Here is a 141,273-nt window from a genome sequence, read left to right on the forward strand (position 1 = left end):
CCCATAGCAGAAAAAAATTCTTCTACAGACCTTAAGCATGGATCATTAGGTTGGAGAGAAAAGGCCCACCCCTGTGGTTTTTTGCGCAAATGTGACATAATAAAACCAATGCGCTGTGATTCATTCCCAAAGGACCTTGGTCTCAAACGAAAATATAACAAACAAGCATTTTTAAAGGAAAAAAAATCTTGCTGTTTACCATAAAAAAACATCAGGCAGTCCTACCTTGGTTTCCACAAAATTCGCTTCAGAACAGCTACTCACGTGTTGCTGTAACTTGGCTACCTCCAGAGACAATCCCTGCAGGTGTTGAGAAAAATCCTGGACAGAAACCATACTGATACCCGAATTTCTTTCCTTTTAGTTTTTTTGGGGGGCTGGACTTACTGTTATGATCTGCAACAAGTACTAAGGAAAGATAAGGGAAAACTGTCTCTACAGTAAAACTAAGCTGAATCCCTATGATGTAGCCGGCTGCCTGTTCCTAGCGAACAGACCCGCCTTAGTCCTCGGCTAGTCTGAACAAAGACCTATAGCATTAGGGGAGGGGTCCCTAAAAGAACTATGGACAAAAAATGGGTCACCTCCTAAACAGAGAAGTTGCTGTAGAGCAAAAAAAGGTACTAGAGCTCCCAGAAGGACCAAACGAACTGACAGAGAAAGGCACAGAAGCACCTGGCTAGAGAAACAGTCAAACACTGAAGTCCAGCACAGCCAAAAGGGTGGAGCTGGAATATAAAGGCAGATGGTCACGTGACCGCAAAACACAAGATGGAAAAAACAAACAGGAGGGTTCAAACTCCCTGAGGATCAATTCCTCCTGTGGGCCCCAGACAACCCAGTCAGACACTGCTCTCACTACTAAGCCAGTAATAAAAAAAAAAACCACACACACCAAAATACTTTAATGAAATAAAGACTCCCCGGCACTTTCCTTCATTCACCACTTTATTCAAAAAGGACAAAAATCACACAGAGGTCCGCCGTAGTCCACCAAATCCAACATAGTCCTGCAATTCTGACGAACAGAGGCTATTGAGCCTCGCTCTGACCCTCCATAGCCTTGCCTACAGCCAGCCACTTTCGGGTCCTGCTACGCAGTGCTATGGCAGACCTGTATGGGATTTTTTTCCATTTTGAATTAAGTGGTGAATGAAGGAAAGTGTCAGGGAGTCCTTATTTCATTTAAGTATTTTTTTGTGTGTTGTTTTTTTTTTATTATTACTCGGTTAGTAATGGGGTTGTATAATAGACACCTTTCCATTACTAACACCAGGGATTGATGCCATCTGTGTTTTTAGACAATTCACAGCTGATATCAACCCCAAAAGCCATTACCCCAATTGACACTGCACCAGGGCAGTCGGGAACAGCCAGGCAAAGAGCCAAACTTGGAGCATCTCATGTGATGCTCCTCTTGTGGTACGGCTGTGAGCTGATACCTTTAGGCTGGGAAGGGACCTTCCCAGCCTGATAATAACAGCTCACAGCTGTCTGCTTTACCTTTGCAACCCCATGTATTTTTTTTCATTTAATTATTAATTTATGTGGCTTAATAGAAAACACTGCAAGCTATCTATCTATCTATCTATCTATCTATCTATCTATCTATCTATCTATCATCATTGCACATCACTTAAAAATCTGTAATTTCTATTCTGCATTCTATTCTGGTATGTGTGACAAGGATATTATCCATGAGCGATTCTTGTTTTACACGGACCCATAGACTTGTATGGGTCCGTATGATCCATGCTGCTGGTTAAAAACAGACATGTCTCGGTGTGGTTCACATGGACGTATGGTAACTGTGGAAACACATACATGAACGCAGCCCCAGAGATTATGATGTGTGTACTTGTCTCTGGTGAAAACGGACGCCACACGTACTGGAAACACGGACGTGTGAAGGGGGCCTAACCCTTACACATTTTTGAAACCATAGAAGATTTGTACTGAAGGCCAAATGAGTAGCATCAGGTCTGGCTTCTAAATCCATTAATAAGAATTCATATCATGCTTTCCTTCCAATGTTTGCTCTAGATCTCACTGTCAGATAATTTGAAGAATAACTTCCAGAAGTTTTATTTTGTTATAAAACTATGAAAACATGTATTCCCATTGAAGTATATTTGATGCCCTGGTAACCACATAAGAGAAATTTCTGTCTTTGTGCCCGGGCATCTTAGTGACATCATCGGGACTCTGCGTTGAATGCAAATCAATAGGAATTTAAGTCATTCTTGTTGTAAAATGACTGATGACCATTAATAGGTCCAAAATAAAGTTGAATTCATTTCTCAATATGTCTGTGTATGTTTTATCCTACAGTGCTCTTAATTCCATACATAGACAATAAAAAACTCAATAATAGAAAAGTCCAATGACATAGAAACGATTGGCACGGCTACTAGTCAATTTAATGGTATGTTCCTTTACAAATTCTACATCTAAAACAGTTTTGGATACTATTTTAATGCACTTTGATGCAGATTTTAAAACAGTTAAATATCCATGTGAAAAAACCTCTAAGTGAACACACCCTTAGACTTTTCTGAGGTCATCTTACATGCAGTTGTAATGCCAATGTTCATCCAAGTGTATCAGTAGAAGAAACTAGTGTCACTCACCTGTGACATTTGAAATCCCTTCTTCAAAACAGGTCGGCCCTAGGATTCAGAATGGAAGGCTACAGCTGTTTTTATTATTTCCAAGCGTCATCTATTATTATACTGCAGTAATGGAACAGTATGGAGTCAGCCTCTAAGCTTCTCCTAGTGGTGACTGCAGTCAGTAAGAATTTTTTAGTCTTATCTAGGTCTTCACAGTGGATTTGGAGCTCTGTATAAGATCAATAAAGCTCCAACTTCAAAAGGAATATATTACAGAATTAATTGACCAAGAATGTTTGGACCTAAACATCACATTACAAATGAGCCATTCCCTGTAATGATTGTTGAGAGACTCTAGGTATTTTGGACAACTGTATGTTGTAGAATCATATGCCAGTTAGAAATATTTTTTCGGGAGAATTTATAAAACATTGGAAACAAATATAATTTTGATTGTGACACATTGAACCCGAGGAAACAATGTCTTTGAAGATTAAAAATGTTGTCTGGCCAAAACTGAGCTCAGTTCCCTTAGAATAGTTGGGAGAATGCCATTAACCAAAGTACCTTTATTGATACTAATTATATCCAGCTTTCTTGTTTTTTCTTCTTTTTCCAAGTATTTGCCTTAGGTAAGATTGCAGCCATGTTTACTTTTCTTTGACAAGTTATTTTTTTATATTTAGGATTATCACTTCTGTAACTCCTGGGGATATTAGTATTATGGAGATTTGTTTAAATGCAAAGGTTTGGATTATTATGATATTCTGCCTGTCCTTTTGTGCTATTACTGCCTTCTTTTGCTTCTTAAGTCCATACACTACAATATCCACTGTATCTCCCTCTCTTAGAAACTGTTGTATTTAATAAATAAAAATTAAAACACGGAAATAAGAAATTTTGTAATATATCTTATCAGAGAATCTGATTATTTCTCCCCCTAGACTAAGCTTTTACTCTCAATTCATGGGTAAAATCTGTATTCATTGAAGACAGATTTTCCCATTGCTGAGATAGGAGATCACAGTTGGTACTTTTAAAATTCTATGGAGAGGGGAGGAGGGAGGAGCTAAAGGCAGACACAGATATTGAAGCAAGTTCTCCTGAAATGACAGTTACACTGCTCTATAGACCTTTATTAGCACCAACTGTCATCTCCTATCATTAATGGGAAAATCTGTGTTCACTGAATACACATTTTACTTGTGATTGAGAATGAAGGATTCGTCCAGAAGCAGAAAGAAGCAGATTTTTCTAATAAGACATATTACAAAGTTTAATATTTATTGTACTGTTGATTTATGGTGGGGACGGGTTGGGGGGGTTAAAACAGTGATTACTCTTCACAGGGAACCTGACAACATATACACAGGCATCTAGTATCAGACACTGGCTTCATGATGTCAGCCAGGTAAGTTTGACTCTGAAAAACATAGTTTAAGAGCTGCCAGAGAAAAACACATTTTAAGAGCTGCCGCAAACCTAGCCACATGGTAGACTAATCAGACAGCTGAGTCTCTGGAGCTTCTCCATGCCTGCTACCAATGATGACAGGTTTTTCCCTATACACATATTCAGGGATAGACTCATCACTCATGGGGAGCAGGTTTGAAGAAGCTATTTAGGACCGGCCCGTCCGACTAGCCTCCCATGCGCCTCGTTCCCTGTATAAGTAAGAAAGCATATTTCTCTCTCAAAGCTCACACTACACAGCACATCATCTACTGAAGCTCACAATACACAGCAGGTCATCCACTGCAGCTCCCACTACACAGCATGTCATCTACTGCAGCTCACACTACACATCGTGCCATCTACTACAGCTCCCACTACAAAGCACATAATCTACTGCAGCTCACAATGCACAGCACGTCATCTACTACAGCTCCCACTACAAAGCACATAATCTACTGCAGCTCACAATACACAGCGCGCCATCTACTGCAGCTCCCACTACAAAGCACATCATCTACTGCAGCTCACAATGCACAGCACGTCATCTACTACAGCTCCCACCACAAAGCACATCATCTACTGCAGCTCACACTACACAGCATGTCATCTACTACAGCTCCCACTACAAAGCACATCATCTACTGCAGCTCACACTACACAGCATGTCATCTACTACAGCTCCCACTACAAAGCACATCATCTACTGCAGCTCACAATACTCAGCAAATCATCTACTACAGCTCCCACTACACAGCACTTGATCTACTGCAGCTCACAATACACAGCGCGCCATCTACTGCAGCTCCCACTACACAGCACATCATCTACTGCAGCTCACACTACACAGCACATCATCTACTGCAGCTCACACTACACAGCGCGCCATCTACTGCAGCTCCCACTACACAGCACATCATCTACTGCAGCTCCCACTACATAGCACATCATCTACTGCAGATCACACTACACAGCGCGCCATCTACTGCAGATCCCACTACACAGCACATCTACTGCAGCTCACACTACACCGCCCATCATGTACAGCAGCTTACACTACCCAGCATGTCATCTATTGCAGATCACACATAACGGCCTGTCATCTATTGCAGGTTACACAAAACAGATGATGTGTTGCATAGCTTGACCTGCAAAAGATGACCTTCTACTTTAAGTCGCACGACACTACATCTACAGCAGATCACACTAAGAAGCACGTTACTTATTGCAGATCACACTGCACGGCACATCCTCTACACACTACATACCCTTTTCTTACAGGGTATTGATGCCCAGTCCAAAGACATTCCCCAGAGGATCATGTGAGCCACACCCTCATGGTAAAACCATATGAATTAGCAATAAATAAAAAGGGTCATATTTCAAAAACTGTATGGCAGATTTATAAAAAAACAAAAACAAAAAAACAGAATACTCAAGGATGTAGCAGGAATAAAATAAGAACAAAAATTGAAAACTTTTCAAGGGATGACAGGTCCCCTTTACCTTGCCTTTAAATTTCATAATGAATGAAGAAAAAATTGAAGGGAGGGCATGTAAAAATTTGGGTAGCCTTTTGTTACGCCACAGCAACAACTCCTATTTTGTACTGGCTGCAGCCACAAGCAAACTGACAATAAGACAGGTCGTGAATGCCATTAACATGTCATTTTAATCAGAATTAATTATCGACATACAATAATGACACCATATACCATTGAAACATGACATCATAGCAATCTGAAAAGAACATACATTGCAATATAATTATTTCTCTCCTACAGAAAGCCTGAGACGACACGCAGCACATTTATGTAGATTTAAATTTATATATATATTTATATATACTTTTATTTTTCTTTAACAAAATTACATAGCCTTTGTATATATAGTTCTCTAAAACGAATCACTTTCAAGCAACCATCTGATGTGTGTCAATGACAAGTTCTGAAATTTTAATAGTTTCTGTAAAAAAATAATGAGCTTTGCGTAGATTTTTAGACAAAACAGATGCCAATATTAAGTCTATATATATATATATTTATATCATGTCATCTATGCGTTCATTGACTTCATTAAACACGATCTGCATTAAACCTACTTGCCAACACCCCTTAATATCCTGTAATAATTGAAGTTAAATAGAAATTTGAAGTAAAAATTGGCATTTCGGTATTTTTTGGGAGCACTACTGAATAGTTTGGAGGGGCATAAAATGTCCGGTGATCACATTACTGTGCTCCAGTTGCGTAAACTGCAAAAATATAAAGCGAGTCCACTCTGAAGGATATATTCCTAATTCTATAATTGGTGTCTTTTTTAGCATTAGAACAAGAGGAACTCCATTTTTCAGTTTTTGCTCCGATTAATTGGACTAAAGAAACACTTCAGGCAAAGCTGTTATGCTGTGGCGTGTCAAGTGAAGAACTTTCCAAAAAAACTTTACAATTGCATTCTGCATTATTTAACCTTGCATCTAATAAAAAAATAGTAACAATTATGAAAATTCTATTGAATAACTGCTATGCAGTGGTAGAATAAAACACGCCACCTAAAGGTCACAGGAAGGGATGATGACAAAGTTAGGAAGTAACTTTTAAATTGTGTCCTGTTCTAGTGGCTAACCTTACTGGGGAGTTTATAAAAGAGTTGCTTTTGCTTTCTCCTCTGTAATTTTCCCATGAATATTTTGTTTTAAATGTTTCTGAAAATGTGAAATGAGAGCAGCACAGACATACTACATAATATCAAAAGCCAAGATAACTTGAGAAAAAAATACATCTTCTTGGAACTAGTCTTTGAAACCTGACAGCAGAATTTTTTTTTTATAACAGTCAAGCCATTAAAACAGTCTTTTCTATCATAACTTTCTCCATGCGACATACGGCATAAAATTCTACACTTGCGTTATAGAAACCCTAAACCAGTATGCCTGCCGCCTTGCTTGTCCCTGACTCGCTACACACACCATGGCTCTGACCGAATCAGAGGGAAATACCAGGCACATCATTGGCAAAATGTATAAGCCAGCCCAGTAGACATTTTTAGATTGATTTTTGAAGATCAAGACTTGAGACTACCAAACTCGGCATCTTTCTACAGGGTGCATTGTGGTGCCTTTCTTGCAGTTAAATTCTTCAGAGAAAGCTTCAAAGTTTTGTAAGGATCCCATCACCCTGTAATGATAATGAGAACATGATTTACAAACATGAATGGTTAAGAGTAATGGTCCAAAAAATGAAAAACAAACAACTGTGCTTACTACTAGAGATGAGCAAATTTATTCACCTGGAATTGATTTCTCTTAAAAGGTTACAAAATTCCTATTTTGCATAATATGGATCTTTTGAAATTTCTTCCACGCGGCTACCATTTTGACGAGCAACAGGTTAAAAAAAAATAGTTACCTTATCTGTTCTGCCACCCTTGCCTTGCAAACTACTGTTTGGTCTTCTGTACCTCTTCCTTTTTCCTTTCCCTGTCGCATTCATCATCTTCAACCTGCTTCACTCTATGCTGGGGTTTCCGCCACTGACTAGACCTCTGAGATCACTGCACTCCGTGCCATCGTGAGACGTGTTGAATGATGTAGTCAGAGCCACTGAAGATGCACGTAGTACTATCTAATGTGCACCTTGATGGCACAACGCATACTGACGTCAGAGGCCTAGCCGGTGCCGGAAGCCCCGGCATAGAATGAAACAGGCCAAAGAGGATGCATGCAATAGAGCTATGGCAAAAAGAAGAAACGGGGTGGACCAGATGGTGGGCTACAGTATTATTATTTTATGCTTACATTCTGTGTTCTGAAGAGCCCACAGAACATAATAAGGAAAATCAATGCACATCGAATAACTTTGATGCAAATGAAAATTCCCTGTTAAATTTGCATGATTTGTCAAATTTGAATCTTAACAGATTTGATCATCTCTGCTCACTACCAATCGCCCTTTATTCCACTGTAGCGCTTCTCAGGTCCCTTGCTTGTCTCATCACTTTCACTTCTGGTGGGAACGGCTCATGACCACTGCAGCCATTCAGTGACTGCAGGAGTGATTACTATCTGGATGCAGTGGTCACGAATCATCCTGCAGAATGAGGAAGCGAGGAGACCAGGGCAGTGCTGTGGAGAAGTGTGTGAGATTGGTCCTCGAGTGAAGTTTCTTTAACATCTTTTTATGATAATGAGCAAGGTTTTAAAAGGAAAAAGGTTGACAACTCCTTTAAAGCAGAACTTTATAATTCAAACATTTTAAATGACTCACGTCTAAAGATGTTGCTATGAGAAACAACAAGAAAAAATGTAATTTTAATGGAAGTAAAAGTTTATTTCTTAAGCCTATGTCATAAAGAAAAGGGAGATGTAAAAAAAGAGGATGGAGAAAAGGAAAAGAAACTGAAAAAGTTAAGGAAGAAGAATATATAGAGATGCCAAAGAAGGGCATTGAATGGGACAATAGAAGAAAATAGGGAAGTAAGAAAGGAATATTAAGGAGGGGGAAAGAAGCAAACAAATGATAGAAGAAAATGCGTAAGAAAAAAAAATGAAGGAAAAGTGAAGGATAAGGAATAGGAGCAAGAGGAAAACAACTAATTAGTGGAAAAAGATTTAAGAAAGAACAACAATCAGGGGGTAGAAGAGAAAAGAAAGAAAAGAAGAGGAATCCAAAGGAAGAGAAGGAAAAGAAGAATAAGGTGTAGAATAATGAAGATATAAAAAGATATACACAAGAAAAAAGCAAACGAGGTGATAAAAGATAAAGAGTAGACTGTATGGAGAAGACAAAAAAGAAGACTACATGCAAAAGAAAGAAGAAAAAGTAAAAGAAGGAGAAGAAAAAGAAGCAAAAGAAGAAGCAGCAGAAAGAGGAGGAGGCAAAGAAACAGGAGGAAAGGAAGAAAAATAGAAGATAGAAGGACAAAAAGGTAGAAGGTAAGAGAGAACTGAAAGAAGAACCACCAGAAGACGGAAATAAATAACGATATAAAAATGTGAAATAGAAGGAAACAAAGAGGAAAAAGAAACAGAGGACAGATCAAAGGATGGAGGAAATAAATAGATGACTGTGATACACATGGTCACTTACCAAAAAAAGCTTAAAATCAGTGAGATAGTAAGAAAATAACTCACCTGTAATTAAATGGACTGTGTACATCTGTCTTTATCGAGTGCCTGGCATACTCTGGTCGATAAGATCCACACCATACCTGTGTGTACAAGACATTTTACAGGGGCTAAGATCTATCCCTTTACTACAGTACATTTACTAAAGTACTACTACACTGCCTAGCAATATGGAATAAATATTAAAACCACATTATGCCAACAATACCGCAATTAATTTAAAATAAGTAGCTATGCCCCATATTATACAAACAATACTGCCTAGTAATAGGGAATAAGTAACAATAACGCATGTTATGCCATCAGTACTGCCTACTAATACGAAATAAGTAACAATAACTAATATTATGTCAACGATATTTCCAAGTAATATAGCCATGGCCAAAAGTTTTGACATCCTTGAAATTGTTCCAGAAAATTGAGTGTTTCTCCCAGAAAATTATTGCAATTTCACATATTTTGTTATACACATGTTTATTTCCTGTCTGTTTATTGAAGCAACACAAAAAAAAACTGAAAAAAAGGCAAATTGGACATAATTTCACACAAAATCCCAAAAGTGGGCCGGACAAAATTGTTGACACCTTTACAAAATTTTAGATAAACTACTTTGTTTCAAGCATGTGATGCTTTTTCAAACTCACCTGTGGTAAGTAACAGGTGTGGGCAATATGAAAATCACACCTGAAACCAGAGAAAAAGGGGAGAAGTTGACTAAAACTTTGCATTGTGTGTCTGTGTATGCCACACTAAGCATGGAGAACAGAAAGTGGAGAATAGAACTGCCTGAGGATTTGAGAACCAAAATTGTTGAAAAATATCAACAATCTCAAGGTAACAACTTCATCTCCAGAGATGTTCCTTTGTCCACGGTGCGCAACATAATCAAGAAGTTCACATCCCATGGCACTATAGCTAATCTCCCTGGATGTGGACGACAGAGAAAAATTGATGAAAGTTTGCATCGCAGGATAGTCCGGATGGTGGATAAGTAGCCCCATTCAAGTTCCAAAGAAATTCAAGCTGTTCTGCAGGCTCAGGGTGCATAAGTGTCAGTGCAAACGATCTGTCGACATTTGAATGAAATGAAATGCTATGGCAGGAGACCCAGGAGGACTGAACTGCTGACACAGAGACATAAAAAGGCTTGACTGCAGTTTGCCAAAATGTATGTGAGTAAGCCAAAATCTTTCTTGAAAGCGTCTTCTGAGACTAAGATAAAGATTTTTGTTAAAGCACATCATTCTACTTTTTGCTGAAAATGGAATGAGGCCTAAAAAGAAAAGAACACAGTACCTACAGTCAAATGTGGTGGAGGTTCAAAGATGTTTTAGGGTTGTTTTGCTGCCTCTGGCACTTGGTGCCTCGACTGTGTGCAAGGCATCATGAAATCTGAAGATTACCAAAGGATATTGGGCTGCAATGTAGTGCCCAATGTCAGAAAGCTGGGTTTGCATCCTAGGTCAGGGGATTTACAACAGGAAATACTCCCCAAAAATACTTCAAGAAGCACCCAGAAATGGATGGAAACAAAGTGCTGGAGAGTTCTGAAGTGGCCAGCAATGAGTCCGGATTTAAATCCCATTGAACACCTGTGGAGAGGTATTAATATTGTTGTTGGGAGAAGGTACCCTTCAAATATGAGTCCCGAAGCAGTTTGCAAATGAGGAGTGGTCCAAAATTCCAGTTGAGAGGTGTAAGAAGCTTGTTGATAGTTATAGGAAGCAATTGATTGCAGTTATTTATTCCAAAGGGTGTGCAACCAAATATTAAGTTGAGAGTGCAAACAGTTTTGTCCTGTCCACTTTGGGAAATTATGTCCAATTTGCCTTTTTTCTGTTTTTTTTTGTGTTGTTTCAACACACACAATGGAAATAAACATGTGTATAACAAAACATGTGATTTGCAATAATTTTCTGGAAGAAATACCTCATTATTTGGAACAATTTCAAGGGTGCCAACACTTTCGACCTTGACTGTATGAGTAACAAAATACTATATTATACCAGCAGTACTGCTTACTAATATGGAAGAAGTAAAAATACCCTATGTTATACCTACAGTACTACCCAGTAATATGGAATAAGTAATACAATACTTTATACTATACCAGTGGTACTGCGTTGCATTATTATGTGTTTACAACCCATTAACCCATATTATACCACAGTACTGTGCAGTAATTTTGAAAAAAAATGATGACTAATATTAGAATAATAGTGCTGCCTAGTAGTATAGAACATATATACTGTATATATAGTAGGGATTCAGCTCGTTGGTAGTGTTCACACAGGCACACAGATTCTTGTCCACACAGAACTCCAAAAACTTCCACAAAAAGTAATAACAAAACAAAGAGTCCATACAGCAGTATGAGAAACAGAGCAGTTAAGCTGCTCAATATTCAAAGCCCAATACTTGGGCTCTTGCAGAGTCTAAACAACTTACACAGGTCCTCCACCGTGCATACCCAGATCCAAATACGAGAGGTGTTCGCATCTCTACTCCCAGACAAGGAATGAACAGCTCAGCTGCCCTTTTAAACCAGCTGCACCTCTTGGATTGGAGGGTGGGAATGGCTAGTTCTGCCCATCTCAACTAATCGTTCCTAACAAACCTGGACCCATATATTTTTCCTATTAACCCCCTCAGCGCTTTCCAGGATTCTGCCAGCTGTCTACTATTTATACTTTATATATATATGATGCGCCCAGGGGATGGGGACGACTCGGCGCCCGGGCCTTGCTGTTAGTTTTGGGGGGGGGGGATGTCGCGGTGGCCGGCTCCCGGGCCCGTACCCTGGGGTCACTCTTAAAAGCAAGGAATGGGGGAAAAGGTGTATGGGAGAGGGGAATGTTCGTGATGCCACCCGTGGTATCTGGTGAGGACCACCAGCGCTGCGACAGTCCTCTGAGGCAGGTGTTGGTGCTTAGTTGGTGCTGCTCCCCACAGATGGAGCAGGGCCTCAAGGCAGTGTAGTTAGAGAGGGGGATGCAGAGTAGAGCAGTGGTGGGTGCAGAGCCACGGAGGAAAGAACAAACAGAGGCAGTAGTTGAAGTCATCCAAGTCTTTTACTCACGGTAGTGTTTTCTCAGCTGAGAGCTCCTCTCTGCTGTCACACGGCGAGCTGCGGCCGCCAGGGTGGGGTTCAGCATGCTCCAGGTAGTTCAGGGGCACTTGACAGGACCTCCGCTCTAGTGTGTTCCTATCTAGTTGAACTTCTCCCGCCTTGTGTCCCCCACTGCGTCCCATACGGGTACTGCGATGTCCTTGATGGGTAGCGTGTAGCTCCCGGACCGACTGGGTGCCTTTCTTGGTTACTAGTGGTGAGAACGTGGCGTAAGGCCGGGTCCCTCTGGATGAACTCAGATTAGGGAATACAGGTGGAGACTGCGCTCCCTCCGCACCCCCGGAGATCCTTTCGCCTGTGGAGCCTAACTCCTCTGCTCCCCTCCTGGGCCTTCTTGGTTGGACTAAGACCGGGGACAGAGCTGATTATACTCTGCCCCAATCCCCCGTCTTGAGGCCTGAGACCGAGAACCGTGGACCCCTAAGCCGGCTGCAGCTTTGTGCTAACTTGCCGTCCCAAAGACCCACGAACAAAGACCCGGTTATTAAAATGGCCTCCAGTTATATATGATTCTATTAAGTGCTAAAGTAAAGTGCTTCCTCCACCCTCACTCACTACGTGGTTCCCCCTAACTTTGGTTCCCCCCAACTCCTCCATTCCGGCCCGGGGCAGCACTATGGTGCTTTTAGGCCCCCTTCAGAACTGGAGTGGTGTAGTGTTGAGTGTGTGGTTGGGGTCCTGTGTGGTACTCCATCCTTACCTTGGAGAGGAGATACCATACCTCGTTCAGAGGTGCAGTACCCCTGTGGTGACTAAACCCTCAGGGGCACCACATATACACAGTACAGACCAAAAGTTTGAACACACCTTCTCATTTAAAGATTTTTCTGTATTTTCATGACTTTGAAAATTGTACATTCACACTGAAGGCATCAAAACTATGAATTAACACATGTGGAATTATATACTTTACAAAAAAGTGTGAAACAACTGAAAATATGTCTTATATTCTAGGTTCTTCAAAGTAGCCACCTTTTTGTTTGATGACTGCTTTGCACACTCTTGGCATTCTCTTGATGAGCTTCAAGAGGTAGTCACCGGAAATGGTTTTCACTTCACAGGTGTGCCCTGTCAGGTTTAATAAGTAGGATTTCTTGCCTTATAAATGGGGTTGGGACCATCAGTTGTGTTGTGCAGAAGTCAGGTGGATACACAGCTGAATAGAGTGTTAGAATTTGTATTATGGCAAGAAAAAAGCAGCTAAGTAAAGAAAAATGATTGCCCATCATTACTTTAAGGAATGAAGGTCAGTCAGTCCGAAAAATTGGGAAAATTTTGAAAGTGTCCCCAAGGGCAGTTGCAAAAACCATCAAGCGTTACAAAGAAACTGGCTCACATGAGGACCGTCCCAGGAAAGGAAGACCAAGAGTCACCTCTACTTCTGAGGATAAGTTTATCCAAGTCACCAGCCTCAGAAATCGCAGGTTAACAGTAGCTCAGATTAGAGACCAGGTCAATGCCACACAGAGTTCTAGCAGCAGACACATCTCTACAACAACTGTTAAGAGGAGACTTTGTGCTGCAGGCCTTCATGGTAAAATAGCTGCTAGGAAACCACTGATAAGGACAGGCAACAAGCAGAAGAGACTTGTTTGGGCTAAAGAACACAAGGAATGGACATTAGACCAGTGGAAATCTGTGCTTTGGTCTGATGAGTCAAAATTTCAGATCTTTGGTTCCAACACCGTGTCTTTGTGCGACGCAGAAATGGTGAACAGATGGACTCTACATGCCTGATTCCCACAGTGAAGCATGGAGGAGGAGGTGTGATGGTGTGGGGGTGCTTTGCTGGTGACACTGTTGGGGATTTATTCAAAATTGAAGGCATACTGAACCAGCATGGCTATCACAGCATCTTGCAGCGGCATGCTATTCCATCCGGTTTGCATTTATTTGGACCATCATTTATTTTTCAACAGGACAATGACCCCAAACACACCTCCAGGCTATGTAAGGGCTATTTGACCAAGTAGGAGAGAGATGGGGAGCTATGCCAGATGACCTGGTCTCCACAGTCACCAGACCTGAACCCAATCGAGATGGTTTGGGGTGAGCTGGACCGCAGAGTGAAGGCAAAAGGGCCAACAAGTGCTAAGCATCTCTGGGAACTCCTTCAAGATTGGTGGAAGACCATTTCTGGTGACTACCTCTTGAAGCTCATCAAGAGAATGCCAAGAGTGTGCAAAGCAGTCATCAAAGCAAAAGGTGGCTAATTTGAAGAACTTAGAATATAAGACATATTTTCAGTTGTTTCACACTTTTGTGTTAAGTATATAATTCCACATGTGTTAATTCATCGTTTTGATGCCTTCAGTGTGAATGTACAATTTTCATAGTCATGAAAATACAGAAAAATCTTTAAATGAGAAGGTGTGTCCAAACTTTTGGTCTGTACTGTATATATATATCTCAATTACCTACATTGCTCCAACAATACTGAGCATAAGATAAAATAAGTAACAATATCTGAAATTCTACCAATAGCTCTCATTCATTTACAATATGGAAAAAAGTATCTAAAACGCATATTATCCCAACACTACAGCCTAGTAATATGGAATAAGTATAACCCATATTATAGTAACACTACAGCCTAGGAATATGGAATAAGTATAACCCATATTGTAGTAACACTACAGCCTAGCAATATGGAATAACAAGCTAGTATCCATATTATAGTAACTGTACTGCCTGGTAATATGGAATAGGCATCAATACCTTGTATTATACTAATAGTACTCTCTTGTAATATGAAATAAGTACCTCTAACCAGCACTATTTTGCTAAATGATAATATCTATAACCTACTGTATATTAGACTAACAGTATTGCAAAAAGCCTATAAAGTTCACCTGTGCAAAGTTCAGGAAAAAGAGCTGCTTGTGCGTCAGGTCCAATCCGGGGAGCCTGGGCTCTTTTCCGTGTCTCTCCACCCATTTCAGATATGCCTATAAGTCAACCAAAAAAAATCTTCACCATAACCATCAAATCTCAAGACTCTAGAACCGGGGCCAATTATGGCCAAACCATCAGTAGACATTTATGCTTTTGGTGAGTAGTTGTCTTGTATTTTGATTAATATTTAGAGCAATAACTCTCGGGAGTGCAATAGACCTAAGTTGTGTTTTGTATTGGGGTCCAGGAGCTTCAAGTAATACCTCTACCCTAAATACTTAAGTCCTTAATATACAAAGGAGACAGAAGACTCTCTCAGGAGATTAACTGTTGTTAAAATTAAATTTAAAAAAATGAAAAACACCAGTATACAGAGACCCGAGCTCGACGGCTGCATGTTTAGGCTGACGCTGTAACTAACTCGTCATGAAAGATTGCAGATTTGACCACATTAAATACTGAGTCGCTTCCTAAAAACCATGAAGGACATTAATTATTTTGACATTTCAATGTCAGAATGTTGTAATCCTCCATTCATTTCCACTGACAATAACAAGTTTGAAGAAAAAAACACCTCATAATAGTTTACCTTGTAAGCCTGTCGGACTCCGCCATTATCTGCAATATTTTCTCCTAGGGTAATGATACCACTTACCTAAAAAATGAGAAATCATGAATTTATATAATTTATGTGGTCTTCTAAAGGGACTTGTCTTCTTTCTAAAATCACACCTTATATGAATGCTTTAATGAGAGGTTTCTGGTCAACGGATCAGTAAACAGACAAAGCAAAGAGAAGGAACTTGAAGTGGACCAACTGGATCTACTTAGTCACACCATAGGTTAAAGGGGTTATCTCCTTTCAGGCAATTTCTGCTACAGCTTTTTAAACCATAAACTACACTGAACTCACCTTCACTAGGTCCAATGATGAGTCTCTGCCGCTGCACCGATGTCCAGCATGCGGTGCTGAAGTTATGTCAATAGCGTAACAGCCAATCATGAGCTCGGCTGCTCTGGTTGTGTAGGTGAAGCACCCTATTCAGAGCCGCTAAGCTCACTGATTGACTACCACACTGTGGATGTGGCGTCAGCGCTGCAGCCAATCCAAGGCACCAGAAGCAGCGGTTGAGACTCGCCGTTGGACCCGGGGAAGGCGATTACAGCTCAGTTTGTCATGTTTTAACAAACTACAGCCGTGGCAGAAATTGTCTGAAATAAGACGTCTTAAAAAAATTGGACTAATCATACAGTAGGTTTAATACACCATGGTTTTACTGGAGTTCTTACTAGCTCTGTGTGATTATCTCCTCAAATAACATTTTAATTGACAAATATTATTTTTATTCCAGTAATAGTAGTCTAGGTTTACCACTCCCTTTCACTACCCAACTATTGGTTTTGTGAAACTTTTGGTCTGGATTAATTTCATAAATGACTAAGGAATAAATCACACTAATATAGTATTTTTTTAAAGAAATGTGATTAAAATTTGTATTTTATTTACATTTTAACCCATTTAAACTTTGTCTCTTTTCCCTTTCCTCCTTCCTTCCTTTTTCTCTTTTATTAGATGTATTATGGTCTAGTGTTGTACACTATATGTGAATGATATCATTGAAACTTCCAGTAAACATTATCTGATGGTTTCTGGGTAGAAAGAAGTGGAGGAAAAAGGGAAAGAGAGCGCTACCTGAGCGTAGGAAGTAGAGACTTGAAACTAAAAAAAAATATAAAATCTTTTATGCTCACCTGAGCAAGTTGTTCTGATAGGCACAACTCTATTTGAGGAATTTGTCCGTTATTAGGGTTCTCAGACCACGGTTTGCAGCTCTTCCATAGACGGTGGAGGTATATTTGTTCTACCTGACAGACAGCCACCACGTGAACAAATTGAGACAAATGGATTCTGGAGGCGCTCCCGTGGAAGAAAGAGTAACCAAAAAAAATTGTTGAATCTTACAATTGTGGTGCAATCACATGGAGGATGTTCCACCAGGGATTAATATTTGTAGGTTTATGAAAAAATCATAAAACCATGAATACACATAAGAGACATGGATGTATAAATGGGGAAGGGAGAAGGAAGTCTTTAAAAAGGATCTCACAACGCGTTTCTGTTCATAGAGCCTTCAGGTGTGTATGAGACCTTAGGTTTGACTGAACTCTTATACCCAGCATCTTTACTTGTGGGTGGGGTCACCCTCAGAGGTAACATCCAACTCAAATCTACTCTTCCTCTCTGTTGTGGAGTCTGGAGTCTAATTGATGAATATAGGTGGACTCTTGTATACATATATTTCTTACCAATAGTGTCATTGCTCAAATTTTAAAAATCATCACCCAAATGTGAGCTGGAAGCCTATGTTAACCAAATAACTATTTTGTCAAAATCTATAATTATCTACCGTGTGGAGTTCCTACAAGAAATCTAAAAATTGATTTAGGGAGGCATTGGACTGATATGATGGGTAGCAAAAAAAATAAATAAATAAAAATAAAATAAAATAAAAATAACAAAACAAAACAAAAAAAAAAACAAAAACAAAAAAAAATAAGATAAAAAATAATAATAATAATAATTAAAAAAATAAATTAATAAAAAGTAATAAAAATGAAAATAATAAAAATAAATAAATAAATAAAAACATAAATAATAATAATTAAAAAAATAATTAAAAATAAAAAAAACAAAAACAAAAAAAAATTTGAAAGAAAAATAAAAACCAATGACGCGTATATTGATGTTACTTGCCACTACAACGTTAATGTTAATCCTCAGATGGAATGATTTGCACATATAAACAGGTTATATGAGAAGGAGGTCAAATGAGACCAACTGGTCAAAGACATATGATGTATTGGAGAGATATCAAGGATTGCCAGATAGATGCCACAGGTCCTTAGTTTTGATACAGGACTTTACTGTAAGTGTCATGATGTTAATTGCCATGGAAAAAGTGGTGTTATTCAGCTAACTACATATCTCTTATAATGTCTCAACTGTGTCATTTAATCCATCTGGATACAGACTACCAAGTCTGTAGATCCAGTAGGATTCTTACGCATTGAGGACCGATTTTCTGTTCTTGGTGAGTGGTGGAATTTGCTCTATGGGTGTAACTGTTATGGAGTCAAAGTTCTTGTTGTGCACAAGAGTGATATGTTTGGAAAGGCTCTGTTTGAGAAACCCATTTTTAACGTTATGCCTGTGGCCATTCATACAGCTTCGTAGTGTTTGGGTGGTCCGTCCTACATAATGTAACCCACAACTACATGTTACCACATAGATGACAAATTCTGAGCTGCATGTGAGCTCTTGGGTGGGTTTTAAGGTCATCTTGGGATTCTTAGTGTGGATACTCTTCCTCATATCCCAATTGATAATCTTACAACAGTGACATCTTGTATTTCCACATTTAGATATTCCCATTTTCTCTTTTTTTCTGATGTTTAGCATTCCTGTCGTTTACCTCCTTATCTCTTAAAAGACTGGGTGTTATGTTATTTTTTAGAGTCTTACCTCTTCTGAAAACTATGCTGGGTCTAGAGGGTACCATCCCTTTCAGAATTGGATCTTTTTTGATAAGATACCAGTACTTCTTTAGTATTCTACGGATGTTTGAATTACCACTGTTAAATGCAGTGATAAAACTGTACCTCCACTTTGATATATCCTTTACCGAATCTTTTTGTGAATTTTCTAAGCAAATATTTTGTGGAAGTGTCAGGTTTTTTCGGTAGGAGGACTGGATCAATTCTTTTGGATAACCTTTATCTTCGAATCTGGATATTTTGATTTTAGATTGTTCAATATAATCTATTGTGGAAGTGCAGTTGCGCCTGATCCGGTGAAATTGACTGGATGGAATGTTATGTTTCCATCTGGGGTAATGAGCGCTGGAGAAATCGAAATAACCATTGGTGTCAACTGGTTTAAAATGGGTTTTGCTCTGAACGGTTTGATCTTTAGTAAATAATTCCAAGTCCAGAAAAATAATTCTTTCTCTGGACATATTGCTTGTGAATGAGATTCCCCAGTTGTTCTGATTTAGTTCGTTGATGAAGGAAGACGCTTCCTCTTCTGTACCATTCCATATGAGGAATAAATCGTCGATGTATCGATGATAATAACATATATGTTCGGTATATTTTGGAGATGTAATAGGCAATAGGGACTCGAATCGCCCGATAAAAAGATTTGCAAAACTGGGTGCGACCCGAGTCCCCATCGCGGTCCCGAACTGCTGGAGGTACATCTTATCTTGAAAGGAGAAAAGGTTATGCTCCAAAATGAATCTTAGACCTTTCAACAGGAATGTTTTTTGTTCCGGTGGTATATTTTTGTCCCCTGATAGAAAGTGGTCTACTGCATCAAGACCTAAACTGTGTTCTATGTTGGAATATAGAGCACATACATCTAGGGTGAGAAACATATAGTTTTCTCCCCATTGTAGATCCTTTGTCTCCAGAATGAGTTGGGATGAGTCTCTTAAAAAGGATGGTAAGTTAAGGACATAAGTCTGAAGAAAAAGATCAATAAAATGGGATAGAGAGCTAGTGAGAGAGCCTATCCCTGATATGATGGGTCTTCCGGGGGGATTCTTTGTGTCTTTGAGTATTTTTGGTAGGTGGTAAAAGAAAGCTTGATTTGGGCTATTATTTGTTAGATAACGCTTTTCTCTTTTATTCAATATCTTAGCTTGAAAGGCTTCATGTATCAGCTTATTATATTCTTTTTCAAAGACATCAGTGGGGTCAGATGTAATTGGTTTGTAATATTTGGTGTCAGACAGTATGTTATAGGCTTCCTTTATGAAGGCTCTATGAGCAGAAACGCGTTGTGTGATCCTTTTTAAAGACTTCCTTCTCCCTTTCCCTTTTGCACATCCATGTCCCTTATGTGTATTCATGGTTTTATGATTTTTTTAATAAACCTACAAATATTAATCCCTGGATAAAAAAATATGGTGGAATATCCTCCATGTGATTGCACCACAATTGGAAGATTCAACAATTTTTTTTGGTTACTAAACCTTCCATGGGAGCGCCTCCAGAATCCATTTGTCTCAATTAGTAAACATTATCTGTTAATCTTTTTAATTCCATGTAGATTACCATAAATATAAAAGCATCTGAGACCACCCTCTTCATATTCTCTACTTATAGCACATGCTCCAGTGGGATAAACCTGTCAATAAAGACAATACAGAAGTGCCCAACTACCTTGCACTATTGATTTAGTTTTATATTACATAGTTACATAGATTGAAAAAATACTAAGGTCCATCAAGTTCCACCTTTCTCCACCAGTTATACATTCTGTATCACTAGATTATTTATATAGGTGTAGCACGTAATTCGTGGACCCACTATGCCACAAAGCAGATTTGCCCTGGAGGGGCGTAACTATGCAGCTACCTTGATGTTCGCAGGAGCCTGTAGTGGTGAGGTCAGGCTTGCGTGGCAGATAGCTGTAAGGTGACACTTCAGGGCGGCTTTCTGCAGTAGCAGCTGACCCCAAGGGTAAATAACATTAATTCAGATTCTCAACAGGGCAGGACGGCCACTTGGGACAGGTTCAAACTGTTCAGAGAGGACAGCCACTGGGACAGGTTCAAACTGTGCAGACAGGACAGCCACTTGGGACAGGTTCAAACTGTTCAGAGAGGACTGCCACTGGGACAGGTTCAAACTGTGCAGACAGTACAGCCACTGGGACAGGTTCTAACTGTGCAGACAGGACAGCCACTTGGGACAGGTTCAAACTGTGCAGACAGGACAGCTACTGGGACAGGTACAAACTGTTCAGAGAGGACTGCCACTGGGACAGGTTCAAACTGTGCAGACAGGACAGCCACTTGGGACAGGTTCAAACTGTGCAGACAGGACAGCTGCTGGGACAGGTTCTGCTGTGCAGACAGGATGGCCACTGGGACAGGTTCTGCTGTGCAGACAGGACAGCCACTGGGACAGATTCAGACTGCAGACACGATGGCCACTGGGACAGGTTCAGACTGTGCAGACAGGACGGCCACTGGGACATATTCAGACTGTGCAGACAAGATGGCCACTGGGACAGGTTAAGGGTTCAGGCCTGGGTATTGAGCCTTCAGGCCCCAGAGTAGCAGACAGGTACTGCATAGTCATTTTCAGGATATGGACACCGCCGAAGCGGTGACAGGAACACGGACAAACTATACTGGACTAAAGGGACACAGGATACAGAAATAGTTTTAACAGAATAAGGACGAAGGACCTGGCAACATACAGTTACACACACCAAACCACCTACCATAACTATAGGGGTTGCTCAGGCACCTCCCAATTGGGGATGGTGGCTTTTATACAAGATGCCTCTTAGCTAATGGCTGGGAGACACCTTGCAGTTAATCACATTAACTAAATGCCTCCCAGCTGATAGCTGGGGACATTTACGATGTGCGCACGCTGCCTCTTTAAGAGCAGGGGAGCGCATACTAGGTGTGCCTCTGAGACACAGTGCGGCACACACAGAAGCAGGAGCATGCTAGAGTCCATGCTGAGGACCTGGCAGTGATTGAGTCAGCGTCCCTGCATGGAAGGGGAAGGGACACCATGCAGGGAATCTGGCAGTAGCCCTACACCCACAATATTATTTGTACTGAGGGAATCATCTAGCCCTTTTTTAAAAGCTGTTATAGTGTCTGCCATTACTACCTCTTGTGGTCGGCATTCCACATTCTGACTGCTCTAACTGTAAAGAACCCTTTCCTATTTAGCTGCCGGAATTGCCTTTCTTCCACCCTTAATGAGTGCCCCCTGGTCCTTTGTAAGGTTTTTGGAAGGAATAAGTCATGTGCCAGTCCTCTCTATTGACCACAAATGTATTTATACATATAAATGAAATCTCCCCTGAGACGTCTTTTTTCTAAGCAAAACAAGCCCAACTTTTCCAACCTCTCATCATATGAGAGGCCTTCCGTCCCTTGTAATAATCCAGTTGCCCGTCTTTGAACTGACTTTAACTTCTGAATATCCTTTTTAAAATGTGAGGACCAAAACTGGATCCCATATTCTAGATGTGGCCTCAACAGTGATTTATAAAGGGGTAACAATACACTTGGATCGCTGGATTTTCTCTCTCTGTTTATACATCTTAAAATCGTGTTTGCTTTTGCAGCTGCAGCCTGACATTGAGTACTGCTGCTCAGCTTACTTGTAATCAGAATACCCAAGTCCTTGCCCTGTTCTATAGTCCTGAGTATATTTACCTTTAACATATATGCAGCAATAGGATTACTCCGGCCGAGGTACATTACTCTACACTTATCAACATTAAACCTCGTCTGTCAAGTGTTTGCCCATGCAGACATCTTATTCAGTCAGTCTGGTCATCTCATCCATTTCACTGGTGTTTTCAGTCAACTGGGAGATATATCTCTGATGGCATATTTACAAAAAGAGAAAAACATACTCACATTTTGCCCCCCAGCTAATTCCCAGGTGTAATTGCCATATTGGTAGACCATGCATCGGGACTGCTCTTTGAAATGCATTGCAGAGAAGTTACTCCACCAATCAAACATATTTCCGTCATTGTCAAAATTCCTTCCTGTTACATAACAACCATCATTGAGCATAATCCATATACATGATGCTGAGCTTCACTGACTATAACTGTTAGAGCTCATTCAGAGGTCAGAGTTTTTTATCGTATGCAAAAAAACGGTGCAAGTTTCATCAATGATTTTGATCTGTGTTTGATCAGTATTTGGTTAAAGTGTCAGTTTTTGCCATCAGAGTTTCATCAGCTTTTGAAAGTTGTATATAGGCTGTGGATGGGCGTCAGATTCGTGTAGACCAGGCTGGCAAGTCGTCTGGTGAAAGACGTGGGGTTTACAGAGGAGGCTCTTCAGGTGGCAGAGGATTCTTCCATGGTGGTAGAGGACATGGTGGTGGAGACCGAGGTTATGGAAACAGCAGACACCCGATCAGGTCAAAAAAGTATAGATGCACAAATTCGATAAAAAGATTTTGAAACTTTTATTGAATTATTTTAAAAGAAATTTAAAAAACACACATAAAGGAGAAGTGAACCAATGAAGGTACCTGCAGTGCTAATAACAAGGGTAATCAATCATTTATTCTGTTTAACAAGACTAACAAAAGGAGATCATATCAATGAACCCAGTGATAAATATATGAAGAATTAAATAAATAAATAAATAAATAAATAAATAAAGGATCAGTATCCAAAATTCATTCATCTAGTAAGCATTAGTGGATTACAAGTACCCACCTTAAAGTATCCAGCATAAAAAATGTAGTCAAAATGCCGTAAAGGTATATATCTATAAATATGTCAATAGGTCATATAGAAAGAAGCCATAAAGCCCACAAATGGTAGAGAAGTGACAATATAGGGCAAAGTCAATCATGGCCCACAAAATATAGATGGTATCACCAAGCATGGAAATAAACAGATGTTATCATCAGGCATAGAGATAAACAGAATGTAAATAGAGACAATACAACCTTTCAACTGCAGTTAAGGACTGCCCCAATGCGCATTTCGCAATCAGCTTCTTCAGGGACAGTAGTGTTTCTTTTAAAATAATTCAATAAAAGTTTCAAAATCTTTTTATCGAATTTGTGCATCTATACTTTTTTGACCTGATCGGGTGTTTGTTGAATAGAAGTATTGTCCCAAATAGGCTTTTCACTTTTTGGATTAATATGGAAACAGCAGGTTTGACAACAGGAGTGGAGGATATGGTGGTGGATCTTGTGACTACTATGGAAGTGGCAGAAGCCAAGGCAGTTACGGGGATAGGTCCGGAGGCTCATACAGAGACAGCTATGACAGTTATGAATAACGGCTAATTTCTGAATCTAGACCTGTTTGTCCAACGTGACTAACAGAAACTCCTTTGTATCTACCCCTTAGAGCTGGCCTCAAGGATGTGGAAGACTTGTTTTTGTTTTTCTTATTTTTGCAATAAAGTTTCTATAAAAGGAAAAAAAAAACATACAGAACTACTATTTACTTATTCCATAAATGTACCACTGGAACCTCAATGACGTAGTAGTAAAGCATCAGTTACTTCTCATCATTACCATTATCATCAAAGCCGTGAGTGATTTCGTGACCAATGACCATACCGATTCCACCAAAGTTCAATCCTTGCGGCTGTTGTTTGCTGAAAAATGGAGGCTGAAGGATCCCAGCAGGAAATACTGTAAAGCACAGAATAAAATAGTTATTAGCTGTAATTGATCTAATGATATAGACAAGAGATGAATTGGGTGAGTAACATTGGGTTTGGCATACCTGACACTATGGTAACCCAACCAAAACTATAGTTCATCACCAATTTGAACCCTTTTTCTGAGTAACTCACCAATCTGATTGCAATTAGGGGAATAGAAGGCATTAGCCACTGCTGCACCAATCCAACTATAACAGAGTAACACAGGGACAGTTATTACAACAGTAATCTGGAGGTAATCTCTACATTCAGGTGGAAAATTGTGTAAAGTAAATATCATATATTGGGTCAATCAGATGCAAATTTTGTCACAGCTCCCCCAACCTAACATGTGTCATTCATAATACTTGTGTTTAATGTGTGTAAAAGATGGGTTATTGTGACCATAAACATATATATGCCCTGAAAAGTTAATGGTTGGCATGTCTGTAGATACGCCCTTGGTGGTAGTTGGCCTTGATGTTTTTGTGCTCTTGGTCGTAGTTCACCTTGATGTTTATACACCATTGGAGGTAATTGGCCTTGATATTCATACACCCTTGGTGGTAGCAGTTGACCTTGATGTTTTTATGCCCTTGGTGGTAGTTTGCCTTAGATATTTTTATACCCTTGGCGGTAGTTGGCCTTGATGTTTTTATGCCCTTGGTGGTAGTTGGCCTTAGATATTTTATACCCTTGGTTGCAGTTGGCCTTGATGGTGATACACCCTTGGTGGTAGTTGGCCTTGATGTTTATACGCTCTTAGCTATAGTTGATCTTGATGATTTTGATTATATTTTTCAATGAGTTTTGGTAGAACATTTTTTTCTATTGGTCACTTTTGTGTTTGCCCATGTAGAAAGTAGACATCCATTGACTGATAGAGAAATATTAAAGGGTTTTTCTAATTTTCAATATGCTGTTAGGACATTTCCTGTTATTTGAGGGGAGTCCCTTCCTTGATTCTCATCTATTTGCCAAAGAAAACAGCACCTACAAAACATCTCTAGAAGACGCAATACAATCTGTTTAATACAAATGCAGTCCATTGATGTCAATAGGTGAAAATCTTTAAATGTTCCTTGTGATGACTCTGCAGTAGTGAGGAGCGAGCATGCTCATTTAACGCTTTCACCGAGCACTCTTGGGTGCTTTCGTGTATCTTTGGCATGCTCGTTTATTAAGTTGCCTGCATGATTTGTGACTGATAATCAGCCTCAACAAGTGAGGATTCCCTAACAAACAGGCAATCTCTGCATGTGGTGAAGCTGACTAACAGCCATAAATCATGCAGACGCCCGGGACTTGAACTTAATATACGAGCTTGCAGAAGATACTAGGTAAGCACCCGAGCGAGCTCGGCGAAAGGGTTAAATGAGCACGCTCACTCATCACTACCCTGCAGTTAAAGTTAAAGGGGTTGTCCGCTACTGAATGAAAACATTTGTCCCAAAATGTGGTGAAACTTTGATGTCAGTATCACATGCGCATTTCAGACTTGTTATACTATGTTCATCTGCACTTTTAGCTTTTGTTTATTAAGTATATTTATAGTCTATTGATGCCTGAGGTAGAAAAATCTGAAATTAGACATACTGGTAATTCGGTTTCTAGGAATCTTCCACGACAGCACCTTAGGAGGTTCACTCTCTGCCCTAATAGGGACAGAGAACTTATAGAGATGAAATAGTCCCTCCCATTTTCCTATCCACAGTATTTTTCCGATGCCAAAGCAACAACTAACATATGCACAAAGAAACTATTTGATGTTCCCGGAAGTCTTTTGTGAAAGCTCAAATTCAGAACATTTAAGATTTGCCTCAAGGACCCCAAGGAATACTGCCAAAGTGCCAACATTGAGAATTGGTTTTGCTAAGCCCCATCACTTTTAGTTATCGATTTGAGATTGCCACCAATAGAGCGGACCCCCAACTAATCAGTAATAGGAGTGAAGCTGTAAAATTTCTTGAAAGAAAATTCTAATGTCAGAAGAGGGATTCGAACCCATGCCTCCAGAAGAGATTGCGACCTGAACGCAGCGCCTTAGATCGCTCAGCCATCCTGACTACTTCTGGCTTATGTAATTTAACTCTTTCTAAGCTAAGCAGTAGAAAGATGAGCACTACTTGTGATGAAAGGAAATATGCCATGATTTCTTTTATTTTAATATTGATTTGTAACCTATTAGTTACAGCCAATTTTGAGCTTCATGACCAAGCACCGTTTTTTAAATCTGACATGTATCAATTTATGTGGCAATAACACTGGAATGCTTAACATATCCCCGTGATTCTGATAGTGTTATTTTGTAACACATTGTACTTTATATTAATGGTAAATTTAGGTCAATATATATTTAGTTTTTCTTGTGAAAATATCTAAAGTTGCACAATTTCATTGAAATGCGGTGATGCCCCATATGTCTTCAGAAACTACTGTTTAGTCACACAGCAGGGCTTTGAAAGTAAGAGCGCTATTTGGGTTTTGGGAATGCAGATTTTGCAAGAATATTTTGAGGGTGACATTTGCGGAGTTCCAAAAGTACCAAAACAGCAGAAACCCCTCCAAAGTGATCCCATTTTATAAATTACTCCTCACAATGAATTCATCAACACCAGCAATTACTATTATTGTCCAACATATGTTTTCACTCTGCAACATCCAGAATTGCAAATAAGCCAGTTTAGTGCCCAGCTTGCGCTTATGGAGACAAGCACCCCATACATTTTAAGTGGGCTCTCCTCGCTAGAGAAATGATAAATCTGTGGATTCTTTGTCTTACCATTAACGTAGAAACCCCTATTTTTAGAATGAAAGATGACGGTCCTGAGTTGGGGCTTGTGTTTTTTGACTTCCTGGCTTTTTCTCCAAACAGTTTTGTTCCTGGCATATTATTTAAGCATATTTGTCTCAGTAATGCCACAGCGATTCATAGTCAAACATAAATGGCTGAAATCATTCAGCTAGTGTCTGATACATGCTGCCCGTATTAGCTATCAGGTTTCCTTTAAATCCTCATACAGCTAAGTCAAACTAAAATAAAACAAAGTGATGACGTCCAGAATGAAGGAAAAATTACAAAAAATATTATTTTCCTCAAAAGTTAAAAGTGTTCAGTTCTCAAGTTTCTATCATTTTATTTCCTGTAGATAGTTATAATGATTAGGATTTTTACATTCTCTGTAAACAGTCAGTCCATATGCTTTGTTTATTTTCTGCTTAAAATTTAATGGGTGAAGAAAAAAACTTTTGCCGAAACCCGGGATTGAACCAGGGACCTTTAGATCTTCAGTCTAACGCTCTCCCAACTGAGCTATTTCAGCAGGACACATTTAGATTCAGGAATGTAATGTATTTATTTTTACTTTGACTTGTTTTTGCAAGATTATCAATATTTGAAAGTCCCGCTATTTTGCGTACATAATTAACAACTTACATTAATTCTTTGTGAATGAATAGAAAAAACAGCAATTCTGCATTTTTTTTACATTTTCAAATTTACTAAATTCGCCAGGGTAATTCTGACTGTGTCTCTGTAGGACAGGTGATGATTGAGCATAAAACACAATTTGTAAGCATATTGTTGCATCAAGCTTTATTTTTTTCTTAGGTGCAAACAATTGGAGTGAAGATAGGAGATGCAAATTTAGAGAAAATATTCTACTGATTGTTAATGTTGAAAGTGAAAACATTTGTCCCAAAATGTGGTGAAACTTTGATGTCAGTATCACATGCGCATTTCAGACTTGTTAAACTATGTTCATCTGCTCTTTTAGCTTTTGTTTATTAAGTATATATATAGTCTATTGATGCCTTGAGGTAAAAAAATCTGAAATTAGACTTACTGGTAATTCGGTTTCTAGGAATCTTCCACGACAGCACCTTAGGAGGTTCACTCTCTGCCCTAATAGGGACAGAGAACACATAGAGATGAAATAGTCCCTCCCATTTTCCTATCAACAGTATTTTTCCGATGCCAAAGCAACAACTAACATATGCACAAAGAAACTATTTGATGTTCCCAGAAGTCTTTTGTGAAAGCACAAATTCATAACATTTAAGATTTGCCTGAAGAACCCCAAGGAATACTGCCAAAGTGCCAACGTTGAGAATTGGTTTTGCTAAGCCCCATCACTTTTAGTTATCGATTTGAGATTGCCACCAATAGAGCGGACCCCCAACTAATCAGTAACAGGAGTGAAGCTGTAAAATTTCTTGAAAGAAAATTCTAATGTCAGACGAGGGATTCGAACCCACGCCTCCAGAAGAGACTGCGACCTGAACGCAGCGCCTTAGACCGCTCGGCCATCCTGACTACTTCTGGCTTTTGTAATTTAACTCTTTCTAAGCTAAGCAGTAGAAAGATGAGCACTACTTGTGATGAAAGGAAATATGCCATGATTTTTTTTATTTTAATATTGATTTGTAACCTATTAGTTACAGTCAGTTTTGAGCTTCATGACCAAGCACCGTTTTTTAAATCTGACATGTATCAATTTATGTGGCAATAACACTGGAATGCTTAACATATCCCCATGATTCTGATGGTGTTATTTTGTAACACATTGTACTTTATATTAATGGTAAATTTAGGTCAATATATATTTAGTTTTTCTTGTGAAAATATCTAAAGTTGCACAATTTCATTGAAATGCGGTGATGCCCCATATGTCTTCAGAAACTACTGTTTGGTCACACAGCAGGGCATTGAAAGTAAGAGCGCTATTTGGGTTTTGGGAATGCAGATTTTGCAAGAATATTTTGAGGGTGACATTTGCGGAGTTCCAAAAGTACCAAAACAGCAGAAACCCCTCCGAAGTGATCCCATTTTATAAATTACTCCTCACAATGAATTCATCAACACCAGCAATTACTATTATTGTCCAATATATGTTTTCACTCTGCAACATCCAGAATTGCAAATAAGCCAGTTTAGTGCCCAGCTTGCGCTTATGGAGACAAGCACCCCATACATTTTAAGTGGGCTCTCCTCGCTAGAGAAATGCCAAATCTGTGGATTCTTTGTCTTACCATTAACGTAGAAACCCCTATTTTTAGAATGAAAGATGACGGTCCTGAGTTGGGGCTTGTGTTTTTTGCCTTCCTGGCTTTTTCCCCAAACAGCTTTGTTCCTGGCATATTATTTAAGCATATTTGTCTCAGTAATGCCACAGCGATTCATAGTCAAACATAAATGGCTGAAATCATTCAGCTAGTGTCTGATACATGTTGCCCGTATTAGCTATCAGGTTTCCTTTAAATCCTCATACAGCTAAGTCAAACTAAAATAAAACAAAGTGATGACGTCCAGAATGAAGGAAAAATTACAAAAAATATTATTTTCGTCAAACGTTAAAAGTGTTCAGTTCTCAAGTTTCTATCATTTTATTTTCTGTAGATAGTTATAATGATTAGGATTTTTACATTCTCTGTAAACAGTCAGTCCATATGCTTTGTTTATTTTCTGCTTAAAATTTAATGGGTGAAGAAAAAAACTTTTGCCGAAACCCGGGATTGAACCAGGGACCTTTAGATCTTCAGTCTAACGCTCTCCCAACTGAGCTATTTCAGCAGGACACATTTAGATTCTGGAATGTAATGTATTTATTTTTACTTTGACTTGTTTTTGCAAGATTATCAATATTTGAAAGTCCCGCTATTTTGCGTACATAATTAACAACTTACATTAATTCTTTGTGAATGAATAGAAAAAACAGCAATTCTGCATTTTTTTTACATTTTCAAATTTACTCAATTCGCCAGGGTAATTCTGACTGTGTCTCTGTAGGACAGGTGATGATTGAGCATAAAACACAATTTGTAAGCATAATGTTGCATCAAGCTTTATTTTTTTCTTAGGTGCAAACAATTGGAGTGAAGATAGGAGATGCAAATTTAGAGAAAATATTCTACTGATTGTTAATGTTGAAAGTGAAAACATTTGTCCCAAAATGTGGTGAAACTTTGATGTCAGTATCACATGCACATTTCAGACTTGTTAAACTATGTTCATCTGCTCTTTTAGCTTTTTTTTATTAAGTATATATATAGTCTATTGATGCCTTGAGGTAAAAAAATCTGAAATTAGACTTACTGGTAATTCGGTTTCTAGGAATCTTCCACGACAGCACCTTAGGAGGTTCACTCTCTGCCCTAATAGGGACAGAGAACACATAGAGATGAAATAGTCCCTCCCATTTTCCTATCAACAGTATTTTTCCGATGCCAAAGCAACAACTAACATATGCACAAAGAAACTATTTGATGTTCCCAGAAATCTTTTGTGAAAGCACAAATTCATAACAATTAAGATTTGCCTCAAGGACCCCAAGGAATACTGCCAAAGTGCCAACGTTGAGAATTGGTTTTGCTAAGCCCCATCACTTTTAGTTATCAATTTGAGATTGCCACCAATAGAGTGGACCCCCAACTAATCAGTAACAGGAGTGAAGCTGTAAAATTTCTTGAAAGAAAATTCTAATTTCAGAAGAGGGATTCGAACCCAAGCCTCCAGAAGAGACTGCGGCCTGAACGCAGCGCCTTAGACCGCTCGGCCATCCTGACTATTTCTGGGTTTTGTAATTTAACTCTTTCTAAGCTAAGCAGTAGAAAGATGAGCACTACTTGTGATGAAAGGAAATATGCCATGATTTCTTTTATTTTAATATTGATTTGTAACCTATTAGTTACAGCCAATTTTGAGCTTCATGACCAAGCAGCGTTTTTTAAATCTGACATGTATCAATTTATGTGGCAATAACACTGGAATGCTTAACATATCCCCGTGATTCTGATAGTGTTATTTTGTAACACATTGTACTTTATATTAATGGTAAATTTAGGTCAATATATATTTAGTTTTTCTTGTGAAAATATCTAAAGTTGCACAATTTCATTGAAATGCGGTGATGCCCCATATGTCTTCAGAAATTACTGTTTGGTCACACAGCAGGTCTTTGAAAGTAAGAGCGGTATTTGGGTTTTGGGAATGCAGATTTTGCAAGAATATTTTGAGGGTGACATTTGTGGAGTTCCAAAAGTACCAAAACAGCAGAAACCCCTCCAAAGTGATCCCATTTTATAAATTACTCCTCACAATGAATTCATCAACACCAGCAATTACTATTATTGTCTAACATATGTTTTTACTCTGCAACATCCAGAATTGCAAATAAGCCAGTTTAGTGCCCAGCTTGCGCTTATGGAGACAAGCACCCCATACATTTTAAGTGGGCTCTCCTCGCTAGAGAAATGCCAAATCTGTGGATTCTTTGTCTTACCATTAACGTAGAAACCCCTATTTTTAGAATGAAAGATGACTGTCCTGAGTTGGGGCTTGTGTTTTTTGCCTTCCTGGCTTTTTCCCCAAACAGCTTTGTTCCTGGCATATTATTTAAGCATATTTGTCTCAGTAATGCCACAGCGATTCATAGTCAAACATAAATGGCTGAAATAATTCAGCTAGTGTCTGATACATGCTGCCCGTATTAGCTATCAGGTTTCCTTTAAATCCTCATACAGCTAAGTCAAACTAAAATAAAACAAAGTGATGACGTCCAGAATGAAGGAAAAATTACAAAAAATATTATTTTCCTCAAAAGTTAAAAGTGTTCAGTTCTCAAGTTTCTATCATTTTATTTCCCTTAGATAGTTATAATGATTGTTCCCAGAAGTCTTTTGTGAAAGCACAAATTCCGAACATTTAAGATTTGCCTCAAGGACCCCAAGGAATACTGCCAAAGTGCCAATGTTGAGAATTGGTTTTGCTAAGCCCCATCACTTTTAGTTATCGATTTGAGATTGCCACCAATAGAGCGGACCCCCAACTAATCAGTAACAGGAGTGAAGCTGTAAAATTTCTTGAAAGAAAATTCTAATGTCAGAAGAGGGATTCGAACCCACGCCTCCAGAAGAGACTGCGACCTGAACGCAGCGCCTTAGACCGCTCGGCCATCCTGACTACTTCTGGCTTTTGTAATTTAACTCTTTCTAAGCTAAGCAGTAGAAAGATGAGCACTACTTGTGATGAAAGGAAATATGCCATGATTTCTTTTATTTTAATATTGATTTGTAACCTATTAGTTACAGCCAATTTTGAGCTTCATGACCAAGCACCGTTTTATAAATCTGACATGTATCAATTTATGTGGCAATAACACTGGAATGCTTAACATATCCCCGTGATTCTGATAGTGTTATTTTGTAACACATTGTACTTTATATTAATGGTAAATTTAGGTCAATATATATTTAGTTTTTCTTGTGAAAATATCTAAAGTTGCACAATTTCATTGAAATGCGGTGATGCCCCATATGTCTTCATAAACTACTGTTTGGTCACACAGCAGGGCTTTGAAAGTAAGAGCGCTATTTGGGTTTTGGGAATGCAGATTTTGCAAGAATATTTTGAGGGTGACATTTGCGGAGTTCCAAAAGTACCAAAACAGCAGAAACCCCTCCAAAGTGATCCCATTTTATAAATTACTCCTCACAATGAATTCATCAACACCAGCAATTACTATTATTGTCTAACATATGTTTTCACTCTGCAACATCCAGAATTGCAAATAAGCCAGTTTAGTGCCCAGCTTGCGCTTATGGAGACAAGCACCCCATACATTTTAAGTGGGCTCTCCTCGCTAGAGAAATGCCAAATCTGTGGATTCTTTGTCTTACCATTAACGTAGAAACCCCTATTTTTAGAATGAAAGATGACGGTCCTGAGTTGGGGCTTGTGTTTTTTGCCTTCCTGGCTTTTTCCCCAAACAGCTTTGTTCCTGGCATATTATTTAAGCATATTTGTCTCAGTAATGCCACAGCGATTCATAGTCAAACATAAATGGCTGAAATCATTCAGCTAGTGTCTGATACATGCTGCCCGTATTAGCTATCAGGTTTCCTTTAAATCCTCATACAGCTAAGTCAAACTAAAATAAAACAAAGTGATGACGTCCAGAATGAAGGAAAAATTACAAAAAATATTATTTTCCTCAAAAGTTAAAAGTGTTCAGTTCTCAAGTTTCTATCATTTTATTTCCTGTAGATAGTTATAATGATTAGGATTTTTACATTCTCTGTAAACAGTCAGTCCATATGCTTTGTTTATTTTCTGCTTAAAATTTAATGGGTGAAGAAAAAAACTTTTGCCGAAACCCGGGATTGAACCAGGGACCTTTAGATCTTCAGTCTAACGCTCTCCCAACTGAGCTATTTCAGCAGGACACATTTAGATTCAGGAATGTAATGTATTTATTTTTACTTTGACTTGTTTTTGCAAGATTATCAATATTTGAAAGTCCCGCTATTTTGCGTACATAATTAACAACTTACATTAATTCTTTGTGAATGAATAGAAAAAACAGCAATTCTGCATTTTTTTTACATTTTCAAATTTACTAAATTCGCCAGGGTAATTCTGACTGTGTCTCTGTAGGACAGGTGATGATTGAGCATAAAACACAATTTGTAAGCATATTGTTGCATCAAGCTTTATTTTTTTCTTAGGTGCAAACAATTGGAGTGAAGATAGGAGATGCAAATTTAGAGAAAATATTCTACTGATTGTTAATGTTGAAAGTGAAAACATTTGTCCCAAAATGTGGTGAAACTTTGATGTCAGTATCACATGCGCATTTCAGACTTGTTAAACTATGTTCATCTGCTCTTTTAGCTTTTGTTTATTAAGTATATATATAGTCTATTGATGCCTTGAGGTAAAAAAATCTGAAATTAGACTTACTGGTAATTCGGTTTCTAGGAATCTTCCACGACAGCACCTTAGGAGGTTCACTCTCTGCCCTAATAGGGACAGAGAACACATAGAGATGAAATAGTCCCTCCCATTTTCCTATCAACAGTATTTTTCCGATGCCAAAGCAACAACTAACATATGCACAAAGAAACTATTTGATGTTCCCAGAAGTCTTTTGTGAAAGCACAAATTCATAACATTTAAGATTTGCCTGAAGAACCCCAAGGAATACTGCCAAAGTGCCAACGTTGAGAATTGGTTTTGCTAAGCCCCATCACTTTTAGTTATCGATTTGAGATTGCCACCAATAGAGCGGACCCCCAACTAATCAGTAACAGGAGTGAAGCTGTAAAATTTCTTGAAAGAAAATTCTAATGTCAGACGAGGGATTCGAACCCACGCCTCCAGAAGAGACTGCGACCTGAACGCAGCGCCTTAGACCGCTCGGCCATCCTGACTACTTCTGGCTTTTGTAATTTAACTCTTTCTAAGCTAAGCAGTAGAAAGATGAGCACTACTTGTGATGAAAGGAAATATGCCATGATTTTTTTTATTTTAATATTGATTTGTAACCTATTAGTTACAGTCAGTTTTGAGCTTCATGACCAAGCACCGTTTTTTAAATCTGACATGTATCAATTTATGTGGCAATAACACTGGAATGCTTAACATATCCCCATGATTCTGATGGTGTTATTTTGTAACACATTGTACTTTATATTAATGGTAAATTTAGGTCAATATATATTTAGTTTTTCTTGTGAAAATATCTAAAGTTGCACAATTTCATTGAAATGCGGTGATGCCCCATATGTCTTCAGAAACTACTGTTTGGTCACACAGCAGGGCATTGAAAGTAAGAGCGCTATTTGGGTTTTGGGAATGCAGATTTTGCAAGAATATTTTGAGGGTGACATTTGCGGAGTTCCAAAAGTACCAAAACAGCAGAAACCCCTCCGAAGTGATCCCATTTTATAAATTACTCCTCACAATGAATTCATCAACACCAGCAATTACTATTATTGTCCAATATATGTTTTCACTCTGCAACATCCAGAATTGCAAATAAGCCAGTTTAGTGCCCAGCTTGCGCTTATGGAGACAAGCACCCCATACATTTTAAGTGGGCTCTCCTCGCTAGAGAAATGCCAAATCTGTGGATTCTTTGTCTTACCATTAACGTAGAAACCCCTATTTTTAGAATGAAAGATGACGGTCCTGAGTTGGGGCTTGTGTTTTTTGCCTTCCTGGCTTTTTCCCCAAACAGCTTTGTTCCTGGCATATTATTTAAGCATATTTGTCTCAGTAATGCCACAGCGATTCATAGTCAAACATAAATGGCTGAAATCATTCAGCTAGTGTCTGATACATGTTGCCCGTATTAGCTATCAGGTTTCCTTTAAATCCTCATACAGCTAAGTCAAACTAAAATAAAACAAAGTGATGACGTCCAGAATGAAGGAAAAATTACAAAAAATATTATTTTCGTCAAACGTTAAAAGTGTTCAGTTCTCAAGTTTCTATCATTTTATTTTCTGTAGATAGTTATAATGATTAGGATTTTTACATTCTCTGTAAACAGTCAGTCCATATGCTTTGTTTATTTTCTGCTTAAAATTTAATGGGTGAAGAAAAAAACTTTTGCCGAAACCCGGGATTGAACCAGGGACCTTTAGATCTTCAGTCTAACGCTCTCCCAACTGAGCTATTTCAGCAGGACACATTTAGATTCTGGAATGTAATGTATTTATTTTTACTTTGACTTGTTTTTGCAAGATTATCAATATTTGAAAGTCCCGCTATTTTGCGTACATAATTAACAACTTACATTAATTCTTTGTGAATGAATAGAAAAAACAGCAATTCTGCATTTTTTTTACATTTTCAAATTTACTCAATTCGCCAGGGTAATTCTGACTGTGTCTCTGTAGGACAGGTGATGATTGAGCATAAAACACAATTTGTAAGCATAATGTTGCATCAAGCTTTATTTTTTTCTTAGGTGCAAACAATTGGAGTGAAGATAGGAGATGCAAATTTAGAGAAAATATTCTACTGATTGTTAATGTTGAAAGTGAAAACATTTGTCCCAAAATGTGGTGAAACTTTGATGTCAGTATCACATGCACATTTCAGACTTGTTAAACTATGTTCATCTGCTCTTTTAGCTTTTGTTTATTAAGTATATATATAGTCTATTGATGCCTTGAGGTAAAAAAATCTGAAATTAGACTTACTGGTAATTCGGTTTCTAGGAATCTTCCACGACAGCACCTTAGGAGGTTCACTCTCTGCCCTAATAGGGACAGAGAACACATAGAGATGAAATAGTCCCTCCCATTTTCCTATCAACAGTATTTTTCCGATGCCAAAGCAACAACTAACATATGCACAAAGAAACTATTTGATGTTCCCAGAAATCTTTTGTGAAAGCACAAATTCATAACAATTAAGATTTGCCTCAAGGACCCCAAGGAATACTGCCAAAGTGCCAACGTTGAGAATTGGTTTTGCTAAGCCCCATCACTTTTAGTTATCAATTTGAGATTGCCACCAATAGAGTGGACCCCCAACTAATCAGTAACAGGAGTGAAGCTGTAAAATTTCTTGAAAGAAAATTCTAATTTCAGAAGAGGGATTCGAACCCACGCCTCCAGAAGAGACTGCGGCCTGAACACAGCGCCTTAGACCGCTCGGCCATCCTGACTATTTCTGGGTTTTGTAATTTAACTCTTTCTAAGCTAAGCAGTAGAAAGATGAGCACTACTTGTGATGAAAGGAAATATGCCATGATTTCTTTTATTTTAATATTGATTTGTAACCTATTAGTTACAGCCAATTTTGAGCTTCATGACCAAGCAGCGTTTTTTAAATCTGACATGTATCAATTTATGTGGCAATAACACTGGAATGCTTAACATATCCCCGTGATTCTGATAGTGTTATTTTGTAACACATTGTACTTTATATTAATGGTAAATTTAGGTCAATATATATTTAGTTTTTCTTGTGAAAATATCTAAAGTTGCACAATTTCATTGAAATGCGGTGATGCCCCATATGTCTTCAGAAATTACTGTTTGGTCACACAGCAGGTCTTTGAAAGTAAGAGCGGTATTTGGGTTTTGGGAATGCAGATTTTGCAAGAATATTTTGAGGGTGACATTTGTGGAGTTCCAAAAGTACCAAAACAGCAGAAACCCCTCCAAAGTGATCCCATTTTATAAATTACTCCTCACAATGAATTCATCAACACCAGCAATTACTATTATTGTCTAACATATGTTTTTACTCTGCAACATCCAGAATTGCAAATAAGCCAGTTTAGTGCCCAGCTTGCGCTTATGGAGACAAGCACCCCATACATTTTAAGTGGGCTCTCCTCGCTAGAGAAATGCCAAATCTGTGGATTCTTTGTCTTACCATTAACGTAGAAACCCCTATTTTTAGAATGAAAGATGACTGTCCTGAGTTGGGGCTTGTGTTTTTTGCCTTCCTGGCTTTTTCCCCAAACAGCTTTGTTCCTGGCATATTATTTAAGCATATTTGTCTCAGTAATGCCACAGCGATTCATAGTCAAACATAAATGGCTGAAATAATTCAGCTAGTGTCTGATACATGCTGCCCGTATTAGCTATCAGGTTTCCTTTAAATCCTCATACAGCTAAGTCAAACTAAAATAAAACAAAGTGATGACGTCCAGAATGAAGGAAAAATTACAAAAAATATTATTTTCCTCAAAAGTTAAAAGTGTTCAGTTCTCAAGTTTCTATCATTTTATTTCCCTTAGATAGTTATAATGATTGTTCCCAGAAGTCTTTTGTGAAAGCACAAATTCCGAACATTTAAGATTTGCCTCAAGGACCCCAAGGAATACTGCCAAAGTGCCAATGTTGAGAATTGGTTTTGCTAAGCCCCATCACTTTTAGTTATCGATTTGAGATTGCCACCAATAGAGCGGACCCCCAACTAATCAGTAACAGGAGTGAAGCTGTAAAATTTCTTGAAAGAAAATTCTAATGTCAGAAGAGGGATTCGAACCCACGCCTCCAGAAGAGACTGCGACCTGAACGCAGCGCCTTAGACCGCTCGGCCATCCTGACTACTTCTGGCTTTTGTAATTTAACTCTTTCTAAGCTAAGCAGTAGAAAGATGAGCACTACTTGTGATGAAAGGAAATATGCCATGATTTCTTTTATTTTAATATTGATTTGTAACCTATTAGTTACAGCCAATTTTGAGCTTCATGACCAAGCACCGTTTTATAAATCTGACATGTATCAATTTATGTGGCAATAACACTGGAATGCTTAACATATCCCCGTGATTCTGATAGTGTTATTTTGTAACACATTGTACTTTATATTAATGGTAAATTTAGGTCAATATATATTTAGTTTTTCTTGTGAAAATATCTAAAGTTGCACAATTTCATTGAAATGCGGTGATGCCCCATATGTCTTCATAAACTACTGTTTGGTCACACAGCAGGGCTTTGAAAGTAAGAGCGCTATTTGGGTTTTGGGAATGCAGATTTTGCAAGAATATTTTGAGGGTGACATTTGCGGAGTTCCAAAAGTACCAAAACAGCAGAAACCCCTCCAAAGTGATCCCATTTTATAAATTACTCCTCACAATGAATTCATCAACACCAGCAATTACTATTATTGTCTAACATATGTTTTCACTCTGCAACATCCAGAATTGCAAATAAGCCAGTTTAGTGCCCAGCTTGCGCTTATGGAGACAAGCACCCCATACATTTTAAGTGGGCTCTCCTCGCTAGAGAAATGCCAAATCTGTGGATTCTTTGTCTTACCATTAACGTAGAAACCCCTATTTTTAGAATGAAAGATGACGGTCCTGAGTTGGGGCTTGTGTTTTTTGCCTTCCTGGCTTTTTCCCCAAACAGCTTTGTTCCTGGCATATTATTTAAGCATATTTGTCTCAGTAATGCCACAGCGATTCATAGTCAAACATAAATGGCTGAAATCATTCAGCTAGTGTCTGATACATGCTGCCCGTATTAGCTATCAGGTTTCCTTTAAATCCTCATACAGCTAAGTCAAACTAAAATAAAACAAAGTGATGACGTCCAGAATGAAGGAAAAATTACAAAAAATATTATTTTCCTCAAAAGTTAAAAGTGTTCAGTTCTCAAGTTTCTATCATTTTATTTCCTGTAGATAGTTATAATGATTGTTCCCAGAAGTCTTTTGTGAATGCACAAATTCAGAACATTTAAGATTTGCCTCAAGGACCCCAAGAAATACTGCCAAAGTTCCAACGTTGAGAATTGGTTTTGCTAAGCCCCATCACTTTTAGTTATCGATTTGAGATTGCCACCAATAGAGCGGACCCCCAACTAATCAGTAACAGGAGTGAAGCTGTAAAATTTCTTGAAAGAAAATTCTAATGTCAGAAGAGGGATTCGAACCCACGCCTCCAGAAGAGACTGCGCCCTGAACGCAGCGCCTTAGACCGCTCGGCCATCCTGACTACATCTGGCTTTTGTAATTTAACTCTTTCTAAGCTAAGCAGTAGAAAGATGAGCACTACTTGTGATGAAAGGAAATATGCCATGATTTCTTTTATTTTAATATTGATTTGTAACCTATTAGTTACAGCCAATTTTGAGCTTCATGACCAAGCACCGTTTTTTAAATCTGACATGTATCAATTTATGTGGCAATAACACTGGAATGCTTAACACATCCCCGTGATTCTGATAGTGTTATTTTGTAACACATTGTACTTTATATTAATGGTAAATTTAGGTCAATATATATTTAGTTTTTCTTGTGAAAATATCTAAAGTTGCACAATTTCATTGAAATGCGGTGATGCCCCATATGTCTTCAGAAATTACTGTTTGGTCACACAGCAGGGCTTTGTAAGTAAGAGCGCTATTTGGGTTTTGGGAATGCAGATTTTGCAAGAATATTTTGAGGGTGACATTTGCGGAGTTCCAAAAGTACCAAAACAGCAGAAACCCCTCCAAAGTGATCCCATTTTATAAATTACTCCTCACAATGAATTCATCAACACCAGCAATTACTATTATTGTCCAACATATGTTTTCACTCTGCAACATCCAGAATTGCAAATAAGCCAGTTTAGTGCCCAGCTTGCGCTTATGGAGACAAGCACCCCATACATTTTAAGTGGGCTCTCCTCGCTAGAGAAATGCCAAATCTGTGGATTCTTTGTCTTACCATTAACGTAGAAACCCCTATTTTTAGAATGAAAGATGACGGTCCTGAGTTGGGGCTTGTGTTTTTTGCCTTCCTGGCTTTTTCCCCAAACAGCTTTGTTCCTGGCATATTATTTAAGCATATTTGTCTCAGTAATGCCACAGCGATTCATAGTCAAACATAAATGGCTGAAATCATTCAGCTAGTGTCTGATAAATGCTGCCCGTATTAGCTATCAGGTTTCCTTTAAATCCTCATACAGCTAAGTCAAACTAAAATAAAACAAAGTGATGACGTCCAGAATGAAGGAAAAATTACAAAAAATATTATTTTCCTCAAAAGTTAAAAGTGTTCAGTTCTCAAGTTTCTATCATTTTATTTCCTGTAGATAGTTATAATGATTATTATTTTTACATTCTCTGTAAACAGTCAGTCCATATGCTTTGTTTATTTTCTGCTTAAAATTTAATGGGTGAAGAAAAAAACTTTTGCCGAAACCCGGGATTGAACCAGGGACCTTTAGATCTTCAGTCTAACGCTCTCCCAACTGAGCTATTTCAGCAGGAGACATTTAGATTCAGGAATGTAATGTATTTATTTTTACTTTGACTTGTTTTTGCAAGATTATCAATATTTGAAAGTCCCGCTATTTTGCGTACATATTTAACAACTTACATTAATTCTTTGTGAATGAATAGAAAAAACAGCAATTCTGCATTTTTTTTACATTTTCAAATTTACTCAATTCGCCAGGGTAATTCTGACTGTGTCTCTGTAGGACAGGTGATGATTGAGCATAAAACACAATTTGTAAGCATAATGTTGCATCAAGCTTTATTTTTTTCTTAGGTGCAAACAATTGGAGTGAAGATAGGAGATGCAAATTTAGAGAAAATATTCTACTGATTGTTAATGTTGAAAGTGAAAACATTTGTCCCAAAATGTGGTGAAACTTTGATGTCAGTATCACATGCGCATTTCAGACTTGTTAAACTATGTTCATCTGCTCTTTTAGCTTTTGTTTATTAAGTATATATATAGTCTATTGATGCATTGAGGTAAAAAAATCTGAAATTAGACTTACTGGTAATTCGGTTTCTAGGAATCTTCCACGACAGCACCTTAGGAGGTTCACTCTCTGCCCTAATAGGGACAGAGAACACATAGAGATGAAATAGTCCCTCCCATTTTCCTATCAACAGTATTTTTCCGATGCCAAAGCAACAACTAACATATGCACAAAGAAACTATTTGATGTTCCCAGAAGTCTTTTGTGAAAGCACAAATTCCGAACATTTAAGATTTGCCTCAAGGACCCCAAGGAATACTGCCAAAGTGCCAACGTTGAGAACTGGTTTTGCTAAGCCCCATCACTTTTAGTTATCGATTTGAGATTGCCACCAATAGAGCGGACCCCCAACTAATCAGTAACAGGAGTGAAGCTGTAAAATTTCTTGAAAGAAAATTCTAATGTCAGAAGAGGGATTCGAACCCACGCCTCCAGAATAGACCGCTCAGCCATCCTGACTACTTCTGGCTTTTGTAATTTAACTCTTTCTAAGCTAAGCAGTAGAAAGATGAGCACTACTTGTGATGAAAGGAAATATGCCATGATTTCTTTTATTTTAATATTGATTTGTAACCTATTAGTTACAGCCAATTTTGAGCTTCATGACCAAGCACCGTTTTTTAAATCTGACATGTATCAATTTATGTGGCAATAACACTGGAATGCTTAACATATCCCCATGATTCTGATAGTGTTATTTTGTAACACATTGTACTTTATATTAGTGGTAAATTTAGGTCAATATATATTTAGTTTTTCTTGTGAAAATATCTAAAGTTGCACAATTTCATTGAAATGCGGTGATGCCCCATATGTCTTCAGAAACTACTGTTTGGTCACACAGCAGGGCTTTGAAAGTAAGAGCGCTATTTGGGTTTTGGGAATGCAGATTTTGCAAGAATATTTTGAGGGTGACATTTGCGGAGTTCCAAAAGTACCAAAACAGCAGAAACCCCTCCAAAGTGATCCCATTTTATAAATTACTCCTCACAATGAATTCATCAACACCAGCAATTACTATTATTGTCCAACATATGTTTTCACTCTGCAACATCCAGAATTGCAAATAAGCCAGTTTAGTGCCCAGCTTGCGCTTATGGAGACAAGCACCCCATACATTTTAAGTGGGCTCTCCTCGCTAGAGAAATGCCAAATCTGTGGATTCTTTGTCTTACCATTAACGTAGAAACCCCTATTTTTAGAATGAAAGATGACGGTCCTGAGTTGGGGCTTGTGTTTTTTGCCTTCCTGGCTTTTTTCCCAAACAGCTTTGTTCCTGGCATATTATTTAAGCATATTTGTCTCAGTAATGCCACAGCGATTCATAGTCAAACATAAATGGCTGAAATCATTCAGCTAGTGTCTGATACATGCTGCCCGTATTAGCTATCAGGTTTCCTTTAAATCCTTATACAGCTAAGTCAAACTAAAATAAAACAAAGTGATGACGTCCAGAATGAAGGAAAAATTACAAAAAATATTATTTTCCTCAAAAGTTAAAAGTGTTGAGTTCTCAAGTTTCTATCATTTTATTTCCTGTAGATAGTTATAATGATTAGGATTTTTACATTCTCTGTAAACAGTCAGTCCATATGCTTTGTTTATTTTCTGCTTAAAATTTAATGGGTGAAGAAAAAAACTTTTGCTGAAACCCGAGATTGAACCAGGGACCTTTAGATCTTCAATCTAACGCTCTCCCAACTGAGCTATTTCAGCAGGACACATTTAGATTCAGGAATGTAATGTATTTATTTTTACTTTGACTTGTTTTTGCAAGATTATCAATATTTGAAAGTCCCGCTATTTTGCGTACATATTTAACAACTTACATTAATTCTTTGTGAATGAATAGAAAAAACAGCAATTCTGCATTTTTTTTACATTTTCAAATTTACTCAATTCGCCAGGGTAATTCTGACTGTGTCTCTGTAGGACAGGTGATGATTGAGCATAAAACACAATTTGTAAGCATAATGATGCATCAAGCTTTATTTTTTTCTTAGGTGCAAACAATTGGAGTGAAGATAGGAGATGCAAATTTAGAGAAAATATTCTACTGATTGTTAATGTTGAAAGTGAAAACATTTGTCCCAAAATGTGGTGAAACTTTGATGTCAGTATCACATGCGCATTTCAGACTTGTTAAACTATGTTCATCTGCTCTTTTAGCTTTTGTTTATTAAGTATATTTATAGTCTATTGATGCCTGAGGTGAAAAAATCTGAAATTAGACTTACTGGTAATTCGGTTTCTAGGAATCTTCCACGACAGCACCTTAGGAGGTTCACTCTCTGCCCTAATAGGGACAGAGAACACATAGAGATGAAATAGTCCCTCCCATTTTCCTATCAACAGTATTTTTCCGATGCCAAAGCAACAACTAACATATGCACAAAGAAACTATTTGATGTTCCCAGAAGTCTTTTGTGAAAGCACAAATTCCGAACATTTAAGATTTGCCTCAAGGACCCCAAGGAATACTGCCAAAGTGCCAATGTTGAGAATTGGTTTTGCTAAGCCCCATCACTTTTAGTTATCGATTTGAGATTGCCACCAATAGAGCGGACCCCCAACTAATCAGTAACAGGAGTGAAGCTGTAAAATTTCTTGAAAGAAAATTCTAATGTCAGAAGAGGGATTCGAACCCACGCCTCCAGAAGAGACTGCGACCTGAACGCAGCGCCTTAGACCGCTCGGCCATCCTGACTACTTCTGGCTTTTGTAATTTAACTCTTTCTAAGCTAAGCAGTAGAAAGATGAGCACTACTTGTGATGAAAGGAAATATGCCATGATTTCTTTTATTTTAATATTGATTTGTAAAATATTAGTTACAGCCAATTTTGAGCTTCATGACCAAGCACCGTTTTATAAATCTGACATGTAACAATTTATGTGGCAATAACACTGGAATGCTTAACATATCCCCGTGATTCTGATAGTGTTATTTTGTAACACATTGTACTTTATATTAATGGTAAATTTAGGTCAATATATATTTAGTTTTTCTTGTGAAAATATCTAAAGTTGCACAATTTCATTGAAATGCGGTGATGCCCCATATGTCTTCATAAACTACTGTTTGGTCACACAGCAGGGCTTTGAAAGTAAGAGCGCTATTTGGGTTTTGGGAATGCAGATTTTGCAAGAATATTTTGAGGGTGACATTTGCGGAGTTCCAAAAGTACCAAAACAGCAGAAACCCCTCCAAAGTGATCCCATTTTATAAATTACTCCTCACAATGAATTCATCAACACCAGCAATTACTATTATTGTCCAACATATGTTTTCACTCTGCAACATCCAGAATTGCAAATAAGCCAGTTTAGTGCCCAGCTTGCGCTTATGGAGACAAGCACCCCATACATTTTAAGTGGGCTCTCCTCGCTAGAGAAATGCCAAATCTGTGGATTCTTTGTCTTACCATTAACGTAGAAACCCCTATTTTTAGAATGAAAGATGACGGTCCTGAGTTGGGGCTTGTGTTTTTTGCCTTCCTGGCTTTTTCCCCAAACAGCTTTGTTCCTGGCATATTATTTAAGCATATTTGTCTCAGTAATGCCACAGCGATTCATAGTCAAACATAAATGGCTGAAATAATTCAGCTAGTGTCTGATACATGCTGCCCGTATTAGCTATCAGGTTTCCTTTAAATCCTCATACAGCTAAGTCAAACTAAAATAAAACAAAGTGATGACGTCCAGAATGAAGGAAAAATTACAAAAAATATTATTTTCCTCAAAAGTTAAAAGTGTTCAGTTCTCAAGTTTCTATCATTTTATTTCCCTTAGATAGTTATAATGATTGTTCCCAGAAGTCTTTTGTGAAAGCACAAATTCCGAACATTTAAGATTTGCCTCAAGGACCCCAAGGAATACTGCCAAAGTGCCAATGTTGAGAATTGGTTTTGCTAAGCCCCATCACTTTTAGTTATCGATTTGAGATTGCCACCAATAGAGCGGACCCCCAACTAATCAGTAACAGGAGTGAAGCTGTAAAATTTCTTGAAAGAAAATTCTAATGTCAGAAGAGGGATTCGAACCCACGCCTCCAGAAGAGACTGCGACCTGAACGCAGCGCCTTAGACCGCTCGGCCATCCTGACTACTTCTGGCTTTTGTAATTTAACTCTTTCTAAGCTAAGCAGTAGAAAGATGAGCACTACTTGTGATGAAAGGAAATATGCCATGATTTCTTTTATTTTAATATTGATTTGTAACCTATTAGTTACAGCCAATTTTGAGCTTCATGACCAAGCACCGTTTTATAAATCTGACATGTATCAATTTATGTGGCAATAACACTGGAATGCTTAACATATCCCCGTGATTCTGATAGTGTTATTTTGTAACACATTGTACTTTATATTAATGGTAAATTTAGGTCAATATATATTTAGTTTTTCTTGTGAAAATATCTAAAGTTGCACAATTTCATTGAAATGCGGTGATGCCCCATATGTCTTCAGAAACTACTGTTTGGTCACACAGCAGGGCTTTGAAAGTAAGAGCGCTATTTGGGTTTTGGGAATGCAGATTTTGCAAGAATATTTTGAGGGTGACATTTGCGGAGTTCCAAAAGTACCAAAACAGCAGAAACCCCTCCAAAGTGATCCCATTTTATAAATTACTCCTCACAATGAATTCATCAACACCAGCAATTACTATTATTGTCTAACATATGTTTTCACTCTGCAACATCCAGAATTGCAAATAAGCCAGTTTAGTGCCCAGCTTGCGCTTATGGAGACAAGCACCCCATACATTTTAAGTGGGCTCTCCTCGCTAGAGAAATGCCAAATCTGTGGATTCTTTGTCTTACCATTAACGTAGAAACCCCTATTTTTAGAATGAAAGATGACGGTCCTGAGTTGGGGCTTGTGTTTTTTGCCTTCCTGGCTTTTTCCCCAAACAGCTTTGTTCCTGGCATATTATTTAAGCATATTTGTCTCAGTAATGCCACAGCGATTCATAGTCAAACATAAATGGCTGAAATCATTCAGCTAGTGTCTGATACATGCTGCCCGTATTAGCTATCAGGTTTCCTTTAAATCCTCATACAGCTAAGTCAAACTAAAATAAAACAAAGTGATGACGTCCAGAATGAAGGAAAAATTACAAAAAATATTATTTTCCTCAAAAGTTAAAAGTGTTCAGTTCTCAAGTTTCTATCATTTTATTTCCTGTAGATAGTTATAATGATTGTTCCCAGAAGTCTTTTGTGAATGCACAAATTCAGAACATTTAAGATTTGCCTCAAGGACCCCAAGAAATACTGCCAAAGTGCCAACGTTGAGAATTGGTTTTGCTAAGCCCCATCACTTTTAGTTATCGATTTGAGATTGCCACCAATAGAGCGGACCCCCAACTAATCAGTAACAGGAGTGAAGCTGTAAAATTTCTTGAAAGAAAATTCTAATTTCAGAAGAGGGATTCGAACCCACGCCTCCAGAAGAGACTGCGACCTGAACGCAGCGCCTTAGACCGCTCGGCCATCCTGACTACATCTGGCTTTTGTAATTTAACTCTTTCTAAGCTAAGCAGTAGAAAGATGAGCACTACTTGTGATGAAAGGAAATATGCCATGATTTCTTTTATTTTAATATTGATTTGTAACCTATTAGTTACAGCCAATTTTGAGCTTCATGACCAAGCACCGTTTTTTAAATCTGACATGTATCAATTTATGTGGCAATAACACTGGAATGCTTAACACATCCCCGTGATTCTGATAGTGTTATTTTGTAACACATTGTACTTTATATTAATGGTAAATTTAGGTCAATATATATTTAGTTTTTCTTGTGAAAATATCTAAAGTTGCACAATTTCATTGAAATGCGGTGATGCCCCATATGTCTTCAGAAACTACTGTTTGGTCACACAGCAGGGCTTTGTAAGTAAGAGCGCTATTTGGGTTTTGGGAATGCAGATTTTGCAAGAATATTTTGAGGGTGACATTTGCGGAGTTCCAAAAGTACCAAAACAGCAGAAACCCCTCCAAAGTGATCCCATTTTATAAATTACTCCTCACAATGAATTCATCAACACCAGCAATTACTATTATTGTCCAACATATGTTTTCACTCTGCAACATCCAGAATTGCAAATAAGCCAGTTTAGTGCCCAGCTTGCGCTTATGGAGACAAGCACCCCATACATTTTAAGTGGGCTCTCCTCGCTAGAGAAATGCCAAATCTGTGGATTCTTTGTCTTACCATTAACGTAGAAACCCCTATTTTTAGAATGAAAGATGACGGTCCTGAGTTGGGGCTTGTGTTTTTTGCCTTCCTGGCTTTTTCCCCAAACAGCTTTGTTCCTGGCATATTATTTAAGCATATTTGTCTCAGTAATGCCACAGCGATTCATAGTCAAACATAAATGGCTGAAATCATTCAGCTAGTGTCTGATAAATGCTGCCCGTATTAGCTATCAGGTTTCCTTTAAATCCTCATACAGCTAAGTCAAACTAAAATAAAACAAAGTGATGACGTCCAGAATGAAGGAAAAATTACAAAAAATATTATTTTCCTCAAAAGTTAAAAGTGTTCAGTTCTCAAGTTTCTATCATTTTATTTCCTGTAGATAGTTATAATGATTATTATTTTTACATTCTCTGTAAACAGTCAGTCCATATGCTTTGTTTATTTTCTGCTTAAAATTTAATGGGTGAAGAAAAAAACTTTTGCCGAAACCCGGGATTGAACCAGGGACCTTTAGATCTTCAGTCTAACGCTCTCCCAACTGAGCTATTTCAGCAGGACACATTTAGATTCAGGAATGTAATGTATTTATTTTCACTTTGACTTGTTTTTGCAAGATTATCAATATTTGAAAGTCCCGCTATTTTGCGTACATATTTAACAACTTACATTAATTCTTTGTGAATGAATAGAAAAAACAGCAATTCTGCATTTTTTTTACATTTTCAAATTTACTCAATTCGCCAGGGTAATTCTGACTGTGTCTCTGTAGGACAGGTGATGATTGAGCATAAAACACAATTTGTAAGCATAATGTTGCATCAAGCTTTATTTTTTTCTTAGGTGCAAACAATTGGAGTGAAGATAGGAGATGCAAATTTAGAGAAAATATTCTACTGATTGTTAATGTTGAAAGTGAAAACATTTGTCCCAAAATGTGGTGAAACTTTGATGTCAGTATCACATGCGCATTTCAGACTTGTTAAACTATGTTCATCTGCTCTTTTAGCTTTTGTTTATTAAGTATATATATAGTCTATTGATGCATTGAGGTAAAAAAATCTGAAATTAGACTTACTGGTAATTCGGTTTCTAGGAATCTTCCACGACAGCACCTTAGGAGGTTCACTCTCTGCCCTAATAGGGACAGAGAACACATAGAGATGAAATAGTCCCTCCCATTTTCCTATCAACAGTATTTTTCCGATGCCAAAGCAACAACTAACATATGCACAAAGAAACTATTTGATGTTCCCAGAAGTCTTTTGTGAAAGCACAAATTCCGAACATTTAAGATTTGCCTCAAGGACCCCAAGGAATACTGCCAAAGTGCCAACGTTGAGAACTGGTTTTGCTAAGCCCCATCACTTTTAGTTATCGATTTGAGATTGCCACCAATAGAGCGGACCCCCAACTAATCAGTAACAGGAGTGAAGCTGTAAAATTTCTTGAAAGAAAATTCTAATGTCAGAAGAGGGATTCGAACCCACGCCTCCAGAATAGACCGCTCAGCCATCCTGACTACTTCTGGCTTTTGTAATTTAACTCTTTCTAAGCTAAGCAGTAGAAAGATGAGCACTACTTGTGATGAAAGGAAATATGCCATGATTTCTTTTATTTTAATATTGATTTGTAACCTATTAGTTACAGCCAATTTTGAGCTTCATGACCAAGCACCGTTTTTTAAATCTGACATGTATCAATTTATGTGGCAATAACACTGGAATGCTTAACATATCCCCATGATTCTGATAGTGTTATTTTGTAACACATTGTACTTTATATTAGTGGTAAATTTAGGTCAATATATATTTAGTTTTTCTTGTGAAAATATCTAAAGTTGCACAATTTCATTGAAATGCGGTGATGCCCCATATGTCTTCAGAAACTACTGTTTGGTCACACAGCAGGGCTTTGAAAGTAAGAGCGCTATTTGGGTTTTGGGAATGCAGATTTTGCAAGAATATTTTGAGGGTGACATTTGCGGAGTTCCAAAAGTACCAAAACAGCAGAAACCCCTCCAAAGTGATCCCATTTTATAAATTACTCCTCACAATGAATTCATCAACACCAGCAATTACTATTATTGTCCAACATATGTTTTCACTCTGCAACATCCAGAATTGCAAATAAGCCAGTTTAGTGCCCAGCTTGCGCTTATGGAGACAAGCACCCCATACATTTTAAGTGGGCTCTCCTCGCTAGAGAAATGCCAAATCTGTGGATTCTTTGTCTTACCATTAACGTAGAAACCCCTATTTTTAGAATGAAAGATGACGGTCCTGAGTTGGGGCTTGTGTTTTTTGCCTTCCTGGCTTTTTTCCCAAACAGCTTTGTTCCTGGCATATTATTTAAGCATATTTGTCTCAGTAATGCCACAGCGATTCATAGTCAAACATAAATGGCTGAAATCATTCAGCTAGTGTCTGATACATGCTGCCCGTATTAGCTATCAGGTTTCCTTTAAATCCTTATACAGCTAAGTCAAACTAAAATAAAACAAAGTGATGACGTCCAGAATGAAGGAAAAATTACAAAAAATATTATTTTCCTCAAAAGTTAAAAGTGTTGAGTTCTCAAGTTTCTATCATTTTATTTCCTGTAGATAGTTATAATGATTAGGATTTTTACATTCTCTGTAAACAGTCAGTCCATATGCTTTGTTTATTTTCTGCTTAAAATTTAATGGGTGAAGAAAAAAACTTTTGCTGAAACCCGAGATTGAACCAGGGACCTTTAGATCTTCAATCTAACGCTCTCCCAACTGAGCTATTTCAGCAGGACACATTTAGATTCAGGAATGTAATGTATTTATTTTTACTTTGACTTGTTTTTGCAAGATTATCAATATTTGAAAGTCCCGCTATTTTGCGTACATATTTAACAACTTACATTAATTCTTTGTGAATGAATAGAAAAAACAGCAATTCTGCATTTTTTTTACATTTTCAAATTTACTCAATTCGCCAGGGTAATTCTGACTGTGTCTCTGTAGGACAGGTGATGATTGAGCATAAAACACAATTTGTAAGCATAATGATGCATCACGCTTTATTTTTTTCTTAGGTGCAAACAATTGGAGTGAAGATAGGAGATGCAAATTTAGAGAAAATATTCTACTGATTGTTAATGTTGAAAGTGAAAACATTTGTCCCAAAATGTGGTGAAACTTTGATGTCAGTATCACATGCGCATTTCAGACTTGTTAAACTATGTTCATCTGCTCTTTTAGCTTTTGTTTATTAAGTATATTTATAGTCTATTGATGCCTGAGGTGAAAAAATCTGAAATTAGACTTACTGGTAATTCGGTTTCTAGGAATCTTCCACGACAGCACCTTAGGAGGTTCACTCTCTGCCCTAATAGGGACAGAGAACACATAGAGATGAAATAGTCCCTCCCATTTTCCTATCAACAGTATTTTTCCGATGCCAAAGCAACAACTAACATATGCACAAAGAAACTATTTGATGTTCCCAGAAGTCTTTTGTGAAAGCACAAATTCCGAACATTTAAGATTTGCCTCAAGGACCCCAAGGAATACTGCCAAAGTGCCAACGTTGAGAATTGGTTTTGCTAAGCCCCATCACTTTTAGTTATCGATTTGAGATTGCCACCAATAGAGCGGACCCCCAACTAATCAGTAACAGGAGTGAAGCTGTAAAATTTCTTGAAAGAAAATTCTAATGTCAGAAAAGGGATTCGAACCCACGCCTCCAGAAGAGACTGCGACCTGAACGCAGCGCCTTAGACCGCTCGGCCATCCTGACTACTTCTGGCTTTTGTAATTTAACTCTTTCTAAGCTAAGCAGTAGAAAGATGAGCACTACTTGTGATGAAAGGAAATATGCCATGATTTCTTTTATTTTAATATTGATTTGTAAAATATTAGTTACAGCCAATTTTGAGCTTCATGACCAAGCACCGTTTTATAAATCTGACATGTAACAATTTATGTGGCAATAACACTGGAATGCTTAACATATCCCCGTGATTCTGATAGTGTTATTTTGTAACACATTGTACTTTATATTAATGGTAAATTTAGGTCAATATATATTTAGTTTTTCTTGTGAAAATATCTAAAGTTGCACAATTTCATTGAAATGCGGTGATGCCCCATATGTCTTCATAAACTACTGTTTGGTCACACAGCAGGGCTTTGAAAGTAAGAGCGCTATTTGGGTTTTGGGAATGCAGATTTTGCAAGAATATTTTGAGGGTGACATTTGCGGAGTTCCAAAAGTACCAAAACAGCAGAAACCCCTCCAAAGTGATCCCATTTTATAAATTACTCCTCACAATGAATTCATCAACACCAGCAATTACTATTATTGTCCAACATATGTTTTCACTCTGCAACATCCAGAATTGCAAATAAGCCAGTTTAGTGCCCAGCTTGCGCTTATGGAGACAAGCACCCCATACATTTTAAGTGGGCTCTCCTCGCTAGAGAAATGCCAAATCTGTGGATTCTTTGTCTTACCATTAACGTAGAAACCCCTATTTTTAGAATGAAAGATGACGGTCCTGAGTTGGGGCTTGTGTTTTTTGCCTTCCTGGCTTTTTTCCCAAACAGCTTTGTTCCTGGCATATTATTTAAGCATATTTGTCTCAGTAATGCCACAGCGATTCATAGTCAAACATAAATGGCTGAAATCATTCAGCTAGTGTCTGATACATGCTGTCCGTATTAGCTATCAGGTTTCCTTTAAATCCTTATACAGCTAAGTCAAACTAAAATAAAACAAAGTGATGACGTCCAGAATGAAGGAAAAATTACAAAAAATATTATTTTCCTCAAAAGTTAAAAGTGTTGAGTTCTCAAGTTTCTATCATTTTATTTCCTGTAGATAGTTATAATGATTAGGATTTTTACATTCTCTGTAAACAGTCAGTCCATATGCTTTGTTTATTTTCTGCTTAAAATTTAATGGGTGAAGAAAAAAACTTTTGCTGAAACCCGAGATTGAACCAGGGACCTTTAGATCTTCAATCTAACGCTCTCCCAACTGAGCTATTTCAGCAGGACACATTTAGATTCAGGAATGTAATGTATTTATTTTTACTTTGACTTGTTTTTGCAAGATTATCAATATTTGAAAGTCCCGCTATTTTGCGTACATATTTAACAACTTACATTTATTCTTTGTGAATGAATAGAAAAAACAGCAATTCTGCATTTTTTTTACATTTTCAAATTTACTCAATTCGCCAGGGTAATTCTGACTGTGTCTCTGTAGGACAGGTGATGATTGAGCATAAAACACAATTTGTAAGCATAATGATGCATCAAGCTTTATTTTTTTCTTAGGTGCAAACAATTGGAGTGAAGATAGGAGATGCAAATTTAGAGAAAATATTCTACTGATTGTTAATGTTGAAAGTGAAAACATTTGTCCCAAAATGTGGTGAAACTTTGATGTCAGTATCACATGCGCATTTCAGACTTGTTAAACTATGTTCATCTGCTCTTTTAGCTTTTGTTTATTAAGTATATTTATAGTCTATTGATGCCTGAGGTGAAAAAATCTGAAATTAGACTTACTGGTAATTCGGTTTCTAGGAATCTTCCACGACAGCACCTTAGGAGGTTCACTCTCTGCCCTAATAGGGACAGAGAACACATAGAGATGAAATAGTCCCTCCCATTTTCCTATCAACAGTATTTTTCCGATGCCAAAGCAACAACTAACATATGCACAAAGAAACTATTTGATGTTCCCAGAAGTCTTTTGTGAAAGCACAAATTCCGAACATTTAAGATTTGCCTCAAGGACCCCAAGGAATACTGCCAAAGTGCCAACGTTGAGAATTGGTTTTGCTAAGCCCCATCACTTTTAGTTATCGATTTGAGATTGCCACCAATAGAGCGGACCCCCAACTAATCAGTAACAGGAGTGAAGCTGTAAAATTTCTTGAAAGAAAATTCTAATGTCAGAAAAGGGATTCGAACCCACGCCTCCAGAAGAGACTGCGACCTGAACGCAGCGCCTTAGACCGCTCGGCCATCCTGACTACTTCTGGCTTTTGTAATTTAACTCTTTCTAAGCTAAGCAGTAGAAAGATGAGCACTACTTGTGATGAAAGGAAATATGCCATGATTTCTTTTATTTTAATATTGATTTGTAAAATATTAGTTACAGCCAATTTTGAGCTTCATGACCAAGCACCGTTTTATAAATCTGACATGTAACAATTTATGTGGCAATAACACTGGAATGCTTAACATATCCCCGTGATTCTGATAGTGTTATTTTGTAACACATTGTACTTTATATTAATGGTAAATTTAGGTCAATATATATTTAGTTTTTCTTGTGAAAATATCTAAAGTTGCACAATTTCATTGAAATGCGGTGATGCCCCATATGTCTTCATAAACTACTGTTTGGTCACACAGCAGGGCTTTGAAAGTAAGAGCGCTATTTGGGTTTTGGGAATGCAGATTTTGCAAGAATATTTTGAGGGTGACATTTGCGGAGTTCCAAAAGTACCAAAACAGCAGAAACCCCTCCAAAGTGATCCCATTTTATAAATTACTCCTCACAATGAATTCATCAACACCAGCAATTACTATTATTGTCCAACATATGTTTTCACTCTGCAACATCCAGAATTGCAAATAAGCCAGTTTAGTGCCCAGCTTGCGCTTATGGAGACAAGCACCCCATACATTTTAAGTGGGCTCTCCTCGCTAGAGAAATGCCAAATCTGTGGATTCTTTGTCTTACCATTAACGTAGAAACCCCTATTTTTAGAATGAAAGATGACGGTCCTGAGTTGGGGCTTGTGTTTTTTGCCTTCCTGGCTTTTTCCCCAAACAGCTTTGTTCCTGGCATATTATTTAAGCATATTTGTCTCAGTAATGCCACAGCGATTCATAGTCAAACATAAATGGCTGAAATCATTCAGCTAGTGTCTGATACATGCTGCCCGTATTAGCTATCAGGTTTCCTTTAAATCCTCATACAGCTAAGTCAAACTAAAATAAAACAAAGTGATGATGTCCAGAATGAAGGAAAAATTACAAAAAAATATTATTTTCCTCAAAAGTTAAAAGTGTTCAGTTCTCAAGTTTCTATCATTTTATTTCCTGTAGATAGTTATAATGATTGTTCCCAGAAGTCTTTTGTGAAAGCACAAATTCCGAACATTTTAGATTTGCCTCAAGGACCCCAAGGAATACTGCCAAAGTGCCAACGTTGAGAATTGGTTTTGCTAAGCCCCATCACTTTTAGTTATCGATTTGAGATTGCCACCAATAGAGCGGACCCCCAACTAATCAGTAACAGGAGTGAAGCTGTAAAATTTCTTGAAAGAAAATTCTAATGTCAGAAGAGGGATTCGAACCCACGCCTCCAGAAGAGACTGCGACCTGAACGCAGCGCCTTAGACCGCTCGGCCATCCTGACTACTTCTGGCTTATGTAATTAAACTCTTTCTAAGCTAAGCAGTAGAAAGATGAGCACTACTTGTGATGAAAGGAAATATGCCATGATTTCTTTTATTTTAATATTGATTTGTAACCTATTAGTTACAGCCAATTTTGAGCTTCATGACCAAGCACCGTTTTATAAATCTGACATGTAACAATTTATGTGGCAATAACACTGGAATGCTTAACATATCCCCGTGATTCTGATAGTGTTATTTTGTAACACATTGTACTTTATATTAATGGTAAATTTAGGTCAATATATATTTAGTTTTTCTTGTGAAAATATCTAAAGTTGCACAATTTCATTGAAATGCGGTGATGCCCCATATGTCTTCATAAACTACTGTTTGGTCACACAGCAGGGCTTTGAAAGTAAGAGGGCTATTTGGGTTTTGGGAATGCAGATTTTGCAAGAATATTTTGAGGGTGACATTTGCGGAGTTCCAAAAGTACCAAAACAGCACAAACCCCTCCAAAGTGATCCCATTTTATAAATTACTCCTCACAATGAATTCATCAACACCAGCAATTACTATTATTGTCCAACATATGTTTTCACTCTGCAACATCCAGAATTGCAAATAAGCCAGTTTAGTGCCCAGCTTGCGCTTATGGAGACAAGCACCCCATACATTTTAAGTGGGCTCTCCTCGCTAGAGAAATGCCAAATCTGTGGATTCTTTGTCTTACCATTAACGTAGAAACCCCTATTTTTAGAATGAAAGATGACGGTCCTGAGTTGGGGCTTGTGTTTTTTGCCTTCCTGGCTTTTTCCCCAAACAGCTTTGTTCCTGGCATATTATTTAAGCATATTTGTCTCAGTAATGCCACAGCGATTCATAGTCAAACATAAATGGCTGAAATCATTCAGCTAGTGTCTGATACATGCTGCCCGTATTAGCTATCAGGTTTCCTTTAAATCCTTATACAGCTAAGTCAAACTAAAATAAAACAAAGTGATGACGTCCAGAATGAAGGAAAAATTACAAAAAATATTATTTTCCTCAAAAGTTAAAAGTGTTCAGTTCTCAAGTTTCTATCATTTTATTTCCTGTAGATAGGTATAATGATTGTTCCCAGAAGTCTTTTGTGAAAGCACAAATTCAGAACATTTAAGATTTGCCTCAAGGACCCCAAGGAATACTGCCAAAGTGCCAACGTTGAGAATTGGTTTTGCTAAGCCCCATCACTTTTAGTTATCGATTTGAGATTGCCACCAATAGAGCGGACCCCAACTAATCAGTAACAGGAGTGAAGCTGTAAAATTTCTTGAAAGAAAATTCTAATGTCAGAAGAGGGATTCGAACCCACGCCTCCAGAAGAGACTGCAACCTGAACGCAGCGCCTTAGACCGCTCGGCCATCCTGACTACTTCTGGCTTTTGTAATTTAACTCTTTCTAAGCTAAGCAGTAGAAAGATGAGCACTACTTGTGATGAAAGGAAATATGCCATGATTTCTTTTATTTTAATATTGATTTGTAACCTATTAGTTACAGCCAATTTTGAGCTTCATGACCAAGCACCGTTTTATAAATCTGACATGTAACAATTTATGTGGCAATAACACTGGAATGCTTAACATATCCCCGTGATTCTGATAGTGTTATTTTGTAACACATTGTACTTTATATTAATGGTAAATTTAGGTCAATATATATTTAGTTTTTCTTGTGAAAATATCTAAAGTTGCACAATTTCATTGAAATGCGGTGATGCCCCATATGTCTTCATAAACTACTGTTTGGTCACACAGCAGGGCTTTGAAAGTAAGAGCGCTATTTGGGTTTTGGGAATGCAGATTTTGCAAGAATATTTTGAGGGTGACATTTGCGGAGTTCCAAAAGTACCAAAACAGCAGAAACCCCTCCAAAGTGATCCCATTTTATAAATTACTCCTCACAATGAATTCATCAACACCAGCAATTACTATTATTGTCCAACATATGTTTTCACTCTGCAACATCCAGAATTGCAAATAAGCCAGTTTAGTGCCCAGCTTGCGCTTATGGAGACAAGCACCCCATACATTTTAAGTGGGCTCTCCTCGCTAGAGAAATGCCAAATCTGTGGATTCTTTGTCTTACCATTAACGTAGAAACCCCTATTTTTAGAATGAAAGATGACGGTCCTGAGTTGGGGCTTGTGTTTTTTGCCTTCCTGGCTTTTTCCCCAAACAGCTTTGTTCCTGGCATATTATTTAAGCATATTTGTCTCAGTAATGCCACAGCGATTCATAGTCAAACATAATTGGCTGAAATCATTCAGCTAGTGTCTGATACATGCTGCCCGTATTAGCTATCAGGTTTCCTTTAAATCCTCATACAGCTAAGTCAAACTAAAATAAAACAAAGTGATGATGTCCAGAATGAAGGAAAAATTACAAAAAAATATTATTTTCCTCAAAAGTTAAAAGTGTTCAGTTCTCAAGTTTCTATCATTTTATTTCCTGTAGATAGTTATAATGATTGTTCCCAGAAGTCTTTTGTGAAAGCACAAATTCCGAACATTTAAGATTTGCCTCAAGGACCCCAAGGAATACTGCCAAAGTGCCAACGTTGAGAATTGGTTTTGCTAAGCCCCATCACTTTTAGTTATCGATTTGAGATTGCCACCAATAGAGCGGACCCCCAACTAATCAGTAACAGGAGTGAAGCTGTAAAATTTCTTGAAAGAAAATTCTAATGTCAGAAGAGGGATTCGAACCCACGCCTCCAGAAGAGACTGTGACCTGAACACAGCGCCTTAGACCGCTCGGCCATCCTGACTACTTCTGGCTTTTGTAATTTAACTCTTTCTAAGCTAAGCAGTAGAAAGATGAGCACTACTTGTGATGAAAGGAAATATGCCATGATTTCTTTTATTTTAATATTGATTTGTAACCTATTAGTTACAGCCAATTTTGAGCTTCATGACCAAGCACCGTTTTATAAATCTGACATGTAACAATTTATGTGGCAATAACACTGGAATGCTTAACATATCCCCGTGATTCTGATAGTGTTATTTTGTAACACATTGTACTTTATATTAATGGTAAATTTAGGTCAATATATATTTAGTTTTTCTTGTGAAAATAACTAAAGTTGCACAATTTCATTGAAATGCGGTGATGCCCCATATGTCTTCATAAACTACTGTTTGGTCACACAGCAGGGCTTTGAAAGTAAGAGCGCTATTTGGGTTTTGGGAATGCAGATTTTGCAAGAATATTTTGAGGGTGACATTTGCCGAGTTCCAAAAGTACCAAAACAGCAGAAACCCCTCCAAAGTGATCCCATTTTATAAATTATTCCTCACAATGAATTCATCAACACCAGCAATTACTATAATTGTCCAACATATGTTTTCACTCTGCAACATCCAGAATTGCAAATAAGCCAGTTTAGTGCCCAGCTTGCGCTTATGGAGACAAGCACCCCATACATTTTAAGTGGGCTCTCCTCGCTAGAGAAATGCCAAATCTGTGGATTCTTTGTCTTACCATTAACGTAGAAACCCCTATTTTTAGAATGAAAGATGACGGTCCTGAGTTGGGGCTTGTGTTTTTTGCCTTCCTGGCTTTTTCCCCAAACAGCTTTGTTCCTGGCATATTATTTAAGCATATTTGTCTCAGTAATGCCACAGCGATTCATAGTCAAACATACATGGCTGAAATCATTCAGCTAGTGTCTGATACATGCTGCCCGTATTAGCTATCAGGTTTCCTTTAAATCCTCATACAGCTAAGTCAAACTAAAATAAAACAAAGTGATGACGTCCAGAATGAAGGAAAAATTACAAAAAATATTATTTTCCTCAAAAGTTAAAAGTGTTCAGTTCTCAAGTTTCTATCATTTTATTTCCTGTAGATAGTTATAATGATTAGGATTTTTACATTCTCTGTAAACAGTCAGTCCATATGCTTTGTTTATTTTCTGCTTAAAATTTAATGGGTGAAGAAAAAAACTTTTGCCGAAACCCGGGATTGAACCAGGGACCTTTAGATCTTCAGTCTAACGCTCTCCCAACTGAGCTATTTCAGCAGGACACATTTAGATTCAGGAATGTAATGTATTTATTTTTACTTTGACTTGTTTTTGCAAGATTATCAATATTTGAAAGTCCCGCTATTTTGCGTACATATTTAACAACTTACATTAATTCTTTGTGAATGAATAGAAAAAACAGCAATTCTGCATTTTTTTTACATTTTCAAATTTACTCAATTCGCCAGGGTAATTCTGACTGTGTCTCTGTAGGACAGGTGATGATTGAGCATAAAACACAATTTGTAAGCATAATGTTGCATCAAGCTTTATTTTTTTCTTAGGTGCAAACAATTGGAGTGAAGATAGGAGATGCAAATTTAGAGAAAATATTCTACTGATTGTTAATGTTGAAAGTGAAAACATTTGTCCCAAAATGTGGTGAAACTTTGATGTCAGTATCACATGCGCATTTCAGACTTGTTAAACTATGTTCATCTGCTCTTTTAGCTTTTGTTTATTAAGTATATTTATAGTCTATTGATGCCTGAGGTGAAAAAATCTGAAATTAGACTTACTGGTAATTCGGTTTCTAGGAATCTTCCACGACAGCACCTTAGGAGGTTCACTCTCTGCCCTAATAGGGACAGAGAACACATAGAGATGAAATAGTCCCTCCCATTTTCCTATCAACAGTATTTTTCCGATGCCAAAGCAACAACTAACATATGCACAAAGAAACTATTTGATGTTCCCAGAAGTCTTTTGTGAAAGCACAAATTCCGAACATTTAAGATTTGCCTCAAGGACCCCAAGGAATACTGCCAAAGTGCCAACGTTGAGAATTGGTTTTGCTAAGCCCCATCACTTTTAGTTATCGATTTGAGATTGCCACCAATAGAGCGGACCCCCAACTAATCAGTAACAGGAGTGAAGCTGTAAAATTTCTTGAAAGAAAATTCTAATGTCAGAAGAGGGATTCGAACCCACGCCTCCAGAAGAGACTGCGACCTGAACGCAGCGCCTTAGACCGCTCGGCCATCCTGACTAGTGTTGAGCCACCCCCGTAGTGTTCGAGTTCGGTTCGGTTCGTCGAACACCGGGATGTTCGAGGAACTCTTCGTCGAACTGTTCGTCGAACACCTTAGAACACTGTCGAACACCGTTAAAACCAATGGCAGGCAAACAAAAACACATAGAAACACATAGAAAACACCTGCAGAGGTGTCCAAAAGCTGACAAACTGCTCAGAAGACACTCTCTTTAAAAAAGCCGGCCGGCAAATTCAGCAGCGGCATGCACCGGTACCCGACAATTTAGACAAGAAGGAATAGAGCATCACACATAGATTAGATAGATAGAAACATGTCAGTCACACATATAAGAAGCACAGTGACAGTGTTGGTTACTGCACTTGTCATTTAGTGTAAAGGATTTATTAAAAAAAATATTAGTGTTTTCATGCACCGTCTCTTTAAAAAAGCCGGCCGGCAATTCAGCATCTGTACCCGACAATTTAGAACAGAAAGAATAGAGCTTCACACATAGATTAGATAGATAGAAACATGTCAGTCACATATATAATAAGTACAGTGATAGTGTTGCTTACTGTACTTGTCTTTTAGTGTAAAGGATTTATTTAAAAAAATAATAGTGTTTTCATGCACTGTCTCTTTAAAAAAGCCGGCCGGCAATTCAGCAGCGGTACCCGACAATTTAGAACAGAAAGATAGAGCATCACACATAGATTAGATAGATAGAAACATGTCAGTCACATATATATGAAGTACAGTGATAGTGTTGGTTACTGTACTTGTCATTTAGTATTAAAATAAAGGATTTATTATCAAAAAAATTGGCGTGGGGTTCCCCTTAATTTTTATGCTCTAGCGGAGGTTAAGCAGACGGCTGGGGCAGATGTTTGAAGCCTGGGAAGGGGGTAATACCCACGGAGCTTCCCAGGCTACTAATATCAGCCCCCAGCTGAATACATAGCCTTTACTAGCTATTAAAATGGGGGACCCCCCAAAAAAAATGACGTGGGGTCCCCCCTAATTTAATAGCTAGCAAAGGCTAGGCAGACAGCTGGGGGCTGATATTAATAGCCCAGGAAGGGAGCCATGAATATTGGCCCCCTCCCAGGCTAGAAACACCAGCTGTCAGCCGCCCCAGAAATGGCGCATTCATAGGATGCGCCAATTCTGGCACTTAGCCTCGCTCTTCCACGCTGCCCTGGTGCGGTGGCAGGGGGTAATAGGGTTGGGGTTGATGTCAGCTTATAATGCCAGCTGACATCAAGCCCAGGTTAGTAATGGAGAGGCGTCTATAAGACACCCCCATTACTAACCCCATAGTCAAAGTTCAAAAAAAACACAAACACCCAGAATAAAGTCCTTTAATTGAAATAAAGACACAATCCTTTATTGTTCTAAATTAAACCATACTTACCATCACGCCCATTCCAGCTGAAGCCAACGATCTCCTGCAATAAAAGAAAAATAATAAAGCAACCTCATCCTTACCTTTCCATGGTTCCCACGACAGCTTCAGCTCTGCTACATCGTGATGACAGGCTGGACCGCAGCAGAACGCTGCCATCCAGCCTCTCATCCCGCAGACACTGAGAAGCGCAGGCTTGCTTGCGCTGCTCAGCGTCTCTCTGTGACGACATCCAGATGAGCCGAGTTCATGTCCAATGAACTCGGCTCACCTCATGCACGTCACTGACAGCGTGGGAAAATTCTCACGCTGAAGCGCTGATTGCAGGAGAATTTTCCCACGCTGTCAGTGACGTGCAGGAGGTGAGCTGAGTTCATTGGACATGAGCTCACCTCATGCACATCACTGACAGCGTGGGAGAATTCTCCTGCACTCAGCACTTCAGCGTGAGAATTTTCCCACGCTGTCAGTGACGTGCATGAGGTGAGCCGAGTTCATTGGACATGACCTCGGCTCATCTGGATGCCGTCACAGCGAGACAGTGAGGAGCGCAAGCATGCCTGCGCTTCTCAGTGTCTGCGGGATGACAGACTGGATGGCAGCGTTCTGCTGCGGTCCAGCCAGTCATCTCGATGTAGCAGAGCTGAAGCTGTCGTGGGAACCATGGAAAGGTAAGGATGAGGTTGGTTTATTATTTTTCTTTTATTGCAGGAGATCGTTGGCTTCAGCTGGAATGGGTGTGATGGTAAGTATGGTTTAATTTAGAACAATAAAGAATTGTGTCTTTATTTCAATTAAAGGACTTTATTCTGGGTGTTGTGTTTTTTTTAAATACTTTACTAGAAATTCATGGCGGTCATGTCTAATACTGGCATGACCCCATGAATTTTGGGCTTGGGGCCAGCTGATAATACCAAGCTGGCCCTAACCCCTTTATTACCCAGTGAGCCACCGCACCAGGGCCCTGGATGAGTTGGGTACAGCGCCAGAAGATGGCGCTTCTATGAACGCGCCATTTTCCGGGGTGGCTGCGGACTGCAATTTGTAGCGGGGGGGGGGCCCAGAAAGCTTGGGCCTCCCTGCGCTGCAGATTCCAGCCCCCAGCTGCCTAGTTGTACCTGGCTGGACACAAAAATAGGGCGAAGCCCCACGTACTTTTTTTTTAATTATTTCATGAAATTCATGAAATAATTAAGAAAAAAAGGCCTTCCCTATATTGTTGTGTCCGGCCAGGTACAAATAGGCAGCTGGTGGTTGGGGGCAGCCCGTTCCTGCCTGCTGTACCTGGCTGGACACAAATATAGTGCGGAGCCCCACTTAATTTTTTTTAATTATTTCATGAAATTCATGAAATAATTAAGAAAAAAAGGGCTTCCCTATTTTGTTGTGTCCGGCCAGGTACAAATAGGCAGCTGGTGGATGGGGGCAGCCCGTTCCTGCCTGCTGTACCTGGCTGGACACAAATATAGTGCGGAGCCCCACTTCAATTTTTTTTAATTATTTCATGAAATTCATGAAATAATTAAGAAAAAAAGGGCTTCCCTATATTGTTGTGTCCGGCCAGGTACAAATAGGCAGCTGGTGGATGGGGGCAGCCCGTTCCTGCCTGCTGTACCTGGCTGGACACAAATATAGTGCGGAGCCCCACTTCAATTTTTTTTAATTATTTCATGAAATTCATGAAATAATTAAGAAAAAAAGGGCTTCCCTATATTGTTGTGTCCGGCCAGGTACAAATAGGCAGCTGTTGGATGGGGGCAGCCCGTTCCTGCCTGCTGTACCTGGCTGGACACAAATATAGTGCGAAGCCCCACTTCAATTTTTTTAAATTATTTCAGGAAATTCATGAAATAATTTAAAAAAAATTGACGTGGGGCTTCGCACTATATTTGTGTCCAGCCAGGTACAGCAGGCAGGAACGGGCTGCCCCCAACCACCAGCTGCCTATTTGTACCTGGCCGGACACAACAATATAGGGAAGCCCTTTTTTTCTTAATTATTTCATGAAATAATTTAAAGAAAATTGACGTGGGGCTTCGCCCTGTTTTTGTGTCCAGCCAGGTACAACTAGGCAGCTGGGGGCTGGAATCCGCAGCGCAGGGAGGCCCAAGCTTTCTGGGCCACCCCCGCTGCAAATTGCAGTCCGCAGCCACCCCGGAAAATGGCGCGTTCATAGAAGCGCCATCTTCTGGCGCTGTACCCAACTCATCCAGGGCCCTGATGCGGTGGCTCACTGGGTAATAAAGGGGTTAGGGCCAGCTTGGCATTATCAGCTGGCCCTAAGCCCGAAATTCATGGGGTCACGCCAATATTAGACATGACCACCATGAATTTCTAGTAAAATATTTAAAAAAAACACAACACCCAGAAAAAAGTCCTTTAATTGAAATAAACACACAATTCTTTATTGTTCTAAATTAAACCATACTTACCATCACGCCCATTCCAGCTGAAGCCAACGATCTCCTGAAATAAAAGAAAAATAATAAAGCAACATCATCCTTACCTTTCCATGGTTCCCATGACAGCTTCAGCTCTGCTACATCGAGATGACAGGCTGGACCGCAGCAGAACGCTGCCATCCAGCCTGTCATCCCGCAGACACTGAGAAGCGCAGGCTTGCTTGCGCTCCACAGTGTCTCTCTGTGAGGGCATCCAGATGAGCCGAGTTAATGTCCAATGAACTCGGCTCACCTCATGCACGTCACTGACAGCGTGGGAAAATTCTCCTGCACTCAGCGCTTCAGCGTGGGAGAATTCTCACACTGAAGCGCTGAGTGCAGGAGAATTCTCCCACGCTGTCAGTGATGTGCAGGAGGTGAGCTGAGTTCATTGGACATGAGCTCACCTTATGCACGTCACTGACAGCGTGGGAAAATTCTCCTGCACTCAGCGCTTCAGCGGGAGAATTCTCACGCTGAAGTGCTGAGTGCAGGAGAATTCTCCCACGCTGTCAGTGACGTGCAGGAGGTGAGCTGAGTTCATTGGACATGAGCTCACCTTATGCACGTCACTGACAGCGTGGGAGAATTCTCCTGCACTCACCGCTTCAGCGTGAGAATTTTCCCACGCTGTCAGTGACGTGCATGAGGTGAGCCGAGTTCATTGGACATGAACTCGGCTCATCTGGATGTCGTCACAGAGAGACGCTGAGCAGCGCAAGCAAGCCTGCGCTTCTCAGTGTCTGCGGGATGAGAGGCTGGATGGCAGCGTTCTGCTGCGGTCCAGCCTGTCATCTCGATGTAGCAGAGCTGAAGCTGTCGTGGGAACCATGGAAAGGTAAGGATGAGGTTGCTTTATTATTTTTCTTTTATTGCAGGAGATCGTTGGCTTCAGCTGGAATGGGCGTGACGGTAAGTATGGTTTAATTTAGAACAATAAAGGATTGTGTCTTTATTTCAATTAAAGGACTTTATTCTGGGTGTTTGTGTTTTTTTTAACTTTGACTATGGGGTTAGTAATGGGGGTGTCTTATAGACGCCTCTCCATTACTAACCTGGGCTTGATGTCAGCTGGCATTATAAGCTGACATCAACCCCAACCCTATTACCCCCTGCCACCGCACCAGGGCAGCGTGGAAGAGCGAGGCTAAGTGCCAGAATTGGCGCATCCTATGAATGCGCCATTTCTGGGGCGGCTGACGGCTGGTGTTTCTAGTCTGGGAGGGGGCCAATATTCATGGCTCCCTTCCTGGGCTATTAATATCAGCCCCCAGCTGTCTGCCTAGCCTTTGCTAGCTATTAAATTAGGGGGGACCCCACGTCATTTTTTTGGGGGGGTCCCCCATTTTAATAGCTAGTAAAGGCTATGTATTCAGCTGGGGGCTGATATTAGTAGCCTGGGAAGCTCCGTGGGTATTACCCCCTTCCCAGGCTTCAAACATCTGCCCCAGCCGTCTACTTAACCTCCGCTAGAGCCTAAAATTAAGGGGAACCCCACGCCAATTTTTTTAATAATAAATCCTTTATTTTAATACTAAATGACAAGTACAGTAACCAACACTATCACTGTACTTCATATATATGTGACTGACATGTTTCTATCTATCTAATCTATGTGTGAAGCTCTATTCTGTCTGTTATAAATTGTCGGGTACCGCTGCTGAATTGCCGGCCGGCTTTTTTAAAGAGATGGTGCATGAAAACACTATTATTTTTTTTGATAAATCCTTTACGCTAAATGACAAGTACAGTAAGCAACACTGTCACTGTACTTCGTATATATGTGGCTGACATGTTTCTATCTATCTAATCTATGTATGATGCTCTATTCTGTCTTTTATAAATTGTCGGGTACCGCTGCTGAATTGCCGGCCGGCTTTTTTAAAGAGATGGTGCATGAAAACACTATTATTTTTTTTGATAAATCCTTTACGCTAAATGACAAGTACAGTAAGCAACACTGTCACTGTACTTCATATATATGTGGCTGACATGTTTCTATCTATCTAATATATGTGTGATTCTCTATTCCTTCTATTCTAAATTGTCGGGTACCGCTGCTGAATTGCCGGCCGGCTTTTTTAAAGAGATGGTGCATGAAAACACTATTATTTTTTTTGATAAATCCTTTACGCTAAATGACAAGTACAGTAAGCAGCACTTTCACTGTACTTCGTATATATGTGGCTGACATGTTTATATCTATCTAATCTATGTGTGAAGCTCTATTCTTTCGGTTCTAAATTGTCGGGTACAGGTGTATGCCTCTGCTGAATTGCCGGCTTTTCATGTTTCACTGTTGGCACTGTTCCCATCGATTTGGGCAATCACTGTAATGCCACAACCACCATGGCTGTGGCATTACAGTGAGTGGCAGACAATCCCTGCATGATTGGTGCTCTAAATAGCGCCAGAGATGCAGGACAGCTTTTGGTGCACGAACAGTTATCGAACATAACCTCGAACAGCCGAATTTTTTGCAAATCGTTCGGGTTCGTCGAACAACTCGAACACCGCCCAAAACAGCTCGAATTTGAGATTGGCGAACAGTTCTAGTCGAACACCGCTCATCTCTAATCCTGACTACTTCTGGCTTTTGTAATTTAACTCTTTCTAAGCTAAGCAGTAGAAAGATGAGCACTACTTGTGATGAAAGGAAATATGCCATGATTTCTTTTATTTTAATATTGATTTGTAACCTATTAGTTACAGCCAATTTTGAGCTTCATGACCAAGCACCGTTTTTTAAATCTGACATGTATCAATTTATGTGGCAATAACACTGGAATGCTTAACATATCCCCGTGATTCTGATAGTGTTATTTTGTAACACATTGTACTTTATATTAATGGTAAATTTAGGTCAATATATATTTAGTTTTTCTTGTGAAAATATCTAAAGTTGCACAATTTCATTGAAATGCGGTGATGCCCCATATGTCTTCAGAAACTACTGTTTGGTCACACAGCAGGGCTTTGAAAGTAAGAGCGCTATTTGGGTTTTGGGAATGCAGATTTTGCAAGAATATTTTGAGGGTGACATTTGCGGAGTTCCAAAAGTACCAAAACAGCAGAAACCCCTCCAAAGTGATCCCATTTTATAAATTACTCCTCACAATGAATTCATCAACACCAGCAATTACTATTATTGTCCAACATATGTTTTCACTCTGCAACATCCAGAATTGCAAATAAGCCAGTTTAGTGCCCAGCTTGCGCTTATGGAGACAAGCACCCCATACATTTTAAGTGGGCTCTCCTCGCTAGAGAAATGCCAAATCTGTGGATTCTTTGTCTTACCATTAACTTAGAAACCCCTATTTTTAGAATGAAAGATGACGGTCCTGAGTTGGGGCTTGTGTTTTTTGCCTTCCTGGCTTTTTCCCCAAACAGCTTTGTTCCTGGCATATTATTTAAGCATATTTGTCTCAGTAATGCCACAGCGATTCATAGTCAAACATAAATGGCTGAAATCATTCAGCTAGTGTTTGATACATGCTGCCCGTATTAGCTATCAGGTTTCCTTTAAATCCTCATACAGCTAAGTCAAACTAAAATAAAACAAAGTGATGACGTCCAGAATGAAGGAAAAATTACAAAAAATATTATTTTCCTCAAAAGTTAAAAGTGTTCATTTCTCAAGTTTCTATCATTTTATTTCCTGTAGATAGTTATAATGATTAGGATTTTTACATCCTCTGTAAACAGTCAGTCCATATGCTTTGTTTATTTTCTGCTTAAAATTTAATGGGTGAAGAAAAAAACTTTTGCCGAAACCCAGGATTGAACCAGGGACCTTTAGAGCTTCAGTCTAACGCTCTCACAACTGAGCTATTTCAGCAGGACACAATTAGATTTAGGAATGTAATGTATTTATTTTTAATTTGACTTGTTTTTGCAAGATTATCAATATTTGAAAGTCCCGCTATTTTGTGTACATATTTAACAACTTACATTAATTCTTTGTGAATGAATAGAAAAAACAGCAATTCTGCATTTTTTTTACAGGGCTTTGTGACCAAATTGTGTTTTATGCTCAATCATCACCTGTCCTACAGAGACACAGTCAGAATTACCCTGGCGAATTGAGAAAATTTGAAAATGTAAAAAAAAATGCAGAATTGCTGTTTTTTCTATTCATTCACAAAGTATTAATGTAAGTTCTTAAATATGTACGCAAAATAGCGGGACTTTCAAATATAGATAATCTTGCAAAAACAAGTCAAAGTAAAAATAAATACATCCAGTTGTGACATCTACAGTGTGTTGAACATTCCTGAATCTAAACGTGTCCTGCCAAAATAGCTCAGTTGGGAGAGCGTTAGACTGAAGATCTAAAGGTCCCGGGTTTCAGCAAAAGTTTTTTTCTTCACCCATTAAATTTTAAGCAGAAAATAAACAAAGCATATGGACTGACTGTTTACAGAGAATGTAAAAATCCTAATCATTAAAGTCTAATTTCAGATTTTTTTACCTCAAGGCATCAATAGACTATATATATACTTAATAAACAAAAGCTAAAAGAGCAGATGAACATAGTTTAACAAGTCTGAAATTTACTCAATTCGCCAGGGTAATTCTGACTGTGTCTCTGTAGGACAGGTGATGATTGAGCATAAAACACAATTTGTAAGCATAATGTTGCATCAAGCTTTATTTTTTTCTTAGGTGCAAACAATTGGAGTGAAGATAGGAGATGCAAATTTAGATAAAATATTCTACTGATTGTTAATGTTGAAAGTGAAAACATTTGTCCCAAAATGTGGTGAAACTTTGATGTCAGTATCACATGTGCATTTCAGACTTGTTAAACTATGTTCATCTGCTCTTTTAGCTTTTGTTTATTAAGTATATATATAGTCTATTGATGCCTTGAGGTAAAAAAATCTGAAATTAGACTTACTGGTAATTCGGTTTCTAGGAATCTTCCACGACAGCACCTTAGGAGGTTCACTCTCTGCCCTAATAGGGACAGAGAACACATAGAGATGAAATAGTCCCTCCCATTTTCCTATCAACAGTATTTTTCCGATGCCAAAGCAACAACTAACATATGCACAAAGAAACTATTTGATGTTCCCAGAAGTCTTTTGTGAAAGCACAAATTCAGAACATTTAAGATTTGCCTCAAGGACCCCAAGGAATACTGCCAAAGTGCCAACGTTGAGAATTGGTTTTGCTAATCCCCATCACTTTTAGTTATCGATTTGAGATTGCCACCAATAGAGCGGACCCCCAACTAATCAGTAACAGGAGTGAAGCTGTAAAATTTCTTGAAAGAAAATTCTAATGTCTGAAGAGGGATTCGAACCCACGCCTCCAGAAGAGACTGTGACCTGAATGCAGCGCCTTAGACCCCTCGGCCATCCTGACTACTTCTGGCTTTTTTAATTTAACTCTTTCTAAGCTAAGCAGTAGAAAGATGAGCACTACTTGTGATGAAAGGAAATATGCCATGATTTCTTTTATTTTAATATTGATTTGTAACCTATTAGTTACAGCCAATTTTGAGCTTCATGACCAAGCACCGTTTTTTAAATCTGACATGTATCAATTTATGTGGCAATAACACTGGAATGCTTAACATATCCCCGTGATTCTGATAGTGTTATTTTGTAACACATTGTACTTTATATTAATGGTAAATTTAGGTCAATATATATTTAGTTATTCTTGTGAAAATATCTAAAGTTGCACAATTTCATTGAAATGCGGTGATGCCCCATATGTCTTCAGAAACTACTGTTTGGTCACACAGCAGGGCTTTGAAAGTAAGAGCGCTATTTGGGTTTTGGGAATGCAGATTTTGCAAGAATATTTTGAGGGTGACATTTGCGGAGTTCCAAAAGTACCAAAACAGCAGAAACCCCTCCAAAGTGATCCCATTTTATAAATTACTCCTCACAATGAATTCATCAACACCAGCAATTACTATTATTGTCCAACATATGTTTTCACTCTGCAACATCCAGAATTGCAAATAAGCCAGTTTAGTGCCCAGCTTGCGCTTATGGAGACAAGCACCCCATACATTTTAAGTGGGCTCTCCTCGCTAGAGAAATGCCAAATCTGTGGATTCTTTGTCTTACCATTAACGTAGAAACCCCTATTTTTAGAATGAAAGATGACGGTCCTGAGTTGGGGCTTGTGTTTTTTGCCTTCCTGGCTTTTTCCCCAAACAGCTTTGTTCCTGGCATATTATGTAAGCATATTTGACTCAGTAATGCCACAGCGATTCATAGTCAAACATAAATGGCTGAAATCATTCAGCTAGTGTCTGATACATGCTGCCCGTATTAGCTATCAGGTTTCCTTTAAATCCTCATACAGCTAAGTCAAACTAAAATAAAACAAAGTGATGACGTCCAGAATGAAGGAAAAATTACAAAAAATATTATTTTCCTCAAAAGTTAAAAGTGTTCAGTTCTCAAGTTTCTATCATTTTATTTCCTGTAGATAGTTATAATGATTAGGATTTTTACATTCTCTGTAAACAGTCAGTCCATATGCTTTGTTTATTTTCTGCTTAAAATTTAATGGGTGAAGAAAGAAACTTTTGCCGAAACCCGGGATTGAACCAGGGACCTTTAGATCTTCAGTCTAACGCTCTCCCAACTGAGCTATTTCGGCAGGACACGTTTAAATTCAGGAATGTTCAACACACTGTAGATGTCACAACTGGATGTATTTATTTTTACTTTGACTTGTTTTTGCAAGATTATCTATATCTGAAAGTCCCCCTATTTTGCGTACATATTTAAGAACTTACATTAATACTTTGTGAATGAATAGAAAAAACAGCAATTCTGCATTTTTTTTTACATTTTCAAATTTACTCAATTCGCCAGGTTAATTCGGACTGTGTCTCTGTAGGACAGGTGATGATTGAGCATAAAACACAATTTGTAAGCATAATGTTGCATCAAGCTTTATTTTTTTCTTAGGTGCAAACAATTGGAGTGAAGAAAGGAGATGCAAATTTAGAGAAAATATTCTACTGATTGTTAATGTTGAAAGTGAAAACATTTGTCCCAAAATGTGGTGAAACTTTGATGTCAGTATCACATGCGCATTTCAGACTTGTTAAACTATGTTCATCTGCTCCTTTAGCTTTTGTTTATTAAGTATATTTATAGTCTATTGATGCCTGAGGTAAAAAAATCTGAAATTAGACTTACTGGTAATTTGGTTTCTAGGAATCTTCCACGACAGCACCTTAGGAGGTTCACTCTCTGCCCTAATAGTTACAGAGAACACATAGAGATGAAATAGTCCCTCCCATTTTCCTATCAACAGTATTTTTCCGATGCCAAAGCAACAACTAACATATGCACAAAGAAACTATTTGATGTTCCCAGAAGTCTTTTGTGAAAGCACAAATTCAGAACATTTAAGATTTGCCTCAAGGACCCCAAGGAATACTGCCAAAGTGGCAACGTTGAGAATTGGTTTTGCTAATCCCCATCACTTTTAGTTATCGATTTGAGATTGCCACCAATAGAGCGGACCCCCAACTAATCAGTAACAGGAGTGAAGCTGTAAAATTTCTTGAAAGAAAATTCTAATGTCTGAAGAGGGATTCGAACCCACGCCTCCAGAAGAGACTGTGACCTGAACGCAGCGCCTTAAACCCCTCGGCCATCCTGACTACTTCCGGCTTTTGTAATTTAACTCTTTCTAAGCTAAGCAGTAGAAAGATGAGCACTACTTGTGATGAAAGGAAATATGCCATGATTTCTTTTATTTTAATATTGATTTGTAACCTATTAGTTACAGCCAATTTTGAGCTTCATGACCAAGCACCGTTTTTTAAATCTGACATGTATCAATTTATGTGGCAATAACACTGGAATGCTTAACATATCCTCGTGATTCTGATAGTGTTATTTTGTAACACATTGTACTTTATATTAATGGTAAATTTAGGTCAATATATATTTAGTTTTTCTTGTGAAAATATCTAAAGTTGCACAATTTCATTGAAATGCGGTGATGCCCCATATGTCTTCAGAAACTACTGTTTGGTCACACAGCAGGGCTTTGAAAGTAAGAGCGCTATTTGGGTTTTGGGAATGCAGATTTTGCAAGAATATTTTGAGGGTGACATTTGCGGAGTTCCAAAAGTACCAAAACAGCAGAAACCCCTCCAAAGTGATCCCATTTTATAAATTACGAATCACAATGAATTCATCAACACCAGCAATTACTATTATTGTCCAACATATGTTTTCACTCTGCAACATCCAGAATTGCAAATAAGCCAGTTTAGTGCCCAGCTTGCGCTTATGGAGACAAGCACCCCATACATTTTAAGTGGGCTCTCCTCGCTAGAGAAATGCCAAATCTGTGGATTCTTTGTCTTACCATTAACGTAGAAACCCCTATTTTTAGAATGAAAGATGACGGTCCTGAGTTGGGGCTTGTGTTTTTTGCCTTCCTGGCTTTTTCCCCAAACAGCTTTGTTCCTGGCATATTATGTAAGCATATTTGTCTCAGTAATGCCACAGCGATTCATAGTCAAACATAAATGGCTGAAATCATTCAGCTAGTGTCTGATACATGCTGCCCGTATTAGCTATCAGGTTTCCTTTAAATCCTCATACAGCTAAGTCAAACTAAAATAAAACAAAGTGATGACGTCCAGAATGAAGGAAAAATTACAAAAAATATTATTTTCCTCAAAAGTTAAAAGTGTTCAGTTCTCAAGTTTCTATCATTTTATTTCCTGTAGATAGTTATAATGATTAGGATTTTTACATTCTCTGTAAACAGTCAGTCCATATGCTTTGTTTATTTTCTGCTTAAAATTTAATGGGTGAAGAAAGAAACTTTTGCCGAAACCCGGGATTGAACCAGGGACCTTTAGATCTTCAGTCTAACGCTCTCCCAACTGAGCTATTTCGGCAGGACACGTTTAGATTCAGGAATGTTCAACACACTGTAGATGTCACAACTGGATGTATTTATTTTTACTTTGACTTGTTTTTGCAAGATTATCTATATTTGAAAGTCCCGCTATTTTGCGTACATATTTAAGTACTTACATTAATACTTTGTGAATGAATAGAAAAAACAGCAATTCTGCATTTTTTTTTACATTTTCAAATTTACTCAATTCGCCAGGTTAATTCTGACTGTGTCTCTGTAGGACAGGTGATGATTGAGCATAAAACACAATTTGTAAGCATAATGTTGCATCAAGCTTTATTTTTTTCTTAGGTGCAAACAATTGGAGTGAAGAAAGGAGATGCAAATTTAGAGAAAATATTCTACTGATTGTTAATGTTGAAAGTGAAAACATTTGTCCCAAAATGTGGTGAAACTTTGATGTCAGTATCACATGTGCATTTCAGACTTGTTAAACTATGTTCATCTGCTCTTTTAGCTTTTGTTTATTAAGTATATTTATAGTCTATTGATGCCTGAGGTAAAAAAATCTGAAATTAGACTTACTGGTAATTTGGTTTCTAGGAATCTTCCACGACAGCACCTTAGGAAGTTCACTCTCTGCCCTAATAGTTACAGAGAACACATAGAGATGAAATAATCCCTCCCATTTTCCTATCCACAGTATTTTTCCGATGCCAAAGCAACAACTAACATATGCACAAAGAAACTATTTGATGTTCCCAGAAGTCTTTTGTGAAAGCACAAATTCAGGACATTTAAAATTTGCCTCAAGGACCCCAAGGAATACTGCCAAAGTGCCAACATTGAGAATTGGTTTTGCTAAGCCCCATCACTTTTAGTTTTCGATTTGAGATTGCCACCAATAGAGCGGACCCCCAACTAATCAGTAACAGGAGTGAAGCTGTAAAATTTCTTGAAAGAAAATTCTAAAGTCAGAAGTGGGATTTGAACCCACGCCTCCAGAAGAGACTGCGACCTGAACGCAGCGCCTTAGACCGCTCGGCCATCCTGACTACTTCTGGCTTTTGTAATTTAACTATTTCTAAGCTAAGCAGTAGAAAGATGAGCATTACTTGTGATGAAAGGAAATATGCCATGATTTCTTTTATTTTAATATTGATTTGTAACCTATTAGTTACAGCCAATTTTGAGCTTCATGACCAAGCACCGTTTTTTAAATCTGACATGTATCAATTTATGTGGCAATAACACTGGAATGCTTAACATATCCCCGTGATTCTGATAGTGTTATTTTGTAACACATTGTACTTTATATTAATGGTAAATTTAGGTCAATATATATTTAGTTTTTCTTGTGAAAATATCTAAAGTTGCACAATTTCATTGAAATGCGGTGATGCCCCATATGTCTTCAGAAACTACTGTTTGGTCACACAGCAGGGCTTTGAAAGTAAGAGCGCTATTTGGGTTTTGGGAATGCAGATTTTGCAAGAATATTTTGAGGGTGACATTTGCGGAGTTCCAAAAGTACCAAAACAGCAGAAACCCCTCCAAAGTGATCCCATTTTATAAATTACTCCTCACAATGAATTCATCAACACCAGCAATTACTATTATTGTCCAACATATGTTTTCACTCTGCAACATCCAGAATTGCAAATAAGCCAGTTTAGTGCCCAGCTTGCGCTTATGGAGACAAGCACCCCATACATTTTAAGTGGGCTCTCCTCGCTAGAGAAATGCCAAATCTGTGGATTCTTTGTCTTACCATTAACGTAGAAACCCCTATTTTTAGAATGAAAGATGACGGTCCTGAGTTGGGGCTTGTGTTTTTTGCCTTCCTGGCTTTTTCCCCAAACAGCTTTGTTCCTGGCATATTATGTAAGCATATTTGACTCAGTAATGCCACAGCGATTCATAGTCAAACATAAATGGCTGAAATCATTCAGCTAGTGTCTGATACATGCTGCCCGTATTAGCTATCAGGTTTCCTTTAAATCCTCATACAGCTAAGTCAAACTAAAATAAAACAAAGTGATGACGTCCAGAATGAAGGAAAAATTACAAAAAATATTATTTTCCTCAAAAGTTAAAAGTGTTCAGTTCTCAAGTTTCTATCATTTTATTTCCTGTAGATAGTTATAATGATTAGGATTTTTACATTCTCTGTAAACAGTCAGTCCATATGCTTTGTTTATTTTCTGCTTAAAATTTAATGGGTGAAGAAAGAAACTTTTGCCGAAACCCGGGATTGAACCAGGGACCTTTAGATCTTCAGTCTAACGCTCTCCCAACTGAGCTATTTCGGCAGGACACGTTTAAATTCAGGAATGTTCAACACACTGTAGATGTCACAACTGGATGTATTTATTTTTACTTTGACTTGTTTTTGCAAGATTATCTATATCTGAAAGTCCCGCTATTTTGCGTACATATTTAAGAACTTACATTAATACTTTGTGAATGAATAGAAAAAACAGCAATTCTGCATTTTTTTTTACATTTTCAAATTTACTCAATTCGCCAGGTTAATTCGGACTGTGTCTCTGTAGGACAGGTGATGATTGAGCATAAAACACAATTTGTAAGCATAATGTTGCATCAAGCTTTATTTTTTTCTTAGGTGCAAACAATTGGAGTGAAGAAAGGAGATGCAAATTTAGAGAAAATATTCTACTGATTGTTAATGTTGAAAGTGAAAACATTTGTCCCAAAATGTGGTGAAACTTTGATGTCAGTATCACATGCGCATTTCAGACTTGTTAAACTATGTTCATCTGCTCTTTTAGCTTTTGTTTATTAAGTATATTTATAGTCTATTGATGCCTGAGGTAAAAAAATCTGAAATTAGACTTACTGGTAATTTGGTTTCTAGGAATCTTCCACGACAGCACCTTAGGAGGTTCACTCTCTGCCCTAATAGTTACAGAGAACACATAGAGATGAAATAGTCCCTCCCATTTTCCTATCAACAGTATTTTTCCGATGCCAAAGCAACAACTAACATATGCACAAAGAAACTATTTGATGTTCCCAGAAGTCTTTTGTGAAAGCACAAATTCAGAACATTTAAGATTTGCCTCAAGGACCCCAAGGAATACTGCCAAAGTGGCAACGTTGAGAATTGGTTTTGCTAATCCCCATCACTTTTAGTTATCGATTTGAGATTGCCACCAATAGAGCGGACCCCCAACTAATCAGTAACAGGAGTGAAGCTGTAAAATTTCTTGAAAGAAAATTCTAATGTCTGAAGAGGGATTCGAACCCACGCCTCCAGAAGAGACTGTGACCTGAACGCAGCGCCTTAAACCCCTCGGCCATCCTGACTACTTCTGGCTTTTGTAATTTAACTCTTTCTAAGCTAAGCAGTAGAAAGATGAGCACTACTTGTGATGAAAGGAAATATGCCATGATTTCTTTTATTTTAATATTGATTTGTAACCTATTAGTTACAGCCAATTTTGAGCTTCATGACCAAGCACCGTTTTTTAAATCTGACATGTATCAATTTATGTGGCAATAACACTGGAATGCTTAACATATCCTCGTGATTCTGATAGTGTTATTTTGTAACACATTGTACTTTATATTAATGGTAAATTTAGGTCAATATATATTTAGTTTTTCTTGTGAAAATATCTAAAGTTGCACAATTTCATTGAAATGCGGTGATGCCCCATATGTCTTCAGAAACTACTGTTTGGTCACACAGCAGGGCTTTGAAAGTAAGAGCGCTATTTGGGTTTTGGGAATGCAGATTTTGCAAGAATATTTTGAGGGTGACATTTGCGGAGTTCCAAAAGTACCAAAACAGCAGAAACCCCTCCAAAGTGATCCCATTTTATAAATTACTCCTCACAATGAATTCATCAACACCAGCAATTACTATTATTGTCCAACATATGTTTTCACTCTGCAACATCCAGAATTGCAAATAAGCCAGTTTAGTGCCCAGCTTGCGCTTATGGAGACAAGCACCCCATACATTTTAAGTGGGCTCTCCTCGCTAGAGAAATGCCAAATCTGTGGATTCTTTGTCTTACCATTAACGTAGAAACCCCTATTTTTAGAATGAAAGATGACGGTCCTGAGTTGGGGCTTGTGTTTTTTGCCTTCCTGGCTTTTTCCCCAAACAGCTTTGTTCCTGGCATATTATGTAAGCATATTTGTCTCAGTAATGCCACAGCGATTCATAGTCAAACATAAATGGCTGAAATCATTCAGCTAGTGTCTGATACATGCTGCCCGTATTAGCTATCAGGTTTCCTTTAAATCCTCATACAGCTAAGTCAAACTAAAATAAAACAAAGTGATGACGTCCAGAATGAAGGAAAAATTACAAAAAATATTATTTTCCTCAAAAGTTAAAAGTGTTCAGTTCTCAAGTTTCTATCATTTTATTTCCTGTAGATAGTTATAATGATTAGGATTTTTACATTCTCTGTAAACAGTCAGTCCATATGCTTTGTTTATTTTCTGCTTAAAATTTAATGGGTGAAGAAAGAAACTTTTGCCGAAACCCGGGATTGAACCAGGGACCTTTAGATCTTCAGTCTAACGCTCTCCCAACTGAGCTATTTCGGCAGGACACGTTTAGATTCAGGAATGTTCAACACACTGTAGATGTCACAACTGGATGTATTTATTTTTACTTTGACTTGTTTTTGCAAGATTATCTATATTTGAAAGTCCCGCTATTTTGCGTACATATTTAAGTACTTACATTAATACTTTGTGAATGAATAGAAAAAACAGCAATTCTGCATTTTTTTTTACATTTTCAAATTTACTCAATTCGCCAGGTTAATTCTGACTGTGTCTCTGTAGGACAGGTGATGATTGAGCATAAAACACAATTTGTAAGCATAATGTTGCATCAAGCTTTATTTTTTTCTTAGGTGCAAACAATTGGAGTGAAGAAAGGAGATGCAAATTTAGAGAAAATATTCTACTGATTGTTAATGTTGAAAGTGAAAACATTTGTCCCAAAATGTGGTGAAACTTTGATGTCAGTATCACATGTGCATTTCAGACTTGTTAAACTATGTTCATCTGCTCTTTTAGCTTTTGTTTATTAAGTATATTTATAGTCTATTGATGCCTGAGGTAAAAAAATCTGAAATTAGACTTACTGGTAATTTGGTTTCTAGGAATCTTCCACGACAGCACCTTAGGAAGTTCACTCTCTGCCCTAATAGTTACAGAGAACACATAGAGATGAAATAATCCCTCCCATTTTCCTATCCACAGTATTTTTCCGATGCCAAAGCAACAACTAACATATGCACAAAGAAACTATTTGATGTTCCCAGAAGTCTTTTGTGAAAGCACAAATTCAGGACATTTAAAATTTGCCTCAAGGACCCCAAGGAATACTGCCAAAGTGCCAACATTGAGAATTGGTTTTGCTAAGCCCGATCACTTTTAGTTTTCGATTTGAGATTGCCACCAATAGAGCGGACCCCCAACTAATCAGTAACAGGAGTGAAGCTGTAAAATTTCTTGAAAGAAAATTCTAAAGTCAGAAGTGGGATTTGAACCCACGCCTCCAGAAGAGACTGCGACCTGAACGCAGCGCCTTAGACCGCTCGGCCATCCTGACTACTTCTGGCTTTTGTAACTTAACTATTTCTAAGCTAAGCAGTAGAAAGATGAGCATTACTTGTGATGAAAGGAAATATGCCATGATTTCTTTTATTTTAATATTGATTTGTAACCTATTAGTTACAGCCAATTTTGAGCTTCATGACCAAGCACCGTTTTTTAAATCTGACATGTATCAATTTATGTGGCAATAACACTGGAATGCTTAACATATCCCCGTGATTCTGAAAGTGTTATTTTGTAACACATTGTACTTTATATTAATGGTAAATTTAGGTCAATATATATTTAGTTTTTCTTGTGAAAATATCTAAAGTTGCACAATTTCATTGAAATGCAGTGATGCCCCATATGTCTTCAGAAACTACTGTTTGGTCACACAGCAGGGCTTTGAAAGTAAGAGCGCTATTTGGGTTTTGGGAATGCAGATTTTGCAAGAATATTTTGAGGGTGACATTTGCGGAGTTCCAAAAGTACCAAAACAGCAGAAACCCCTCCAAAGTGATCCCATTTTATAAATTACTCCTCACAATGAATTCATCAACACCAGCAATTACTATTATTGTCCAACATGTGTTTTCACTCTGCAACATCCAGAATTGCAAATAAGCCAGTTTAGTGCCCAGCTTGCGCTTATGGAGACAAGCACCCCATACATTTTAAGTGGGCTCTCCTCGCTAGAGAAATGCCAAATCTGTGGATTCTTTGTCTTACCATTAACGTAGAAACCCCTATTTTTAGAATGAAAGATGACGGTCCTGAGTTGGGGCTTGTGTTTTTTGCCTTCCTGGCTTTTTCCCCAAACAGCTTTGTTCCTGGCATATTATTTAAGCATATTTGTCTCAGTAATGCCACAGCGATTCATAGTCAAACTTACATGGCTGAAATCATTCAGCTAGTGTCTGATACATGCTGCCCGTATTAGCTATCAGGTTTCCTTTAAATCCTCATACAGCTAAGTCAAACTAAAATAAAACAAAGTGATGACGTCCAGAATGAAGGAAAAATTACAAAAAATATTATTTTCCTCAAAAGTTAAAAGTGTTCAGTTCTCAAGTTTCTATCATTTTATTTCCTGTAGATAGTTATAATGATTAGGATTTTTACATTCTCTGTAAACAGTCAGTCCATATGCTTTGTTTATTTTCTGCTTAAAATTTAATGGGTGAAGAAAAAAACTTTTGCCAAAACCCGGGATTGAACCAGGGACCTTTAGATCTTCAGTCTAACGCTCTGCCAAATGAGCTATTTCAGCAAGACACATTTAGATTCAGGAATGTAATGTATTTATTTTTACTTTGACTTGTTTTTGCAAGATTATCAATATTTGAAAGTCCTGCTATTTTGCGTACATATTTAACAACTTACATTAATTCTTTGTGAATGAATAGAAAAAACAGCAATTGTGCATTTTTTTACATTTTCAAATTTACTCAATTCGCCAGGGTAATTCTGACTGTGTCTCTGTAGGACAGGTGATGATTGAGCATAAAACACAATTTGTAAGCATAATGTTGCATCAAGCTTTATTTTTTTCTTAGGTGCAAACAATTGGAGTGAAGATAGGAGATGCAAATTTAGAGAAAATATTCTACTGATTGTTAATGTTGAAAGTGAAAACATTTGTCCCAAAATGTGGTGAAACTTTGATGTCAGTATCACATGCGCATTTCAGACTTGTTAAACTATGTTCATCTACTCTTTTAGCTTTTGTTTATTAAGTATATATATAGTCTATTGATGCCTTGAGGTAAAAAAATCTGAAATTAGACTTACTGGTAATTCGGTTTCTAGGAATCTTCCACGACAGCACCTTAGCAGGTTCACTCTCTGCCCTAATAGGGACAGAGAACACATAGAGATGAAATAGTCCCTCCCATTTTCCTATCAACAGTATTTTTCCGATGCCAAAGCAACAACTAACATATGCACAAAGAAACTATTTGATGTTCCCAGAAGTCTTTTGTGAAAGCACAAATTCAGAACATTTAAGATTTGCCTCAAGGACCCCAAGGAATACTGCCAAACTGCCAACGTTGAGAATTGGTTTTGCTAAGCCCCATCACTTTTAGTTATCGATTTGAGATTGCCACCAATAGAGCGGACCCCCAACTAATCAGTAACAGGAGTGAAGCTGTAAAATTTCTTGAAAGAAAATTCTAATGTCAGAAGAGGGATTCGAACCCACGCCTCCAGAAGAGACTGCGACCTGAACACAGCGCCTTAGACTGCTCGGCCATCCTGACTACTTCTGGCTTTTGTAATCTAACTCTTTCTAAGCTAAGCAGTAGAAAGATGAGCACTACTTGTGATGAAAGGAAATATGCCATGATTTCTTTTATTTTAATATTGATTTGTAACCTATTAGTTACAGCCAATTTTGAGCTTCATGACCAAGCACCGTTTTTTAAATCTGACATGTATCAATTTATGTGGCAATAACACTGGAATGCTTAACATATCCCCGTGATTCTGAAAGTGTTATTTTGTAACACATTGTACTTTATATTAATGGTAAATTTAGGTCAATATATATTTAGTTTTTCTTGTGAAAATATCTAAAGTTGCACAATTTCATTGAAATGCAGTGATGCCCCATATGTCTTCAGAAACTACTGTTTGGTCACACAGCAGGGCTTTGAAAGTAAGAGCGCTATTTGGGTTTTGGGAATGCAGATTTTGCAAGAATATTTTGAGGGTGACATTTGCGGAGTTCCAAAAGTACCAAAACAGCAGAAACCCCTCCAAAGTGATCCCATTTTATAAATTACTCCTCACAATGAATTCATCAACACCAGCAATTACTATTATTGTCCAACATGTGTTTTCACTCTGCAACATCCAGAATTGCAAATAAGCCAGTTTAGTGCCCAGCTTGCGCTTATGGAGACAAGCACCCCATACATTTTAAGTGGGCTCTCCTCGCTAGAGAAATGCCAAATCTGTGGATTCTTTGTCTTACCATTAACGTAGAAACCCCTATTTTTAGAATGAAAGATGACGGTCCTGAGTTGGGGCTTGTGTTTTTTGCCTTCCTGGCTTTTTCCCCAAACAGCTTTGTTCCTGGCATATTATTTAAGCATATTTGTCTCAGTAATGCCACAGCGATTCATAGTCAAACATACATGGCTGAAATCATTCAGCTAGTGTCTGATACATGCTGCCCGTATTAGCTATCAGGTTTCCTTTAAATCCTCATACAGCTAAGTCAAACTAAAATAAAACAAAGTGATGACGTCCAGAATGAAGGAAAAATTACAAAAAATATTATTTTCCTCAAAAGTTAAAAGTGTTCAGTTCTCAAGTTTCTATCATTTTATTTCCTGTAGATAGTTATAATGATTAGGATTTTTACATTCTCTGTAAACAGTCAGTCCATATGCTTTGTTTATTTTCTGCTTAAAATTTAATGGGTGAAGAAAAAAACTTTTGCCGAAACCCGGGATTGAACCAGGGACCTTTAGATCTTCAGTCTAACGCTCTCCCAACTGAGCTTTTTCAGCAAGACACATTTAGATTCAGGAATGTAATGTATTTATTTTTACTTTGACTTGTTTTTCAAGATTATCAATATTTGAAAGTCCCGCTATTTTGCGTACATATTTAACAACTTACATTAATTCTTTGTGAATGAATAGAAAAAACAGCAATTGTGCATTTTTTTTACATTTTCAAATTTACTCAATTCGCCAGGGTAATTCTGACTGTGTCTCTGTAGGACAGGTGATGATTGAGCATAAAACACAATTTGTAAGCATAATGTTGCATCAAGCTTTATTTTTTTCTTAGGTGCAAACAATTGGAGTGAAGATAGGAGATGCAAATTTAGAGAAAATATTCTACTGATTGTTAATGTTGAAAGTGAAAACATTTGTCCCAAAATGTGGTGAAACTTTGATGTCAGTATCACATGCGCATTTCAGACTTGTTAAACTATGTTCATCTACTCTTTTAGCTTTTGTTTATTAAGTATATATATAGTCTATTGATGCCTTGAGGTAAAAAAATCTGAAATTAGACTTACTGGTAATTCGGTTTCTAGGAATCTTCCACGACAGCACCTTAGCAGGTTCACTCTCTGCCCTAATAGGGACAGAGAACACATAGAGATGAAATAGTCCCTCCCATTTTCCTATCAACAGTATTTTTCCGATGCCAAAGCAACAACTAACATATGCACAAAGAAACTATTTGATGTTCCCAGAAGTCTTTTGTGAAAGCACAAATTCAGAACATTTAAGATTTGCCTCAAGGACCCCAAGGAATACTGCCAAACTGCCAACGTTGAGAATTGGTTTTGCTAAGCCCCATCACTTTTAGTTATCGATTTGAGATTGCCACCAATAGAGCGGACCCCCAACTAATCAGTAACAGGAGTGAAGCTGTAAAATTTCTTGAAAGAAAATTCTAATGTCAGAAGAGGGATTCGAACCCACGCCTCCAGAAGAGACTGCGACCTGAACACAGCGCCTTAGACTGCTCGGCCATCCTGACTACTTCTGGCTTTTGTAATCTAACTCTTTCTAAGCTAAGCAGTAGAAAGATGAGCACTACTTGTGATGAAAGGAAATATGCCATGATTTCTTTTATTTTAATATTGATTTGTAACCTATTAGTTACAGCCAATTTTGAGCTTCATGACCAAGCACCGTTTTTTAAATCTGACATGTATCAATTTATGTGGCAATAACACTGGAATGCTTAACATATCCCCGTGATTCTGAAAGTGTTATTTTGTAACACATTGTACTTTATATTAATGGTAAATTTAGGTCAATATATATTTAGTTTTTCTTGTGAAAATATCTAAAGTTGCACAATTTCATTGAAATGCAGTGATGCCCCATATGTCTTCAGAAACTACTGTTTGGTCACACAGCAGGGCTTTGAAAGTAAGATCGCTATTTGGGTTTTGGGAATGCAGATTTTGCAAGAATATTTTGAGGGTGACATTTGCGGAGTTCCAAAAGTACCAAAACAGCAGAAACCCCTCCAAAGTGATCCCATTTTATAAATTACTCCTCACAATGAATTCATCAACACCAGCAATTACTATTATTGTCCAACATGTGTTTTCACTCTGCAACATCCAGAATTGCAAATAAGCCAGTTTAGTGCCCAGCTTGCGCTTATGGAGACAAGCACCCCATACATTTTAAGTGGGCTCTCCTCGCTAGAGAAATGCCAAATCTGTGGATTCTTTGTCTTACCATTAACGTAGAAACCCCTATTTTTAGAATGAAAGATGACGGTCCTGAGTTGGGGCTTGTGTTTTTTGCCTTCCTGGCTTTTTCCCCAAACAGCTTTGTTCCTGGCATATTATTTAAGCATATTTGTCTCAGTAATGCCACAGCGATTCATAGTCAAACATACATGGCTGAAATCATTCAGCTAGTGTCTGATACATGCTGCCCGTATTAGCTATCAGGTTTCCTTTAAATCCTCATACAGCTAAGTCAAACTAAAATAAAACAAAGTGATGACGTCCAGAATGAAGGAAAAATTACAAAAAATATTATTTTCCTCAAAAGTTAAAAGTGTTCAGTTCTCAAGTTTCTATCATTTTATTTCCTGTAGATAGTTATAATGATTAGGATTTTTACATTCTCTGTAAACAGTCAGTCCATATGCTTTGTTTATTTTCTGCTTAAAATTTAATGGGTGAAGAAAAAAACTTTTGCCGAAACCCGGGATTGAACCAGGGACCTTTAGATCTTCAGTCTAACGCTCTCCCAACTGAGCTTTTTCAGCAAGACACATTTAGATTCAGGAATGTAATGTATTTATTTTTACTTTGACTTGTTTTTCAAGATTATCAATATTTGAAAGTCCCGCTATTTTGCGTACATATTTAACAACTTACATTAATTCTTTGTGAATGAATAGAAAAAACAGCAATTGTGCATTTTTTTTACATTTTCAAATTTACTCAATTCGCCAGGGTAATTCTGACTGTGTCTCTGTAGGACAGGTGATGATTGAGCATAAAACACAATTTGTAAGCATAATGTTGCATCAAGCTTTATTTTTTTCTTAGGTGCAAACAATTGGAGTGAAGATAGGAGATGCAAATTTAGAGAAAATATTCTACTGATTGTTAATGTTGAAAGTGAAAACATTTGTCCCAAAATGTGGTGAAACTTTGATGTCAGTATCACATGCGCATTTCAGACTTGTTAAACTATGTTCATCTACTCTTTTAGCTTTTGTTTATTAAGTATATATATAGTCTATTGATGCCTTGAGGTAAAAAAATCTGAAATTAGACTTACTGGTAATTCGGTTTCTAGGAATCTTCCACGACAGCACCTTAGCAGGTTCACTCTCTGCCCTAATAGGGACAGAGAACACATAGAGATGAAATAGTCCCTCCCATTTTCCTATCAACAGTATTTTTCCGATGCCAAAGCAACAACTAACATATGCACAAAGAAACTATTTGATGTTCCCAGAAGTCTTTTGTGAAAGCACAAATTCAGAACATTTAAGATTTGCCTCAAGGACCCCAAGGAATACTGCCAAACTGCCAACGTTGAGAATTGGTTTTGCTAAGCCCCATCACTTTTAGTTATCGATTTGAGATTGCCACCAATAGAGCGGACCCCCAACTAATCAGTAACAGGAGTGAAGCTGTAAAATTTCTTGAAAGAAAATTCTAATGTCAGAAGAGGGATTCGAACCCACGCCTCCAGAAGAGACTGCGACCTGAACACAGCGCCTTAGACTGCTCGGCCATCCTGACTACTTCTGGCTTTTGTAATCTAACTCTTTCTAAGCTAAGCAGTAGAAAGATGAGCACTACTTGTGATGAAAGGAAATATGCCATGATTTCTTTTATTTTAATATTGATTTGTAACCTATTAGTTACAGCCAATTTTGAGCTTCATGACCAAGCACCGTTTTTTAAATCTGACATGTATCAATTTATGTGGCAATAACACTGGAATGCTTAACATATCCCCGTGATTCTGAAAGTGTTATTTTGTAACACATTGTACTTTATATTAATGGTAAATTTAGGTCAATATATATTTAGTTTTTCTTGTGAAAATATCTAAAGTTGCACAATTTCATTGAAATGCAGTGATGCCCCATATGTCTTCAGAAACTACTGTTTGGTCACACAGCAGGGCTTTGAAAGTAAGATCGCTATTTGGGTTTTGGGAATGCAGATTTTGCAAGAATATTTTGAGGGTGACATTTGCGGAGTTCCAAAAGTACCAAAACAGCAGAAACCCCTCCAAAGTGATCCCATTTTATAAATTACTCCTCACAATGAATTCATCAACACCAGCAATTACTATTATTGTCCAACATGTGTTTTCACTCTGCAACATCCAGAATTGCAAATAAGCCAGTTTAGTGCCCAGCTTGCGCTTATGGAGACAAGCACCCCATACATTTTAAGTGGGCTCTCCTCGCTAGAGAAATGCCAAATCTGTGGATTCTTTGTCTTACCATTAACGTAGAAACCCCTATTTTTAGAATGAAAGATGACGGTCCTGAGTTGGGGCTTGTGTTTTTTGCCTTCCTGGCTTTTTCCCCAAACAGCTTTGTTCCTGGCATATTATTTAAGCATATTTGTCTCAGTAATGCCACAGCGATTCATAGTCAAACATACATGGCTGAAATCATTCAGCTAGTGTCTGATACATGCTGCCCGTATTAGCTATCAGGTTTCCTTTAAATCCTCATACAGCTAAGTCAAACTAAAATAAAACAAAGTGATGACGTCCAGAATGAAGGAAAAATTACAAAAAATATTATTTTCCTCAAAAGTTAAAAGTGTTCAGTTCTCAAGTTTCTATCATTTTATTTCCTGTAGATAGTTATAATGATTAGGATTTTTACATTCTCTGTAAACAGTCAGTCCATATGCTTTGTTTATTTTCTGCTTAAAATTTAATGGGTGAAGAAAAAAACTTTTGCCGAAACCCGGGATTGAACCAGGGACCTTTAGATCTTCAGTCTAACGCTCTCCCAACTGAGCTTTTTCAGCAAGACACATTTAGATTCAGGAATGTAATGTATTTATTTTTACTTTGACTTGTTTTTCAAGATTATCAATATTTGAAAGTCCCGCTATTTTGCGTACATATTTAACAACTTACATTAATTCTTTGTGAATGAATAGAAAAAACAGCAATTGTGCATTTTTTTTACATTTTCAAATTTACTCAATTCGCCAGGGTAATTCTGACTGTGTCTCTGTAGGACAGGTGATGATTGAGCATAAAACACAATTTGTAAGCATAATGTTGCATCAAGCTTTATTTTTTTCTTAGGTGCAAACAATTGGAGTGAAGATAGGAGATGCAAATTTAGAGAAAATATTCTACTGATTGTTAATGTTGAAAGTGAAAACATTTGTCCCAAAATGTGGTGAAACTTTGATGTCAGTATCACATGCGCATTTCAGACTTGTTAAACTATGTTCATCTGCTCTTTTAGCTTTTGTTTATTAAGTATATATATAGTCTATTGATGCCTTGAGGTAAAAAAATCTGAAATTAGACTTACTGGTAATTCGGTTTCTAGGAATCTTCCACGACAGCACCTTAGCAGGTTCACTCTCTGCCCTAATAGGGACAGAGAACACATAGAGATGAAATAGTCCCTCCCATTTTCCTATCAACAGTATTTTTCCGATGCCAAAGCAACAACTAACATATGCACAAAGAAACTATTTGATGTTCCCAGAAGTCTTTTGTGAAAGCACAAATTCAGAACATTTAAGATTTGCCTCAAGGACCCCAAGGAATACTGCCAAAGTGCCAACGTTGAGAATTGGTTTTGCTAAGCCCCATCACTTTTAGTTATCGATTTGAGATTGCCACCAATAGAGCGGACCCCCAACTAATCAGTAACAGGAGTGAAGCTGTAAAATTTCTTGAAAGAAAATACTAAAGTCAGAAGAGGGATTCGAACCCACGCCTCCAGAAGAGACTGCGACCTGAACGCAGCGCCTTAGACTGCTCAGCCATCCTGACTACTTCTGGCTTTTGTAATTTAACTCTTTCTAAGCTAAGCAGTAGAAAGATGAGCACTACTTGTGATGAAAGGAAATATTCCATGATTTCTTTTATTTTAATATTGATTTGTAACCTATTAGTTACAGCCAATTTTGAGCTTCATGACCAAGCACCGTATTTTAAATCTGACATGTATCAATTTATGTGGCAATAACACTGGAATGCTTAACATATCCCCGTGATTCTGATAGTGTTATTTTGTAACACATTGTACTTTATATTAATGGTAAATTTAGGTCAATATATATTTAGTTTTTCTTGTGAAAATATTTAAAGTTGCACAATTTCATTGAAATGCGGTGATGCCCCATATGTCTTCAGAAACTACTGTTTGGTCACACAGCAGGGCTTTGAAAGTAAGAGCGCTATTTGGGTTTTGGGAATGCAGATTTTGCAAGAATATTTTGAGGGTGACATTTGCGGAGTTCCAAAAGTACCAAAACAGCAGAAACCCCTCCAAAGTGATCCCATTTTATAAATTACTCCTCACAATGAATTCATCAACACCAGCAATTACTATTATTGTCCAACATATGTTTTCACTCTGCAACATCCAGAATTGCAAATAAGCCAGTTTAGTGCCCAGCTTGCGCTTATGGAGACAAGCACCCCATACATTTTAAGTGGGCTCTCCTCGCTAGAGAAATGCCAAATCTGTGGATTCTTTGTCTTACCATTAACGTAGAAACCCCTATTTTTAGAATGAAAGATGACGGTCCTGAGTTGGGGCTTGTGTTTTTTGCCTTCCTGGCTTTTTCCCCAAACAGCTTTGTTCCTGCATATTATTTAAGCATATTTGTCTCAGTAATGCCACAGCGATTCATAGTCAAACATAAATGGCTGAAATCATTCAGCTAGTGTCTGATACATGCTGCCCGTATTAGCTATCAGGTTTCCTTTAAATCCTCATACAGCTAAGTCAAACTAAAATAAAACAAAGTGATGACGTCCAGAATGAAGGAAAAATGACAAAAAATATTATTTTCCTCAAAAGTTAAAAGTGTTCAGTTCTCAAGTTAATATCATTTTATTTCCTGTAGATAGTTATAATGATTAGGATTTTTACATTGTCTGTAAACAGTCAGTACATATGCTTTGTTTATTTTCTGCTTAAAATTTAATGGGTGAAGAAAAAAACTTTTGCCGAAACCCGGGTTTGAAGCAGGGACATTTAGATCTTCAGTCTAACGCTCTCCCAACTGAGCTATTTCGGCAGGACACGTTTAGATTCAGGAATGTTCAACACACTGTAGATGTCACAACTGGATGTATTTATTTTTACTTTGACTTGTTTTTGCAAGATTATCTATATTTGAAAGTCCCGCTATTTTGCGTACATATTTAAGAACTTACATTAATACTTTGTGAATGAATAGAAAAAACAGCAATTCTGCATTTTTTTTTACATTTTCAAATTTACTCAATTCGCCAGGGTAATTCTAACTGTGTCTCTGTAGGACAGGTGATGATTGAGCATAAAACACAATTTGTAAGCATAATGTTGCATCAAGCTTTATTTTTTTCTTAGGTGCAAACAATTGGAGTGAAGAAAGGAGATGCAAATTTAGAGAAAATATTCTACTGATTGTTAATGTTGAAAGTGAAAACATTTGTCCCAAAATGTGGTGAAACTTTGATGTCAGTATCACATGCGCATTTCAGACTTGTTAAACTATGTTCATCTGCTCTTTTAGCTTTTGTTTATTAAGTATATTTATAGTCTATTGATGCCTGAGGTAAAAAAATCTGACATTAGACTTACTGGTAATTTGGTTTCTAGGAATCTTCCACGACAGCACCTTAGGAGGTTCACTCTCTGCCCTAATAGGGACAGAGAACACATAGAGATGAAATAATCCCTCCCATTTTCCTATCCACAGTATTTTTCCGATGCCAAAGCAACAACTAACATATGCACAAAGAAACTATTTGATGTTCCCAGAAGTCTTTTGTGAAAGCACAAATTCAGGACATTTAAGATTTGCCTCAAGGACCCCAAGGAATACTGCCAAAGTGCCAACGTTGAGAATTGGTTTTGCTAAGCCCCATCACTTTTAGTTTTCGATTTGAGATTGCCACCAATAGAGCGGACCCCCAACTAATCAGTAACAGGAGTGAAGCTGTAAAATTTCTTGAAAGAAAATTCTAAAGTCAGAAGTGGGATTCGAACCCACGCCTCCAGAAGAGACTGCGACCTGAACGCAGCGCCTTAGACCGCTCGGCCATCCTGACTACTTCTGGCTTTTGTAATTTAACTCTTTCTAAGCTAAGCAGTAGAAAGATGAGCATTACTTGTGATGAAAGGAAATATGCCATGATTTCTTTTATTTTAATATTGATTTGTAACCTATTAGTTACACCTAATTTTGAGCTTCATGACCAAGCACCGTTTTTTAAATCTGACATGTATCAATTTATGTGGCAATAACACTGGAATGCTTAACATATCCCCGTGATTCTGAAAGTGTTATTTTGTAACACATTGTACTTTATATTAATGGTAAATTTAGGTCAATATATATTTAGTTTTTCTTGTGAAAATATCTAAAGTTGCACAATTTCATTGAAATGCAGTGATGCCCCATATGTCTTCAGAAACTACTGTTTGGTCACACAGCAGGGCTTTGAAAGTAAGAGCGCTATTTGGGTTTTGGGAATGCAGATTTTGCAAGAATATTTTGAGGGTGACATTTGCGGAGTTCCAAAAGTACCAAAACAGCAGAAACCCCTCCAAAGTGATCCCATTTTATAAATTACTCCTCACAATGAATTCATCAACACCAGCAATTACTATTATTGTCCAACATGTGTTTTCACTCTGCAACATCCAGAATTGCAAATAAGCCAGTTTAGTGCCCAGCTTGCGCTTATGAAGACAAGCACCCCATACATTTTAAGTGGGCTCTCCTCGCTAGAGAAATGCCAAATCTGTGGATTCTTTGTCTTACCATTAACGTAGAAACCCCTATTTTTAGAATGAAAGATGACGGTCCTGAGTTGGGGCTTGTGTTTTTTGCCTTCCTGGCTTTTTCCCCAAACAGCTTTTTTCCTGGCATATTATTTAAGCATATTTGTCTCAGTAATGCCACAGCGATTCATAGTCAAACATACATGGCTGAAATCATTCAGCTAGTGTCTGATACATGCTGCCCGTATTAGCTATCAGGTTTCCTTTAAATCCTCATACAGCTAAGTCAAACTAAAATAAAACAAAGTGATGACGTCCAGAATGAAGGAAAAATTACAAAAAATATTATTTTCCTCAAAAGTTAAAAGTGTTCAGTTCTCAAGTTTCTATCATTTTATTTCCTGTAGATAGTTATAATGATTAGGATTTTTACATTCTCTGTAAACAGTCAGTCCATATGCTTTGTTTATTTTCTGCTTAAAATTTAATGGGTGAAGAAAAAAACTTTTGCCGAAACCCGGGATTGAACCAGGGACCTTTAGATCTTCAGTCTAACGCTCTCCCAACTGAGCTTTTTCAGCAAGACACATTTAGATTCAGGAATGTAATGTATTTATTTTTACTTTGACTTGTTTTTGCAAGATTATCAATATTTGAAAGTCCCGCTATTTTGCGTACATATTTAACAACTTACATTAATTCTTTGTGAATGAATAGAAAAAACAGCAATTGTGCATTTTTTTTACATTTTCAAATTTACTCAATTCGCCAGGGTAATTCTGACTGTGTCTCTGTAGGACAGGTGATGATTGAGCATAAAACACAATTTGTAAGCATAATGTTGCATCAAGCTTTATTTTTTTCTTAGGTGCAAACAATTGGAGTGAAGATAGGAGATGCAAATTTAGAGAAAATATTCTACTGATTGTTAATGTTGAAAGTGAAAACATTTGTCCCAAAATGTGGTGAAACTTTGATGTCAGTATCACATGCGCATTTCAGACTTGTTAAACTATGTTCATCTGCTCTTTTAGCTTTTGTTTATTAAGTATATATATAGTCTATTGATGCCTTGAGGTAAAAAAATCTGAAATTAGACTTACTGGTAATTCGGTTTCTAGGAATCTTCCACGACAGCACCTTAGCAGGTTCACTCTCTGCCCTAATAGGGACAGAGAACACATAGAGATGAAATAGTCCCTCCCATTTTCCTATCAACAGTATTTTTCCGATGCCAAAGCAACAACTAACATATGCACAAAGAAACTATTTGATGTTCCCAGAAGTCTTTTGTGAAAGCACAAATTCAGAACATTTAAGATTTGCCTCAAGGACCCCAAGGAATACTGCCAAAGTGCCAACGTTGAGAATTGGTTTTGCTAAGCCCCATCACTTTTAGTTATCGATTTGAGATTGCCACCAATAGAGCGGACCCCCAACTAATCAGTAACAGGAGTGAAGCTGTAAAATTTCTTGAAAGAAAATTCTAATGTCAGAAGAGGGATTCGAACCCACGCCTCCAGAAGAGACTGCGACCTGAACGCAGCACCTTAGACTGCTCGGCCATCCTGACTACTTCTGGCTTTTGTAATTTAACTCTTTCTAAGCTAAGCAGTAGAAAGATGAGCACTACTTGTGATGAAAGGAAATATGCCATGATTTCTTTTATTTTAATATTGATTTGTAACCTATTAGTTACAGCCAATTTTGAGCTTCATGACCAAGCACCGTTTTTTAAATCTGACATGTATCAATTTATGTGGCAATAACACTGGAATGCTTAACATATCCCCGTGATTCTGATAGTGTTATTTTGTAACACATTGTACTTTATATTAATGGTAAATTTAGGTCAATATATATTTAGTTTTTCTTGTGAAAATATCTAAAGTTGCACAATTTCATTGAAATGCAGTGATGCCCCATATGTCTTCAGAAACTACTGTTTGGTCACACAGCAGGGCTTTGAAAGTAAGAGCGCTATTTGGGTTTTGGGAATGCAGATTTTGCAAGAATATTTTGAGGGTGACATTTGCGGAGTTCCAAAAGTACCAAAACAGCAGAAACCCCTCCAAAGTGATCCCATTTTATAAATTACTCCTCACAATGAATTCATCAACACCAGCAATTACTATTATTGTCCAACATGTGTTTTCACTCTGCAACATCCAGAATTGCAAATAAGCCAGTTTAGTGCCCAGCTTGCGCTTATGGAGACAAGCACCCCATACATTTTAAGTGGGCTCTCCTCGCTAGAGAAATGCCAAATCTGTGGATTCTTTGTCTTACCATTAACGTAGAAACCCCTATTTTTAGAATGAAAGATGACGGTCCTGAGTTGGGGCTTGTGTTTTTTGCCTTCCTGGCTTTTTCCCCAAACAGCTTTGTTCCTGGCATATTATTTAAGCATATTTGTCTCAGTAATGCCACAGCGATTCATAGTCAAACATACATGGCTGAAATCATTCAGCTAGTGTCTGATACATGCTGCCCGTATTAGCTATCAGGTTTCCTTTAAATCCTCATACAGCTAAGTCAAACTAAAATAAAACAAAGTGATGACGTCCAGAATGAAGGAAAAATTACAAAAAATATTATTTTCCTCAAAAGTTAAAGTGTTCAGTTCTCAAGTTTCTATCATTTTATTTCCTGTAGATAGTTATAATGATTAGGATTTTTACATTCTCTGTAAACAGTCAGTCCATATGCTTTGTTTATTTTCTGCTTAAAATTTAATGGGTGAAGAAAAAAGCTTTTGCCGAAACCCGGGATTGAACGAGGGACTTTTAGATCTTCAGTCTAACGCTCTCCCAACTGAGCTTTTTCAGCAAGACACATTTAGATTCAGGAATGTAATGTATTTATTTTTACTTTGACTTGTTTTTGCAAGATTATCAATATTTGAAAGTCCCGCTATTTTGCGTACATATTTAACAACTTACATTAATTCTTTGTGAATGAATAGAAAAAACAGCAATTGTGCATTTTTTTTACATTTTCAAATTTACTCAATTCGCCAGGGTAATTCTGACTATGTCTCTGTAGGACAGGTGATGATTGAGCATAAAACACAATTTGTAAGCATAATGTTGCATCAAGCTTTATTTTTTTCTTAGGTGCAAACAATTGGAGTGAAGATAGGAGATGCAAATTTAGAGAAAATATTCTACTGATTGTTAATGTTGAAAGTGAAAACATTTGTCCCAAAATGTGGTGAAACTTTGATGTCAGTATCACATGCGCATTTCAGACTTGTTAAACTATGTTCATCTGCTCTTTTAGCTTTTGTTTATTAAGTATATATATAGTCTATTGATGCCTTGAGGTAAAAAAATCTGAAATTAGACTTACTGGTAATTCGGTTTCTAGGAATCTTCCACGACAGCACCTTAGCAGGTTCACTCTCTGCCCTAATAGGGACAGAGAACACATAGAGATGAAATAGTCCCTCCCATTTTCCTATCAACAGTATTTTTCCGATGCCAAAGCAACAACTAACATATGCACAAAGAAACTATTTGATGTTCCCAGAAGTCTTTTGTGAAAGCACAAATTCAGAACATTTAAGATTTGCCTCAAGGACCCCAAGGAATACTGCCAACGTTGAGAATTGGTTTTGCTAAGCCCCATCACTTTTAGTTATCGATTTGAGATTGCCACCAATAGAGCGGACCCCCAACTAATCAGTAACAGGAGTGAAGCTGTAAAATTTCTTGAAAGAAAATTCTAATGTCAGAAGAGGGATTCGAACCCACGCCTCCAGAAGAGACTGCGACCTGAACGCAGCACCTTAGACTGCTCGGCCATCCTGACTACTTCTGGCTTTTGTAATTTAACTCTTTCTAAGCTAAGCAGTAGAAAGATGAGCACTACTTGTGATGAAAGGAAATATGCCATGATTTCTTTTATTTTAATATTGATTTGTAACCTATTAGTTACAGCCAATTTTGAGCTTCATGACCAAGCACCGTTTTTTAAATCTGACATGTATCAATTTATGTGGCAATAACACTGGAATGCTTAACATATCCCCGTGATTCTGATAGTGTTATTTTGTAACACATTGTACTTTATATTAATGGTAAATTTAGGTCAATATATATTTAGTTTTTCTTGTGAAAATATCTAAAGTTGCACAATTTCATTGAAATGCAGTGATGCCCCATATGTCTTCAGAAACTACTGTTTGGTCACACAGCAGGGCTTTGAAAGTAAGAGCGCTATTTGGGTTTTGGGAATGCAGATTTTGCAAGAATATTTTGAGGGTGACATTTGCGGAGTTCCAAAAGTACCAAAACAGCAGAAACCCCTCCAAAGTGATCCCATTTTATAAATTACTCCTCACAATGAATTCATCAACACCAGCAATTACTATTATTGTCCAACATGTGTTTTCACTCTGCAACATCCAGAATTGCAAATAAGCCAGTTTAGTGCCCAGCTTGCGCTTATGGAGACAAGCACCCCATACATTTTAAGTGGGCTCTCCTCGCTAGAGAAATGCCAAATCTGTGGATTCTTTGTCTTACCATTAACGTAGTAACCCCTATTTTTAGAATGAAAGATGACGGTCCTGAGTTGGGGCTTGTGTTTTTTGCCTTCCTGGCTTTTTCCCCAAACAGCTTTGTTCCTGGCATATTATTTAAGCATATTTGTCTCAGTAATGCCACAGCGATTCATAGTCAAACATACATGGCTGAAATCATTCAGCTAGTGTCTGATACATGCTGCCCGTATTAGCTATCAGGTTTCCTTTAAATCCTCATACAGCTAAGTCAAACTAAAATAAAACAAAGTGATGACGTCCAGAATGAAGGAAAAATTACAAAAAATATTATTTTCCTCAAAAGTTAAAGTGTTCAGTTCTCAAGTTTCTATCATTTTATTTCCTGTAGATAGTTATAATGATTAGGATTTTTACATTCTCTGTAAACAGTCAGTCCATATGCTTTGTTTATTTTCTGCTTAAAATTTAATGGGTGAAGAAAAAAGCTTTTGCCGAAACCCGGGATTGAACGAGGGACTTTTAGATCTTCAGTCTAACGCTCTCCCAACTGAGCTTTTTCAGCAAGACACATTTAGATTCAGGAATGTAATGTATTTATTTTTACTTTGACTTGTTTTTGCAAGATTATCAATATTTGAAAGTCCCGCTATTTTGCGTACATATTTAACAACTTACATTAATACTTTGTGAATGAATAGAAAAAACAGCAATTCTGCATTTTTTTTTACATTTTCAAATTTACTCAATTCGCCAGGGTAATTCTGACTGTGTCTCTGTAGGACAGGTGATGATTGAGCATAAAACACAATTTGTAAGCATAATGTTGCATCAAGCTTTATTTTTTTCCTAGGTGCAAACAATTGGAGTGAAGAAAGGAGATGCAAATTTAGAGAAAATATTCTACTGATTGTTAATGTTGAAAGTGAAAACATTTGTCCCAAAATGTGGTGAAACTTTGATGTCAGTATCACATGCGCATTTCAGACTTGTTAAACTATGTTCATCTGCTCATTTAGCTTTTGTTTATTAAGTATATTTATAGTCTATTGATGCCTGAGGTAAAAAAATCTGAAATTAGACTTACTGGTAATTTGGTTTCTAGGAATCTTCCACGACAGCACCTTAGGAGGTTCACTCTCTGCCCTAATAGGGACAGAGAACACATAGAGATGAAATAATCCCTCCCATTTTCCTATCCACAGTATTTTTCCGATGCCAAAGCAACAACTAACATATGCACAAAGAAACTATTTGATGTTCCCAGAAGTCTTTTGTGAAAGCACAAATTCAGGACATTTAAGATTTGCCTCAAGGACCCCAAGGAATACTGCCAAAGTGCCAACGTTGAGAATTGGTTTTGCTAAGCCCCATCACTTTTAGTTTTCGATTTGAGATTGCCACCAATAGAGCGGACCCCCAACTAATCAGTAACAGGAGTGAAGCTGTAAAATTTCTTGAAAGAAAATTCTAAATTCAGAAGTGGGATTCGAACCCACGCCTCCACAAGAGACTGCGACCTGAACGCAGCGCCTTAGACCGCTCAGCCATCCTGACTACTTCTGGCTTTTGTAATTTAACTCTTTCTAAGCTAAGCAGTAGAAAGATGAGCATTACTTGTGATGAAAGGAAATATGCCATGATTTCTTTTATTTTAATATTGATTTGTAACCTATTAGTTACAGCCAATTTTGAGCTTCATGACCAAGCACCATTTTTTAAATCTGACATGTATCAATTTATGTGGCAATAACACTGGAATGCTTAACATATCCCCGTGATTCTGAAAGTGTTATTTTGTAACACATTGTACTTTATATTAATGGTAAATTTAGGTCAATATATATTTAGTTTTTCTTGTGAAAATATCTAAAGCTGCACAATTTCATTGAAATGCAGTGATGCCCAATATGTCTTCAGAAACTACTGTTTGGTCACACAGCAGGGCTTTGAAAGTAAGAGCGCTATTTCGGTTTTGGGAATGCAGATTTTGCAAGAATATTTTGAGGGTGACATTTGCGGAGTTCCAAAAGTACCAAAACAGCAGAAACCCCTCCAAAGTGATCCCATTTTATAAATTACTCCTCACAATGAATTCATCAACACCAGCAATTACTATTATTGTCCAACATGTGTTTTCACTCTGCAACATCCAGAATTACAAATAAGCCAGTTTAGTGCCCAGCTTGCGATTATGGAGACAAGCACCCCATACATTTTAAGTGGGCTCTCCTCGCTAGAGAAATGTCAAATCTGTGGATTCTTTGTCTTACCATTAACGTAGAAACCCCTATTTTTAGAATGAAAGATGACGGTCCTGAGTTGGGGCTTGTGTTTTTTGCCTTCCTGGCTTTTTCCCCAAACAGCTTTGTTCCTGGCATATTATTTAAGCATATTTGTCTCAGTAATGCCACAGCGATTCATAGTCAAACATAAATGGCTGAAATCATTCAGCTAGTGTCTGATACATGCTGCCCGTATTAGCTATCAGGTTTCCTTTAAATCCTCATACAGCTAAGTCAAACTAATATAAAACAAAGTGATGACGTCCAGAATGAAGGAAAAATTACAAAAAATATTATTTTCCTCAAAAGTTAAAAGTGTTCAGTTCTCAAGTTTCTATCATTTTATTTCCTGTAGATAGTTATAATGCTTAGGATTTTTACATTCTCTGTAAACAGTCAGTCCATATGCTTTGTTTATTTTCTGCTTAAAATTTAATGGGTGAAGAAAAAAACTTTTGCCGAAACCCGGGATTGAACCAGGGACCTTTAGATCTTCAGTCTAACGCTCTCCCAACTGAGCTATTTCGGCAGGAAACGTTTAGATTCAGGAATGTTCAACACACTGTAGATGTCACAACTGGATGTATTTATTTTTACTTTGACTTGTTTTTGCAAGATTATCTATATTTGAAAGTCCCGCTATTTTGCGTACATATTTAAGAACTTACATTAATACTTTGTGAATGAATAGAAAAAACAGCAATTCTGCATTTTTTTTTACATTTTCAAATTTACTCAATTCGCAAGGGTAATTCTAACTGTGTCTCTGTAGGACAGGTGATGATTGAGCATAAAACACAATTTGTAAGCATAATGTTGCATCAAGCTTTATTTTTTTCTTAGGTGCAAACAATTGGAGTGAAGAAAGGAGATGCAAATTTAGAGAAAATATTCTACTGATTGTTAATGTTGAAAGTGAAAACATTTGTCCCAAAATGTGGTGAAACTTTGATGTCAGTATCACATGCGCATTTCAGACTTGTTAAACTATGTTCATCTGCTCTTTTAGCTTTTGTTTATTAAGTATATTTATAGTCTATTGATGCCTGAGGTAAAAAAATCTGAAATTAGACTTACTGGTAATTTGGTTTCTAGGAATCTTCCACGACAGCACCTTAGGAGGTTCACTCTCTGCCCTAATAGGGACAGAGAACACATAGAGATGAAATAATCCCTCCCATTTTCCTATCCACAGTATTTTTCCGATGCCAAAGCAACAACTAACATATGCACAAAGAAACTATTTGATGTTCCCAGAAGTTTTTTGTGAAAGCACAAAATCAGGACATTTAAGATTTGCCTCAAGGACCCCAAGGAATACTGCCAAAGTGCCAACGTTGAGAATTGGTTTTGCTAAACCCCATCACTTTTAGTTTTCGATTTGAGATTGCCACCAATAGAGCGGACCCCCAACTAATCAGTAACAGGAGTGAAGCTGTAAAATTTCTTGAAAGAAAATTCTAAAGTCAGAAGTGGGATTCGAACCCACGCCTCCAGAACAGACTGCGACTTGAACGCAGCGCCTTAGACCGCTCGGCCATCCTGACTACTTCTGGCTTTTGTAATTTAACTCTTTCTAAGCTAAGCAGTAGAAAGATGAGCACTACTTGTGATGAAATGAAATATGCCATGATTTCTTTTATTTTAATATTGATTTGTAACCTATTAGTTACAGCCAATTTTGAGCTTCATGACCAAGCACCGTTTTTTAAATCTGACATGTATCAATTTATGTGGCAATAACACTGGAATGCTTAACATATCCCCATGATTCTGATAGTGTTATTTTGTAACACATTGTACTTTATATTAGTGGTAAATTTAGGTCAATATATATTTAGTTTTTCTTGTGAAAATATCTAAAGTTGCACAATTTCATTGAAATGCGGTGATGCCCCATATGTCTTCAGAAACTACTGTTTGGTCACACAGCAGGGCTTTGAAAGTAAGAGCGCTATTTGGGTTTTGGGAATGCAGATTTTGCAAGAATATTTTGAGGGTGACATTTGCGGAGTTCCAAAAGTACCAAAACAGCAGAAACCCCTCCAAAGTGATCCCATTTTATAAATTACTCCTCACAATGAATTCATCAACACCAGCAATTACTATTATTGTCCAACATATGTTTTCACTCTGCAACATCCAGAATTGCAAATAAGCCAGTTTAGTGCCCAGCTTGCCCTTATGGAGACAAGCACCCCATACATTTTAAGTGGGCTCTCCTCGCTAGAGAAATGCCAAATCTGTGGATTCTTTGTCTTACCATTAACGTAGAAACCCCTATTTTTAGAATGAAAGATGACGGTCCTGAGTTGGGGCTTGTGTTTTTTGCCTTCCTGGCTTTTTCCCCAAACAGCTTTGTTCCTGGCATATTATTTAAGCATATTTGTCTCAGTAATGCCACAGCGATTCATAGTCAAACATAAATGGCTGAAATAATTCAGCTAGTGTCTGATACATGTTGCCCGTATTAGCTATCAGGTTTCCTTTAAATCCTCATACAGCTAAGTCAAACTAAAATAAAACAAAGTGATGACGTCCAGAATGAAGGAAAAATTACAAAAAATATTATTTTCCTCAAAAGTTAAAAGTGTTCAGTTCTCAAGTTTCTATCATTTTATTTCCTGTAGATAGTTATAATGATTAGGATTTTTACATTCTCTGTAAACAGTCAGTCCATATGCTTTGTTTATTTTCTGCTTAAAATTTAATGGGTGAAGAAAAAAACTTTTGCTGAAACCCGGGTTTGAAGCAGGGACATTTAGATCTTCAGTCTAACGCTCTCCCAACTGAGCTATTTCGGCAGGACACGTTTAGATTCAGGAATGTTCAACACACTGTAGATGTCACAACTGGATGTATTTATTTTTACTTTGACTTGTTTTTGCAAGATTATCTATATTTGAAAGTCCCGCTATTTTGCGTACATATTTAAGAACTTACATTAATACTTTGTGAATGAATAGAAAAAACAGCAATTCTGCATTTTTTTTTACATTTTCAAATTTACTCAATTCGCCAGGGTAATTCTGACTGTGTCTCTGTAGGACAGGTGATGATTGAGCATAAAACACAATTTGTAAGCATAATGTTGCATCAAGCTTTATTTTTTTCTTAGGTGCAAACAATTGGAGTGAAGAAAGGAGATGCAAATTTAGAGAAAATATTCTACTGATTGTTAATGTTGAAAGTGAAAACATTTGTCCCAAGATGTGGTGAAACTTTGATGTCAGTATCACATGCGCATTTCAGACTTGTTAAACTATGTTCATCTGCTCTTTTAGCTTTTGTTTATTAAGTATATTTATAGTCTATTGATGCCTGAGGTAAAAAAATCTGAAATTAGACTTACTGGTAATTTGGTTTCTAGGAATCTTCCACGACAGCACCTTAGGAGGTTCACTCTATGCCCTAATAGGGACAGAGAACACATAGAGATGAAATAATCCCTCCCATTTTCCTATCCACAGTATTTTTCCGATGCCAAAGCAACAACTAACATATGCACAAAGAAACTATTTGATGTTCCCAGAAGTCTTTTGTGAAAGCACAATTTCAGGACATTTAAGATTTGCCTCAAGGACCCCAAGGAATACTGCCAAAGTGCCAACGTTGAGAATTGGTTTTGCTAAGCCCCATCACTTTTAGTTATCGATTTGAGATTGCCACCAATAGAGCGGACCCCCAACTAATCAGTAACAGGAGTGAAGCTGTAAAATTTCTTGAAAGAAAATTCTAAAGTCAGAAGTGGGATTCGAACCCACGCCTCCAGAAGAGACTGCGACCTGAACGCAGCGCCTTAGACCGCTCGGCCATCCTGACTACTTCTGGCTTTCGTAATTTAACTCTAAGCTAAGCAGTAGAACGATGAGCATTACTTGTGATGAAAGGAAATATGCCATGATTTCTTTTATTTTAATATTGATTTGTAACCTATTAGTTACAGCCAATTTTGAGCTTCATGACCAAGCACCGTTTTTTAAATCTGACATGTATCAATTTATGTGGCAATAACACTGGAATGCTTAACATATCCCCGTGATTCTGAAAGTGTTATTTTGTAACACATTGTACTTTATATTAATGGTAAATTTAGGTCAATATATATTTAGTTTTTCTTGTGAAAATATCTAAAGTTGCACAATTTCATTGAAATGCAGTGATGCCCCATATGTCTTCAGAAACTACTGTTTGGTCACACAGCAGAGCTTTGAAAGTAAGAGCGCTATTTGGGTTTTGGGAATGCAGATTTTGCAAGAATATTTTGAGGGTGACATTTGCGAAGTTCCAAAAGTACCAAAACAGCAGAAACCCCTCCAAAGTGATCGCATTTTATAAATTACTCCTCACAATGAATTCATCAACACCAGCAATTACTATTATTGTCCAACATGTGTTTTCACTCTGCAACATCCAGAATTGCAAATAAGCCAGTTTAGTGCCCAGCTTGCACTTATGGAGACAAGCACCCCATACATTTTAAGTGGGCTCTCCTCGCTAGAGAAATGCCAAATCTGTGGATGCTTTGTCATACCATTAACGTAGAAACCCCTATTTTTAGAATGTAAGAAGACGGTCCTGAGTTGGGGCTTGTGTTTTTTGCCTTCCTGGCTTTTTCCCCAAACAGCTTTGTTCCTGGCATATTTTTGAAGCATATTTGTCACAGTAATGCCACAGCGATTCATAGTCAAACATAAATGGCTGAAATCATTCAGCTAGTGTCTGATACATGCTGCCCGTATTAGCTATCAGGTTTCCTTTAAATCCTCATACAGCTAAGTCAAACTAAAATAAAACAAAGTGATGACGTCCAGAATGAAGGAAAAATTACAAAAAATATTATTTTCCTCAAAAGTTAAAAGTGTTCAGTTCTCAAGTTTCTATCATTTTATTTCCTGTAGATAGTTATAATGATTAGGATTTTTACATTCTCTGTAAACAGTCAGTCCATATGCTTTGTTTATTTTCTGCTTAAAATTTAATGGGTGAAGAAAAAAACTTTTGCTGAAACCCGGGATTGAACCAGGGACCTTTAGATCTTCAGTCTAACGCTCTCCCAACTGAGCTATTTCAGCAGGACACATTTAGAACCAGGAATGTAATGTATTTATTTTTACTTTGACTTGTTTTTGCAAGATTATCAATATTTGAAAGTCCCGCTATTTTGCGTACATATTTAACAACTTACATTAATTCTTTGTGAATGAATAGAAAAAACAGCAATTCTGCATTTTTTTTACATTTTCAAATTTTCTCAATTCGCCAGGGTAATTCTGACTGTGTCTCTGTAGGACAGGTGATGATTGAGCATAAAACACAATTTGTAAGCATAATGTTGCATCAAGCTTTATTTTTTTCTTAGGTGCAAACAATTGGAGTGAAGATAGGAGATGCAAATTTAGAGAAAATATTCTACTGATTGTTAATGTTGAAAGTGAAAACATTTTCCCCAAAATGTGGTGAAACTTTGATGTCAGTATCACATGCGCATTTCAGACTTGTTAAACTATGTTCATCTGCTCTTTTAGCTTTTGTTTATTAAGTATATATATAGTCTATTCATGCCTTGAGGTAAAAAAATCTGAAATTAGACTTACTGGTAATTCGGTTTCTAGGAATCTTCCACGACAGCACATTAGGAGGTACACTCTCTGCCCTAATAGGGACAGAGAACACATAGAGATGAAATAGTCCCTCCCATTTTCCTATCAACAGTATTTTTCCGATGCCAAAGCAACAACTAACATATGCACAAAGAAACTATTTGATGTTCCCAGAAGTCTTTTGTGAAAGCACAATTTCAGTACATTTAAGATTTGCCTCAAGGACCCCAAGAAATACTGCCAAAGTGCCAACGTTGAGAATTGGTTTTGCTAAGCCCCATCACTTTTAGTTATCGATTTGAGATTGCCACCAATAGAGCGGACCCCCAACTAATCAGTAACAGGAGTGAAGCTGTAAAATTTCTTGAAAGAAAATTCTAATGTCAGAAGAGGGATTCGAACCCACGCCTCCAGAAGAGACTGCGACCTGAAGGCAGCGCCTTAGAACACTCGGCCATCCTGACTACATCTGGCTTTTGTAATTTAACTCTTTCTAAGCTAAGCAGTAGAAAGATGAGCACTACTTGTGATGAAATGAAATATGCCATGATTTCTTTTATTTTAATATTGATTTGTAACCTATTAGTTACAGCCAATTTTGAGCTTCATGACCAAGCACCGTTTTTTAAATCTGACATGTATCAATTTATGTGGCAATAACACTGGAATGCTTAACATATCCCCGTGATTCTGATAGTGTTATTTTGTAACACATTGTACTTTATATTAATGGTAAATTTAGGTCAATATATATTTAGTTTTTCTTGTGAAAATATCTAAAGTTGCACAATTTCATTGAAATGCGGTGATGCCCCATATGTCTTCAGAAACTACTGTTTGGTCACACAGCAGGGCTTTGAAAGTAAGAGCGCTATTTGGGTTTTGGGAATGCAGATTTTGCAAGAATATTTTGAGGGTGACATTTGCGGAGTTCCAAAAGTACCAAAACAGCAGAAACCCCTCCAAAGTGATCCCATTTTATAAATTACTCCTCACAATGAATTCATCAACACCAGCAATTACTATTATTGTCCAACATATGTTTTCACTCTGCAACATCCAGAATTGCAAATAAGCCAGTTTAGTGCCCAGCTTGCGCTTATGGAGACAAGCACCCCATACATTTTAAGTGGGCTCTCCTCGCTAGAGGAATGCCAAATCTGTGGATTCTTTGTCTTACCATTAACGTAGAAACCCCTATTTTTAGCATGAAAGATGACAATCCTGAGTTGGGGCTTGTGTTTTTTGCCTTCCTGGCTTTTTCCCCAAACAGCTTTGCTCCTGGCATATTATTTAAGCATATTTGTCTCAGTAATGCCACAGCGATTCATAGTCAAACATAAATGGCTGAAATCATTCAACTAGTGTCTGATACATGCTGCCCGTATTAGCTATCAGGTTTCCTTTAAATCCTCATACAGCTAAGTCAAACTAAAATAAAACAAAGTGATGTCGTCCAGAATGAAGGAAAAATTACAAAAAATATTATTTTCCTCAAAAGTTAAAAGTGTTCAGTTCTCAAGTTTCTATCATTTTATTTCCTGTAGATAGTTATAATGATTAGGATTTTTACATTCTCTGTAAACAGTCAGTCCATATGCTTTGTTTATTTTCTGCTTAAAATTTAATGGGTGAAGAAAAAAACTTTTGCCGAAACCCGGGATTGAACCAGGGACCTTTAGATCTTCAGTCTAACGCTCTCCCAACTGAGCTATTTCGGCAGGACACGTTTACTTTCAGGAATGTTCAACACACTGTAGATGTCACAACTGGATGTATTTATTTTTACTTTGACTTGTTTTTGCAAGATTATCTATATTTGAAAGTCCCGCTATTTTGCGTACATATTTAAGAACTTACATTAATACTTTGTGAATGAATAGAAAAAACAGCAATTCTGCATTTTTTTTACATTTTCAAATTTACTCAATTCGCCAGGGTAATTCTGACTGTGTCTCTGTAGGACAGGTGATGATTGAGCATAAAACACAATTTGTAAGCATAATGTTGCATCAAGCTTTATTATTTTCTTAGGTGCAAACAATTGGAGTGAAGAAAGGAGATGCAAATTTAGAGAAAATATTCTACTGATTGTTAATGTTGAAAGTGAAAACATTTGTCCCAAAATGTGGTGAAACTTTGATGTCAGTATCACATGCGCAATTTCAGACTTGTTAAACTATGTTCATCTGCTCTTTTAGCTTTTGTTTATTAAGTATATTTATAGTCTATTGATGCCTGAGGTAAAAAAATCTGAAATTAGACTTACTGGTAATTTGGTTTCTAGGAATCTTCCACGACAGCACCTTAGGAGGTTCACACTCTGCCCTAATAGGGACAGAGAACACATAGAGATGAAATAGTCCCTCCCATTTTCCTATCCACAGTATTTTTCCGATGCCAAAGCAACAACTAACATATGCACAAAGAAACTATTTGATGTTCCCAGAAGTCTTTTGCGAAAGCACAAATTCAGGACATTTAAGATTTGCCTCAAGGACCCCATGGAATACTGCCAAAGTGCCAACGTTGAGAATTGGTTTTTCTAATCCCCATCACTTTTAGTTTTCGATTTGAGATTGCCACCAATAGAGCGGACCCACAACTAATCAGTAACAGGAGTGAAGCTGTAAAATTTCTTGAAAGAAAATTCTAATGTCAGAAGAGGGATTCGAACCCATGCCTCCAGAAGAGACTGCGACCTGAACGCAGCGCCTTAGACCGCTCGGCCATCCTGACTACTTCTGGCTTTTGTAATTTAATTCTTTCTAAGCTAAGCAGTAGAAAGATGAGCACTACTTGTGATGAAAGGAAATATGCCATGATTTCTTTTATTTTAATATTGATTTGTAACCTATTAGTTACAGCCAATTTTGAGCTTCATGACCAAGCACCGTTTTTTAAATCTGACATGTATCAATTTATGTGGCAATAACACTGGAATGCTTAACATATCCCCGTGATTCTGATAGTGTTATTTTGTAACACATTGTACTTTATATTAATGGTAAATTTAGGTCAATATATATTTAGTTTTTCTTGTGAAAATATCTAAAGTTGCACAATTTCATTGAAATGCGGTGATGCCCCATATGTCTTCAGAAACTACTGTTTGGTCACACAGCAGGGCTTTGAAAGTAAGAGCGCTATTTGGGTTTTGGGAATGCAGATTTTGCAAGAATATTTTGAGGGTGACATTTGCGGAGTTCCAAAAGTACCAAAACAGCAGAAACCCCTCCAAAGTGATCCCATTTTATAAATTACTCCTCACAATGAATTCATCAACACCAGCAATTACTATTATTGTCCAACATATGTTTTCACTCTGCAACATCCAGAATTGCAAATAAGCCAGTTTAGTGCCCAGCTTGCGCTTATGGAGACAAGCACCCCATACATTTTAAGTGGGCTCTCCTCGCTAGAGAAATGCCAAATCTGTGGATTCTTTGTCTTACCATTAAGGTAGAAACCCCTATTTTTAGAATGAAAGATGACGGTCCTGAGTTGGGGCTTGTGTTTTTTGCCTTGCTGGCTTTTTCCCCAAACAACTTTGGTCATGGCATATTATTTAAGCATATTTGTCTCAGTAATGCCACAGCGATTCATAGTCAAACATAAATGGCTGAAATCATTCCGCTAGTGTCTGATACATGCTGCCCGTATTAGCTATCAGGTTTCCTTTAAATCCTCATACAGATAAGTCAAACTAAAATAAAAGAAAATGATGACGTCCAGAATGAAGAAAAAATTTCAAAAAATATTATTTTCCTCAAAAGTTAAAAGTGTTCAGTTCTCAAGTTTCTATCATTTTATTTCCTGTAGATAGTTATAATGATTAGGACTTTTACATTCTCTGTAAACAGTCAGTCCATATTCTTTGTTTATTTTCTGCTTAAAATTTAATGGGTGAAGAAGAAAACTTTTGCCGAAACCTGGGACCTTTAGATATTCAGTCTAACGCTCTCCCAGCTGAGCTATTTCGGCTGGACACATTTAGCTTCACGAATGTTCAACACACTGTAAATGTCACAACTGGATGTTTTTATTTTTACTTTGACTTGTTTTTGCAAGATGATCTATATTTGAAAGTCACGCTATTTTGCGTACATATTTAAGAACTTACATTAACTGTTTGTGAATGAATAGAAAAAAACAGCAATTCTGCATTTTTTTTACATATTTAAATGTACTCAATTCGCCAGGGTAATTCTGACTGTGTCTCTGTAGGAGAGGTGATGATTAAGCATAAAACACAATTTGTAAGCATAATGTTGCATCAAGATTTATTTTTTCTTAGGTGCAAACAATTGGAGTGAAGAAAGGAGATGCAAATTTAGAGAAAATATTCTACTGATTGTTAATGTTGAAAGTGAAAACATTTGTCCCAAAATGTGGTGAAACTTTGATGTCAGTATCACATGCGCATTTCAGACTTGTTAAACTATGTTCATCTGCTCTTTTAGCTTTTGTTTATTAAGTATATTTATAGTCTATTTATGCCTGAGGTAGAAAAATCTTAAATTAGACTTACAGGTAATTAAGTTTCTAGGAATCTTCCACGACAGCACCTTAGGAGGTTCACTCTCTGCCGTGATAGGGACAGAGAACACATAGAGATGAAATAGTCCCTCCCATTTCAATATCCACAGTATTTTTCTTTTGTGAAAGCACATATTCAGGACATTTAACATTTGCCTCAAGGACCCCCAGGAATACTGCCAAAGTGCCAACGTTGAGAATTGGTTTTGCTAAGCCCCGTCACTTTTAGTTTTCGGTTTGAGATTGCCGCCAATAAAGCAGACCCCCAACTAATCAGTAACAGGAGTGAAGCTGTACAATTTCTTGAAAGAAAATACTAATGTCAGAAGTGTTATTCGAACCCACGCCTCCAGTTGAGACTGTGACCTGAACGCAGCGCTTTAGACCGCTCAGCAACCTGACTTCTTCTGGCATTTTGTGATTTAACTCTTTCTAAGCTAAGCAGTAGAAAGATGAGCATTACTTGTGATGAAAGGAAATATACCATGATTTTTTTTATTTTAATATTGATTCGTAACCTATTAGTTACAGCTAGTGTTGATCGAGCACTAAAATGTTCGGGTGCTCGAAGCTTGGGCCGAGCTCGCCGTGATACTCGGGTGCTCATCCCGAGCAACGAGCCCAATGTTAGTCTAAGGGAGACCCGAGCATTTTTGGCATCACACCCCCGGCAGTCTTTTAAAAGCCTAACAAGTGCCCAAAACAATAGTGACAGTGCTCAAATGACATGGGGACAGCATGGGGATCGCCCCAGGAAGCATTTCTGATGCCCAGGTCACTGCTCTCAACAACGTGGTCAGAGGTAGTAAGCCACTTTTAAGGGCTCACAATAAAACATTCAAAAACGAAACTGAAACTGCTTTCCTGTGAAATATGTTAAGGAACTTCGTTTCCAGGGTAAAAACTTGTGTATAAGGTAAAATAAATAACCCCCCCCAAAAAAATACTCCTCCACACCTTGGGCTATGTTCACAAGTATAATTTTTTATGCGTTTTTGCACTTTTGTATTGCTTTCAAACGTGACAAATGCATTCACCGGGAAATGTAATTTTAACATTTTACAACCTTATCTGGCCATGTGCTGTGTGACACATGCATACAGTGCTGAAAAGACATGGGAACAGCATGGGGAAGACCCCTGTAAGCATCTCTTACACCCAGGTAACTGCCTAAAAGTGTGCCCATCAGAAGTCATCCTTACCGCATCAGAAGATGCAGACATGCAACTATCCCCGGGTGTCCACACTCGGTCCCCAGCCGCCCTGCAGCCGGTTGTCCACACACGATCCCCAGCCGCCTGGGGGCAGCCGGGTGTCCATAAACGGTCCCCAGCCGCCCTTATTTCTCCTTGGAACATCCCCCCACACACTTTTCTTAGCCCGGCCTGCTTTAGGGCAGCATTGGACAAGCCCACCAGAGAACCAGACTACTCCGGTGGGCCCTGGCTTCTCCATCAGGGGGTTTGAGAGTGCCAAGGTGAGGACCATGATGATGATGATACAAGTTAGCATCTGCTTTGTTTTTTTGGAATGCAAACGCATGTATGTAGTAGCGGCTAGGCCTGAGGTGGTCAGCGTTTTGGTGCATATCCTACCTCCTCTGAGGATTGCTGGATGTTTTCCTGCTACTATTCCAGTTCTATGACTCCCTTTAAAACAAAGCTTCAGGTGATAAATGATGGATGAGGTAGTGGCAAAGGAGAAAGAGGAGGAGAAACAGGGACCATTCATATCAATATCAGGCCAGTCAACCACATATGTCTTGTAGGATATGTTTCAGTAACAAAAGGAGCAGTTCGGCTACACAGTTATAGGGCATACAGTGAGTGCAATGCCTACCAAAAATTTTGAGGCACTCCAATGCCCCTTGGAAATGACATGGAGGTCAGAGGGCCCTAACTAAACCGTTTTTTCCATTTATAGCAACTGGATGTCCTGTACACTGTTGGCCTAAGCAGTGAATGGAAGGCTTTCCAAAAATTATGAGGAACTGCAATGCCCCATGAAACAGACGTGGATTACAGCTTACTAAAAACCTTCTACCCATTATTGGGGAGTGGGTCTCCCTTAGTTTTCGCCTTTGCATTGAAAAGCAAAAACTGACTAAAATTAGGAGGAAATGCAATGCCCGTTGGAAGAGTCGTGGACGTTAGAGGTAATTAAAAACAACATTTCAATGGCCTTTGGAAGAGCTGTGGAGTTCAGAATTGCTTACTAAGATGATTTTAATGCCCCTTTGAAGAGACGTGGAGGTCACAGAAGCTTAACAAGACGGTTTTAATGCCCCTCGGAAAAGTGGTGGAGGTCGCAGTAGCTTAACAAGAGGGTTTTAATGCCGCTCGGAAAAGACGTGGAGGTCCCAGTAGCTTAACAAGATGGTTTGAATGCCCCTTGGAATAGACGTGGAGGTCACAGTAGCTTAACAAGACACTTATAATGCCCCTTACAAGAGCCATACAGTACAGCATCTTAAAAATATTATTCCCATTATTGGGGAGTGGGTCTCCCATAGTATTTGCTGATGCCTTCCAAGCAAAAGCTTCCAAAAATTAGGACGGAGCAACTTGAAATGCCCCTTACAAGAGCCATGCAGTATAGCATATTACAAACATAAGTCCCATTATTGGGGAGTGGGTCTCCCATAGTATTTGCTTATGCCTTCCAAGCAAAAGCTTCCAAAAATTAAGACGGAGCAACTTGCAATGCCCCTTACAAGAGCCATGTAGTACAGCATATTACAAACATTATTCCCATTATTGGGGAGTGTGTCTCCCATAGTTTTTGCTTATGCCTTCCAAGCAAAAGCTTCCAAAAATTAGGATGGAGCAACTTGCAATAACCCTTACAAGAGCCATGCAGTACAGCATATTACAAACATAAGTCCCATTATTTGGGAGTGGGTCTCCCAAAGTATTTGCTTATGCCTTCCAAGCAAAAGATTCCAAAAATTAAGACGGAGCAACTTGCAATGCCCCTTACAAAAGCCATGCAGTACAGCATATTACAAACATAAGTCCCATTATTCTGGAGTGGGTCTCCCATAGTATTTGCTTATGCCTTCCAAGCAAAAGCTTCAAAAAATTAAGACGGAGCAACTTGCAATGCCCCTTACAAGAGCCATGCAGTACAGCATATTAAAAACATAAGTCCCATTATTGAGGAGTGGGTCTCCCATAATATTTGCTTATGCCTTCCAAGCAAAAGCTTAAAAAAATTAGGAGGAAATGCAATGCCCGTTCGAAGACTCGTGGAGGTCCCAGTAGCTTAACAAGACGGTTTTAATGCCCCTTACAAAAGACGTGGAGGTCAGAGTGGTATAACAAGATGCTTTTAATGCCCCTCAGAAGAGACGTGGAGGTCAGAGTGGTATAACAAGACGCTTTTAATGCCCCTCAGAAGAGACGTGGAGGTCAGAGTGGTATAACAAGACGGTTTTAATGCTGCATGCTGTTATGCACACGCCCGGACTGACTGGCGTGTGCGGTTGTTGTGGTTCCACTGGACCATGAACCGGAGAGTGCCTGGAGGGGCGTGACTAAGTATCTGGCCGATCCGACCAAGATGGCACGACGGCATACGACGCCAGTGCACCAGGGAGAAACCGGGCAGAGGGACCAGGTGCTACTCCAGGTCAAACTCCGGACACGGGGGTTGACCCACACAGGGATTACTGGAACAGGCTGGTAGGCTGGCACACAGACTGGTGGGTATAGGCAGGCACGACTGGTATGCAGGCAGGCGGGTAAGCAGGCAGGGGGGTACAGGCAAGCACAGCAAGAATGCAGACAGGGAGGCACTAGCAGGTAGGAACACAGGCGGGATAGGACCCAGTACACTCTGGGACTCAGGAACAATACAGGCAGAGGGGTACAGGCAAGCACAGCTAGAGTGCAGACAAGGCTGAGCAGGGAGGACAGGGCTCTGTTCACACGGAACAGACAGGAAGGGAAAGGCAGAGCCAGACACCCACAGGGTACTTGCAGTGAAGTAGCGAGTGGACCACAAACTCACAAACGGGAGTACAGAGACAACAGGCAGGAGTTAGGTACGAGTTCAGACTCTGCAGAAAAAGGAAGGGAACGGACATAGAGGCAAAACAGGTAAAGGATAGGAGAGAGTTCAGACTGGAACTGAGTGTACGGAGGAGACCGACACTGCAGCGGGATACAGGAGCGGGTCTGGGAAAACTGCCCCCCGAGAGGCGGGACGAACAGGCAAGGAGCGTGTTCAGACAGGACAGACAAGATACAGGAGCGGGTCTAGGAAATCGGCCCCTAGAAGGCGGGAGGAACAGGCTAGGAGCGTGTTCAGACAGGACAGACAAGAGAACACAGAAAGGACTCAGTTCAGACACGGGAACTAATACCGCAAAGCAGGAGACATACAGGACTCAGTTCAGACACGGGAGCTGATACCGCAAAGCAGAAGACATACAGGACTCAGTTCAGACACGGGAGCTGATACCGAAAAGCAGGAGACATACAGGACTAAGTTCAGACAGGCCTGGAAATACAGCCTCCAGGAAAGGCAGACAAGGAAACAAAGAAAGGGACCTGGCACCTTCAGAGTGCAAGCACACACTGAAGGAAACACTATGCTCAGGCAGGGATAGAAGGGAGCTGCTGAGCTATATACCAAGTGTCAGACAGCAATAGGCTGAGGACGCACAAGGGGTGTGACCCACAGCAGGTACAAAAAGCAGGAAGTGATCGGGCGCCGCCCTTAAGCAGCAGAAACAGACACAAACAGACAGCATGGAGGGAAGCCAGAGAGACATTCTGGACAGGAGAACAAGTGCGCGCTCCTGCACAGTGGGAGATGGACCACTATGCAAGGACGCCGCCAGGTATGTTACAGTACCTCCCCCCTTACGCCCCCTCTTCTTCAGGCCTGCCAGAATCTTCCGCAGGGAATTCGAGGACCAGTCGTTCACTGGGTTGGAGGGGGACAGAGACTTGAGGGTAATCTCTGCTTCGAGGTACATCTTGTCAAGCTCACAGGAAAAAATAGACGGGTTATCAGGTACATAATGAGGAAAAGTCGCTGTCTCTTTGTTATCTGGTGGTATCCCGGAGGATTCAGGAAACAACTGGAGGTCCTCCGCCGGGTCAGAAGAGTGCAGAGGCTCAGAGAAAACAACTGCTTCAGAGTACACTAGGTCGGACTCACTGGAGGAAGCAGGCGAGGTATCGGGTACCGAGTATAGGAAAGTCTCTGTCCATTCACCACCAGGTGGCACCCCGAAGGGTTCTGAACACAACTGGAGGTCCTCCGCCTGGTCAGAGGGGTGTAGAGACTCACAGGTAACCTCTGCTTCAGAGTACACTAGGTCGGACTCACTGGACGAAGCAAGCGAGGTATCAGGTACAAAGTATAGGAGAGTCTCTGTCCTTTCACCACCAGGTGGCACCCCAAAGGGTTCTGAACACAACTGGAGGTCCTCCGCCTGGTCGGAGGGGTGTAGAGACTCGGGAGTAACCTCTGCTTCGGAGTACACTAGGTTGGACTCACTGGACGAAGCGAGCGAGGTATCAGGTACAGAGTATAGGAGAGTCACTGTCCTTTCGCTACCAGGTGGCACCCCGAAGGGTTCTGAACACAACTGGAGGTCCTCCGCCTGGTCAGAGGGGTGTAGAGACTCACGGGTAACCTCTGCTTCAGAGTACACTAGGTCGGACTCACTGGACGAAGCAAGCGAGGTATCAGGTACAGAGTATAGGAGAGTCTCTGTCCTTTCACCACCAGGTGGCACCCCAAAGGGTTCTGAACACAACTGGAGGTCCTCCGCCTGGTCGGAGGGGTGTAGAGACTTGGGGGTAACTACCACTTTGGGGTACCCATTGTCAGGCTCACAGGACGAAGCGGACAAAGTATCGAGTACCGGGTGTAGAGAAGTCTCTCTCCATTTGTCATCGAGTGGTATCCCGGAGGATTCAGGAGGCAACAGGGGGACCTCCACCAGGTAGTAGAGGTGCACAGACTCTGAGGTAACCACAGCTTTGGAGCATCCTTGGACATGCACACCGGTTAAAGAGAGAGAAGCATCTGATGCCGGGTGCAGGAAGTTCTCCTGTGTGGAGTCTGGATGGGCAGAAGTCTCTTCGGGCAGGAGAACTGGTGCACTACCCACGCACATTACCCATTGGGGTTTCTCCGGGATACAGGGAGATGAAGCTTCAGTAGGGACTTCAAGGTTGGGGTCAGGAGGTCTCAGGGAGGACAGACCCTGGCGTGACGGCTTGCCTCTAAGTCTAGCACGTCTGGACTGCCTCTTGAGGTTGAGAGAAGTATTCCGGAAAGCGTAGTCACCCTGTGAGGATTCTGGGTGGGCAGTAGTCTCATTGGGCTGGAGGACTATTGCGCTACCCACACACATTACCCATCGGGGCTGCTCCGGGATATTGGGAGGTGAAGCTTCAGCAGGAGCCTCCGGGTTAGGATCATCGAAGACCATTAGAAAGGCCACCAGGAAGGCCATTAGGTCCAGGAGGATCGGATCCTGTGTTTCATATAGGGGGTTGATCCATTCCAAGGCATCACCCGCCAGGTAAGACATAATAAAGGCCACTTTAGCCCAATCGGAAGGAAAAGAGAGAGGGTAGGCCTTAAAGTGTAGCATGCATTGCTCCACAAATGCACGACACTGTCTTGGATCCCCATAGTAACGTGGCGGATCCGCAGGAACGAGAGCTGATAGATCCATCTGGACGGTGCGTAATTCGCCTGGAACTCAGCTAAGGGAAAAAAAATTTATTTATTTATTTTAATGCATGTATTCGCTGGAAAAACTTCTCAGAGAGCGAAGGCCGTGGGGCTCAACGGGAACCATGGCCTGAGCATGCTGTTATGCACACGCCCGGACTGACTGGCGTGTGCGGTTGTTGTGGTTCCACTGGACCATGAACCGGAGAGTGCCTGGAGGGGCGTGACTAAGTATCTGGCCGATCCGACCAAGATGGCACGACGGCATACGACGCCAGTGCACCAGGGAGAAACCGGGCAGAGGGACCAGGTGCTACTCCAGGTCAAACTCCGGACACGGGGGTTGACCCACACAGGGATTACTGGAACAGGCTGGTAGGCTGGCACACAGACTGGTGGGTATAGGCAGGCACGACTGGTATGCAGGCAGGCGGGTAAGCAGGCAGGGGGGTACAGGCAAGCACAGCAAGAGTGCAGACAGGGAGGCACTAGCAGGTAGGAACACAGGCGGGATAGGACCCAGTACACTCTGTGACTCAGGAACAATACAGGCAGAGGGGTACAGGCAAGCACAGCTAGAGTGCAGACAAGGCTGAGCAGGGAGGACAGGGCTCTGTTCACACGGAACAGACAGGAAGGGAAAGGCAGAGCCAGACACCCACAGGGTACTTGCAGTGAAGTAGCGAGTGGACCACAAACTCACAAACGGGAGTACAGAGACAACAGGCAGGAGTTAGGTACGAGTTCAGACTCTGCAGAAAAAGGAAGGGAACGGACATAGAGGCAAAACAGGTAAAGGATAGGAGAGAGTTCAGACTGGAACTGAGTGTACGGAGGAGACCGACACTGCAGCGGGATACAGGAGCGGGTCTGGGAATACTGCCCCCAGAGAGGCGGGACGAACAGGCAAGGAGCGTGTTCAGACAGGACAGACAAGATACAGGAGCGGGTCTAGGAAATCGGCCCCTAGAAGGCGGGAGGAACAGGCTAGGAGCGTGTTCAGACAGGACAGACAAGAGAACACAGAAAGGACTCAGTTCAGACACGGGAACTAATACCGCAAAGCAGGAGACATACAGGACTCAGTTCAGACACGGGAGCTGATACCGCAAAGCAGAAGACATACAGGACTCAGTTCAGACACGGGAGCTGATACCGAAAAGCAGGAGACATACAGGACTAAGTTCAGACAGGCCTGGAAATACAGCCTCCAGGAAAGGCAGACAAGGAAACAAAGAAAGGGACCTGGCACCTTCAGAGTGCAAGCACACACTGAAGGAAACACTATGCTCAGGCAGGGATAGAAGGGAGCTGCTGAGCTATATACCAAGTGTCAGACAGCAATAGGCTGAGAACGCACAAGGGGTGTGACCCACAGCAGGTACAAAAAGCAGGAAGTGATCAGGCGCCGCCCTTAAGCAGCAGAAACAGACACAAACAGACAGCATGGAGGGAAGCCAGAGAGACATTCTGGACAGGAGAACAAGTGCGCGCTCCTGCACAGTGGGAGATGGACCACTATGCAAGGACGCCGCCAGGTATGTTACAGTACCTCCCCCCTTACGCCCCCTCTTCTTCAGGCCTGCCAGAATCTTCCGCAGGGAATTCGAGGACCAGTCGTTCACTGGGTTGGAGGGGGACAGAGACTTGAGGGTAATCTCTGCTTCGAGGTACATCTTGTCAAGCTCACAGGAAAAAATAGACGGGTTATCAGGTACATAATATGGAAAAGTCGCTGTCTCTTTGTTATCTGGTGGTATCCCGGAGGATTCAGGAAACAACTGGAGGTCCTCCGCCGGGTCAGAAGAGTGCAGAGGCTCAGAGAAAACAACTGCTTCAGAGTACACTAGGTCGGACTCACTGGAGGAAGCAGGCGAGGTATCGGGTACCGAGTATAGGAAAGTCTCTGTCCATTCACCACCAGGTGGCACCCCGAAGGGTTCTGAACACAACTGGAGGTCCTCCGCCTGGTCAGAGGGGTGTAGAGACTCACAGGTAACCTCTGCTTCAGAGTACACTAGGTCGGACTCACTGGACGAAGCAAGCGAGGTATCAGGTACAAAGTATAGGAGAGTCTCTGTCCTTTCACCACCAGGTGGCACCCCAAAGGGTTCTGAACACAACTGGAGGTCCTCCGCCTGGTCGGAGGGGTGTAGAGACTCGGGAGTAACCTCTGCTTCGGAGTACACTAGGTTGGACTCACTGGACGAAGCGAGCGAGGTATCAGGTACAGAGTATAGGAGAGTCCCTGTCCTTTCGCTACCAGGTGGCACCCCGAAGGGTTCTGAACACAACTGGAGGTCCTCCGCCTGGTCAGAGGGGTGTAGAGACTCACGGGTAACCTCTGCTTCAGAGTACACTAGGTCGGACTCACTGGACGAAGCAAGCGAGGTATCAGGTACAGAGTATAGGAGAGTCTCTGTCCTTTCACCACCAGGTGGCACCCCAAAGGGTTCTGAACACAACTGGAGGTCCTCCGCCTGGTCGGAGGGGTGTAGAGACTTGGGGGTAACTACCACTTTGGGGTACCCATTGTCAGGCTCACAGGACGAAGCGGACAAAGTATCGAGTACCGGGTGTAGAGAAGTCTCTCTCCATTTGTCATCGAGTGGTATCCCGGAGGATTCAGGAGGCAACAGGGGGACCTCCACCAGGTAGTAGAGGTGCACAGACTCTGAGGTAACCACAGCTTTGGAGCATCCTTGGACATGCACACCGGTTAAAGAGAGAGAAGCATCTGATGCCGGGTGCAGGAAGTTCTCCTGTGTGGAGTCTGGATGGGCAGAAGTCTCTTCGGGCAGGAGAACTGGTGCACTACCCACGCACATTACCCATTGGGGTTTCTCCGGGATACAGGGAGATGAAGCTTCAGTAGGGACTTCAAGGTTGGGGTCAGGAGGTCTCAGGGAGGACAGACCCTGGCGTGACGGCTTGCCTCTAAGTCTAGCACGTCTGGACTGCCTCTTGAGGTTGAGAGAAGTATTCCGGAAAGCGTAGTCACCCTGTGAGGATTCTGGGTGGGCAGTAGTCTCATTGGGCTGGAGGACTATTGCGCTACCCACACACATTACCCATCGGGGCTGCTCCGGGATATTGGGAGGTGAAGCTTCAGCAGGAGCCTCCGGGTTAGGATCATCGAAGACCATTAGAAAGGCCACCAGGAAGGCCATTAGGTCCAGGAGGATCGGATCCTGTGTTTCATATAGGGGGTTGATCCATTCCAAGGCATCACCCGCCAGGTAAGACATAATAAAGGCCACTTTAGCCCAATCGGAAGGAAAAGAGAGAGGGTAGGCCTTAAAGTGTAGCATGCATTGCTCCACAAATGCACGACACTGTCTTGGATCCCCATAGTAACGTGGCGGATCCGCAGGAACGAGAGCTGATAGATCCATCTGGACGGTGCGTAATTCGCCTGGAACTCAGCTAAGGGAAAAAAAAATTATTTATTTATTTTAATGCATGTATTCGCTGGAAAAACTTCTCAGAGAGCGAAGGCCGTGGGGCTCAACGGGAACCATGGCCTGAGCATGCTGTTATGCACACGCCCGGACTGACTGGCGTGTGCGGTTGTTGTGGTTCCACTGGACCATGAACCGGAGAGTGCCTGGAGGGGCGTGACTAAGTATCTGGCCGATCCGACCAAGATGGCACGACGGCATACGACGCCAGTGCACCAGGGAGAAACCGGGCAGAGGGACCAGGTGCTACTCCAGGTCAAACTCCGGACACGGGGGTTGACCCACACAGGGATTACTGGAACAGGCTGGTAGGCTGGCACACAGACTGGTGGGTATAGGCAGGCACGACTGGTATGCAGGCAGGCGGGTAAGCAGGCAGGGGGGTACAGGCAAGCACAGCAAGAGTGCAGACAGGGAGGCACTAGCAGGTAGGAACACAGGCGGGATAGGACCCAGTACACTCTGGGACTCAGGAACAATACAGGCAGAGGGGTACAGGCAAGCACAGCTAGAGTGCAGACAAGGCTGAGCAGGGAGGACAGGGCTCTGTTCACACGGAACAGACAGGAAGGGAAAGGCAGAGCCAGACACCCACAGGGTACTTGCAGTGAAGTAGCGAGTGGACCACAAACTCACAAACGGGAGTACAGAGACAACAGGCAGGAGTTAGGTACGAGTTCAGACTCTGCAGAAAAAGGAAGGGAACGGACATAGAGGCAAAACAGGTAAAGGATAGGAGAGAGTTCAGACTGGAACTGAGTGTACGGAGGAGACCGACACTGCAGCGGGATACAGGAGCGGGTCTGGGAATACTGCCCCCAGAGAGGCGGGACGAACAGGCAAGGAGCGTGTTCAGACAGGACAGACAAGATACAGGAGCGGGTCTAGGAAATCGGCCCCTAGAAGGCGGGAGGAACAGGCTAGGAGCGTGTTCAGACAGGACAGACAAGAGAACACAGAAAGGACTCAGTTCAGACACGGGAACTAATACCGCAAAGCAGGAGACATACAGGACTCAGTTCAGACACGGGAGCTGATACCGCAAAGCAGAAGACATACAGGACTCAGTTCAGACACGGGAGCTGATACCGAAAAGCAGGAGACATACAGGACTAAGTTCAGACAGGCCTGGAAATACAGCCTCCAGGAAAGGCAGACAAGGAAACAAAGAAAGGGACCTGGCACCTTCAGAGTGCAAGCACACACTGAAGGAAACACTATGCTCAGGCAGGGATAGAAGGGAGCTGCTGAGCTATATACCAAGTGTCAGACAGCAATAGGCTGAGGACGCACAAGGGGTGTGACCCACAGCAGGTACAAAAAGCAGGAAGTGATCGGGCGCCGCCCTTAAGCAGCAGAAACAGACACAAACAGACAGCATGGAGGGAAGCCAGAGAGACATTCTGGACAGGAGAACAAGTGCGCGCTCCTGCACAGTGGGAGATGGACCACTATGCAAGGACGCCGCCAGGTATGTTACACATACAAGAGATGTGGAGGTCAGAGTGGTATAACAAGATGCTTTCAATGCCCCTTACAAGAGACATGGAGGTCAGAGTGGTATAGCAAGACGCTTTTAATGCCCCTTACAAGAGATGTGGAGTTCAGAGTGGTATAACAAGATGCTTTTAATGCCCCTTACAAGAGACGTGGAGGTCAGAGTGGTATAACAAGATGCTTTTAATGCCCATTAAAAGAGACGTGGAGGTCAGAGTAGTATAACAAGATGCTTTTAATGCCCCTCAGAAGAGACGTGGAGGTCAGAGTGGTATAACAAGACGGTTTTAATGCCCCTCAGAAGAGACGTGGAGGTTAGAGTGGTTTAACAAGATGCTTTTAATGCCCTTTACAAGAGACGTGGAGGTCAGAGTGGTATAACAAGACGGTTTTAATGCCCCTCAGAAGAGACGTGGAGGTCAGAGGCGTATAACAAGACGGTTTTAATGCCCCTTACAAGAGCCACACAGTACAGCATCTTAAAAATATTATTCCCATTATTGGGGAGTGGGTCTCCCACAGTCTTTGCTTATGCCTTCCAAGCAAAAGCTGACAAAAATAAGGACGGAGGAACTTTCAATAATGGCAACATGGACCACGGTCACCCTGGTGGTATAGTGGTGGTGGAGGCTGAGGATAAGGAGAAGAACATAAAACAGCCGAAATGAGGAAGCCTATACCCATGTGTGGGTGTGAAGCGGTGCATATTATTACACCTCCCGAAATAACAGAGTGGATTTGACTTTATGTTACTCTGTCGTCATTTGGTGGTGATGAGAAGTCTGGCCCAATCCAGCCCTTGTTCATTTTGATAAGGGTCAGCTTGTCAGCATTGTCAGTTGACAGGTGAGTGCACTTATCAGTTATAATTCCCCCAGCGGCACTAAAAACACACTCCGATAACACGCTAGCAGCAGGGCAGGCCAGGACCTCCAAGGCGTACAGAGCGAGTTCATTCCAAGTGTCCAGCTTGGATTCCCAATAATTAAAAGGCACAGAGGAATCACGGAGGAAGCTGGTACGGTCGGCAAGGTACTCCCTAACCATCTTTTGAAACTTTCCACTCTATGTGAGAGTACCCAGCGCCTCAGGGTCTGTCCGAAGGGAGGGTCTGAGAAAACTGTCCCAGAACATTGACAGTGTTCCACTGCCTCTGCTGGATTGGTGTTGCCTGTCTCTCGCTTGTACGCTTTGGTTGGTCAACGAACTGTGACCTCTGCCGCTAGCGTGTTCAGATGGGAATTTTTTTAACAGTTCTGCAGCAAGGCCCTTCTGGTACTGGCCCATTTTTGTAGACCTCTCCACCTCAGGAATAAGAGAGTGAAAGTTCTCCTTGTAGCGGGGGTCTACAAGTGTCACCAACCAGTAATAAATGTCACCCAACATTTTGACAACGCGAGGGTCACGGTTAAGGCAGCGTAACATAAAGTCAGCTATGCATGCCAAACTGGTAACGGGCAAGATTTCCGTGTCCTCACCAAGATGACGACTGACCATGCTCTCCTCCTCCTCCTCCTCCTCCTCCTCCCCCCTGTCCTCAGGCCACCCACGCTGAACCGACAGTATGATACTTGTACAGGTACTACCGTCTACTGCGCATGATAACTGCTCCTGTTCTCTCTCCTCCTCTCCCTCATTGTCCCCCAATGCACATTGGGATGAGAAGAGGCTGGGCTGTGTGTAATCGCCCACTATGGCTTCTTGATCCATGTCATCATACTCTGGCTGCAATGCCTCCTCTTTAATTCTCTGCAGAGAGCGTTGCAAAAGACAGACAAGTGGGATGCTGATACTAATGATGGCGTCATCGCCACTCACCATCTTGGTGGCCTCCTCAAAGTTTGTCAGGATGGTACATATGTCAGACATCCAGGTCCACTCATGAGGTCTTATGTGTGGAGTCTGACCTGAATATCGACGGCCTTGTTGCAGCTGGTACTCCACAACTGCTCTCTTCTGCTCACAAATCCTTTGCAACATGTGGAGGGTAGAGTTCCAATGTGTGGGGACATCACACACCAGTCGGTGTGCCGGAAGCTGCAAACTCTGCTGCAACACAGCAAGGGCGGCGGAAGCTGTAGCCGATTTGCGAAAATGAGCTGACAGGCGGCGTACTTTGACGAGCAGATCTGGCAACTCAGGGTACGATTTAAGAAACCGCTGAACGAGGAGGTTAAGCACATGAGCCAGGTATGGTACGTGTGTGATCTCGCCTCGCCTCAGAGCCGCCACCTGGTTACGGCCATTGTCACACACGACCATGCCTGGATGTAGGTTCAGCGGTCTCAGCCACAGATCTGCCTGCTCTTTCACAGCTGTCCACAGCTCACAAGAAGAGATGAGCGGTGTTCGAATCGAACTGTTTGCCAATCTCAAATTTGAGTTGTTTTGGGCGGTGTTCGAGCCGTTCGACGAACCCGAACGATTTGAAAAAAATCAGGCTGTTCGAGGTTATGTTCGATAACTGTTAGTGCACCAAAATCGTAACTGGATTTTTTCACAGTAATGCTGATAATAAATGTTAATACACAGTTTGAGCGTACAGCGGTGCGGAGGGAGGGGCATGGGATGGATCTCTGCAGAAATAATGAAGATCTTCATTTTTTTTCTCTTTCCCGCATTTACAGTGGGGAGCTGCAGTCTGTCAGCCTATCAGTGCATTTTTTCACACAAGCAAGGGCATGTGTCATTGGCTGTGTATGTCACATGTCCTTGCCCTATAAGACCCAGCCATTTTCCACATCTCCACCATTTTCTCACTGCTGCAGCTGAGTGTTAGACGGCACCGCTGCTGCTGTGGGTGCTATATTATGTAACTGTGTGAATTGCAAGAGAATTTGCTCTTAAACAGACAGATAGTTTTAGGGAGTAGGAACTAGTTCTAATTGCAGTCCTTTGAGGGCTAGGTTCCAGCATTTCCTACGACTTTTAGCAGGCAGGTCTGTGCTCTTAAATAGACAGATAGGTTGGGAGTAGTGACTAGTTGTAATTGCAGCCCTTTTGAGGGCTAGGTTACATCAGTTCCTATCACTTTTTTGCCAGGCAGGTCTGTTTAAGTGCTGTGCAAGTGTTTTTCACAGCATTTGGCTAAATCTAGCTAAGCAAATCCTTCTGGGCCTCTTGCAGTGTGTGTTAGTCAGTGGAGTAGCCTATCTGTGTTGCAAGCTACACCACCTGTGTATGTAATACAAAATTTTTTACTGCACTTAGCCAAGTAAAACCTTTTGGGCATATTAGCAGTGTGTGGTACTCATTCTATTAGGCCATCTATACTAAGCTCCAACAGCTTTGAAATTAATAATAATTTTTAGCTGCATCTTGCCTGTAAAATAATTTTGGGCATAGTAGCAGTGTGTGGTACTCATTGTATAAGGCCATCTATACTAAGCTCCACCAGCTTTCAAACCACTAATAATTTTTAGCTGCATTCAGCCCAGAAAATAATTTTAGGCTTAGTAGCAGTGTGTGGTACTCATTGTATTAGGCCATCTATACCAAGCTCCACCAGCTTTGAAATTAATAATAATTTTTAGCAGCATGTAGCCCGGAAAATAATTTTGGTCATAGTAGCAGTGTGTGGTACTCATTGTTTTAGGCCATCTATACCAAGCTCCACCAGCTTTGAAATTAATAATAATTTTTATCTGCATCTTGCCTGTAAAATAATATTGGGCATATGAGCAGTGTGTGGTACTCATTGTTTTAGGCCATCTATACTAAGCTCCACCAGCTTTCAAATTACTAATAATTTTTAGCTGCACCTTGACTGGAAAATAATTTTGGGCATAAAAGCAGTGTGTGGTAGTCATTCTATTAGGCCATCTATACTAAGCTCCACCAGCTTTCAAATTACTAATAATTTTTAGCTGCATCTAGCCCGGAAAATAATTTTGGGCATATTAGCAGTGTGTGGTACTCATTCTATTAGGCCATCTATACCAAGCTCCACCAGCTTTCAAATTACTAATAATTTTTAGCTGCATCTAGCCCGGAAAATAATTTTGGGCATAGTAGCAGTGTGTGGTACTCATTGTATTAGGCCATCTATACCAAGCTCCACCAGCTTTGAAATTAATAATAATTTTTAGCTGCATCTTACCTGGAAAATAATTTTGGGCATAGTAGCAGTGTGTGGTACTCATTCTATTAGGCCATCTATACTAAGCTCCACCAGCTTTCAAATTACTAATAATTTTTAGCTGCATCTTGCCTGGAAAATAATTTTGGGCATATTAGCAGTGTGTGGTACTCATTCTATTAGGCCATCTATACTAAGCTCCACCAGCTTTCAAATTACTAATAATTTTTAGCTGCACATGTTAAACAGAATTCGGAGTCAGGTGGTGGGACAAGAGGAGGTGGAGGAAGTAGAGGAGAAGGAGTTGTATGCGGAAGGGTTAACATCTGCAAGGTCCAGACGGTCGGCAGCACCAAGGCAGCAGGCATGGTATGGTGGGGGAGAGGGATTAACCACGGCGCAAGGTAGCAGCCAAACTAGTGAGGAAGCTGCAGGAACCCAGGAAGAAGTGGAGGACGAACTGGCGATGGGCATGGAAGACTCATCAGATGAGGGAGACCTTGATCACATTTCTGTTGTGCGAGGTTGGGGGGAGAGGGCAGAGTAAGGAAGCATGATTCTTACCCCGCCACCAACACAACAGGGACTTGGTGCTCCTGGATGCGCAAGACACATGAGTGCCTTCTTGCTGCACTACCTGCAACATGACCCTCGAATTGTCAGAATTCGAAATAATCCTGACTACTGGGTTGCCACACTCTTAGATCCCCGGTACAAAAGTAAATTTGCCAAAATAATTCCTGCCATAGAAAGGGATTCACGCATGCAGGAGTATCAGCAGAGACTGTTGCAGAATCTTACATGTGCTTTTCCACAAAATACCAGTGGTGCACGTAGTGAATCTCACAGTTCTAACTTGCCAACCGTGAGACTGTCGAGTCTTCAGCACTCAAACCGTAACAGAAACACAGTATCTGCTGGTAACAGCAATTTTGCGGAATCCTTTCACCACTTTTTTAGCCCATCCTTTGCAAGGCCACAGGAGACAAGAAGTCAGACACATAGTCAACGCCTAGAGACAATGGTACAGGAGTATCTCCAAGTGAACATCGAAGCCTTGACTGTGTCACTGGACCCTTGCTCTTTTTGGGCTTCCAATCTGGATAAATGGCCGGAGCTCGCCACTCACGCCTTTGAGATCTTGTCATGACCCGCAGCCAGCGTTCTCTCTGAATGTGTGTTCAGCGCTGCTGGTGGTTTGCTAACAAATATGCGCACGCGGCTGTCCACTGACAATGTAGACAGACTCACTTTCATAAAGATGAACAAATCATGGATCCGCAAGGACTTTTCTACCCCTGTGTCATCCTGGGGAGAGTAAAAGCTTGAGGGTTTGTTAAAATCACCTCACCAACCATTTTAAGCTTTGAAATTAATAATAAGTTTTAGCTGCATCTAACCTGGAAAATAATTTTGGGCCTGTATCAGTGTGTGGTACTCATTCTGTAATGCCATTTATACTAAGCTCCACCAGCTTTCAAATTACTAATAATTTTTAGCTGCATCTTGCCTGGAAAATAATTTTGGGCATAGTAGCAGTGTGTGGTACTCATTCTATTAGGCCATCTATACTAAGCTCCACCAGCTTTCAAATTAATAATAATTTTTGTTCTCTCTGAACGTGTGTTCAGCGCTGCTGGAGGTGTGCTGACAGATAAGTGGACGCGGCTGTCCACTGACAATGTAGACAGACTCACGTTGATAAAGATGAACAAATCAAGGATCCGCAAGGACTTTTCTACCCTTGTGTCATCCTGGGGAGACTAAAAGCTTGAGGATTTGGTAAAATCACCTCACCAACCATTTTAAGCAACTCTGGGACAATTGATGCCACTTAAGTGGTGTCTGTGCCACAATTTTGGGAAAAAATGGAGACTCTTTTTGGAGTCCCCTTGCTGAGTTTTACGTGATGTTGGCATCGACAATTACAGGTGGGTTGGTCCCCCCCCCCCTTTTTAACCGTAAGAAACTACATACACTATGGCTTGGGGTAACACAGATGGTTGAGTCTGAAGAGCTGTTTACTCAGAGGTCTGCTCCAAAGCTTCAGTGTCTGCTAGTCAGCATAGTAACCCAGCTGTGAAGCAAGCTGCACCGCCTGTGTATCTAATAATGATTTTTAACTGCATCTAGCCTAGGCAGACTGTTTTGACCCCCAACCAAACCCAGACGCTCAGCCCCCTACCGCCCCCCTTTCATTGACAATACAATCATGTAACTCTTACAACTGGATAGGTGAGGATCGGTCACAGCTTTATTAACTGTTTATACTCATTACATTAGAAAGACATTTTATTTCTAAAATTATTCAGCTTGTTGCAGCATGCCCTGTGTCTCCAGCCTCCACAACAGCAAGTTGGCCAACAAGTGTAACTCTCCAACATGTCCTTTCTATTTCCAGGCCACGGAGGATCCTGCATACTCGTATGCAGGACTCTGACCCCCATTCATCACTCTTAACGCTTGTTCCACTCCGTCCTGGAGTCCTGACAGGAATATGTCCAGTCCAATATCCATTAAGTGAACACAGTCGGGCAGTATGAGGCCTGCTTTATCTCCTTCCAGTTGTCCGCCTCTGTCTCTTATAAATTTTGGCATCCAAATATTTATTAGCCGCCTTGTCCGTTCGATGGCCGTGATGTCTCGGGCACCTTGCCATACCGCGCTCGGCACAATCTCTGACTATTTTTGTGAAAAATTTTCTGAAGCGCTTAGTGTCTAGTTTCATTATTGCCATTAGTTATGCGCTCTTGTGATGACCTAGGTCGTTTCCCCCGGCCTGTATAACTAAGATGACCGGACCTCTTGCCTCTCTCCCTACCTTTATTACCTCCATTAGTACATGTGGCCATTGCAGGCCTCTAATACCTCTCCTGTTCAAATATGTGTTATTAAACTCAAATTTCCTCCCTCCTGGGCAGATTTTCGCCCTTTTTTCTGCACAATATATATACGAGTGGCCTATCACCCACACTGTTGGCTTAGCGTCACTTGTAAATGAAACAAACAACGTTAGGATAACAAGTCCGGTGTTATGTATCTTGCCAAACACGTGGATCGCCATCTCCCTATCCTCTGAACTTCCGTTTCTGACAGTCCTGCTCTTGCTGCTTCCGTGGCCGCGCCTATGCGGAATGAGTGTGTCCCATAATCTTTGGGGTGGTTCCCTGCCGATGTTATGCATTTATTAAATATAGCTTGGAACTGTTATCTTGATAATGGCGTTCCATCAATGTGTGATAGGAAGAAATTACTTTGTGATCTGATGGTTATATATGTTTTTACTATTGTTACCAGATTCAGCGTACCATTTGTGGGTTGTAGAAGTACCCAAGTGCCCCTGCCCGCTGGAACCGTTTTCAATTGGCGTATGCGTAGACGTATTGCATTATTGGCTATGACAACATCCTGGTGTAATAAGCCTCCACTGGTGTTAATTTTGGATTGAGGGACTAATTCGCTTATGCATAGCGCCCCAAAGAAGGCGATTGCAAATACAGTAGACAGTAGTGTTGCTTCGAATTGTGAGTATCATGTTAATGGTGTTAGGGATATGATGTGAGAAATCAGTTTTAGTGACACGGGATGGGACGTCTACACTCCTGACTTGGCTGACCCTTTTTCCACCCTTTTATGGATTGTCTGATGATGAATCTCTTTGTCACATATCCCCAATTCAGTAGCTGGAAGTGAAATGCTACTCTGGTCAGCCACCGCTGCGCTGACGCCCCTGATATGCCCCTCATCATTAGCTGGTGGAGAAATTCTATGGTGACTTGTAATCTGGCTTGTTCAAATTGGTCAACCCGTCTGCCTGCTACTAATCGTGTCCACTGTTCCCATGCCTTACTGTATGCTTGTCACATTGACGGGGCAACTGACGCTCTGATTAATGGCATCAACTATTCTCCACTAGATCCCATAGGGAGGCTGGGCAACTGTTGCCCGATGGGTTGGTGTTGGGGAGGAGCTCTGTGAAAATCTGCCAATTGAATTTTGATAAAGCGTTAGCAGCAGCGTTAGACCCCTCAGCATCGTGGCTAGCGCAGACCCATACATTGTGTTTTAGGCACAGGAATGCTAGCGGGCATAGTAGGCCTAGCACTGGGAGAGATGATGATGCCATATTATTAATGCAGTGCGCTAGGCTGGTGTTTTTTGTTATGAAGAGTATATTTTTGTTAGCCAGATGCGCACCCAATATTTCTATTGCTACCACTATAGGAAACAGTTGCAAGACTGTCTGATTTTTTGTCAGCACTTGTTCTGCCCAATACGGAGGCCATAAGCTTGTGCACCATTGGTTACTTAGTATCGCTGCATATCCGCCTGATTCTGCCGCCCCGGTGAATAATCTTAGTTGAATGTTAGACTGTTGAATGATTATAAGAAGGTTTTCCACACCTCTAAGTCCGCCCGTAGTTGCCTGCTGATTCTGATTGTATGACTCGGTTTAGATGCCCCTTTTGTTGCGGGCGATAAATGAAGAGAAAAAACCCTTCCGACTGGCATCACCCGGTTCGCAAACACGAGGAGACCTAGTAATACTTGCATCTGCTGTAGTGTTACTTTCCATACTGCGCAAAAAACCTAGATCAGGTGTAATGTTTTGGTATTTTTTCCCATGGGAGGCGGAACAACCTTGCTGTGGTGTCGATTTCGATGCCTAAGAACGATTTTTTTTAGTTGTGGGGCCTATGTTTTTGGTTGGGCATAATGGGACTCCAAACCGACAGGAGATGTTTGTGAATTCGTTGAGTAAGGGGCAGCGAAAGTGGATGACCAATCGCCACATGGTAGAAAAGAAAGGAAAAAAATCAGCTCACCCACCTAGAAGATCAACAGCACGGAGCCAGGAGTGCTACAAGACGAACATGAGGAACTAGGAAGATCCAGCTGAACAAATCTTCTAAAATCCACTTTTTATTGGGTCATACAAAAAATATTTTAAAAGTCCACCTTGGAGAAGAACAGCAAACGCGTTTCGAACTAAAGGTTCTTAATCATTGCATTGCAAAAAAACAGCAAGGAAGTGGTATTTATATGTCATGTCCTGCTATGCACCTGTTCAAGGCTGAGTTAATCAGAAATGTAAACACACATACCATGTTAAAATCGTATAGCATAGAAACAATGCATATAAATGTAAATAATCCAAAAGAAAAAGAAAAGAAGAAAAAAGGAACATATATAATAATAATAATAATCTATAAATGATCATTCATAATGATACTTCAAATCATGTCTGATGTTTAAACCCGCTGGTACACATGTATTTAAAGTATAAATCCACCAACTTTCTCTATTAAGGAGCTTTCTCCTCTAATCATCCACCAAATCTCCACCAATCGCCACGGCCCATGGAGGGGCCACCACAGTCAGTGAATCCTTCCTTATTTAGTATAGAGTCTACCAATACTTTGGGCATATTAGCCCAGCTGCGAAGCAAGCTGCACCGCATGTGTATTTAATAATAATTTTTAGCTGCATCTAGCCTAGGCAGACTGTGAGGACCTCCAACCAACCCAGACGCTCTGCATCTAACCCAGCCAATCATTTGATAGTATTGCTAGTAGCAGAGTCGCATGGGCTCTAAACCTTGCATAGCCTGTGCATTTTTTCAGATCGATAAGGATGACCCAACTCGTCTTATCTGTAACATTTGTCACCAAAAGCTAAATAGAGGCCAAAAAATCCATAGTTTGAGTACTTCATGCATGAACCGTCACATGGATATGAAGCATAAGTTGCAGTTCGAAGCTCACTGTGCTACAATGCGGCCTAGCGGGCTGGGACAACCACCATCTGCCCCACCTGTGTCATTCTGGGGAGACTAAAAGCTTGAGGATTTTGGAAAATGACCTCACCAACCATTTTAAGCAACTCTGGGACAATTGATGCCACTTAAGTGGTGTCTGTGCCACAATTTTGGGAAAAAATGGAAACTCTTTTTGGAGTCCCCTTGCTGTGTTTTACATGACGTTGCCATCGTCAATTCCAGGTGGGTCGGGTCTCCCCCCCCCTTTTAACCGCAAGAAACTACATACACTATGGCTTGGGGTAGCACAGATGGTTGAGTCTGAAGAGCTGTTTACTCATACTATAGCCTAGGAATCAGAGGTCTGCTCCAAAGCTTCAGTGTCTGCTAGTCAGCGGAGTAGCCACCGCCTGTAGATCTAATTACAATTTTTTTTTCAAATAAAATTTTTTTTTTATTTCTGTGTTGAAAAAGTACAAGAAAATACAATATACATAGTAAAATGGGTAGTATAACTATAAATCTATGCATAACGACAGTACATTGGGGGGTACAGGGAGGGTTTTCCATCAATATCCAGATCAATCATGTATTTTTCCATATGAAAGATAGAGAGAGAGGGAGCGGACCACGACAGACCACCAATCAATAGAGTGTGATTATGATCATTGTTGTGCCGACATCATGGATAACTTTAGTTGGGGGCTAGATGGTAGGCGTCAGAGTTTTGCAAATCAATCCAATCCCTCCAAATCACACAGTATCTATCAACATCAGCCCACAGTGGGTGGGTCTCTGCTTTTCCAGTGTCGTGGAATGACATTCTTAGCCGCCTGTATTAGGTAGCCTATTGATGACCTTTTATAGCTACATTTACTTATTGGTAACATTGAGAACAGGAGGACTTCTGGCGTATTAGGGATAGTCAAACCAGTTATTTTCTCAATCATGGGAACCACCTTTGCCCAAAATGCATTTATTATATGGCATGCCCACCATATGTGTGACATTGTCCCTTCCCCCTCCCCACATCTCCAACATCTATCTGAGACCAATGGATACCATCTATGAAGGACTGATGGTACCCGGTACCATCTAGAGATAATTTTGAAGGAGGTTTCCTGAGCTTTAGACCCTTTTGAGGTTTTATGTTTTAGGAATAAACATTTATCCCATTGTGAGTCAGAGAAGGACTTCCCCAGTTCCCTTTCCCATGCACCGCAGTCCTGGCCTATTGTCAGTTACCTGGGCAATGAGGAGATTATACAGTAGGGAGATGGAGTGTGTAGGGGGTGACAATGATAGGCTCAATTTTTCAAAGTTTGTGAGATCTCTATGAAGATGTGTGCGCTTCTTCACAGTTGAATAGAAGTGTTGCAACTGGCTATATTCAAAATTAGCCTTCGGGGAAGTGGCTCTTCCCTGTAACAAGTCATTGAGGGGGAGCAGCGAAGTATTGGAGATGACATGAGAAAATAATATCGGATGGGATTTATTGGAACCGAGAAATCTATTTGCAGATAGTCCTGGTGGGAAATCTGGATTATCTGAAATCGGGAGCAAGGGGCCCTGGGGGTCGATTGAGGATAAGCTTTTTTCTGGGATCTCAAAGCCAAAGCAGTGGCATAAGTAATATATGACTAGTGTTGAGCCACCCCCGTAGTGTTCGGGTTCGGTTCGGTTCGTCGAACACCGGGATGTTCGAGGAACTGTTCGTCGAACTGTTCGTCGAACACCTTAGAACACCGTCGAACACCGTTAAAACCAATGGCAGGCAAACAAAAACACATAGAAACACATAGAAAACACATTCAAAGGTGTCCAAAAGCTGACAAACTGCTCAGAAGACGCTTTCTTTAAAAAAGCCGGCCGGCAACTCAGCAGCGGCATACACAGGTACCCGACAATTTAGACAAGAAGGAATAGAGCCTCACACATAGATTAGATAGATAGAAACATGTCAGTCACATATATATGAAGTACAGTGACAGTGTTGCTTACTGTACTTGTCATTTAGTGTAAAGGATTTATTAAAAAATATAATAGTGTTTTCATGCACTGTCTCTTTAAAAAAGCCGGCCGGCAATTCAGCATCTGTACCCGACAATTTATAACAGACAGAATAGAGCTTCACACATAGATTAGATAGATAGAAACATGTCAGTCACATATATATGAAGTACAGTGACAGTGTTGCTTACTGTACTTGTCATTTAGTGTAAAGGATTTATTAAAAAAAATAATAGTGTTTTCATGCACTGTCTCTTTAAAAAAGCCGGCCGGCAATTCAGCATCTGTACCCGACAATTTATAACAGACAGAATAGAGCTTCACACATAGATTAGATAGATAGAAACATGTCAGTCACATATATATGAAGTACAGTGATAGTGTTGGTTACTGTACTTGTCATTTAGTATTAAAATAAAGGATTTATTATTAAAAAAATTGGCGTGGGGTTCCCCTTAATTTTAGTCTCTAGCGGAGGTTAAGCAGACAGCTGGGGCAGATGTTTGAAGCCTGGGAAGGGGGTAATACCCACGGAGCTTCCCAGGCTACTAATATCAGCCCCCAGCTGAATACATAGCCTTTACTAGCTATTAAAATGGGGGACCCTGCCAAAAAAATGACGTGGGGTCCCCCCTAATTTAATAGCTAGCAAAGGCTAGGCAGACAGCTGGGTGCTGATATTAATAGCCCAGGAAGGGAGCCATGAATATTGGCCCCCTCCCAGGCTAGAAACACCAGCCGTCAGCCGCCCCAGAAATGGCGCATTCATAGGACGCGCCAATTCTGGCACTTAGCCTCGCTCTTCCACGCTGCCCTGGTGCGGTGGCAGTGGGGTAATAGGGCTGGGGTTGATGTCAGCTTATAATGCCAGCTGACATCAAGCCCAGGTTAGTAATGGAGAGGCGTCTATAAGACACCCCCATTACTAACCCCATAGTCAAAGTTAAAAGAAAACACAAACACCCAGAATAAAGTCCTTTAATTGAAATAAAGACACAATCCTTTATTGTTCTAAATTAAACCATACTTACCATCACACCCATTCCAGCTGAAGCCAACGATCTCCTGCAATAAAAAAAAAATAATAAAGCAACCTCATCCTTACCTTTCCATGGTTCCCACGACAGCTTCAGCTCTGCTACATCGAGATGACAGGCTGGACCGCAGCAGAACGCTGCCATCCAGCCTGTCATCCCGCAGACACTGAGAAGCGCAGGCATGCTTGCGCTCCTCAGTGTCTGACTGTGACGGCATCCAGATGAGCCGACGATGAACTCGGCTCACCTCATGTACGTCACTGACAGCGTGGGAGAATTCTCGCGCTGAGTGCAGGAGAATTTTCCCACGCTGTCAGTGACGTACATGAGGCTGATATTTAAATTTGGCGCACAAATCGGTGATTGGTCGCGGGCAGCGTCCGCGACCAATCAGCACAGTAGTGTTTAACTTTGGCGGCAAGATCAGTGATTGGTCGCGGTCAAGACGGCGACCAATCACCGATTTGTGCGGCACATTTAAATAGCGGCCGCGACCAATTGGATGTCAGTGCCGCTCCCCGGTCCTCCCTTCACACCCTAGCCGCATGGATGTCAGCGGCGCTGCCTGGTTGGATACTTCCGCTCCGAGAACCCAGGACATGAGCGGGTACTCGCAGCAGAAGTATCTCGACCCGCAGCGCCGCTCCCCGGTCCTCCCTTCACACCCTAGCTGCTGATCTCCCCACAGTATCCGCATGGTGTTACAAAGGTCCGGACATTTGTGTTAAAAATCGCTGATTGGTCGCTGGCACTGCTCGCGACCAATCACCGATTTGGGCGCCAAATTTAAATATCGGGCGCGACCAATCACCCATCTTGGCTCCACATTTAAACACCGCTGTACTGATTGGTCGCGGACGCTATTTAAATGTGGCGCCAAAATCGGTGATTGGTCGCGCCCAGCGTCGGCGACCAATCAGCTCAGCGGTGTTTAAATGTGGAGCCAAGATCGGTGATTGGTTGCGGCCGATATTTAAATTTGGCGCCCAAATCGGTGATTGGTCGCTGGCAGCGCCAGCGACCAATAAGCGATTTTTAACACAAATGTCCGGATCTTTGTAACACCATGCGGATACTGTGGGGACATCAGCGGCTAGGGTGTCAAGGGAGGACCGGGGAGCTGCGCTGCGGGTCGGGATACTTCTGCTGTGACCAGTCGCTCATGTCCCGGGTTCTCGCAGCGGAAGTATCCAACCAGGCAGCGGCGCTCCCCGGTCCTCACCAATACGATTAGCTGATTGGTCGCGCTCTCCGCACGCGACCAATCAGTGATCTTGGCGCTAAAGTTAAACACCGCTCTACTGATTGGTCGCGGACGCTGCCCGCGACCAATCACCGATTTGGGCGCCACATTTAAATAGCGGCCGCGACCAATCAGCGAGCTTGGCGCCAAATTTAAACAACGCTCTGCTGATTGGTCGCGGACCCCAGACGCGTCCAATCAGTGAGATTGGCGCCAAATTTAAACAACGCTCTGCTGATTGGTCGCGGACTCCAGCCGCGACCAATCAGCGAGATTGGCACCAAATTTAAACTCCGCTCTGCTAATTGGTCGCGGATGCCGGCCGCGATTAATCAGCATTATTGGCGCCAAATTTAAACACCGCTCTGCTGATTGATCGCGGTCGCCGTCCGCGACCAATCAGCAGTATTGGCGCCAAATTTAAACCCTGCTCGGCTGATTGGTCACGGTTGCCGGCCACGACAAATCAGCAGTATTGGCGCCAAATTTAAACCCCGCTCTGCTGATTGGTCACAGTTGCCGGCCGCGAAGAATTAGCGATTTTGGCGCCAAATTTAAACCCCGCTCTGCTGATTGGTCGCGACCGCCGGCCGCGACTAATCAACATTGTTGCCGCCAAATTTAAACACCGCTCTGCTGAATGGTCGCGGTCGTGACCAATCACCATTATTTGCGCCAAATTTAAACACCGCTTTGCTGATTGGTTGTGACGGCAACCAATCAGCATTATTGACGCAAAATGTAAACACCGCTTTGCTGATTGGTCGCGACCGCGACCAATCAGCATTATTGGCGCAAAATTTAAACCCCGCTCTGCTGATTAGTCGTGACCGCCGGCCGTGACCAATCAGCGATATAGTCGCCAAATTTCAACACCGCTTTGCTGATTGGTCGCGGTTGCTGGCCGCGACCAGTCAGCGATTTTGGCGCCAAATTTAAACACCGCTCTGCTGATTGCGTCGGGTCTGCCGCATACATATTCTAGAATACCCGATGCGTTAGAATCGGGCCACCATCTAGTTTCATGAAATAATTAAAAAAAAGTTGACGTGGGGCTTCGCCCTATATTTGTGTCCAGCCAGGTACAGCAGGCAGGAACAGGCTGCCCCCAACCACCAGCTGCCTATTTGTACCTGGCCGGACACAACAATATAGGGAAGCCCTTTTCTTCTTAATTATTTCATGAATTTCATGAAATAATTTAAAAAAAAAATACGTGGGGCTTCGCCCTATTTTTGTGTCCAGCCAGGTACAACTAGGCAGATGGGGGCTGGAATCTGCAGCGCAGGGAGGCCCTAGCTTTCTGGGTCCCCCCCGCTGCAAAATGCAGTCCGCAGTCACCCCGGAAAATGGCGCATTCATAGAAGCGCCATCTTCTGGCGCTGTACCCAACTCATCCAGGGCCCTGGTGCGGTGGCTCACTGGGTAATAAAGGGGTTAGGGCCAGCTTGGCATTATCAGCTGGCCCTAAGCCCGAAATTCATTGGGTCACGCCAATATTAGACATGACCGCCATGAATTTCTAGTAAAGTATTTAAAAAAAACACAAACACCCAGAAAAAAGTCCTTTAATTGAAATAAACACACAATTCTTTATTGTTCTAAATTAAACCATACTTACCATCACGCCCATTCCAGCTGAAGCCAATGTCTTCTGCAATAAAAGTAAAATAATTAAGCAACCTCATCCTTACCTTTCCATGGTTCCCACGACAGCTTCAGCTCTGCTACATCGAGATGACAGGCTGGACCGCAGCAGAACGCTGCCATCCAGCCTGTCATCCCGCAGACACTGAGAAGCGCAGGCATGCTTGCGCTCTGCAGTGTCTGGCTGTGACGGCATAAAGATGAGACGAGTTCATGTCCAATGAACTCGGCGCACCTCATGCACGTCACTGACAGCGTGGGAGAATTCTCCTGCACTCAGCACTTCAGCGTGAGAATTCTCCCACGCTGTCAGTGAAGTGCATGAGGTGAGCTCATTCATGTCCAATGAACTCAGCTGACCTCATGTACGTCACTGACAGCGTGGGAGAATTCTCACGCTGAAGTGCTGAGTGCAGGAGAATTCTCCCACGCTGTCAGTGACGTGCATGAGGTGCGCCGAGTTCATTGGACATGAACTCGGCTCATCTGGATGCCGTCACAGCCAGACACTGCAGAGCGCAAGCATGCCTGCGCTTCTCAGTGTCTGCGGGATGACAGGCTGGATGGCAGCGTTCTGCTGCGGTCCAGCCTGTCATCTCAATGTAGCAGAGCTGAAGCTGTCGTGGGAACCATGGAAAGGTAAGGATGAGGTTGCTTTTTTATTTTTCTTTTATTGCAGGAGATCGTTGGCTTCAGCTGGAATGGGCGTGACGGTAAGTATGGTTTAATTTAGAACAATAAAGGATTGTGTCTTTATTTCAATTAAAGGACTTTATTCTGGGTGTTTGTGTTTTTTTTAACTTTGACTATGGGGTTAGTAATGGGGGTGTCTTATAGACGCCTCTCCATTACTAACCTGGGCTTGATGTCAGCTGGCATTATAAGCTGACATCAACCCCAACCCTATTACCCCCTGCCACCGCACCAGGGCAGCGTGGAATAGCGAGGCTAAGTGCCAGAATTGGCGCATCCTATGAATGCGCCATTTCTGGGGCGGCTGACGGCTGGTGTTTCTAGCCTGGGAGGGGGCCGATATTCATGGCTCCCTTCCTGGGCTATTAATATCAGCCCCCAGCTGTCTGCCTAGCCTTTGCTAGCTATTAAATTAGGGGGGACCCCACGTCATTTTTTTGGGGGGGTCCCCCATTTTAATAGCTAGTAAAGGCTATGTATTCAGCTGGGGGCTGATATTAGTAGCCTGGGAAGCTCCGTGGGTATTACCCCCTTCCCAGGCTTCAAACATCTGCCCCAGCCGTCTGCTTAACCTCCGCTAGAGCCTAAAATTAAGGGGAACCCCACGCCAATTTTTTTAATAATAAATCCTTTATTTTAATACTAAATGACAAGTACAGTAACCAACGCTATCACTGTACTTCATATATATGTGACTGACATGTTTCTATCTATCTAATCTATGTGTGAAGCTCTATTCTGTCTGTTATAAATTGTCGGGTACCCTGCTGAATTGCCGGCCGGCTTTTTTAAAGAGACAGTACATGAAAACACTATTATTTTTTTTGATAAATCCTTTACGCTAAATGACAAGTACAGTAAGCAGCACTTTCACTGTACTTCGTATATATGTGGCTGACATGTTTATATCTATCTAATCTATGTGTGAAGCTCTATTCTTTCGGTTCTAAATTGTCGGGTACCGGTGTATGCCGCTGCTGAATTGCCAGCTTTTCATGTTTCACTGTTGGCACTGTTCCCATCGATTTGGGCAATCACTGCAATGCCACAACCACCATGGCTGTGGCATTACAGTGAGTGGCAGACAATCCCTGCATGATTTGTGCTCTAAATAGCGCCAGACATGCAGGACACGCTTTTGGTGCACGAACAGTTATCGAACATAACCTCGAACAGCCGAATTTTTTGCAAATCGTTCGGGTTCGTCGAACAACTCGAACATCGCCCAAAACAGCTCGAATTTGAGATTGGCGAACAGTTCTAGTCGAACACCGCTCATCTCTATATATGACATGAGACCAAGAGAGGGGACAATTAAATGGGCGCACCATGGGAGAGTGGTAAGAGCTTTAGGACAAATGGATTGAGCTATTTTGAAGCACAATTTCCCCTCCGAATGATGGAAGAAGTCCAGGATTCTACTTCTTACTTACTCCTACCATGTAATACCTTCTACAATCCGGAAGGCTAAGGCCCCCCTTTTGTTTGTGTCTGATCAGAACGTCCCCCCGAATGCGTGGACGCCCACTTGCCCAGATAAATCTGCAAAAGCTACTGTGTAGTCTTTTCCAAAAATTTGAGGGAATTGCCACAGGAATGGTTTGGAAGAGGTATAAGAGTTTAGGTAGGACGTTCATTTTTAGTATATTTATTCTGCCGAACGAGGAAAAATCCTTCAACGTTCAAGAAGTAAGATCTCTATGGAGTTGTTCAATAAAGGGCCCAAAATTAAGATTAAATAGACGGGAGAGGTCTCTATGAATACGAATCCCTAAGTATTTGATACCCTGTGAGGGCCAGGCAAAGGGAAAGTTGGATTGGATGGAATCCTGTATGGATTTGAGGAGGGAGACATCGAGGGCCTCAGACTTCGCTGCATTGATTTTAAAATTTGACCATGTACCAAAGTGATCTATTTCAGCCATAACAGCAGTGATGGATATATGTGGTTGAGTGATATATACTAGGACATCATCAGCAAATGCAGAGCACTTGTACTTGGTGCTTCCCACCTCAATCCCCCTAATATTGGGGTTATCGTGAATTGATGAGAGCAGGTGCTCCATCACTAGGATGTATAAGAGAGGGGACAGAGGACATCCCTGCCTTGTCCCACTGGTGATTATGAAAGGTGATGAAAATGTTCCATTTATCTTCAGCCTAGCTGACGGATTGCGATACAGGGCCATGATTTTGGCTATAGCAGGGTCCCCAACCCCAAGCATTTTAAGAGAATAATATATGGCGTGCCAGGAGACTCTATGGAATGCTTTCTCAGCATCCAACGAGAGTATCTAATTACAAATTTTTAACTGCATGTAGCCCAAGCAATACTTTGTGCCTAGTAGCAGTGTCTGCTAGTCAGCGGATTAACCCAGCTGTTAAGCAAGCTACACCACCTGTAGCTTGGACACTTAATTTTTTCAAAGGAAATGGTTCTGGCCCCCGGGACACTCAGTGAAGAGCATCGGGGAGGCACCCCAAGGCACAGGGGCTGGGACTGGCGGTAGGACACCTTGCGGTGGTCCGCCAAGCTCGATCCTTATAAAAGCTTTTTAACTGCAGCAGCTTTAGTGGACGCTACTGGAGCTGGAATTACCACGGCTGCTGGCATGAGACTTGCCCTCGAATAGATCCTTGTAAAAGGATTTAAAGTGTACTCATTCAAATTAGAGAGACAATTTAAATTAAAAAGATTAGACCTGCCTCCACCGCAGGGGGGCTCGCTCGACCCACCAGCGGACAGGCACCAGTATTGGGAGAGGGGGGCTGGCCGTCAGGGTCCACCGCAGCTCTGGCACAAACCCGGCGACACGGAGGTGGCACGTGCAGGAACGGACTGGCCGTGTCGGCTTCACACTTTTTTGGTCTTAGAATGGCATGACATGCCTATATCTGTGTCTCCCCCTCCTTTTACTCCTCCACCTCTTTTCTTTTCGCATGACTATATGTACTTGTCATTTTTCCATTCGTTAGTTGTGTCTTCTGAGCAGTTTGTCGGCTTTTGGACACCTTTGAAGTGTTTTCTATGTGTTTTCTATGTGTTTCTATGTGTTTTTGTTTGCCTGCCATTGGTTTTAACGGTGTTCGAAGGTGTTCGATGAACAGTTCGACGAACAGTTCGGCGAACATACGGGTGTTCGACGAACCGAACCGAACTCGAACACTACCGGGGTGGCTCAAAACTACTCACAAGCAGTGTGAGGTTTATCACCTAAGCTTATGAGTTTCAGCACAGCCTGTTGCCGCTTGGCGGAGGCAGTACTGCAGTGCTTCCAGCTTGTAACTGATGTTGTGATATCTGAGATGGAGGCTGAACATGAGGAGGAGGATGATGCGCAGGAGCTGTACACTGTGGGGGCAACTCTGACTGACATAGGGCCTGCAATCCTCGGTGTGGGGAGGATGTGTTCCGTCCCAAGGTCCGACTGGGTCCTGGCTTCCGCTATGTTTACCCAGTGTGCCGTCAGGGAGTTGTACCGTTCCTGGCCACAAGCACTTGTCCACGTGTCCGTTGTCAGGTGGACTCTCCCAGTAACTGCGTTGTTGAGGGCAATGCAGATGTTTTGTGACACATGCTTGTGTAGTGCGGGGATGGCACACGGGGCCAAATAGTGTCGGCTGGGGACCGAGTACCGAGGGACGGCCACCGCCATAAGGTTGCGGAAGGATTCCGTCTCCACCAGCCTAAAAGGCAGCATTTCCAATTCAAGCAGTCTTGAAATGTGCGAATTTAGGACTGTGGCCTGTGGGGCATTAGCTGCAAATTTCCGCTTTCGTTCAAAGGTCTGGGATATGGACAATTGAATGCTGCGGTGGGACATGGACGTGGACGTTAATGCTTTGTCTTGAGAAACTGCCATAACAAGTGAAGACTGAGAGGAGGGGGCATCTTTACATGCAGTATGGACAGGGGATTGCCTTGCACACACAACAGGGGGTTCTATTGCATGCACAACAGCGGAAGAAGCAGTGGTGACACCCGCTGACACTGGTCGTGGTGCTTTGCTGCCATGTGCTTGATCATGCTGGTGGTGGTCAGGCGGGTAGTTTTGTCACCCCTGCTGATGCTGACATGGCAGGTGGTACAAATGGCCTTTTTGGGGTTATCAGCAGAGTCTTTAAAAAATTCCTGACTCTGGAAGACCTACCGCTTGTACTGGCAACATCCCTCGTGTTGGTGTTATAGGGAACGGTTGCCCGCCTTCTGTCTGCGGCCACCACACTGCTTCTTCCTGCCTGTTGGGGTACTCTGCCTCCTTCCCCCTGTGTGCTGCTGGCCTCACTCTGCATGTCCTCCTGCCACATTGGGTCAGTTACTAGATCATCCACCACCTCCTCCACTTCCACTTGCTCACCACGATGCTCCTCCTCACTTCCTGGCAATTGTGTCTCGTCATCGTCCACCTCTTGTGACAAATTGCCAGCGTCAACTTCCTGTGGCCGTGGCTGTTCAAATATTTGGGCATCACTACATGGGATCTCCTCTTCCACCACTTCAAGCGTAGCAGGCGAGGGGCACAAATATGGAAATGGACCAGTGTACAGCTCTTCAGAGTGTCCAAGTGTGGGATCAATTGCTGGCTGACGACACTCGGCATGATGGGAGGAAGGAGCATCAGGGTGAGTAGGAGTATGCGGTCGAGACTCACAGCTACTAAGAGTTGACCGTGTGGAAGACAGACCGGAGGTGGTGGTGCCCAGGTAACTGGAAGTATTATCTGCTATCCAATTAATAACCTGTTCACACTGATCAGTTCGCAATACTGGTGTTGTTCTGTGCTTACCTAGTAATTCGGTCAAGAAGTGGGAGCGAGAAGATGTGGCTGTTGGTTGTGGCACATTTTCACCTTAGCCACGGCCCCGTCCTCTGCACGCACCATCACCAGAATGTCCTGTTCCACGAACCTTGCCACGCGCCTTGCCCATTGTAAAGGAAATAAAATAGCTTACACTTGCACTATCAATGGAAAAAGGGTAATAAAAAGTAGATTAGAACTGTGGAAGAGGAAAACCACAGTTCTATTTCTCTGGCCTACACCCGACTCTTTTAAATAATCAGAACAATCAGGGAGAAACTATTACTGTTTTTCCTTACGGAAAAAATACCAAAACCTTAATAATAGAGATTTTTTACCGTGGAATGGCAAAACTACAGTTATTGTTTACCAGACTTTTTAAAATATATAGATTTGCGGCTGAACAGTGAGTGACACACTCAAACTGTTTTTTTTTAGATACCAAAGGCCCAAAACTGGATACTACAGAGATTTTACCCGTGGAACTGCAAAACCACACTGGGATTTGTCAGGCGTTCACCAGACTAATTTTGTAAAGGACATATTGATACTCAAGCTAGAGAAACTCCATTTTGTCTACTCGCTTTAAAATCATGTTATTATCATTTCTTGCATAACATACATTCTTTCTTTCTCTTCGCATAGAACTTATCTCACACTAACTTTTTCTCAAGAGAACATTTTGTCAGACACTGTTATCTAACTTGTTTAGGCCAGGTTTGACCTTGTAAAATTTCCATAGTGCTTCAAACTAACAATGATAATATGACCATATATGTGTTTCCATAATAATTGTACTCACATCAGTTAGCCTATAGTATTGTAGTATGGCTGTAGAGTTGATTGGCTATTTGATATACTCAAAACAATATAAAATGCTTAGCAAAATAAACGGGATCAGAGATTCTTTGAAACCTCCCAATACAGAACATTGTTTCCGTTTGGTTTTCTGTGGATTGCAATCAACATAATAATTTAATAATTTGACACTCACTTGGTCAACCGTGAAGGGTTATTGCCCTCCCTTAACAGTTGGTGCCGTGACTCGGATCCCTAA

The 141,273-nt window shown here is 40.1% G+C and overlaps 1 long non-coding RNA gene and 54 other non-coding genes across 55 annotated transcripts; all 55 read right to left on the bottom strand.

Moving 5' to 3' along the window:
- Positions 1–15,194: 15,194 nt before the first annotated feature.
- On the bottom strand, positions 15,195–22,809 carry LOC141173179 (uncharacterized). Its single transcript, XR_012252603.1, has 3 exons — positions 22,675–22,809; positions 15,804–15,869; positions 15,195–15,267 (listed from the first exon to the last, which is right to left on the bottom strand). It is a non-coding gene; the product is annotated as an uncharacterized lncRNA (long non-coding RNA).
- Positions 22,810–27,694: 4,885 nt separating this feature from the next.
- On the bottom strand, positions 27,695–27,767 carry TRNAF-GAA (transfer RNA phenylalanine (anticodon GAA)). Its single transcript has one exon. It is a non-coding gene; the product is annotated as a tRNA-Phe (tRNA).
- A 909-nt stretch (positions 27,768–28,676) lies between these two features.
- On the bottom strand, positions 28,677–28,759 carry TRNAL-CAG (transfer RNA leucine (anticodon CAG)). Its single transcript has one exon. It is a non-coding gene; the product is annotated as a tRNA-Leu (tRNA).
- Positions 28,760–29,943: 1,184 nt separating this feature from the next.
- Positions 29,944–30,016, bottom strand: TRNAF-GAA (transfer RNA phenylalanine (anticodon GAA)). Its single transcript has one exon. It is a non-coding gene; the product is annotated as a tRNA-Phe (tRNA).
- A 2,305-nt stretch (positions 30,017–32,321) lies between these two features.
- On the bottom strand, positions 32,322–32,404 carry TRNAL-CAG (transfer RNA leucine (anticodon CAG)). Its single transcript has one exon. It is a non-coding gene; the product is annotated as a tRNA-Leu (tRNA).
- Positions 32,405–33,588: 1,184 nt separating this feature from the next.
- TRNAF-GAA (transfer RNA phenylalanine (anticodon GAA)) lies at positions 33,589–33,661 on the bottom strand. Its single transcript has one exon. It is a non-coding gene; the product is annotated as a tRNA-Phe (tRNA).
- Positions 33,662–34,570: 909 nt separating this feature from the next.
- Positions 34,571–34,653, bottom strand: TRNAL-CAG (transfer RNA leucine (anticodon CAG)). Its single transcript has one exon. It is a non-coding gene; the product is annotated as a tRNA-Leu (tRNA).
- A 1,184-nt stretch (positions 34,654–35,837) lies between these two features.
- Positions 35,838–35,910, bottom strand: TRNAF-GAA (transfer RNA phenylalanine (anticodon GAA)). The gene has a single exon. It is a non-coding gene; the product is annotated as a tRNA-Phe (tRNA).
- Positions 35,911–36,819: 909 nt separating this feature from the next.
- Positions 36,820–36,902, bottom strand: TRNAL-CAG (transfer RNA leucine (anticodon CAG)). Its single transcript has one exon. It is a non-coding gene; the product is annotated as a tRNA-Leu (tRNA).
- Positions 36,903–38,215: 1,313 nt separating this feature from the next.
- TRNAL-CAG (transfer RNA leucine (anticodon CAG)) lies at positions 38,216–38,298 on the bottom strand. Its single transcript has one exon. It is a non-coding gene; the product is annotated as a tRNA-Leu (tRNA).
- A 1,313-nt stretch (positions 38,299–39,611) lies between these two features.
- TRNAL-CAG (transfer RNA leucine (anticodon CAG)) lies at positions 39,612–39,694 on the bottom strand. The gene has a single exon. It is a non-coding gene; the product is annotated as a tRNA-Leu (tRNA).
- A 1,184-nt stretch (positions 39,695–40,878) lies between these two features.
- On the bottom strand, positions 40,879–40,951 carry TRNAF-GAA (transfer RNA phenylalanine (anticodon GAA)). The gene has a single exon. It is a non-coding gene; the product is annotated as a tRNA-Phe (tRNA).
- Positions 40,952–43,101: 2,150 nt separating this feature from the next.
- Positions 43,102–43,174, bottom strand: TRNAF-GAA (transfer RNA phenylalanine (anticodon GAA)). Its single transcript has one exon. It is a non-coding gene; the product is annotated as a tRNA-Phe (tRNA).
- A 908-nt stretch (positions 43,175–44,082) lies between these two features.
- On the bottom strand, positions 44,083–44,165 carry TRNAL-CAG (transfer RNA leucine (anticodon CAG)). Its single transcript has one exon. It is a non-coding gene; the product is annotated as a tRNA-Leu (tRNA).
- A 1,313-nt stretch (positions 44,166–45,478) lies between these two features.
- TRNAL-CAG (transfer RNA leucine (anticodon CAG)) lies at positions 45,479–45,561 on the bottom strand. Its single transcript has one exon. It is a non-coding gene; the product is annotated as a tRNA-Leu (tRNA).
- Positions 45,562–46,874: 1,313 nt separating this feature from the next.
- TRNAL-CAG (transfer RNA leucine (anticodon CAG)) lies at positions 46,875–46,957 on the bottom strand. Its single transcript has one exon. It is a non-coding gene; the product is annotated as a tRNA-Leu (tRNA).
- Positions 46,958–48,141: 1,184 nt separating this feature from the next.
- Positions 48,142–48,214, bottom strand: TRNAF-GAA (transfer RNA phenylalanine (anticodon GAA)). Its single transcript has one exon. It is a non-coding gene; the product is annotated as a tRNA-Phe (tRNA).
- A 2,150-nt stretch (positions 48,215–50,364) lies between these two features.
- On the bottom strand, positions 50,365–50,437 carry TRNAF-GAA (transfer RNA phenylalanine (anticodon GAA)). The gene has a single exon. It is a non-coding gene; the product is annotated as a tRNA-Phe (tRNA).
- Positions 50,438–51,345: 908 nt separating this feature from the next.
- On the bottom strand, positions 51,346–51,428 carry TRNAL-CAG (transfer RNA leucine (anticodon CAG)). The gene has a single exon. It is a non-coding gene; the product is annotated as a tRNA-Leu (tRNA).
- Positions 51,429–52,612: 1,184 nt separating this feature from the next.
- TRNAF-GAA (transfer RNA phenylalanine (anticodon GAA)) lies at positions 52,613–52,685 on the bottom strand. Its single transcript has one exon. It is a non-coding gene; the product is annotated as a tRNA-Phe (tRNA).
- Positions 52,686–53,593: 908 nt separating this feature from the next.
- Positions 53,594–53,676, bottom strand: TRNAL-CAG (transfer RNA leucine (anticodon CAG)). The gene has a single exon. It is a non-coding gene; the product is annotated as a tRNA-Leu (tRNA).
- Positions 53,677–54,990: 1,314 nt separating this feature from the next.
- Positions 54,991–55,073, bottom strand: TRNAL-CAG (transfer RNA leucine (anticodon CAG)). Its single transcript has one exon. It is a non-coding gene; the product is annotated as a tRNA-Leu (tRNA).
- Positions 55,074–56,385: 1,312 nt separating this feature from the next.
- Positions 56,386–56,468, bottom strand: TRNAL-CAG (transfer RNA leucine (anticodon CAG)). The gene has a single exon. It is a non-coding gene; the product is annotated as a tRNA-Leu (tRNA).
- A 1,314-nt stretch (positions 56,469–57,782) lies between these two features.
- Positions 57,783–57,865, bottom strand: TRNAL-CAG (transfer RNA leucine (anticodon CAG)). The gene has a single exon. It is a non-coding gene; the product is annotated as a tRNA-Leu (tRNA).
- A 1,184-nt stretch (positions 57,866–59,049) lies between these two features.
- On the bottom strand, positions 59,050–59,122 carry TRNAF-GAA (transfer RNA phenylalanine (anticodon GAA)). The gene has a single exon. It is a non-coding gene; the product is annotated as a tRNA-Phe (tRNA).
- Positions 59,123–60,030: 908 nt separating this feature from the next.
- TRNAL-CAG (transfer RNA leucine (anticodon CAG)) lies at positions 60,031–60,113 on the bottom strand. The gene has a single exon. It is a non-coding gene; the product is annotated as a tRNA-Leu (tRNA).
- A 7,600-nt stretch (positions 60,114–67,713) lies between these two features.
- Positions 67,714–67,786, bottom strand: TRNAF-GAA (transfer RNA phenylalanine (anticodon GAA)). The gene has a single exon. It is a non-coding gene; the product is annotated as a tRNA-Phe (tRNA).
- Positions 67,787–70,502: 2,716 nt separating this feature from the next.
- TRNAF-GAA (transfer RNA phenylalanine (anticodon GAA)) lies at positions 70,503–70,575 on the bottom strand. Its single transcript has one exon. It is a non-coding gene; the product is annotated as a tRNA-Phe (tRNA).
- Positions 70,576–72,777: 2,202 nt separating this feature from the next.
- TRNAF-GAA (transfer RNA phenylalanine (anticodon GAA)) lies at positions 72,778–72,850 on the bottom strand. Its single transcript has one exon. It is a non-coding gene; the product is annotated as a tRNA-Phe (tRNA).
- Positions 72,851–73,785: 935 nt separating this feature from the next.
- TRNAL-CAG (transfer RNA leucine (anticodon CAG)) lies at positions 73,786–73,868 on the bottom strand. The gene has a single exon. It is a non-coding gene; the product is annotated as a tRNA-Leu (tRNA).
- A 1,184-nt stretch (positions 73,869–75,052) lies between these two features.
- Positions 75,053–75,125, bottom strand: TRNAF-GAA (transfer RNA phenylalanine (anticodon GAA)). The gene has a single exon. It is a non-coding gene; the product is annotated as a tRNA-Phe (tRNA).
- Positions 75,126–77,327: 2,202 nt separating this feature from the next.
- TRNAF-GAA (transfer RNA phenylalanine (anticodon GAA)) lies at positions 77,328–77,400 on the bottom strand. Its single transcript has one exon. It is a non-coding gene; the product is annotated as a tRNA-Phe (tRNA).
- A 935-nt stretch (positions 77,401–78,335) lies between these two features.
- TRNAL-CAG (transfer RNA leucine (anticodon CAG)) lies at positions 78,336–78,418 on the bottom strand. The gene has a single exon. It is a non-coding gene; the product is annotated as a tRNA-Leu (tRNA).
- Positions 78,419–79,602: 1,184 nt separating this feature from the next.
- On the bottom strand, positions 79,603–79,675 carry TRNAF-GAA (transfer RNA phenylalanine (anticodon GAA)). The gene has a single exon. It is a non-coding gene; the product is annotated as a tRNA-Phe (tRNA).
- Positions 79,676–80,583: 908 nt separating this feature from the next.
- TRNAL-CAG (transfer RNA leucine (anticodon CAG)) lies at positions 80,584–80,666 on the bottom strand. The gene has a single exon. It is a non-coding gene; the product is annotated as a tRNA-Leu (tRNA).
- Positions 80,667–81,850: 1,184 nt separating this feature from the next.
- TRNAF-GAA (transfer RNA phenylalanine (anticodon GAA)) lies at positions 81,851–81,923 on the bottom strand. The gene has a single exon. It is a non-coding gene; the product is annotated as a tRNA-Phe (tRNA).
- Positions 81,924–82,831: 908 nt separating this feature from the next.
- Positions 82,832–82,914, bottom strand: TRNAL-CAG (transfer RNA leucine (anticodon CAG)). Its single transcript has one exon. It is a non-coding gene; the product is annotated as a tRNA-Leu (tRNA).
- Positions 82,915–84,098: 1,184 nt separating this feature from the next.
- On the bottom strand, positions 84,099–84,171 carry TRNAF-GAA (transfer RNA phenylalanine (anticodon GAA)). The gene has a single exon. It is a non-coding gene; the product is annotated as a tRNA-Phe (tRNA).
- A 908-nt stretch (positions 84,172–85,079) lies between these two features.
- Positions 85,080–85,162, bottom strand: TRNAL-CAG (transfer RNA leucine (anticodon CAG)). Its single transcript has one exon. It is a non-coding gene; the product is annotated as a tRNA-Leu (tRNA).
- Positions 85,163–86,346: 1,184 nt separating this feature from the next.
- On the bottom strand, positions 86,347–86,419 carry TRNAF-GAA (transfer RNA phenylalanine (anticodon GAA)). Its single transcript has one exon. It is a non-coding gene; the product is annotated as a tRNA-Phe (tRNA).
- Positions 86,420–88,593: 2,174 nt separating this feature from the next.
- TRNAF-GAA (transfer RNA phenylalanine (anticodon GAA)) lies at positions 88,594–88,666 on the bottom strand. The gene has a single exon. It is a non-coding gene; the product is annotated as a tRNA-Phe (tRNA).
- Positions 88,667–89,601: 935 nt separating this feature from the next.
- On the bottom strand, positions 89,602–89,684 carry TRNAL-CAG (transfer RNA leucine (anticodon CAG)). The gene has a single exon. It is a non-coding gene; the product is annotated as a tRNA-Leu (tRNA).
- Positions 89,685–90,868: 1,184 nt separating this feature from the next.
- On the bottom strand, positions 90,869–90,941 carry TRNAF-GAA (transfer RNA phenylalanine (anticodon GAA)). Its single transcript has one exon. It is a non-coding gene; the product is annotated as a tRNA-Phe (tRNA).
- A 909-nt stretch (positions 90,942–91,850) lies between these two features.
- Positions 91,851–91,933, bottom strand: TRNAL-CAG (transfer RNA leucine (anticodon CAG)). Its single transcript has one exon. It is a non-coding gene; the product is annotated as a tRNA-Leu (tRNA).
- Positions 91,934–93,116: 1,183 nt separating this feature from the next.
- Positions 93,117–93,189, bottom strand: TRNAF-GAA (transfer RNA phenylalanine (anticodon GAA)). The gene has a single exon. It is a non-coding gene; the product is annotated as a tRNA-Phe (tRNA).
- Positions 93,190–94,090: 901 nt separating this feature from the next.
- Positions 94,091–94,173, bottom strand: TRNAL-CAG (transfer RNA leucine (anticodon CAG)). The gene has a single exon. It is a non-coding gene; the product is annotated as a tRNA-Leu (tRNA).
- Positions 94,174–95,356: 1,183 nt separating this feature from the next.
- Positions 95,357–95,429, bottom strand: TRNAF-GAA (transfer RNA phenylalanine (anticodon GAA)). The gene has a single exon. It is a non-coding gene; the product is annotated as a tRNA-Phe (tRNA).
- Positions 95,430–96,338: 909 nt separating this feature from the next.
- TRNAL-CAG (transfer RNA leucine (anticodon CAG)) lies at positions 96,339–96,421 on the bottom strand. Its single transcript has one exon. It is a non-coding gene; the product is annotated as a tRNA-Leu (tRNA).
- Positions 96,422–97,605: 1,184 nt separating this feature from the next.
- On the bottom strand, positions 97,606–97,678 carry TRNAF-GAA (transfer RNA phenylalanine (anticodon GAA)). Its single transcript has one exon. It is a non-coding gene; the product is annotated as a tRNA-Phe (tRNA).
- A 935-nt stretch (positions 97,679–98,613) lies between these two features.
- TRNAL-CAA (transfer RNA leucine (anticodon CAA)) lies at positions 98,614–98,696 on the bottom strand. Its single transcript has one exon. It is a non-coding gene; the product is annotated as a tRNA-Leu (tRNA).
- Positions 98,697–99,880: 1,184 nt separating this feature from the next.
- Positions 99,881–99,953, bottom strand: TRNAF-GAA (transfer RNA phenylalanine (anticodon GAA)). Its single transcript has one exon. It is a non-coding gene; the product is annotated as a tRNA-Phe (tRNA).
- Positions 99,954–100,888: 935 nt separating this feature from the next.
- TRNAL-CAG (transfer RNA leucine (anticodon CAG)) lies at positions 100,889–100,971 on the bottom strand. The gene has a single exon. It is a non-coding gene; the product is annotated as a tRNA-Leu (tRNA).
- A 1,180-nt stretch (positions 100,972–102,151) lies between these two features.
- Positions 102,152–102,224, bottom strand: TRNAF-GAA (transfer RNA phenylalanine (anticodon GAA)). The gene has a single exon. It is a non-coding gene; the product is annotated as a tRNA-Phe (tRNA).
- A 2,176-nt stretch (positions 102,225–104,400) lies between these two features.
- On the bottom strand, positions 104,401–104,473 carry TRNAF-GAA (transfer RNA phenylalanine (anticodon GAA)). Its single transcript has one exon. It is a non-coding gene; the product is annotated as a tRNA-Phe (tRNA).
- Positions 104,474–105,408: 935 nt separating this feature from the next.
- TRNAL-CAG (transfer RNA leucine (anticodon CAG)) lies at positions 105,409–105,491 on the bottom strand. Its single transcript has one exon. It is a non-coding gene; the product is annotated as a tRNA-Leu (tRNA).
- Positions 105,492–141,273: the final 35,782 nt, after the last annotated feature.

The sequence above is a fragment of the Phyllobates terribilis genome, unplaced genomic scaffold (genome assembly GCF_046119375.1).
Source record: "Phyllobates terribilis strain yellow unplaced genomic scaffold, ASM4611937v1 Scaffold_12__6_contigs__length_324123572, whole genome shotgun sequence".
Taxonomy (NCBI): Eukaryota; Metazoa; Chordata; class Amphibia; order Anura; family Dendrobatidae; genus Phyllobates; species Phyllobates terribilis.